The 102,087-nt window shown below is 42.2% G+C and overlaps 1 protein-coding gene across 1 annotated transcript; it reads right to left on the bottom strand.

Annotated features, from left to right (window-relative positions):
* Positions 1-2,272: 2,272 nt before the first annotated feature.
* UBE2K (ubiquitin conjugating enzyme E2 K) lies at positions 2,273-87,723 on the bottom strand. The gene is made up of 7 exons (XM_010384547.2): positions 87,379-87,723; positions 50,279-50,372; positions 42,074-42,132; positions 27,713-27,795; positions 10,792-10,891; positions 7,267-7,395; positions 2,273-6,710 (listed from the first exon to the last, which is right to left on the bottom strand). Exons 1-7 carry the CDS (start codon positions 87,439-87,441, stop codon positions 6,636-6,638), a joined length of 603 nt encoding a protein of 200 aa, XP_010382849.1. The 5' UTR covers positions 87,442-87,723; the 3' UTR covers positions 2,273-6,635.
* Between the last annotated feature and the right edge of the window lie 14,364 nt (positions 87,724-102,087).

The following is a 102,087-nucleotide window of genomic DNA, read 5'->3' as shown; positions in this document are numbered from 1 at the left end:
GTGATCCGCCCGCCTCGGCCTCCCAAAGTGCTGGGATTACAGGCTTGAGCCACCGCGCCCGGCCCACTATGAACTCTTACTACTGACTTTTAAAAAGCAATGTTTATTTGGAATAACAGTATTTTTTTGAGATGGAGTTTCGCTCTTGTTGCCTAGCTGTTGCCCAGGCTGGAGTGCAATGGCGCGATCTCAGCTCACTGCAGCCTCTGCCTCCCGGGTAGCTGGGATTACAGGCGTCTTCTACCATACCTGGCTAATTTTTAAATTTTTAGTAGAGACAGGGTTTCATCATGTTGGCCAGGCTGGTGTAAAACTCCCGACCTCAGGTGATTCCCCCAGCCTCCCAAAGTGTTGGGATTACAGGCGTGATCAGGTGTTAGCGATTGCGCCTGGCCTAATACTTTTTTTTTTTTTTTTTGAGACAGTGTCTTGCCCCGTCGCCCAGGCTGAAATGCAACGGTGCAATCTCAGCTCACCGTAACCTCCGCCTCCTGGATTCAAGCGATTCTCCTGTCTCAGCCTCCAGAGTAGCTGGGATTATAGGTGCGTGCCACCATGCCCAGCTAATTTTTGTTTTGTATGTTTAGTAGAGATGGTTTTACCTGGTCTCAAACTCCTGACCTTATGGTCCACCCAGCTCGGCCTCCCAAAGTGCTGGGATTACAGGCATGAGTCGCCATACCTGGCCAGGAATAATTTTTTTTTTTTTTTTTTAATTTTATCTGGAGGCAGGGTCTTGTTCAGTTGCCCATTCTCATGTGCAGTGGTGGATCATGGCTCACTGCAGCCTCCAATTTGGACTTAAGTGATCCTCCCTCCTTAGCCTCCCAAAGTGCTGGGATTACAGTCGTGAGCCACCACACCGGTGAAGAAAATCAACCATCCTCCAGCTAATAATCACCTCAGCAATTATCCTGAATTAGTGTCATTTTGCAAATTTTGCCATGACTTTATCTGATAACCTTAAGTTATCCTTAGTAACTTTCATATTATCCACTAAAAAAACTAATTCACTGATGATCAAAACAAGTACCAAATTTCTGATGCTCTTTAAATTTGACTATTGTCAGGGATGAGAGCTCCTTAAATTCTCACTGTTGCCCAGGCTGGAGTTCAGTGGTGCAATTTTGGCTCACTGCAACCTCCGCTTCCCGGGTTCAAGCACTCTCCTGCCTCAGCTTCCAGAGCAGCTGGGATTACAGGCATGCACCACCATGCCCAGCTAATTTTTATGTTTTTAGTAGGGATGAGATTTAACCATGTTGGCCAGGCTGTCTCAGATGATCCACCTGCCTCTGCCTCCCAAAGTGTTGAGATTACAGGTGTAATCCTGTAATTCAAGGCCACCATACCCAGCCTTGAATTCTCTTTGCTATCCTAGATTTTTAGTACCTAAAGACCCAGTCTTGCTCCACAAAAAGAACACTTTACATTGGTATTCCAGGTCAGGAGGAATTCCATTTCCTGGCAAAGAAACCTATAGGCCTGCTGTTAGTTGGTTACAAATACCATAAAGACAAAATCAGTTTTGCCATGTAAAATAATTTGTTCAAACCCTGACAAAGTGTCTTCTAATTATCAGCATTTATGGAGGAAGGGGCAATCTACAGATAATAACCAATCAATGGACCTTTGAAACAGACATAACAAAAAATAGCTACTTTGCCAAACAAGAACAATTTTCAAACAAGGTATCCTCTTGGTGGTTTCAGATTAGGAACAGAGTAATCGTTTCATAGTTAAGCCAAAATTTAGTGTTAGAATTATATTAACGTCTATACAAATATATTAAGTACTTTTATAGCTACATCAACCATTTAATTTGATCTTCACAAACATGCTACAAAGTACTGGGATATCTTACCTAGATGAGGAAACTGAGGCTCAGAAAAGTCCAGGTTCTCTGCTCTTGAGTAAAAGCTGGGATTAAACCCTGGACTTTCTGAAACAATTCAGTCTTTTTGATAGTACCATGCAACATTTCCAGAAAGCATATACGGAAATAGAATACAAAGTATTACTTAACTAACTCTTAATTACTCTACATTTTGGATTAGAACCTAAGCAAGTATGTTCTACTTTTAGTAAGTTTAATTAGAACTGAATTTCAATGTTTTTAAATTCAAAGATCTGATACAACTTACTGCGTTTATATGTCAATCCCTACGAAATTTGTGAAGGAGAAATATCTGCCTAGTTCTTATTCTTACTTAGAGTAAGACTTAATTGCTTGTCCACAGATGAGTACCCAGAAATAAGATATAAACCATTTTCAGGGGAAAACATGCATGCATTTATTTTTAAGAATTCCCAATAAGGGGGGAAAAATTCAACATCTTTAAAAATGTGTTTATTTTTTAAAAAATCAGTTGTGTACAAAAGTGTTTCGTAGTTTTTAATTCTCAAGACAAATACCCCAACCCTCCACCCACAGCCCACCCTGCTTCAATGGTATTTCTGGTGACCCACCCATTTTCCCCTTACAGGAAGTTAACGGCTCAGAATAGACCCTCCTACAGAATTTATCATCACTAACAGATTGTTTAGAATAGAGATCTAGAGAAGCTAACAAGCAAGGTTCCCTATAATGGCAGTAGACTTCCAGCAGACACCACAACAAAGCACCATCAATTGCTGAAAGCTAAAAAATAGATATTATTTTCAATAATATTTCATTTTCTATTGGAAAAGTTTTTTAAATTACATTAAATAAGTCTCTTTCCCCCCAAAGAAATAGTCTAGCTTTTATTATGATGCCTGTAAAAAGTAGGTAACAGCAAGCAGACAAGGATCGTTAACAGCACAGTGTAATGATTTCTATCCACTCACACCTAGAATCAAACTGACAAACTGTGCCACACCTGATTATATATAGCAGCATGGTTGAAATAACCAAGCAAAAGGTGACACATTCAAGACTCCATTTAGGTGATTGCAAGTTCATGAGGGTAGATCAGTCCAATGAAGCAGTAACAGAACAAATGGGACAAGGGAGATAGTAACAGTCCCCTACCCCTATGCCACAAGATCTTTGATCTATATTGCAGCAGTGCAAATAGAACGTGTGACATAATATGTAGACACTGAAGAAAAGTCACACTTGGGAATAAAGGCTATTTATCAGTAAATACTTCAAGTTGCCTTCTTCCCAGTGACAGCAACTGGCTGATGGTAAGCATTTACTTTAAACTGGTACTAAAAAGAATGGAAACGTAATTTTAAAATCAATGGTTTGTACCCTGGAATTGAAATTCCTTGAACTAGAAAAAGCGATTAATACAACATTATTTTGTAGAAGTCCATGAAATAAAGTTAACTGTAAACAGACGGCTTCCTTTTTCATATCTAAACATTGTTTCCCTCTACATACCAGAAGGTATACCTGGCTCCAGCTGTTGCCTACCCCAATCCATCTTAAATCTTTAAAACAACAACAAAAATTCATAATTTCCTATTTTGCTACATAGGATTGTAAAACATTACCATACACCTACTGCACAGTTTTAAAAGCTCAAATCAGGCATACACTTATGCCCAAGATCTGCTTTTCACATTGGTAAACTTATTAAGCAGCCTCAACAGTAATACAGTATGCTGCATTCTGTAGTGCATAAATAAGCAAAATCCGTTTAAACTGCCAATTCTTTCTTACAGATACTTAAAAAGAATTATTTTGCATAGTTTTATGTGCCACCAACAATCATAAATGTGTATAACTTCTAAAAAATGAAAAACAATCATTCTTTCATTTCATAGATTATTCTCTTCAAAAGCAAAATACAAAATCCAAACATTTATATATCCTTGAACGTGTTATAAGGATATAAGTTAAGTAAATCATAGTTTTAATTCCAAACATTTCGGGGTGCCAACTCAGAGCATCTAATTCAGTACCTAGTCCCTCAAATATTTATATACCACTGAATACTTATTTGGGTCCACTAACTGCCATTCATTCATTCATTCATTCATCAGTACTGAAATACTATACAGCTAATTATTTCTTCTTTTAAAAGAGGCACATACTCAGGAAACAGGCCTGATTACAACAAAAGCCTACTGGAGTATCAATGACTTCTAACAAATCAGCCTGCCCTAAATGGGATTTCACTGGATTTTTTTTTTTAACATAATTTTTGAGACTTTTAAAACTGACAAACGGAGCCAACTCAAAAATATTAAGAATTACAAAAATAATTTCCACCAGGGTACTTTTCCCCTAGGCCTGATTTTTTAGTGTCTTTTTTCCAAACATATTTAAGAACAGAGGAAAAAAGTAATTGCTTTAGTTTCTATGTTTGGGTAACTAAATCTACCCACAGACAAGAGAATAACAAAAGCAAACAGTACAGTGGGAAATATACCAGAAAGGAAAAAAAAGATCATCACATTAAATGTAAATGAGGTAAATTTTTATAATAAAGAATCTTTTATGAAGATGTCTCAAACCAAATGTTGTACTTTCCAATTTCTTGGGCACTGGGGATGTTGAAGTGTAGTCAGATGAGCATATAACCCTATAGGGCTCATGTGCATAAAAATCAAAGCAGGATATAGCTGCCTCCAAGAGCATGTACGTATGTATGTAATGCCTGACCTTTAGAAACCTCTGAGCTCTCTCACCTTTGTCTAACCACAGGACAATTAAATATACCCTGATAATACAGGCAAAAAATAAACTGGGTAGATGTGTCTGATATTTTTAAACCCAAATTCTACGAATACTACCAAGTTGCCCTCCACTTAAAAAAAGTAATTCTAACCAATAATGGAGAAAAACCATCCACATTCTCACACAATCCCACCTTACTTCAAAATATAAAGTACAAGGTTTCAGGTATTTAAAATAAATAAAGAAAAATCTTGTTTCCTTTGGCATCTTTAGAAAATAAACTACAACAATAAAAAGAGGTGGTTGTATAAAGACATGCTTAAGCAAACATATGGGGAAAAAACAGCAACTTGTGTTTAGTATGCAATATCAACTATAAGAGTTTACTGTTAATTAGGAAAGCCTTACAAATTTTTGGAAGAACCTTCACATCTTTAACATTATAATATATTTAATAATGGTTCTTTTATTGCTTCTAGTATCAAGATTATTGAGAAGTCAAATGAAGTTATGCTGACGTTATGATTCAAAAATTATCTTCCAAACACTTAATGATTATAATTTAAGATAAATAACACTTAAAGAAAGCAAACCTTTTATAATATGACTTTCAATATACAGCCTTACTTTAATTCAGTCTGATTCCATTACATTTTTGTTATTTTGTATTGGTCCTAAAAATTTTAAAAGAATTGTATTTCTATATATAGAACTGCCTGCATAAATCCACTTCAACCTTCATAAAATGGTCACATTAGTGTTTGATCTTGCAAAACTAATAATTTTCAAACTTTTGAACTTAGAATGAAATGAAAATTTAATACAAATAGTCTGACTATGTACAAGAGAAGGTAAAGTTTCAATTCTCATATTATCAGAAACATCATAAAGAAAGCTAGATTTATAACACACTTCTATTCCTATGTGCATCTGAAGTATGTACAATAAAACACCAACACAGCTTTCATGTGTCAATAGGGGAAGTGCAAGCAAGAATGACTTGAAGTATCCAATAAAGCAATCGCTATAGACCCCAAAATCAGGCTAAAAACTACTGGAAACAGCTGACTGCATCCTTGCCAGTTCTCAAAGAAAAATTTCATTGTTTAAAAAACAGGTGTCAAATTCACTGAAAAACTAAGTTGGGTTCTTTCATTAAACCTGGGAATAATGTAACACCAAGTATTTACTATTTTTGCAGGAGAAATAAAATTGGCAGTTCCATTTTTACATTACTTAGGAAAAATTTAAGAGTGTTTGAAGAACTGGGACAAAACATTCCAAACCTACTGACCTAAAAATGAAGCAAGGGATACATACTGTCCTTCAGCACATTTCCCCACCAAATACAGAGAAATTTACCATTAGAATATTAGCTGTGTGTGGCAAGGTGGGGGTGGGGAATGGGGTGGGAAGGGGGGAAACAGACACTATGTCCCAGTCTGTTGACAAGGACAAAAAGGCTCTGAATACGTCACCATCTTCAATTCTGAATAAATTTCATATTTAAGAATTCTCAAATGCTTAAAATGGTGGTCTTTTCAGCTACCCATCCTAAGAAGTCAAGTACAAGCATGCAAGTAAATTCACAGGCACAGAGGATCCATGTTAAAAACAGTTAAGGTAGCTGTGATGCAACACCAACAATTTGAATGGCCCTGACACACTCAAAGTATTATCTTAATTATTCAACAAAATCCTGAAGCAAACTCTTGCTAGTCTTGGTACACTGCTAAACACTAAAGTAGCATGTTTCTTCCATGGTTTTATCTTAGCTCAAGGAATTTTTACACTATTAAGAAAAAAAAATTAAAGTATTTCCCCTTTTTAAATTTACACAGACGTTTAATTAGCTTTATTTACAGAGCAGGGATTTTTTTTTTTCAGTCTCCAATGGTGCCTAGATAACATCATTAGGCAAGAATGCCAGTTTAAAAGAAATCTATGCAGAATCCTAAAAATAACAGATGTTGGTGCTCCTCAAGAAGAGGCAAGCTTGACTATATCAGCAGCTCTCTATGCCTCAGTTACTCAGAAGCAATTCTGTTGCAGTCTCTACATCCCATGATTTTGAAGACAAGGCCACTATTACTGCATTCTGTAGAGAAGAAAAGGGGACAAGAAATTAAATCTCAAGGAAACATTTAAACAATACTGAATCATTCCCTCTTTATATTGGGAATTAACACCTTGTTTCTTTTCTGAAGTTGATTTACATTTGCAGTGCATGAAAAGCTTCTAAAATCAATGACAGTAATCAGTAAAAATAAAAAAAATCACTGATTTTGAAAACAGAAAGTATGTTTACCAAAACTAGATTTTCTCTTATTTTCCTTTTTTTTTTTTTTGAGACAGGGTCTTGCTCTATCACCGAGGCTGGAGTGCAGTGGCGTGACTATCGCTCACTGCAGCCTCGACCTCCTGACCTCCTGGGCCCAAGGGATTCTCTCACCTCAGCCTTCAGAGTAGCTGGGATTACAGGCACTCACCACCACGTCCAGCTAATTTTTGGACGGTTTCGCCTATTGGCTTTCGCCCATGTTGCTCAGGCTGCGAATTTCTCTTAATTTTCTAAACCACTTTTGTCAGTCAAGAATTTGCAATAATTTAAAATCAATCAACATATCAAAATCAACATGCCCTTATGTACTTACCCTATCAAAGCCCATAGCACATAGGTTTTCTATTTTTTTGGTGTATTCTGGACTAGAAACTGGTGCTCCAGCATACACATGTGCCCAAAGTCGAGCTGTCTGTTTGAACATTTCGGGATTTTGTTTGTACTATATGGGGGGGAAAAAATTGATTGACATGACATTACAGTTATAATATTTGATATGGTATTTCAGCTCTTAATTGCCTACAACCCTACTTTTTCCAAATAAAACAAATCTACATTTAAAATGTGATTCACTTCGCATTATAGACAACCTATGTCACTCAAGAAAAGACCACTTAACCTGAAGCTATGACTCACAATGTGTTGACATTATAAAGACAAGTAACATTAATCTACTTTAATCTCCAAATTCAACAGATATAACTAGCAAAAGACTAAAATTAGATTAAGTGAGGTATTAAGAGATGTTCCAAATACTGTAGAGCAGCAAACATTATACAACTGAACACAGATTACTAGCTTATAAAAATATGTGGACATTAGAATAATTTTTTTTTTTGAGACGGAGTCTCGCTCTGTCACCCGGGCTGGAGTGCAGTGACCGGATCTCAGCTCACTGCAAGCTCCGTCCCCCGGGTTTACGCCATTCTCCTGCCTCAGCCTCCTGAGTAGCTGGGACTACAGGTGCCCGCCACCTCGCCAGGCTAGTTTTTTGTATTTTTTAGTAGAGATGGGGTTTCACCATGTTAGCCAGGATGGTCTTGATCTCCTGACCTCATGATCCACCCGTCTCGGCCTCCCAAAGTGCTGGGATTACAGGCTTGAGCCACCACGCCCGGCCGACATTAGAATAATTTTTTACAATGTGACCAGCTTTTGTATTACCCACAGCCCAGACTAGAATACAACTAGATTCTTCTGTTTTCTTACAGCTGCATTAGTGTACAGTGATTTATGGAAACCTCACATGCAAAGATCTAACTTATTACATAACTTGAGATGATCATAAACTCACAATAAGAGTAATTTTATTAAAAGACTTCCCATATGCATTGGAAAGAGGTAAATTTATCAAATACTTTGGAACCACCATTACTTAGTAAAGCAAAGTATAAATTACTAACGATTCAATTCACTTTAATATTTCTTTTAAAAGTACTTTATATATTTAAGTCTATTACATATTAAAATGATAAATCTACTTTCTACCACTGATTCATCACAAGAAAATAAGTCAAATTATTGAACTATCTTAGGAGCTAAAAGAAACCCTTGAGTCTAACCTCAGCCTGTAAGGCTTAGAGTTCAACAGGAAAGCAAAGCTAGAATATAAGCCATGCTTTTAACAACCAAATATGAATAAATAGCACATATATAAAACATGGGAAATCCGAATTGGAAGTACTCTGAGGCAAATAACAGAATATACTGAGACAAGGATATATACATAAAGCAAGGAGTAAACAGATCTTCAAGGGAAAAGAAGATAACACATAAATTAAAATCTTATAGGTTAAAGAAGTTTGCCAAGAGGAAGTTTCCTCAGGCAGAGGAAATATGGCAGATTGGATACAATATGTAAAAACGAATGCAATGCTTGAAAAAGCAAGAGTTTGAAGAAAAGAATTTAGGAAATAAAGCTAGGTTTGCAGAGAGTTCAGATCATGGAAAAACTCTACAAACTAAAGAATTTGGACTCAAGTAGGTGACAGTAGAGCTACTAACAAGTTTTTGTTAGTGAAGTAAGATTTGCACTTTATAAAGCTACCTGATAGCAACGTAGAAAACGGAGAAAGGAAGAAAGAGGTTGAGAAAAGATCTATCAGAGCAGTTGAAAAGAATTTTTAAAAAGTGACCTGCGGCAATCAGAGTAATTATGTAAATATAGTGACAGAATGATACAGGGAATGGTTATCAACAGGAGCAAAGGAGACAGAGAAAAACTCCAAAGGCTGCGAATTGGGTGGTTAACCATACGAATGAATGTTCCTTAGATACCTGAGTGTAACACTGCCAAAACTGAACGCAGTATCATAAATCCTGCGAACCTATCATTCTATGATACCATCACCTATCAATTTAAACACCAGGCTCTTGCGAGAGAGGGCAAGCCTAGGAGAGAGGGCAAGCCTACACATTTCATCAATGTATGGGTGGTAACATCAGTATAGATATGATCATCCAAGTGTGAATGTGTACAGAAAGTAAAGGTAACAAGGTCAGAACTGAGGAACTACATTTAAGAAAGACGAGTAGGAAGGGAAATAATTGTGGGAACTAACAAAGAACAGCTATGAAGTGAGGAAGAAAAGTGGGTAATATCTTAGAAATCAAGAGAAGAAAAACTAAGGTTAAAAAAAAAAAAAGAATGTTCATTATATTCCAATTGCTTAGAGTAGGTGTTGGCAAACTTTTTGTTTTTTGAGAAAGGGTTCCGTTCTGTCACCCAGGCTGCAGTGCAATGACGTGATCTCAGCTCATTGCAACCTCTGCCTCCCAGGTTCAAGCGATTCTCCCACTTCAGCCTCTCAGGTAGCTGGGACTACAGGTGCGTCCCACCACGCCGGGCTAGTTTTGTGTTTTGTAGTAGAGATAGGGTTTCACCACGTTGGTCAGGCTGGTCTGGAACTCCTGACCTCAAGTGATCCACCCACCTCGGCCTCCCAGAGTGCTGGGATTACAGGCATGAGCCACTGCACCTGGCCAGCAAACTGTTTCTTAACGGGTCAGATACTAATAACTTAGGTCCAGTCTCTGATGTAATTATTTGTTTTTTTTTTTTTTTTTGAAACGGAGTCTCGCTCTGTCCACCAGGCTGGAGTGCAGTGGCTGGAGTGCAGTGGCGCGTTCTCGGCTCACTGCAAGATCCACCTCCTGGGTTCAAGCCATTCTCCCGCCTCAGCCTCCCGGGTAGCTGGGACTACAGGCGCCTGCCACCGCGCCCGGCTAATCTTTTGTATTTTTAGTAGAGACGGGGTTTTACCGTGGTCTCGATCTCCTGACCTTGTGATCCGCCCGCCTCGGCCTCCCAAAGTGCTGGGATTACAGGCGTGAGCCACCGTGCCCGGCCTCTGATGTAATTATTAAACTCAGCCACTGTAGCTAGAAAGTGAAATGAAAAATATTTATTCCATTCAACAAATTACCAGGTCATTGGAAACTGTGCCATGCCACGTCAGTGCCATGATAGGAGGTGATTAAAATTATTAGCAGGAGGGATCATCCTTCCTGAATGGAAGGATAAAAAGATGGATACATACACCAGCATTAATCCTAGAATCTAGATGATAGGAATATGGGTGTTCACTGTGTAATTCTTTTGACTTTATGTGTTTGAAAATACTTATGTTAGGAAAATAGCATCTATATCCAATTAAACTAGATGTTAAAAGTCTATTAAGTTTTCACTATTACACCTGACAAAATAATCCTACAAGAAAGAAAACCATTTCAAAATTTAGTTTCAATAGAGTATGCTCATGTGTTAATGTGCAAACCATTAAAGCGGTTAAAGACTCATACATAATGTAAGGAAGTCTTTCAAAAGCAGCCATCTTACCTGATTTGCTACTACAGCATCCTGTGGATCATCTGGTTCTGCAGCTGCCAATAGTGCTTGCAATGACAATAATACCGTGCGAAGAGTCATTGCAGCTGCCCTAAAATTCAAAAGATGAAAATATCCCAATTAAGAGGGCTCTGCAGGCAAAAGCAATTAAGTACTTTCTTAACAAAAATTAAAAAACTGTGGAGCTAAAAGTTACTTAGATCTTTATCTTAATTATACAGTTAAGTCACAGACATTTATAATTATGTATCTGCCTATCATTTATTTTCTTCCTTACTTTACAATTTGCCTATTTCTTTTTTCTTTTTTTTCTGAGACAGGGTCTCACTCTGCCGCTCAGGCTGGAGTGGGCAGTGGCACTATCTTGTCTCACTGCGACCTCTGCCTCCTGAGTTCAAGCAATTCTCCTGCCTCAGCCTCCCGAGTAGCTGGAACTCCAGGCACACACCACCACACCCAGCATTTTTTTGTTTGTTTTTTCCTTTTTTCGTAAAGACAGGGTTTTGCCATGTTGCCTAGGCTGGTATCGAACTTCTGAGCTCAGGTGATCAGTCCACCTTGGCCTCCCAAAGGTCACGGATTACAGATGTGAGTTACTACACTCGGCCAGTTTTTCTATTTCTTAAGACAACTCAAATTCTGAACTGTCCTTGTTTTTCTTGTTGCCAAGATCCTTCTTGTTAGTTTTATTCACTCATTTTCTATCCATTTCTCTAAACACAAAGTTAAAGTGATAAATCATTAGTACCAATAGCTTGTGAGACTTTCTTTCAATGGCACTCTAAACACAAGATACTATGAAGCAAATATATTTTTTCTTTCTTTTTTTTTTCTTGAGATGGAGTCTCACTCTGTTGCTGAGGGTGGAGTGCAGTGGTGCGATCTCGGCTCACCGGAACCTCTGCCTCCCTGGTTCAAGCAATTCTCCTGCCTCAGCCTCCAAGTAGCTGGGACTAGAGGCACATGCAACCACGCCCAGCTAATTTTTTGTAGTTTTAGTAGAACAGGGTTTCACCGTGAGAGACAGGATGGTCTTGATCTCCTGACCTCGTGATCCGCCCGCCTCAGCCTCCCAAAGTGCTGGGATTACAGGCTTGAGCCACCGTGCTTGGCCATATTTTCAAGAAAATATGAAATCATTCCATTACATTTTGAAATAGGACAACATTTTTGGCTTAAACTACATCACTTATGATTCTAAATGCATTTATAAGGAAAGTATCTTTATAAAGCTAATATTTGTCTAAAAAATAGTATCTACTTGTCTAGTAGTAATTCTTGGCATTTCTGTTAAAAAGTTGTTTCACTGGCCAGGCTCAGTGGCTCATGCCTGTAATCCCAACACTTTGGGAGGCCGGGGTGGGCAGTCATCTGAGGTCAAGAGTTCGAGATCAGCCTAGCCAACATGGTGAAACCTCATCTCAACAAAAAATGCAAAAATTAGCTAGGCATGGTGGCATGTACCTATAATCCCAGCTACTCAGGTGGCTGAGGCAGGAGAATTGCTTGAGCTCGCGAGGTGGAGGTTGCAGTGAGCCAAAATCACGCCATTGCACTCTAGCCTGGGCGACAGAGCGAGACTTCATCTAAAAAAAAAAGTTGCTTCACCAATTAATAGAGGTATGTATAAATACAATGTGGACATATTAAAAATGTTGCATGTAAAGAGAATGACCATTTTTACCATGCAAATTAGATCATTTTTTTTTTTCTTTTTTGAGATAGGGCCTCACACCGCCTAGGCTAAAGTGCAGTAGAGCACAATCACAGTTCACTGTAGCCTTGACCTCTTTGGCTCAGGTGATTCTCATACCTCAGCCTCCTGAGTAGCTGGGACCACAGGCACATGCCAACACGCCCAGCTAATTAAAAACAATTTTTTTTTTGTAGAGACAGGGTTTCACAATGTTACCCAGGCTGGTCTCGAACTCCTGAGCTCAAGCAATCCTCCCACCTCAGCCTCTGAAAGTGCTGGGATTATACGTGTGAGCCACAACAACTGGCCAGTTACTCTAAACCAGCCTTTTTCAACTGGGTTCCTGATTTGAACCACAGAATAGAAAAGATTAGTGACTGTTCTCTCAATTTTCCCAAGTTTGGTACATAAATAGTATTTCCCTAGATGTCTACAATAAAAGTTAATTTAGGCTGGGTGCAGTGGCTCATGCCTGTAATCCCAGCACTTAGGAAGGCCGAGGCAGGCAGATCACTTGAGGCCAGGAGTTTGAGACTAGCCTGGGCAACATGGCGAAACGCAGACTCTGCTAAAATTACAAAAATTAGCCAGATGTGGTGGCACATGCTTGTAATCCCAGTTACTTGAGGGGCTGAGGCAGGAATCGCTTGAACCTGGTAGGCAAAGGTTATATGAGTCCAGATGGCACCACTGTACTCCAGCATGCGGGACAGAGCCAGATTCTGTCTCCCACACCTCCACCCCTAGCCAAAAAGTTAAGTTATTGCCACCAACCAACAATGGATGTCTTAAGGCAATGATCTCACAGTGTTGTTCATCCAACCAGCAGCATCAGCATCCCTTGGGAAGTTATCTCTATCCCAGAGCTACTGAATCAAAAACTCCAGGGTTGTTTTAACAGGTACTGCAGGTGATTCTGATGCACATTAATACTTGGCAAATACTGTTAATTAGGGTGGGCATGGTGGCTTATGTCTGTAATCCCAATACTTTGGAAGGCTGAGGCGGGCAGATCACCTAAACTAGAGGTCAGGATCTCGAGACCTACCTGGGCAACATGGCGAAATTCCGTCTCTACTAAATATACAAAAATTTTCTGGGCATGGTAGTGCACACCTCTAATCCCAGCTATTCGGGAGGCTGAGGTTGCAGCGAGCTGAGATCATGCCACTGCACTCCAGCCTGGGTAATAGAGTGATACTCTATTAAAAATAAATAAAATAAAACAAACCAAAATGAGATACTACCTAGCACTCGTTAGAATGGTTATTATAAAAACGATGAACAAGTGTTGCTGATGGATGTAAGGGAAAGGAAACCCCTGCACACTGCTGGTGGGAATGCAAATTAGTACAACCATTATGGAACACAGTATGGAGTCTTCTCAAAAAAATTAAAAATAGGGCCAGGCGTGGTGGTTCATGCCTGTAATCCCAGTACTTCGAGAGGCTGAGGCAGGCAGATCGCTTGAACCCAGGGGTTTGAGACCAGCCTGGGCAAGATGGCAAAACCCCATCTCTTTAAAATTGACAGTATTATTTTCTTTTAAGACATGAATCAAGGCCGGGCGCAGTGGCTCAAGCCTGTAATTCCAGCACTTTGGGAGGCCGAGACGGGGGGATCATGAGGTCAGGAGATCGAGACCATCCTGGCTAACACGGTGAAACCCCGTCTCTACTAAAAAATACAAAAAACTAGCCGGGTGAGGTGGCGGGCGCTTGTAGTCCCAGCTACTTGGGAGGCTGAGGCAGGAGAATGGCATAAACCCGGGAGGCGGAGCTTGCAGTGAGCTGAGATCCGGCCACTGCACTCCAGCCTAGACGACACAGCGAGACTCCGTCTCAAAAAAAAAAAAAAAAAAGACATGAATCAAAACGAAAAGCCAAACTCAATCCTCAAACGTTCATTCTTGTCTTTCAACTCGTCTTTTTTTTTTCTTTTGGAGATGGTGTCTCACTCTGTCCCTCAGACTGGAGTGCAGTGGCGCAATCTTGGCTCACTGCAACCTCTGCCTCCCAGGTTCAAGCAATTCTTACAACACTTGAGTGCACTACTTAATTTTCCAATGGACTTTCTAAGCAACTTAATTTTGAAATCCATGGTGTTGCCTGAAACAAAATCTTATGTTATATAATTTTTAATAAAATTATTTAAAGGAAATTTACCTGAATAGCAAAGAAAAGTTTTCACTCAAAGGAAGTATTTAATACTAAGGCAATTATTAAACTCATACTTATTTTAATTTGAAATAAAAACATAAAGGCATGTAAAAGAAAAGCGTCCAAATCTTGCAAGTCCTTCATACTATCACATAGGTAGTCTAACAAATATCTCAACAAGGCAAAACACTTTTCTTGAAAACTGATAATCTCGGGCCGGGTATGGTGGCTCACGCCTGTAATGCCAGCACTTTGGGAGGCCAAGGTGGGCGGATCGCGAGGTCAGGAAATCGAGACCATCCTGGCTAACATGGTGAAACTCCGTCTCTACTAAAATACAAAAAAAATTAGCCGGGCGTGGTGGCAGTTGCCTGTAGTACCAGGTACTCTGGAGACTGAGGAAGGAGAATGGCATGAACCTGGGAGGCAGAGCTTGCAGTGAGCCAAGATCGCACCACTGCACTCCAGCCTGTGCAACAGAGCCAAACTCCATCTCAAAAAAAAAAAAAAAAAAAAAAAAAAACAAAGAAAACTGATAATCTCTCAAATTAACAAAGTTGGACCCTTACCTTATTATACCATATATAAAAATTAACTCAAAATGGATCAAAAACCTAAATGTAAGAGCTAGGAAGCAAAAACATAGGGGAAAACTTCATGACACTGAATTTGGCAATGATTCCTTGGATATGACATCAAAGGTAGAAGAAACCAAAGAAAAAAATAAGGGAATATGCACGACAACTTTATCAAAGTTAAAAACTCCTGGCCGGGGTGCAGTGGCTCACACCTGTAATCCCTGCACTTCGGGAGACTGAGGCAGGTGGATCACCTGAGGTCAGGAGTTCGAGACCAGGCTGGCCAACATGGTGAAACACCATCTCTATTAAAAACACAAAATTAGCCAGGCATGGTGGTGCATGTTTGTAATCCCAGCTACTTGGGAAGCTGAGGCAGGAGAACTGCTTGAACACCCAGGAGGCAGAGGCTGCAGTAAGCCGAGATCATGTCACTACACTCCAGCCTGGGCGACAAAGCAAGACTCTATCTCAAAAAAAAAAAAAGAAAGAAAGAAAATAATAAAAATTAAAAATAAAAATAAACACTCCTGTGAAGCTGGTGTGGTGGCACACACCTGTAGTCCCAGCCACGTGGGAGGCTGAGGTGGGAGGATCACTGGAGCCCAAGAGTTCGGCACCAGCTTGGGCAACATAGTAAGACCCCACTACTTAAAACAAAAAAGCTTCTGTGTTTCAGGAGAAAATATTTCCAAATCATTTATCTGGTGAGGGCTTAATATCCATAATACATAAAGAACTCCTACAACTCAGTAACAACAAAAAACAAACCTGGTTAAAAAATCAACAAGGGATGTGAACAGACGTTTCTCCAAAGAAGATATATAAAGTGTCAACACATGAAAAGATGTTCAACACCATTAATCATTAGGGAAATGCAAATCGAAACCACAATGACCTATCATTTCATATCCATTAGAATGGCTACCATTAAAAAAAAAGTAATTGTTAGCCAGGTTGTGGAGAAATGGAACTCTTGTGCACTACTTGTGGGAATGTAAAATGGCGAAAACTCCATGAGAAACAGTACGGCAGTCCCTCAAAACAAAAAACAAAAAAAAAAAAAACAAAAAAAACCACAGTTACTATATAATCCAGCAATTCCACTTATGGGTATACACCCAAAAGAACTGAAAGCAGGAACTGGAGTAGGTATTAATATATGCATGTTCATAACAATATTATTCACAACAGCCAGAAGGCAGAAGCAACTTAAGGTTTCCATGGATGGATGAATGGATCAACAAAATGTTTGGCTTTTGTATACGTATATGTGTATGTGTGTATATATATATCCTGACCTCAGGTGATCCATCTGCCTCAATCTCCCAAAGTGTTGGGGTTACAGGCGAGAGCTACCACGCCCAGCCTACTTACTTATTTATTTGAGACAGAGTCTCCTTCTGTTGCCCAGGCTGAAGTGCAGTGGCACAATCTCGGCTCACTGCAACCTCTGCCTCCCAGGTTCAAGCAATTCTCCCTAGTATCTGGGACTAATGTCACATGCTACCACGCCTGGCTAACTTTTTTGTATTTTTGGTAAAGACAGGATTTCACCATATTGGTCAGGCTGGTCTGGAACTCCTGACCTCAGGTGATCCATTCACCTCGGCCTCCCAAAGTGCTGGGATTATATGCGTGAGCCACCATGCCCGGCCCTGCTTATTTGAGACAGGGTCTCATGGTCACTTAGGCTGGAATGCAGTGGTGTGATCACAGGTCCCTGTTGCCTCAACCTCAACCTCCTGAGCTTAAGTGATCCTCCAACCTCAGCCTCCCACGTAGCTGGGACTACAGACTCATGCCACCATACCTGGCTAATTTTTGTATTTTTTGTAGAGGTGGAATTTCGCCATGTTGCCCAGGCTAGTCTTGAACTCCTGGGCTCAAGCAATCCACCCGCCTTGGCCTCCCAAAGTGCTGGGATTACAGGCATGAGCCACCATGCCTGGCCTAGTAAATTTTATGCTGTGTACTTTACAAAAATTTTCTGGAAAACTTTTAAGTAGGCCAGACGCAGTGGCTCACACCTGTAATCCTAGCACTTTGGGAGGCTGAAGCAGGCAGATCACGAGGTCAGGAGACTGAGACCATCCTGGCTAACACTGTGAAACCCTGTCTCTACTAAAAATACAAAAAATTAGCCTGGAGTGGTGGCGGGCGCCTGTAGTCCCAGCTAGTAGGGAGACTGAGGCAAGAGAATGGCGTGAGCCCAGGAGGCGGAGCTTGCAGTGTGCCACTGCACTCCAGCCTGGGCGACAGAACGAGACTGTCTCAAACAAAGAAACAAAAATTTAAGTAATAAGTTCTTGCCTTAGAGACTCAAAAATCCTTATTATAAATACTGTCTATTTCCTCTATTTGCACTGTCTTCCTATTGTGAAGATACAGTCTACTACAGACTCTAGATTACCATTGCAAGAATCAGAAACTTGAATGCAGAGGAGGTTAAAGAAAAAGAATCAGCCGAGGGCAGTGGCTCATGCCTGTAATCCCAGCACTTTGGGAAGCTAAGACAGGGGGACTGCTTGAGCACCAGCCAGCATGGGCAACATGGCGAGACCCATCTCTATAAAAAATAATTTTAAAAAATTAGCCAGGCATGGTGGTGTGCACCCGTAATAGGCTGAGGTGGGAAGAATGCTTGGGGCCTGGAAGGTCAAGGCTGCAGTGAGCTGTGATTGTGTCACTGCACTCTAGCCTAGGCAACAGAGCAAAACCGTGTCTGGCAGGGGCACACACACACAAAAAAAAAGGCAGTTTGCTCTCAAAACCCTCAAAATTGAAAAAAATCTAGAGCTATAAATTTAGATATAATTCATAACAATGTCAAAGAGAAAAAGTTGTCACTTTTCTGCATGATTGAATTTTCACAGAATGTGTGAACACAGCTCACTGCAGCTCTGACTTCCAAGGCTCAAGTGATTTTCTCACCTTAGACTACAGGCACGGAACACCACGCCCAGCCAATTTTAAAACTTTTTGTACAGACAGGGTCTTGCCACATTGCCAGTGCTGGTCTCAAACACCTGAGCTCAAGAAATCCTCCTGCCTTGGCCTCCCAAATGCTAGGATTACAGGTTTGAGTCACCACGCACAGCCAGTTTTAATAATTAATTGTAAGAAAATTAGTTCAATAATTGAGGTCAGGTGCAATGGCTCATGCCTAGTCCCAGCACTTTGGGAGGCTGAAGCAGGTAGATTGCTTGAGTCCAGGAGTTTATAAGACTAGCCTGGGCAATGAGTTGAAACTGTCTCTACAAAAAATTAGCCAGGTGTGGTAGCACATGTTTGTAGTTACAGTTACTCGGAAGGCTGAGGTGGGAAGTCTGCTTGAGCCTAGAAGTTTGAGGCTGCAGTGAGCCACAGCACTTTAGTCTGGGTGGCAGAGTGAGATTCCGTATCAAAAAATCAATCAATCAATCAATCAATCAATCAAAACAAAACCTATTGATATAGTTTGGATATTTGTCCTCTCCAAATCTCATGCTGCAATGTAATTCCCAGTGTTGGAGGTGGGGCCTGGGGAGAGGTGTTTGGATCATGGGGACAAATAGCTCATGAATGGCTTAGTGCCACCCCATTGGTCATGAATGAGTTTATGTGAGAGCTGGTTATTTAAGTGTTTTGGCCTGGCATGGTGGCTCATGCCTGTAATCCCAGCATTTTGGGAGGTCAGGTGGGCGGATGACCTTAGGTTGGTAGTTCGAAACCAGCCTGAGAAACCCTGTCTCTACTAAAATTACAAAATTAGCTGGGTGTGGTGGTGCATACCTGTAATCCCAGCTACTTGGGAGGCTGAGGCAGGAGAATCACTTGCACCTGGGAGGTGGAGGTTGCAGTGAGCCAACATCATGACACTGCACTCCAGCCTGGGTAACAAGAGTGAAACTCTGTCTCAAAACAAAAAAAAGTGGCCGGGCGCGGTGGCTCAAGCCTGTAATCCCAGCACTTTGGGAGGCCGAGACGGGCGGATCACGAGGTCAGGAGATCGAGACCATCCTGGCTAACACGGTGAAACCCCGTCTCTACTAAAAAATACAAAAAAAAAAAAACCTAGCCAGGCGAGGTGGCGGGCGCCTGTAGTCCCAGCTACTCGGGAGGCTGAGGCAGGAGAATGGCGTGAACCCGGGAGGCAGAGCTTGCAGTGAGCTGAGATCCGGCCACTGCGCTCCAGCCTGGGCGACAGAGCGAGACTCTGTCTCAACAACAACAACAAAAAAACAAAAAAAACAAAAAAAAGTGTTTTAAGGCTGGAAGCAGTGGCTCATGCCTTTAACCCCAGCACTTTGGGAGGCCAAGATGGGTGGATCACTTGAGCCCAGGAGTTCCAGACTAGCCTGGCCAACATGGCAAAAGCCCATCTGTACTAAAAACACGAATATTAGCTGGACACGATGGCATGCACTTGTAATCCCAGCTACTCAGGAGACTGAGGCATGAGGGCACGAAAAGTGCTTAAACCTGGGAGGTGGAGGTTGCAGTGTGCCAAGATTGCACCACACTACTCCAGCTTGGGCGACAGTCTTCAAAAAAAAAAAAAAAAAAAGTGTTTTTTGGCTGGGCACAGTGGCTCACGCCTGTAATCCTACCATTTTGGGAGGCCGAGGTAGGCAGATCACGAGGTCAGGAGTTTGAGACCTGCCTGGCCAACACAGTGAAACATCGTTTCTACTAAAAAAACAAAAATTAGCCAGGCATGATGGCATGCGCCTATAGTCTGTCGCCCATGCTGGAGTGCAGTGGTGCAATCTCTCACCTCACTGCAACCTCTGCCGCCCAGGTTCAAGTGATTGTCGTGCCTCAGGCTCCCGAGGAGTAGCTGGGATTACAGGTGTGCACCACTACACCCAGCTTTTTTGTATTTTTAGTAGAGAGGGTTTTGCCATGTTGGCCAGGCTGTTCTTGAACTCCTAACCTCAGGTAATCACCCGCCTCAGCCTCCCAAAGTGCTGGGATTATAGGCATGAGCTTTTTTTTTTTCTTTTTCTTTTTTTTTGAGACGGAGTGTCACTCTGTAGCCCAGGCTGGAGTGCAGTGGCACGATCTCAGCTCACTGCAACCTCCGCCCCTCCAGGTTTAAGCAATTCTCTGCCTCGGCCTCCCGAACAGCTGGGATTACAGGCGTGTGCCACCATGCCTGGCTAATTTTTTTTTTTTTTGTATTTTTAGTAGATACAGGGTTTCACCATCTTGGCCAAGCTGGTCTTGAACTCCCGACCTCATGATCCACCCACCTCGGCCTCCCAAATTGCAGGGATTACAGGCGTGAGCCACCGCATCTGGCCAGCACCCGGCCTAAAACTTTAAAAAATAAATGAAAACTACAGAAACTGTATCTTTGATAATACAAAGAAATGTGTGCAATTTTGGAATGCCCTAATCTAAATTCAGTAATGTGAAAAAGTATATAATTGAAAATATTCTTTTGTTCTATTTCTTCTTCTATTTACAAAGTAGTGATCAAATCTATATTGTACTGAGATTTTCAGGATCAGTATATACAATCAACTTACATCTATTATAACAAATCCTAAGAGGCAAACAGGAGTATGAAATTTCAAAAAATGTGTCAATCTTTATAATTTAGTAGATAATGTGAATAAATCAGTACCTCGTAAATCTATCTCCAGTAAATTAATTTTGCTCCAGTCTCAAATCAGTAAGACATAGTTAATGTGGCTATGTAAATATTCATATATTCATTGATAAGGACTCAGAAGGACCTTACTATGCAGAATAATCATGTGAATTGTTCATACCGTTGAGTAACTTTTCTGCTAAGGATCTTCCAACAGATCATCAATAATTAAACCATGTTCATTCAAAACACTAAATGCTACTTAAAGAGAAGGGAAGCTTTTATACTAAAGATTTTATTTTTTAAAGAAATTGGGTTTCACTATGTTGTCAAGGCTGGGATGCAGTGGCTATTCACAGGTGTTATCTCACTACTGATCAGTACAGGAGTTTTGACCTGCTCTGTTTCCAACCTTGTCTGGTTCACATCTCCTTAGGCAATCTGGTGGTCCTCTGTTCCTAAGAGGTCGCCATACTCATGCCCAATTTAATGTGGACACCTGACTGGCATAGCACACTTCAGCCCAGACTTGCTGGGCTTAAGCAATCCTCTTGCCTCAGCCTCCTGAGTAGCTGGGACTACAGGTGCACACCATTGTACCCAGCTGCTATAAATTTTTTTGTTAAAGTTTAAGCAAAGTTAAAATACTATGCAGCTGGATGAATTTTTACATATGTATATACCCATGTAACCACCGCCTGGATAAATATACAGAGTATTTTTAGCACTACAAAGCTTCACTTTTGTTCCTCCTACTCACAACTCCTGCCCACCCTCACTACTACTGTATTTTTTTTTTTTTTTTTTTTTAATTTTTTGAGACAGTTTCGCTCTGTTGCCCAGGCTGGAGTGCAGTGGCGCGATCTTGGCTCACTGCAAGTTCCGCCTCCCGGGTTCATGCCAGTCTCCTGTCTCAGTCTCCCGATTAGCTGGGACTACAGGAGGCGCCCACCACCACGCCCAGCTATTTTTTTGTATTTTTAGTAAAGACGGGGTTTCACCGTGTTAGCCAGATGGTCTCTGACCTTGTGATCCGCCTGCTTCGGCCTCCCAAAGTGCTGGGATTGCAGGCGTGAGCCATCATGCCCAGCTATCGTATTTTTTTATCACCATAAATTCTGGTTCATCTTCAATTTCATAAAAATTGAACCATACAGTATGTATTCTTTTGTGTCTGGCTTTTGTCACTCAACATGTCTGAGTCTCATCCATGTTGTTTGTGTCAATGATATGCTCTTTTTTACTGTTACGTAGTGCTCCAATGTGTGATCACAATGTATCAATTTTCTTGTTGATGAGACATCTGAGTTGTTTCCCGTTGGGGCTATTAATAAATTCGCCATAAAAATTCTTTCATACATGTCTTTCAAAAAGTAGGCATAGACACTAATTTCTTTTAGATATATACCTAGGAATGAAGCTGATAGGGCATACTGAAGGTATGTGTTTAGCTTTGGTAGATATTACTGACTTTAAGTGATTAAACCACATTCTTTGTTTTCTGTTGTTTTTTGAGAAGGAGTCTCACTTTGTCACCCAGGCTGGAGTGCAGTGTCCCGATGTCGGCTCACTGCAACCTCTGCCTCCCAGGTTCAAGAGATTCTCCTGTCTCAGCCTCCTGAGTAGGTGGGATTACAGGGGCCCACCATCACGCCTGGCTAATTTTTATTTTTAGTAGAGATGGGGTTGCACTATGTTGGTCAGACCGGTCTTGAACTCTTGACCTCAAGCAATCCACCCACCTCGGCCTCCCAAAGTGTTGGGATAATAGGCGTGAGCCACCGTGCCCTGCCTGGTTAAGCCACATTCTTACCAGCAATGCATGAGGTATTTATGTTTACAAGCATGTAGTGGTATCTAATTATGATTTTAATTTGCATTTCCCTGATGAGTAATGATGCTGGGCATACCTTATTGACCAGGCATCTGCATTCTGTGCCTGTTTGTGTCTTTTAGAAGTGCAGCATCAGGCTGGGCGCGGTGGCTCAAGCCTGTAATCCCAGCACTTTGGGAGGCCAAGACGGGCGGATCACAAGGTCAGGAAATCGAGACCATCCTGGCTAACACGGTGAAACCCGTCTCTACTAAAAATACAAAAAAAAAAAAAAAACTAGCCAGGCGAGGTGGCGGGCGCCTGTAGTCCCAGCTACTCGGGAGGCTGAGGCAGGAGAATGGTGTAAACCCAGGAGGTGGAGCTTGCAGTGAGCTGAGATCCGGCCACTGCACTCCAGGCGACAGAGCGAGACTCCGCCTCAAAAAAAAAAAAAAAAAAAAGGGCAGCATCACTGAGTGAAATTTTTGTGTTGTCATTTTCTTCCCCAGGTAAGTAGACACCATCAGTCATAGTAAGTGCCAGTGGAAAACATTAGAAAATCGTTTCCACATAGCATAAGTTGTGAAATTAAGAAATAAACCAGGGGCCGGGCACAGTGGCTCACGCCTGTAATCTCAGCACTTTGGGAAGCTGAGACGGGTGGATCACCTGAGGTCAGGAGTTCGAGACCAGCCTGGCCGACATGGTGAAACCCTATCTCTACTAAAAATGCAAAAAAATTAGCTGGGCGTGGTGGCACATGCCTGTAATCCCAGCTACTTGGGAGGCTGAGGCAGGAGAATCGCTTGAGCCTGGGAGGTGGAGGTTGGAGTGAGCAGAGATCGCACCATTGTACTCTAGCCTGAGTGACAGAATGAGACTTTGCCTCAAAAAAAAAAAAAAAAAAAAAGATCATAAAAATAATATACTAAGTTGTTAAATATTAATAAAGGTATATCACTATCCCTAGATGCATTAATATAAGACCAAGATTAACCACGTATTTTCTAGTATGCCTGCTGAAAATTATTTAATGTTTACGTAATTCATTTTTCCTATGATTAAAACCCTGTATTTTTATCTATCAAATTCCAGTTCTGAAACCTAAACATCCACATTCAAATATGGATATGCACTAAATGCCAATTATACCTCCGTAAAGCTCAGGGAATAGAGTAATGAATTCATGAATATCTAGTCTCACCTATTTTATCTAATGTCTTTGGTATATTTTAGTATTTCAATTGTACAGATACAAAACAAGATTATTCACCTGCCTTAGGAAAGGGAACAGTTGATGTAAAAAAATGTTATGTTCTGCCCGGGTGCGGTGGCTCAAGCCTGTAATCCCAGCACTTTGGGAGGCCGAGACGGGCGGATCACAAGGTCAGGAGATCGAGACCATCCTGGCTAACACGGTGAAACCTCATCTCTACTAAAAAAATACAAAAAACTAACCGGGCGAGGTGGCAGGCGCCTGTAGTCCCAGCTACTCAGGAGGTTGAGGCGGGAGAATGGTGTAAACCTGGGGGGCGGAGCTTGCAGTGAGCTGAGATGCGGCCACTGCACTCCAGCCTGGGCGACAGAGTGAGACTCTGTCTCCAAAAAAAAAAAAAAAAAAAAAGTTATGTTTCTGCACATCAGATTAGGAGAAAATGTTTTGATATAAAAATTCAATTTCTCTCTCTATATATACACACCATAATCTTTCAACTAGCTATATAGGGAGATAATTACAAGTAACAGTACTGTTGGCTTAACTCTGGGCAAAAAGAGAAGTCAGTGGGAAGTTTTCATCTCCAAGCTTTTTCTTTCTTTCTTTTTTGAGATGGGGTCTCACTCCGTTGTCCAGGCTGGAGTGCCATGGCATGATGTTGGCTAACTGCAACTTCCGCCTCCCAGGTTCAAGTAATTCTCCTGCCTCAGCCTCCCAAGTAGCTGGGATTACAGGTATGCACCACCATGCCCAGCTAATTTATTTATTTTTGGTAGAGATGGGGTTTCAGCACGTTGGCCAGGCTGGTCTCGAACTTCTGACCTCAGGCGATCTGCCCACCTCCGCCTCCCAAAGTGTTGGAATTACAGGAATGAGCCACTACACCTGGCTGCAAGCTTTGTTTTTAAGGTTGTCATTCTGGGTGCTGAGAATAGCCTGAGTAGGGAAAAGCCAGAAGCAGGAAGGCAGACTAATGCAATCATCCAGGCTAGAGGTAACCCGTTTGGAAAAATGTGGTAGTAAATCTGCTGTTAAGATGTTGGAGGTTTTGCCAATAGATCCGCAGACAGGGCATGGGGTGCCAGAGAAAAACGCTAAGGATCATGATGTGATTTTGGCTTGAGAAAATGCAAGGATGTATTTGCCAATAACTTAGTTGGGGAAGACTATAGAAACAGGTTTCAGGTTAGGAGACTATCAGTTCAGTTTATGTTTGATACGTTCATTATATAGTCAAGTAAAGATGATAAGCAGGCAGCAGGATAAGAGTCTCAAGTTCAGGGAAGATAATTTGTGAGTTTGCAGTATATAAAGGTGAAGTTACGATGAAATCAGATGAGCTTACCAAGGAAGTGAGTGCAGCTAGAAAGAAGCAGAAATCCAAGACTTATCCCTGAGGCATTCTAATACACAAAGATCCGGGGGATATGCAAGGAACTGGTGAAGGAGTCTGGGAGTGAGCGTGGTGGGAAAGTTAGAATAGAAAAACTAATTTCCTAGAAACCAAATGAAAACAGTAAAATGTCTCTAATACTGCAAATACGTACTCATATCACTGAATCTTAGAGCTTTTAGAGGCCTTGGCGATAACCTAATGGATTAAAAACACTGACACTTAAGACGTTCAATAAATTGGCAAGTCACAAATCAAAAGAGTAACAGAGAAGATAAAAAGTAAGTCTATTCCACACGACTTTATGTTTGAAAGTCTTGATCTACATGCAATACAGAATATATTGAAATATAGATCAAGAAACCAGATCCCAAAAGATGATCTACCAAGGGACAGGATTTACTCAGATATACTACTGGAACAGAAAAAAACAAAACGAAACCTGTAACTCTAGTCTGTTCATCCAGTTACTAAGTAAACCAAATTGGCCATACACTAAATGCTGTCATTCCTATTTCATTTTCTTTCAGGTACCTTTTTATCCCCCCTTTCTTAACAAATCAAACGCATAGCTTAGGCCAGGTGTGGTGGCTCACGCCTGTAATCCCAGGACTTTGGGAGGTCCAGGCAAGAGGATCACCTGAGGTCAGGAGTTCGAGACCAGCCTGGCCAACATGGTGAAACCTCATCTCTACTAAGAATATAAAAATTAGCTGGGCGTAATGGCGCACACCTGTAGTCCCAGCTACTCGGGAGGCTGAGGCAGGAGAATCGCTTGAACCTGGGAGGCAGAGGTTGTAGTGAGCCGAGATCACGCCACTGCACTCCAGCCTGGGCAACAAGAGTGAAACTCTGTATCAAAAACAAACACCACCCAAAAAAACATAGCTTAAAAATTCTAATACCAACAATAATATATAATCTTTAGAAGATCAGGTAGCCAGGCTGGGCCCATTAAACACAGTTTTGGCTCCAAGTGTTCTTACTAACTGCTGTTCTGTTTTGTTGTTATACCTTCTCTTGTAAAAGAGTAAAATCAGAAGAAAAGGTCGTAATACACACTCACTCAACTGATTTTTTCTAGTTTTATGGTTTTCTCCCACTCCAATTAATTTTTATACCTTTGGTCTTAGTTTTTCCATTTATAAAATCATGTGCTAGGCCGGGCACAGTGGCTCAAGCCTGTAATCCCAGCACTTTGGGAGGCCGAGACGGGCGGATCACAAGGTCAAGAGATCAAGACCATCCTGGCTAACACGGTGAAACCCCATCTCTACTAAAAAACACAAAAAACTACCCGGGCGAGGTGGCGGGCGCCTGTAGTCCCAGCTACTCGGGAGACTGAGGCGGGAGAATGGCGTAAACCCAGGAGGCAGAGCTTGCAGTGAGCTGAGATCTGGCCACTGCACTCCAGCCTGGGCAACAGAGCGAGACTCCATCTCAAAAAAAAAAAAAAAAAAAAAAAAAAAAAAAAAAAATCACGTGCTAAATAATTAACTATCATCTTTATCATTGTTAGACTACACAAAGCTTCCAGCCTGGGCAACAGGAACCCTGTCTCTACAAAAAAATACAAAAATCAGCCAGCCAGGTATGGTGGTATGCGCCTGTATTCCCAGCTACTTGGGAGGCTGAGGTGGTAGGACTACTTGGGCTTTAGAGGTAAAGGCTACAGTGAGCGGTGATTGCGCCACTGCACTCCTGCCTGGGCAAAAGGGCAAGACCCTGTCTCAAAAAAACAAAAAACAAAAAACAAAAGCAAAGCTCTATTCTAAGGGAATTACATAAAGTAATTTATTTAATCCTCTCAGCTCTATGAAGTGAGTGTCAGCCCATTTTGCAGATGAGGACACGAAGACACACAGAATTTAGGTAACTTGCTCATGACCATGCAGCTTGGTAAATTGGACAGCCAAGATGTGAACCTGGTGGCTCCAGAGCAGAAACTCTTAAAACACTTAATGCTGTGCAGAGCAAATCAGACAAAAAATGTGAAAGCACAATACTGCTATCCAAATGAAGACATCCCCTACAAAGGTGCTCCTTGTTAGAATTCATAAACCAAAGTCATAACTGTGCTCAAACTGTGCTCAATTAACACAACTTGCAACAATTTTGTAACTTACATTCCATCTAAGGGGGATATGACTACTTCAATACTTACTTTCTACTTTTTTAAGTCTTTACAAATATCTTCTTAAGATAGCAAATAATCTAATTTACCAAAATAACAAATGAAATCCAAGACTTTTCAAAGTGTAAAGCTAGCATCTAACATTATCTAACAAGTCTCTATTTAAATATGGATTGTGATCTCAATTATATTGCATTTTCAATTATGTACTTGAGACTTTATAAAGTTACTGTCCAAACAAGATAAAGTATAATATATGTTTTGAGGCAATTACACATTTAGCACTCTTATAGTCTTGGTATTCACATGAGAAGGAGAGAAGGTGAATTCAAAATCTCTTACCATTGATCTTTCAGGATATCCAAACAAATAGCCCCTGTGACGGAACTAATATTAGGATGCCATATTTTAGTGATAAACCGGACCTAGAATATAAAGCACACTTGAGTTTTTCAGTAACAGAAATAAAACAGTTTAAGCAGAACTACAAGAAAATGAAATCTTCAAACTAAAAAAAGAAAGGTCCCTATATCTATTACATCATTTTGCCTAGGTGAAAGAAGGGGTGTAGAAGACAAAGGATCCAGTAAGCTGAATGTTGTCACTAACAGATATTGTTTTTAAACTCTTTAAATGTTCCTCCTTTAAACAAACCCAACAGTTACTAGGAGATTACAATTTACCTAGAATAATGGTAGATCCTATGACAATTCAACAGAGAATAAAATCCATTTTGGTAAATAAAATAGTACATAAAATAAAAACATAAATAGTCAATGGCACTTTCTTCATGTGAGGCAGGGTGCAGAATAGATTTGAGGAAAAAAGTAAGCAAAACCAGTGAACGAAAGCACAAATAGTAAGTGACTGTGCTTTTTTTTCTGTATAATTTTTTCTCAAATTATTTTTATTGAAATACCTATTATGATGTAGCAAACACTGAAGAGATACTAAGGCTTAGAGTTTAAGAAACCTAATCAAACAGCTGAACAGAGCACAATGTAAACTCCCACAATCTGATTCCAGATTCTGAGTCTAATCATCTCATTATTTGTCTCATTATGGAAGAATAAATCAACAAGTGAAAATTAAGAAAATGCTAAAACACCATGACATTAAAAAGTTCATCAGCTCTTACTCATGAACTTTTGGAGGGTCTTGTATTCTTATCTCTGACACATATGACAATGACCAGTTGAGCCCAAATTCTTTGACACTTAATAGATTAATTACTATGTGCCAATTAATGTATATAGTACATTATGTACATTAATATGTAATGGCACATTAATGTTCTAAGAACTTCACAAAAATTAGCACTCATACACTGTAATCTCAGTATTTGGGAGGGGGAGGGAGGAAGGATCCCTTTAGCCCAAGAGTTTTGAGACCAGCTTGGGCAACACAGTGAGACCATGTCTCTACAAATAAGAAAATTAGCTAGGCATGGTGGCACACACCTGTACTCCCAGCTACTAGGGAGCTGAAACGTGAGGATCACTTGAATCTGAAAGGTTGAGGCTGCAGCAAGCCGTGATCATGACACTGTACTACAGCCTGGCTAACAGAGCACAACCAAGTGGAAAAAAACTGACTGTAATATATGCTCCTCAGCGATTTATGGAAAGAAGCTAAGTTTCCACTTTTCTCTTCCCTGTGACTTGATTTGTCTGCACTATTTCTACTTCCTTACCTCCTGCTCACTAACTCATATTCAATCTATAAAGGCACTTTAATTCGCCAATGACTTTAAAATACCGAAAACTAACAAGACACTTTCCATTCCTTCATTCTTGCTATGCTTGATTCTTTTCAGTCTTAATAATCTTACTACTTTCTTTTTTTTTTTTTTTGAGATGGAGTCTCGCTCTGTTGCCCAGGCTGGAGTGCAGTGGCCGGATCTCAGCTCACCGCAAGCTCCGCCTCCTGGGTTTACGCCATTCTCCTGCCTCAGCCTCCAGAGTAGCTGGGACTAAAGGCGTCCGCCACCTCGCCCGGCTAGCTTTTTTAAAAAAATTTTTTAGTGGAGACGGGGTTTCACCGTGTTACCCAGGATGGTCTCGATCTCCTGACCTCGTGATCTGCCCGTCTCGGCCTCCCAAAGTGCTGAGATTACAGGCTTGAGCCACAGCGCCCGGCAATCTTACTACTTTCAATGATACCTACTTCTCTCCATCCACCTTCTCATTAAAGGAGACAATCATTCATCATCTAGGTTACTAGACAGTCTCCTGACTTTACTGCCTTCCCTTCTGTTACCTCCAATTTATTTTCCCAACCGAAACTAAAGAGAGCCCTTTGAAGCAAATCTGATTTGCATCACCATGCTGCTTTAAGGACCATTAATGACCTCTCATTCCCTTCACGTGGACCCACTCTCTCTTTTTTTGAGAAGGAGTCTCGCGCTGTCGCTCAGGGAGTGCAGTCGTATGATCTCGGCGCGCCAACAGGGCGAGATGGGGTTTCGCCATGTTGGCCAGGCTGGTCTTGAACTCCTGACCTCAGGTGATCCACCCACCTCGGCCTCCCAAAGTGCTGGGATTACAGGCATGAGCCATCACGCCCAGCCAAGCCCACACTCTTAACCTAGCCCTAGACTACCCCTGAAATCTCAGGGTTTTTTTTTGTTGTCGTTTTTTTTTTGTTTGTTTTGAGATGGAGTCTTGCTCTGTCGCCCAGGTTGGAGTGCAGTGGCACAATCTCGGCTCACTGCAAGCTCTGCCTCCCAGGTTCACGCCGTTCTCCTGCCTCAGCCTCCCAAGTAGCTGGGACTACAGGCGCCCGCCACTACACCCAGTTAATTTTTCTGTATTTTAAGTAGAGATGGGCTTTCACGCGTTAGCCAGAATGGTCTCGATCACCTGACCTTGTCATCTGCCCACCTTTGGCCTCCCAAAGTGCTGGGATTACAGGCGTGAGCCACCACACCCGGCAGAAATCTCAGTTTTTACCTCTGTCCCCCATTCCACTCTCCTGCTCAAAAAGTCATAATAAACTTTTCCCCTGCTCTGGGCCTTCATACATACTTGTTTTCTCAATAACATACCTCTGTGCCCTCTTCTCCCAACTAACTCCCACTCTTCAAGTTTCACTTTCCATATCACTTCTTCCTGATTTGTTCCACACACCTGTAGTTTCCTTTGTCATAGTATTAATTACATTTCTGTGATTTCTGCCTTGTCTGGTCTTCCATAAAAGACATTGTATCCATCCTACTTAATAAAGCATCCCCAGATATAAGCGACTCACACTAAATGAATGTGCACTTAACCTTACAGCAAAAATGTTATTATAAGGCTAAATATCAAATACAGTGCAAGTTAAGTAAGACAGTAATATAGGGCTTATGTACAACAAACATTTCTCCCCTTTTCCTTTTTTTTCCCCAGAGAAGGTCTCACTCCTATAAGCCTAGGCTTGAGTGCAATGGTGTAATCTTGGCTCACTGTAACCTCAACTTCCCAGACTCAGGTGACCCATCTTAAAAGTAACTGTGACTATAGGCACACACCATCACACCCAGCTAATTTTTTTATTTCTAATAGTGTTGGGGTTTCACCATATTACCCAGGTTGGTCTTGAACTCCTGGGCTCAAGAGATCTGCCCGTCTTAGGCTCCCAAAGTACTAGGATTACAGGCATAAGCCACTGAGATGACATCAAACATTGCTTTATAAGAGATATAACCGCACATTTCACATCTTAATACAGGTTGAGTGTTTCTTTTTCTTTCTTTCTGTTTTTTGGAGGCAGGGTCTCACTCCCATCGCCCAGGCTGGAGTGGAGTGGTGCGATCACGGCTCACTACAGTCCTAACCTTCTGGGCTCAGGCAATCCTCCCCTCTCGGCCTCCCAAACTGCTGGGATTACAGGCATGAATGAGCCACCAGTGCTTGGCCTATGCTGAGTATTTCTTATCTGAAAATCTGAAATCCAAATGCTTCAATGAGCATTTTCTTTGAAAGACATGTAGACACTCAAAAAGTTTCAGATTTTGGAGCATTTCGAATCTCAGATTTTTCAATTTTTAATAATCAATCTCCATTTACTATTCAATGAGTTCAATTCATAAACAATCATATGCCATAATGTCAGTAACTCAAGGAATTCACAGCATTTTATAACTTTAAAACAATGTGGTGGCCGGGCGCAGTGACTCATGCCTGCAATCCCAGCACTTTGGGAGGCCGAGGCAGACGGATCACAAGGTCAGGAGATCCGCCTAACTGGTGAAACCTAACTAACATGGTGAAATCTAAAAATACAAAAAATGGCCAGACTCGGTGGCTCAAGCCTGTAATCCCAGCACTTTGGGAGGCTGAGACGGGCGGATCACGAGGTCAGGAGATCCAGACCATCCTGGCTAACACGGTGAAACTCCGTCTCTACTAAAAATTACAAAAAACTAGCCGGGCGAGGTGGCGGGCGCCTGTAGTCCCAGCTACTTGGGAGGCTGAGGCAGGAGAATGGCGTGAACCCGGGAGGCGGAGCTTGCAGTGAGCTGAGATCCGGCCAATGCACTTCAGCCAGGGCGACAGAGCAAGACTCCATCTCAAAATAAAAAATAAAAAGGCCGGGCGCGGTGGCTCAAGCCTGTAATCCCAGCACTTTGGGAGGCCGAGACGGGCGGGTCACAAGGTCAGGAGATCGAGACCATCCTGGCTAATACGGTGAAACCCTGTCTCTACTAAAGAATACAAAAAACTAGCCGGGCGACGAGGCAGGCGCCTGTAGTCCCAGCTACTTGGGAGGCGGAGGCAGGACAATGGCGTAAACCTGGGAGGCGGAGCTTGCAGTGAGCTGAGATCCGGCCACCGCACTCCAGCCTGGGAGACAGAGCCAGACTCCGTCTCAAAAAAAAAAAAAAAAAAAAAAAAACCTAAATAAAATAAAAATAAAAAAATAAAAAATAAAAATACAAAAAATTAGTCGGGCGTGGTGGCGGGCGCCTGTAGTCCCAGCTACCATAGTCCCAGCTACTCGGATGGCTGAGGCAGGAGAATGGCGGGTACCCAGGAGGTGGAGCTTGCAGTGAGCTGAGATCGCACCACTGCACTCCAGCCTGGGGGACAGAGCGAGGCTCCATCTCAAAAAAAAAACCACACACAAAAAACCCAATGTGGTTTAGTATTTTGCCTGTAATCCGACCACTTTGGGAGGCCAAGGCGGGCGGATCATGAGGTCAGGAGATTGAGACCATCCTGGCTAACACGGTGAAACCCCGTCTCTACTAAATATACAAAACATTAGCGCCTTTAGTCCCAGCTACTCGGGAGGCTGAAGCAGAATGGCCCGTGAACCTGGGAGGTGGAGCTTGCAGTGACATCGCGCCACTGCACTCCAGCTTGGGCAATAGAGCGAGACTCCGTCTCAAAAAAAAAAAAATATATATATATATATATAATTTAAAAACACTACTGGAGATGTCAGAAGGATTAGTTTAGTGAAGTGAGTTGAAGATATATGAAGTATATCTTGCCTTTTGTTTTTACTTTTTTATTTTTTTTTTTTGAGACAGAGTCTCGCTCTGTCGCCCAGACTGGAGTGCAGTGGCCAGATCTCAGCTCACTGCAAGCTCCGCCTCCTGGGTTTACGCCATTCTCCTGCCTCAGCCTCCCAAGTAGCTGGGACTACAGGCGCCCGCCACCTCGCCCGGCTAGTTTTTTGTATTTTTTAGTAGAGACGGGGTTTCACCGTGTTAGCCAGGATGGTCTCGATCTCCTGACCTCGTGATCCGCCGTCTCGGCCTCCCAAAGTGCTGGGATTACAGGCTTGAGCCACCGCGCCCGGCCAATTTTACTTTTTTACTCCTCCTGGGCTGAGGTGAATCTCCCGCCTCAGCCTCCCTAGTAGCTGGGACTACATGTGTGCGCCACCATGCCTGACTAACTTTTGTATTTTTTAGTAGTGACGGGGTTTCACCATGTTGGCCAGGCTGGTGTGGAACTCCCAAGTGATCCGCCTGCCTCAGCCTCCCAAAATGCGAGGATTACAGGCATGAGCCACTGTGCCTGGCCTTTTTTATTTATTTTTGAGACAGGGTCTTACTCTGTCACCTTGGCTGAAGTGCAGTGGCGCCATCTCGGCTCACTGCATCCTCCAGCTCCTGAGCTGAAACAATTCTCCTGCCTCAGCCTTCTGAGTAGTTGGGACTACAGGCGTGTGCCATCACTCCCGGCTAATTTTCGTATTTTTTGTGGATACAGGAACAGGGTTTCACCATGTTGCCTAGACTTTTCTCAAACTCTTGGGCTCAAGTGATTCACCTGTCTCAGCCTCCCACAGTGCTAGGATTACAGGTGTGAGCAAAAAGCAGGATATGGCATTCAGCATTGCTTTTTAAAGAAGGGTCTTCTATACAGAATTCTCTGTAGATACATAGGAAAAATGCCAAGACACAATTAAATTACTGAACTAATTCTTACTTTGTACTATAACCTATAGTTAGAAATAAATAATTTTGAATTTGGGCTGAGAATGGTGGCTCATGTCTATAATCCTAGGAGTTTGGGAAGCCAAGGCAGGTGGGTTGCTTAAGCTCAGGAGTTTGAGACCAGCCTGGGCAATATGGTGAGACCCCGTCCCTACTTAAAAAAAAAAAAGAGGAAAATAAAAAAGAAAAATAATAATTTTGAATTTGCAGATGACCCACTAAAGAATTTAATCTTCAAGGGCCAGGCGTGGTGGCTCAGAAGGCTGAGGTGAGAGATCGCTTGAGCCTGGGAGGCAGAGGTTGCAGTGAGCCATGATCACGCCACTGTATTCCAGCCCGGGCAACAGAGCAAGAACCTGTCTCAAAGAATAAAATAAAAATAAAAATTTGTAAAAAAAAAAAAAAAAATTTAATCTTCAAGATTATCTCCATGGCCCAGCACAGTGAATCAAGCCTGTAACGTCAACAATTTGGGAGGCCAAGGTGGGAAGACTGTTTGAGGCTATGAGTTTGAGACCAGCCTGGGCAATGTAGCAAGACTCTATCTCTATTAAGAAAATAATAATAACGTCTCTTTATTTTTATATACAAAACTAGTACTAGCATTGTCTGGGAACTTCAGAACACTCAATAGCTTTGGAAAGTACTCAATAAATAAAAACAGAAATCTGAACACTATGTAACAACAGATACTAAAAGTTCCCAGACAGAAACGAAGGAAACTATTCTTAAATTATCAACATTGGAATAGCATCAATGATAACCTTATCTCCTCCTACGGGATGCACTGTACATTTCATTCACTCTTTAGTTTAACAAACATTTCAGCTTCCACTTCATGGTAGATTTAAGTTCATATTTCCATTTGTAACTTCCAGTTTTAAGATCTGAAGATATGTGAAGTGTGTTTCTCGCCTTTTTTTTTTTTTTCAGATGGAGTTTCACTCTGTCGTCCAGGTTGGAGTGCAGTGGTGTGATCTCAGCTTACTGCAACCTCCGCCTCCTCGTTTCAAGCGATTCTCCTGCCTCAGCCTTCTGAGTAGCTGGGATTACAGGCGCGCACCACGACACCTGGCTAATTATTTTCAGTAGAGATGGGGTTTCATCATGTTGGCCAGGCTAGTGTTGAACTCCTGACCTCTGGTGATCTACCGTGCTTGGCCGTATCTTGTTTTTTATTTTATTTATTTTTGAGACAGGGTCTCAAAACATATATTATTAAACCAGCTTTAACTCTCTTATCATACAAAAGAAAATGCTATTTTATTTTGAATATGCATGTACAGATGAGCATATGCTCATTAAAGATTATTAGTATTGGTATGTATATACAACTTAACATGTAAAAAATATGTTGATAACACCAAGAAAAAAGAGCAAAATTCACAACATTATTTTTTTTTTTGAGACACAGTCTCACTCTGTAGTCCAGGCTGCAGTGCAGTGGCACGATCTCGGCTCACTGCAACCTCCGCCTCCCAGGTTCAAGCAATTCTTGTGCCTTTGCCTCCTGAGTAGCTGGAACTACAGGCTCATGCCACCATACCTGACTAGTTTTTGTTTTGTTCTGTTTTTTGCATTTTTAGTAGAGACAGGTTTTTGCCATTTTGGTCATGAACTACTGAGCTCAAGCCATCTACCTGCCCCCTGCCTCCCTAAATGCTGGGATTACAGGCATGCAAACCATCGCATCCGGCCTACAACTTAATCTCTATTCGAGCAGGACACACCATTGGGCTAGAATTTTACTAATGATTTTTTCACTAGCACAATACACATTACAATTTAACACTAGAAATCATATTGGTTGTATGCATTTAATCAAATTCCTTCTACAGTATTATCACCTGATTTAAAGATATATTTTCTCTGTTTAGAAGTAAGCCTACTCTTCTGGTCAATGATATATTGCATAATAATAAACAAAATATTCTGTGACCATGGTAAGACAAATGTGATTTTTTTTTTTTTTTTTTTTTTTTTTTTTTTGAGATGGAGTCTCGCTCTGCCACCCGGGCTGGAGTGCAGTGGCCGGATCTCAGCTCACTTCAGCTCACTGCAAGCTCCGCCTCCCGGGTTCACGCCATTCTCCTGCCTCAGCCTCCCGAGTAGCTGGGACTACAGGCGCCCGCCACCACGCCCGGCTAGTTTTTTGTATTTTTTAGTAGAGACGGGGTTTCACCGTGTTAGCCAGGATAGTCTCGATCTCCTGACCTCGTGATCCACCCGTCTCGGCCTCCCAAAGTGCTGGGATTACAGGCTTGAGCCACCGCACCCGGCCACAAATGTGAATTTTTAATCTTTTCTCAAATTTTAGCTGCATAGTAGTAATGAAAATATAACCAGCTACTTTGATACTTTTACCTCATAAGACTTAAAATTAAGCCTGAGTCCAAACATATGTGAACACACAATTCAGCAAGAAATTTACATAAATATTCCCCATTCTTCTCATTTTACTTACCAATCAGTAAAAATTCAAATCAATGTAGTATACATCTAGAACATATTTATCATGTTCATTAACATTTACTGCAAGAGCATAATGCCACAAGTGGGGTATGTACCGTATTTATTTTCTTGTTTGTTCTTTATTTAAAAAACTTTTATTTTATATATACCATATTTAAAGAACACTAAACTGCAACTATGACTAACTGGTTGAAGTCACAGTAATACAAATTGGATTTGAACCTAAGATGTTTCTAAACGTCAAAGCTACCTCCAAATGGAACAGCCGGAATTAGAGATGTAGAGAGGCCTTTCTTTTTCTTTTTTTTTTTTGTGCGTGTGTGTGACTAGAGACAGGGCCTTGCTATGTTGTCCAGACTGAACTCAAACTCCCAAGCCCAAATGCTTCTTCTGCCTTGACTTCCTAAAGTGCTGACATTACAGGCGTGAGCCACCATGCCAAGGCAGGTAACAGTGGCCTTAACAGCAAGATGTAGTAGCAGCAAAGACGTCAGACATACTTCAGTTCTTATGTTTTGAGTCTATTTTTCTCATTTTAATAAAACAGGGGTGTGGGTGTGGTGGCTCATGCCTCTAATCCCAGCACTCTGGGAGGCCAAGGTGGAGGGATCACTTGAGCCCAGGAGTTAAAGGCTGCACTAAGCTATGATTGTGCATGCCACAACACTCCAGACTGAGCAACAGAGTAAGACCCTGTCTCTAAAAAAAGTGGGGATGAGGTGGGAGAGATTTAATACAATATTTATTTCAAGAATTAAATGAAGTTACAGATCGAAGTGCCTAAAACAGAGCCACAATTATGCAATTACTTTGAAGCTATTATACCCTATAAAGGCTACACCTTTACTGAGACATAATTCACCCACTTAATGTATACAACTTCCTTTTCTTTTCTTTTTTTGAGATGGAGTCTTGCTCTGTTGCCCAGGCTGGAGTGCAATGGTGTGGTCTTGGTTCACTGCAACCTCTGTCTCCCGGGTTCAAGCAATTCTCCTGCCTCAGCTTCCTGAGTAGCTGGGATTACAGGCACGTGCCACCACACCCAGCTGATTTTTGTATTTTTAGTAGAGATGGCGTTTCACCACATTGACCAGGCTGGTCTCGAACTACTGACCTCAGGTGATCCACCCACCTCAGCCTCCCAAAGTTCTGGGGTTACAGGCATGAACCACCGTGCCCAGCAACTGTACAACTTGCTAACTTTTAGTATATTCACAGACTTGTGCAACTATCACCACAATCTATTTTTTGACTATTTTATCACCTCAAAAAGAAACCTGGCTGGGCACGGTGGCTCTCGCCTGTAATTCCAGCACTTTGGGAGGCCGAGGCAGGAGGATCATGAGGTCAGGAGATTGAGACCATCCTGGCTAACACGGTGAAACCCCGTCTCTACTAAAAATACAAAAAATTAGCCGAGCATGGTGGCGGGCGCCTGTAGTCCCAACTACTCAGGAGGCTGAGGCAGGAGAATGGCCTGAACTCAGGAGGCAGAGCTTGCAGTGAGCCGAGATCACGCCACTGCACTCCAGCCTGGGCGACAGAGCGAGACTCTGCCTCAAAAAAGCCAAACAAAACAAAAGAAACCCTGTAACCATTGGTAGTTACTTCCCCATTCTTCTATCTCTAAGCCACCACCAAATTCCTTTCTGTCTCTAGTCTCTAGGATTTGCTTTTTCCAATATTTCATAAAAATAATACAACGTGAAGGTTTTGTGTCTGGTTTCTTTCACTTAGCATAATGTTTTCAAGGTTCACTGATACGTTGTAGCATTTATCAGTACTTCATTCTTCTTTATAACCAAATAGTATTCCATGGTATGGATATACTGCATTTTATTTATCCATTCACCTAGATGACGAACATTTTTGGTTGCTTCCATTTTTTGGCTGTAATGAATAGTGCTGGTATGAACATCTGTGTACAAGTTACTGTGTGGATAAATGTTATACCTAGAAGTAGAACTGCTGAGTCACAAGGGAACTCTAAGTTTGCCATTTTGATCAAACTGTTTCCCAAAGAGGCTGCAACATTTTACATTTCCCCCAGCAATGTATGAGAATATGAATTTATAGAGAAAATTTAAGTCTCAATACTACTGTATTTTCAAATGCTGTTACAAAGGAAAGCCAATAGACTACTTTGGAAAGGGCCTCCCTCACTTGGGGTGGCAGTCATTGGTTAATGCTGTCTAACATTTACCAAGTGCTTACTACTATTCCAGGCACTTGTAACTTACATTTCATCAAATATCAGGCACCATCAACTATTTAACATAACATTGTTTTATGTACCCTTACGATACAGTTTGGATTTGGGTCCCTGCCCAAATTGCATGTCAAATGGTAATCCCCAGTGTTGGAGGTAGGGCCTAGTGGAAACTGGATCATGGTTTCTTATGGCTTAACACCATCCCCCTTGGTGCTGTCATCATGTTAGTGAGTTCTCATGAGATCTAATTGTTTTCAAGTGTGTAAGCATTTTCCCCAACTCCCTCTTGCTCCTTTTCCTGCTATGTAAGATGTGTCTGCTTCCCCTTGGCCTTCTGCCATGATTATAAGTTTCCTGAGGCCTCCCCAGAAGCAGAAGCCACTGTGCTTACACAACCACAAGCCAATTAAACCTCGCCCAGGCTGGAGTGCAATGGGCGCATCTCAGCTCACCGCAACTTCCGTCTCCCGGGTTCAAGCCATTCTCCTGCCTCAGCCTCCCAAGCAGCTGGGATTACAGGCATGAGCCACCATGCCCAGATAATTTTGTATTTTTAGTAGAGTCAGGGTTTCTTCATGTTGGTCAGGCTGGTGTCAAACTCCCGACCTCGGGTGATCCGCCCGCCTCAGTCTCCCGAAGTGCTGGGATTACAGGCCTGAGGTACTGCGCCCGACCTTAAACCTCTATGTTTATAAATTACCCAGTCTCAGGTATTTCTTTATAGCAGGGTGAGAACATACTAATACACTTTGGGAAACAAAAACCTCTGCCAAATAAATTATGACATGCCATCCACGAAAAGATGTATCCTGATTTCACAGATGTTAAAAATGTGGGGAAAAAATAGATCATAGAATTTATGAAATACAGTTCTCTACACCGATTAACTTCTTTAGTCTTTATAACCTTATGAAAAGATTTTGCAGGTGAAGAATCTGAGACACAGAGATTACATAAGAAAGATTTGAACTCTGGTTGATTGTTCTTATATACTCACAGGTTGAGAGATTTTGTCCTTACTTTTTCCTTATCAGAATAAAGGAAGCAGAGCCCAGTGACTTAACATATGGGCTTATAATAGCCATATGGAATCTGGTTCCATTTAACTTCTAAGCCTCAGCTCACTCATTTATTAGGGTAGTTATAAAGACTTTTGGGAAAAGCATATAAAATTCCTAGCACAAAACAAGTGACAGCTGCTACCATCATTATTTAATAGTAAAAATAAACTTTTTTTTATTAATAGTAAACATATTATTTTACTACATATAGTAAATAGTAAAATAGAGAATGGTTCCTCTAAGAGTTCTTTTCTTCCTTTCTCCTTATTTCCACGAAAAAAACAAAAAACAAAATAAAACAAAATCCAAGGCCAGGCACAGTGGCTCACGCCTGTAATCCCACAGCACTTTGGGAGACCAAGGCGGGCAGATCACAAGGTCAGGAGATCGAGACCATCCTGGCTAACATGGCCTGAACCCGGGAGGCGGAGAATGGCCTGAACCCGGGAGGCGGAGCTTGCAGTGAGCTCAGATCGCGCCACTGCACTCCAACCTGGGCGATAGAGCAAGGCTCTGTCCCCAAAACAAAAAACAAAAACCAAAACCAAAAAAAATTAGCTGGGCATGGTGGCAGGCGCCTGTAGTCCCAGCTACTCAGGAGACTGAGGCAGGAGAATGGCATGAACCTAGGAGGCGGAGCTTGGAGTGAGCTGAGATTGCGCCACTGCACTCCAACCTGGGCGACAGAGCAAGACTCCGTCCCAAAAAAAACAAAAACAAAAACAAACAAACAAAAAAAATCCAAATGTCCATCAACAGCTGAATGAGAAAACAAAATACGGTCTATACTTAGAATGGAATATTATTCAGCCTTAAAAACAAATTCTGACACATTTTAACACGAATGAACCTTGATGACATTATGCTAGGTGATATAAGCCAGACACAAAATGACATTTTATGATCCCACTTACATGAGGTTTATGAATTAATCAAATTTAGAGAAACAAAAACAGTGGTTACCAGAAGCTGGGAGCAGGGAATAATGGGGAGTTATTGCTTAATGGGCATGAAGTTTCAGTTTGGGAAGGTGAGAAAGTTCTATAGACAGATAATGGTAGAGGTTAAACAATAAGGTAAATATACTACCACTGAACTGTACACATAAAAATGATTACAATGGTAATTTTATGTCATGTATATTTTATTATAATAAAAAAATCAACCAGGCTTATCAGAAAATAGATGTACATAAACAATAGACTAATAGGCACCCCATAATGCTAGGTGAGCCAAAATCACCCTGGAACTTTCATTATCATATCTGTTCTTAAACTGGAACAACCAATAGGTTGAATGAACAAATTCTAGAACATTCTGAGTGACTGCTCAAGGGACACTATACTATTGGAAACTACTGATAATATATAGGTGTATAAGACATGGTCCTTGACTCAGGAGCATAAAAGCTAGAAAAAGATACATATCCAAAATAATACATGAGTTGGAACTATATTTGTGTTGCCACTATATAAATTGTATAAAATGCTATTGAGAGAGGAGAGGGAGAAACATATGATGAACTCAGCTTAAAGAAGAAAATGATACTCGGGCCTCATAGAAAACTAGAATTTTAAATAATGGTGACAAAGATTTAAGAGAAACTGATAGAAAGCTGTGGAAGAATAAGCATCATCTACAAATAAACAATCTAAGATGGAAAATGAGACCCACATTGTGGGTGGAAGTGGTAGAAGATTAGAGTGGGAAACAAGATTGGGGTCAGGTTCCGGGAGGTTTAAAGTGCCAAGCCATGGAGTTTAAACTTTATTCAGGGAAAGAAAAGCAGCATGATCAAAACTGCACTCTAGGAATATTTCTAGACCAACAGTGCAGAGAATGAGTAGAAATGGCAAAGATGGAAGGGTGATTAAATAACAGACAAAATAGGGAATAAAGTTGAATGCCTAAAGTGCTGATGACAGTAAAAGCAGAGACATAAAGGAAGTGGTTCAATCAAAAAATAAGTTTAGGTTGGGTCCCCATGTTGTACATGATCTTAGGGTATTCTATTCTCCCTTTCAACATTTATCACAGTTGCAATTCCATGCTCAGTTTTTTTCCCCACTATAATGTGAGTTCTATGAAAGGAGGAACAGTGTAAGTCTTAGTTACTGCTATATTCCTTGGCACAAAGTACTCAAATAATGACTGAATGTACAAGCTAGTCTCCTAAAACACATACTTCTTTGAGTCAAGTAAGAACCTCTGTCTATGTGTAAAAGGGCTCTCTAAATTTGGGAACACTGACAAGTATTTCTAGATCTAGCATATGAGCCATTGTCAGATGTACATCCTATTCCAGTTTTGAGCCATTAATGGCTGCCTTTGGGTAAGTTTGCTTTTCATTCTAATTTCAGAAGCAAGCCATCTGCCATTACCTAAAATACTGCCCATATCAAATTTACACAGTAAATGACTCATAAAGCTGTGACTTTAATAAGCCCTAAAATATATATTAATAAAAAGAGGTCAGAAATATAAAATATTTTATAAGTTCATGCACAAAAATAGGCTTACAATACCTTAGGGGGATTAAATGGGTATGTTTCTGGTATTTTTATCTCTAGTTGATATCTTCCTCCTAAAAAAATGGGGAAAACAAAGTTAAGAATGCTGCTCAATTCAAATATGTAAAACAAATATACTGATGAACTTTTCAGAGCAGCTATTTCATATTCAATTATAAAAATTCATTTTAAAGTTGAAACCCAGAAAGAAAGTAATCAAAAGCACTAGTTTTTAATTTAAAGGTTGTTTAAAGCATACAGAATATCCACTTCATACAACTGTATTAGTTTATAAGTAAGTAACAAGGCTAGAGATAAATACATTAAATCTAGACAATGCAATGTCAACATTTCATCAGGACAATTAACTATTAGAGTTCTAATCTTCCACTGTGTCCTCTAATTCACCCTGTTTAGAATTGCTAAATAGCAAACAAACAAAAAAAAGGTCAGAAAAAAAAAAGAAGAAAGAAAGAAGGCAAGGAGGGATGAAAGTATAGATGATACAAAGGACAGAGATTATGCCATAAACAAAATTCTACTTCTGGTTGGTTCTTGCAAATGAAATAAGGTCCCAATCTTTTCATTTGTGCCCTAAATTAAATGTCAATACTTACTTGTTAACATTTTATTTGTGCAATTAAATTGTAATTACTTTTGTACCAGCCTAATAAAAACAAGCTGGGTCCATGGCTAATGCCTGCAGTCCCAACACTTTGGGAGGCCGAGGTGGGAGGACTGCTTAAAGCTAGGCCAGGAGTTTGAGTACAGCCTGGTCAATACAGCAAGACCTTGTCTCTATTTTCATATAAAAAACTTTAAATATATTTTTTATTTTTTAAACAAAATTCAACGAGAGATAGACATAAAGACAAACTATTCCTTTATTTATTTATTTATTTATTTAGACGGAGTCTTACTCTGTTGCCCAGGCTGGAGTGCAGTGGAGCGCAGTCTCTGCTCACTTCAAGCTCCACCTCCTAGGTTCACGCCATTCTCCTGACTCAGCCTCCCAAGTAGCTGGGACTACAGGCACCCACCACCACGCCCGACTAATTTTTTGTGTTTTCAGTAGAGACAGGGTTTCACCGTGTTACCCAGGCTGGTCTCGATCTCCTGACCTCGTGATCCACCCACCTCGGCCTCCCAAAGTGCTGGGATTACAGGCGTGAGCCACCGCGCCTGGCCCAAACTATTCCTTTAAATGGGTTTATAAAACGCAAAATTTTACTAAGGAGCTTTCCTAACCAGTAATATACAAATAGAAAGCAACTTTTTGTTTTGTTTTGAAGTTATCTGGAGCAACTAGCAGCTATACAGCATTTTTAAAAAGCTTATCTAGGTCGGGCATGGTGGCTCACGCCTGTAATCCCAGCACTTTGGAAGGCCAAGGGGGCGGATCACAAGGTCAGGAGAGTGACACTATCCTGGCTAACATGGTGAAACCCCATCTCTACTAAAAAATAGAAAAAAGTAGCCAGGCATGGTGGCAGGCACCTGTAGTCCCAGCTACTTGGGAGGCTGAGGCAGAAGAATGGCGTAAACCCGGGAGGTGGAGCTTGCAGTGAACCGAGATCGCGCCACTACACTCCAGCCTGGGCAACAGAGCGAGACTCTGTCTCAAAAAAAAAAAAAAAAATCTTATCCAGCATCTAGCTTCTCACAACTGGGGTACTCAAGACTCAAGGAGAGGATAACCGCCTCTTAAGAAACTCTGGGCCGTGCACAATGGCTCGTGCCTGTAATCCCAGTACTTTGGGAGGCTGATGTGGGCAGATCACTTGAGGCCAGGAGTTCAAGACCAGCCTGACAAACATGACGAAACCCCATCTCTACTAAAAGTACAAAAATTAGCCAAGTATTGTGGCATGTGTCTATGACCCCAGTTACTCGGGAGGTTGAGGCACAAGAATCGCTTGAACCCAGGAGATGGATATTGCAGTGAGCCAAGATCGCACCACTGCACTCCAGCCTACGTGACAGAGCGAGAATCTGTCTCAAATAATAAACGGAACAGAACAGAAAAAAGAAAAGAAAACTCTGAAGGGGTAAGTCTTACACTGGATGAGAGGCTGGATTCAATTCTTAACTCTTAAGATTAAGAGTTTAAGCATCTTCTAAGATTTTATGACCAATTACTAATAACAAAATACTATTACAAAATATAGTAAATAAAACTGTTCTATTGAAATATTTATATCTAAGACTACGAGATTTTATTTCAAGATAATCAAAGAATACATTAGATCAAAGATGGCCATAAGCTGATAGTTATTAAAGCTGGCTGAAGAGGTTGTATTATATTCTCTTTTTTTTTTTTTTTGAGACGGAGTCTCACTCTGTCGCCCAGGCTGGAGTGCAGTGGTCCCATCTCGGCTCACTGGAAGCTCCACCTCCCAGGTTCACGCCATTCTCCTGCCTCAGCCTCCGGAGTAGCTGGGACTACAGGCGCCCGCCACCACGCCAGGCTACTTTTTTGTATTTTTAGTAGAGACAGGGTTTCACTGTGTTAGCCAGGATGGTCTCAATCTCCTGAACTCGTGATCCACCTGCCTCAACCTCCCAAAGTGCTGGGATTACAGACATGAGCCACCTCGCCCGGTCTATTCTTTTTTATATATCTGAAACTCCCTGTAATAAAAAGTAAAATAAAAAACTGTGTCCTAGCAGCATTATTATCTTCAAAATTCTATACGCTCAGTTCTTTAAAAAGTCAAACAGGAGACCTTCTTCAGTATATTCTAGATTCTCTCAAATATATCTCCTCACTACTCCATTGTTATCAATGGATGGATGACTATGAATCTGAGGAAAAAATAAAAGTGGTACTATTTTCTTCAAGCCCTTTTTGGTTTGAATCCTTCTTTTCTTCTTCTTCCTCTTTTTCTTTTTTTTCTGAGACAGGGTCTCGTTCTGATGCCCAGGCTGGAGTGCAGTGGTAAAATCTTGGCTCACTGCAACCTCCACCTTTCACGTTCCAGCGATTCTCATGCCTCAGTCTCCTGAGTAGCTGGAATTACAGGTGCCCAACACAACGCTCAGCTAATTTTTGTATTTTTAGCAGAGATGGGGTTTCACCGTGTTGGTCAGGCTGGTCTTGAACTTCTGGCCTCAGGTGATCTGCCTGACTCAGCCTCCCAAAGTGCTGGGATTACAGGCAAGAGCCATTGTACCTGGCCTCTCTTCTTGCTATTTTTGAGATGGATTCTCACTCTGTTGCCCAGACTGGAGTGCAATGGTGTGATCTTGGCTCACTGCAACCTCCACCTCCCAGTTACAGAAATTCTCCTACCTCAGCCTCCTGGGTAGCTGAGACTATAGGTGTGTGTCATGCCCAGCTAATTTTTTAATTTTTTTAAAGTGGAGATGGGGTATCATCACCCTGGCTAAGCTGGTCTCGAACTCCTGACCTCAAATGATCTACTCACCTCAGCCTCCCAAAGTAATGGGATTACAGACATAAGCCATTATGCCTGACCACTAGTTCTTTTTAATAGAATCTCATTAATGCATGAGTTGAACTAAATGCCTGAATCGCAGAACATATAGTAACAATAATGAAATTTAAAGAAAAGTAGTGGAAAGAAAAAAAAAACTGACAGGTAAGAGAAGGGTACCTGAAGAAATTTTGTGGCTATAACTGTCTATACCCAGAATTAGAAATGCTAGCTTCAAATACAGTTATAATAAATTTGGCTTCAGCACTACATAGGCTTTTCTTTTTCCTTCCTAAGAACTGTTTTTTTCTGATTAAACTCCAGATTACCATCGCTATAACCCATCATACAAAGTTCCTCGTTAATGGCCAAAATAATCTCTTAGGAGCAGTGTGAGGGCCCAGAGATATTATATAAATAATGCTGGACTCACGAGTCTCTAAAATCTTATTTCTATCCCTTATGTTACATGCTCTGACAACTTTCAATATACGACCACTTAGCATTAATCATAGCATCATCTGATCAGGGTAACACAACTAATGATAACTATATTATTCACATTATAATAGTTTTTACTATAAAACATTAACTTCTTGAAGAATAGCTTTTAATATTAAAAATTAACAATCTTTAAATTTAACTTAACCCAAAGAGGAGATGGGGAAGGAATGAGAATTTTTAAGCTGTCAACAATGATTCCATAAACCTAAAAGAAATTTTAGGAAGAAAAGCTCAAGAACTAAACTGTTCCTTTGTCACTGAATTATTAAGGCAAAAGAAGTGAAGAAAATTGAGTTAAGTAGTATCTACAATATGGCATTTTCCCGTGAGTATTCTACTTCACAATCTGATTCTTTAAATACTATAAAACAGCTGCCTCATTACTTAATAATGGTTATAAATAGTTGAACATTCCACATGTAAACTTTTGCCTTAGCATTTAAGTTTAGATTTTTAAAAACTCAAAAAACTGCAACATCCTTGCAATAAATATTTAACCTATCGTTTTATTTAAAAGAAAAAGCATTAAAGTTTATGCCCTTGATGGTGCTTTTCCTTAACAAAATGAACTTCTCTCAACAGTTTTACATAAAATAATAGAATTAAAGTTACTCTACCTCAAACATATACCAAAAAGCATATTAAATCTCATCTTATCAAAATACTCATTCAGCAGCAGCAGAAATAGGCACTTTTTTTTGAGATGCGGTCACCTTCTGTCGCCCAGGCTGGAGTGCAGCGGTGCGATCTCAGCTCACTGCAACCTCCATCTCGTGGGTTAAAGGGATTCTCCTGCCTCAGCCTCCTGAGTAGCTGGGATTACAGGCGCACACCACAGCGCCCAGCTAATTTTTGTATTTTTAGTAGAGATGGAGTTTCACTACGTTGGTCAGGCTGGTCTTGAACTCCTGACCTCGTGATCCACCTGCTTCAGGCTTCCAAAGTGCTGGGATTACAGGCATGAGCCAACCCACCCAGGCAGAAATAAGCACTTTTAAATGACCAAACGTTTGGCCCCATTCTCGGTATCGGGAAAAAGAAAAGAAGAAAAATGACCAAACTTGCTTCTAACCAATAAAGAATATATCTTTTTTATTTTTTATTTTTTTGAGACAGAGTCTTGCTGTGTCGCCCAGGCTGGAGTGCAGTGGCGTGATCTCCGCTCACTGCAACCTCTGCCTCCTGGGTTCACACCATTTTCCTGCCTCAGCTTCCCGAGTAGCTGGGACTACAGGTGCCCGCCACCATACCCGGCTAATTTTTTTGTATTTTTAATAGAGATGGGTTTCACCGTGTTAGCCAGGATGGTCTCGATCTCCTGACCTCGTGATCCGCCTGCCTCAGCCTCCCAAAGTGCTGGGATTACAGGTGTGAGCCACCGCACCCAACCATAAGAATATATCTTAATGTATCTTAATATATCTTAATGTATATAAGTATACATTATCCATTTAAAAAAATTAATCTACCTATTAAATATTGCTTCTATCTAATTTAGCTCAGGAAGTGCCTTGTTTATAAAAATCAGTTTAAAAATTTAAAACTTTGCTGGCAGACCTCTAGAATAATGTCATTGCCCTACTATCTTCCAAAAATACTTCAAAACAACCTAAAAAAAAAAATTCAAAAATAACTATAAGGCTTGTCTTCAAGAAGAAGCTAATATATTATTACATAAAAACATCTGCTATTAGGACAACCACCTGATTTTCGTTAAGATAACTAAAGATCTCCTCTACATTTAATGATTGTAAAAAGGACTAAATGAAATAGCATCCATGAAAATGGCCAGACCAAGCAAGGCAGATAGGAAGCACTCAATAAACAGCATAAAAAATTAAATATCTAGAAATGGCTCATATTAACTATAAAACAACAAATAAAATTTTATCACTTAAGAACTGGTACAAGGTTGGGCACAATGGCTCATGCCTAGAATCCCAAGACTTTGGGACACTAAGGCAAGAGGATTGTTTGAGGCCAGGGGTTTCAGACCAGCCTGGGTAACTTGGCAAGATGCCATCTATCCAATAAAGAAAGAAAAAATAGGCGGGGCGCGGTGGCTCATGCCTGTAATCCCAGCACTCTGGGAGGCCGAGGTGGGCAGATCACAAGGTCAGGAGTTCAAGAAAAGCCTGGCCAATAATGTGAAACCCCGTCTCTACTAAAAATACAAAAATTAGCCAGGCATGGTGGCGGGCACCTGTAGTACCAGCTACTCGGGAGGCTGTCAGGAGAATCGCTTGAACCCGGGAGGCGGAGGTTGCAGTGAGCTAAGATCGCACCACTGCACTCCAGCCTGAGTGACAGAGCGAGACTCTGTCTCAAACCAAAAAAAAAAAAAATGAATAAACAGAATTGGTATAATATGCTAAAGACATTCTAGGGTCTTAAACAGTCTGGATTAAAAACAAAAAAAAATTCAAAAATATTAGATTTTTAAAAAGTGTTTTGGGTAGCCAGGCACAGTGGCTCATGCCTATAATCCCAGTACTTTGGGAGGCTGAGGCAGGTGGATCATGAGGTCAGGAGATCGAGCCCATCCTGGCTAACAAGGTGAAACACCGTCTCCACTAAAAAAACACACAAATAAATTAGTCAGGTGTGGTGGTGGGCACCTGTAGTCCTAGCTACTCGGGAGGCTGAGGCAGGAGAAAGGCATGAACCCAGGAGGTGGAGCTTGCAGTGAGCCAAGATTGCGCCACTGCACTCCAGCCTGGGCAACAGAGTGAGACTCCATCTCAAAAAAAAAAAAAAAAAGTGTTTTGGGTAAACTGTTTATTACAGAATTATAGAAGCACTCAAAAGTATTTAGTTGGTGGCCGGGAGTGGTGGCTCATGCCTGTAATCCTAACACTTTGGGAGGCCTAGGCAGGCATATCATCTGAGGTAAGAAGTTCAAGACCAGCCTGGCCATTATTGTGAAACCCCGTCTCTACTAAAAGTACAAAAATTATAGCCGGCATGGTGGTGCACGCCTGTAATCCCAGCTACTTGGGAGGCTAAGGCAGGAGAATCGCTTGATTCTGGGAGGTGGAGGTTGCAGTAAGCCAAGATTTTACCACCGCACTCCAGCCTGAGCAACAGAGAGACTCAGTCTCAAAAAACAAACAAAAAAAAATTAACAACAAACACACACAAAGTATTTAACTGGATGTGGTGGCATGCACCTGTAGTACTAGCTATTGAGGAAGCTGGAGGATTACTTGAGCCTAGGAATTCAAATTTATAATGAGCTATGACCATGCCACTGCTCTCCAGCCTGGGTAACAATAAAACTTTGCATCTAAGAAAATAGATAACAAAACAAAATAGACATCACCACCACTTCCAATATTAAGTGAATTCTGATTTACATAAAGTGATTAAAAGCACAGGCTTTGAAGGCAAAGCCTATCAGTTGTGCTAAGATGGTTGACCTTAGACAAGTCACTTCTCTGAACTTGTTTCTTCATCTATGAAACAGCAATCATTGTATTTACCTAATAAGATTTGCTGAAAGGATTAAATGAGAAAATACATGTAAAGATTGTATAATTAGGGTTACCATATATTCTGTTATGTTTTCCAATAAACAAATATTTGAATAGCTATTAATGCAAGAGCCTTGGTTATATGCTGTATAACCTAAATTTACAACAATATTAATTAACGAAGACTCACCCAATAAGAAAGTAAAATGCTATAAGGCTTATTTCTGTATCTTACCACCCAACTCCATGGTCTAAAGTAGCTACAGACTTAATTTGTGAATACCAAGTTCAGCAAAGCCACCTCCTTTCTATGTGTCTTGAAATGATCACTAAAAGCTTTCCTGAAAAAAGAAAACATTTGGACTACAGCCTGTATGAAGACATATGAGTGAATGAAATGCTAAATGAGAGAAAGAAGAACTTTAAAAACAAAAGCAACATTTCACCAGTGAGATATTTAAGGCAAGGTCTGTTTTAGATACCATATGAAGGGTAACTAAGTGTCTATAGTCCATATAATTCAGAGGTTTACCATGCCAGATCTTTTATTCTATTAAATTCTAACCTATAAATACCTGTAACAAAGCTCTGCTAAACTTTTTGTGGAAAGAAAAAAATAGCTAAAATTCAGTAAGAAATACCAGTCTATATTAAGTATATAAATTTAGTATTTTTAAAATTGCTGTTTATCTAAACCAAATGAAGTTACCCTCCATATAATTTATAGATGTTTAAGATTATTCTGATTTAATGTTTTAGACAAGTTCTAATACGCACAATATTTTGATACAGAAAAAAGTACTTGCCTTCATATGGTGTGTCTGGAGGTCCTGCTATTTCTCCTCTTAATTCTGTAAAATTCTCATCTACAAGATCTACTTTAATTTGATTTTTGCTCGTCTTAAAAATAAACAGAAAATAAATGTTAGTTATGTCAGCAAGAAAAACGCCTAAAGTATTACCTATAAAAATTTTTGAAACCCCCTCTTTCATAAACTTGATTATCTGCTCTAGTAAAATAAGTCTGGGCTTTTCTAGGACTTAATTAGCCAGTTTTAAGAATATTTAAAACAAACTAATAAATTTTAACTTCAATGTTTTAAATGAAATAACACCACTTTGAACAATACAATGGCTTCTTGAATTTCTAGGAATGTTATCAGAGAAAAATAGTATAAAACCTATTTTACGTTTGCCAATTCCATGTATATTAGGTCTAAAGTGATTAATCATCCACAGACGAACGCTAAGATACTATATTCTGAACTATACCCCCAGGATACATGAGTTCTGCTTATATAAACAGAAAATTCAGGGTAATTAAAAGCCATTTAGGCCATAAACTCTCACTTGAACTAACCATAACAACTCTAAATGTTTAGTTTAACTGACTGAAATAGTACACTATCCACCAGAATGGTGAAAGCTCTAGCTATCTAACAGATTCTCCTTTCCATGAAAATTCCAAAGGACGGCCGGGTGCGGTGGCTCAAGCCTGTAATCCCAGCACTTTGGGAGGCCGAGACGGGTGGATCACGAGATCAGGAGATCGAGACCATCCTGGCTAACATGGTGAAACCCCATCTCTACTAAAAAAAATACAAAAAACTAGCCGGGTGAGGTGGTGCGCACCTGTAGTCCCAGCTACTCGGGAGGCTGAGGCAGGAGAATGGCGTAAACCCGGGAGGCGGAGCTTGCAGTGAGCTGAGATCCGGCCACTGCACTCCAGCCCGGGCGACAGAGCGAGACTCCGTCTCAGAAAAAAAAAAAAAAGAAAAAAGAAAATTCCAAAGGACTAAATGCCTCAAAAGAATCGAAGGCTTTCTTCAATTTGTTTTTCTGCTTAGTTTATTAAAATGGCATCTACCTACTTCCAAAAATCAGATTTCTACTTTAAATTTATCTACATTGACTTATTTTGCACTTTATACTACTCCAAGTACTTTCCTATCCATAGCATTACTGAGTCTCTTAATCTTATGACAGTCCATTCTCAGAGCCATGATAACCTTAAATGATTCAGAAAACCATTCCAGTGGGATTCGCATTAACATTCATAAGTGCCTGCCGGCAAATGGACTCTCCACTTATATTCTCAAACTTATGTTAAAAATACAGTAAATCCTCTCCTCTCAATTTTTTAAACCAAAATCCCTAGAGTACAAGTTATATCTTCTTTTTTTTTTTTTTTTTTGAGACGGAGTCTTGCTCTTGTCACCCAGGCTGGAGTGCAATGGCACTATCTTGGCTCACTGCAACCTCTACCTCCTGGGTTCAAGCAACTCTCCTGCCTCAGCCTCCTGAGTAGCTGGGATTACAGGCACCCACCACCACGCTCAGCTAATTTTTGTATTTTTAGTAGAGACGGGGTTTTGCCATGTTGGCCAAGCTTGTCTCGAACTCCTGACCTCATGATCCTCCCGCTTCAGCCTCCCAAAGTGCTGGGATTATAGACCTGAGGCACTGCACCCGGCCTGTATCTTCATTTTTTTGGTTAGGATTCCATATTGTTACCTGATTGACACAACATATCTACTCTTATGAAACAAAGCCTCATTCAAGATTTCAAAAGTGAAGTTTTTTGCTTTTAGACTGACTTTCTTAAACTTGATTACTGGATGAAACGGTGTAAGAATTACTGTTTTAAAGGTCTTTGGCTTCCTCCTCCAACCCAAAAAAATACACAATTTTTCCTCTTTTACTATGTTAAATATTTTTTAGTACACAATGTTTAGTTCAAAAACAATACATGACTTAAAATCCTAATTTTTCAAAGTTCACATCATTCCTAATTAATCCTGTCTTTTAATAAAAACACAGGATTAAAAAATTACTTTCTAATTAGTATTTTTTTACATTTTTCTGAAAATATTTTTATCCAAAAACTAAATTTAACTATAAATATGTACAATAAGAAACTACTTCTTATGCCCCAAAAAATCATTAACAACCTTGATATTTGTGGTAGAGGAGAAAATGTACATTTTAGCAACAGTAAAAATACTTTGATGGCCAGGCACGGTGGCTCACAAGGTCAGGAGATCGAGACCATCCTGGCTAACATGGTGAAACTCCGTCTCTACTAAAAATACAAAAAAATTAGCCAGGCGTGGTGGCGGGTGCCTGTAGTCCCAGCTACTCGGGAGGCTGAGGCAGAACGGCATGAACCCGGGAGGCGGAGCTTGCAGTCAGCCAAGATCGCGCCACTGCATTCCAGCCTGGGTGACAGAATGAGACTACATCTCAAAAAAACAAAAACTTAATTGGGTGTGGTGGTGCACACCTGTAGTCCCAGCTACTCGGCAAGCTGAGGTAGGAGAATCGCTTGAACCCAGGAGGCGGAGGTTGCAGTGAGCCGAGATCGTGCCACTGCACTATGGCATGGCCTGAGTGAAAGAGCAAGAGACTCCATCTCAAAAAAAAAAAAAAAAAAGAAAGAAAGAAAAGAAAATTGTCTAAATTATGCATAAATAATGTTAAAAAGAAAATTGGAGGCATTTAACTTTCAATGACCAATTTAAGAAGTCAGTGTTAACTTAGAATACACTTACATTTCTCCTCTTAAGGCTTCTTACAAGAATAATCATCTTGCTAATCATCAATGCTTTCAAACATCTCGACAGCTTTCCATAATCTTCCCTCCAAAAAGTAGTATGTAAATAACCCAAAGATGTTAGGATACTAAAGGATCTGATTAAAGTTTTTTGGGAAAGGAGGAGAGGGAGATTAGAAAAGCTGCTTTTTGGGACTGCCCAAATCTCTGGCTAATAAAATGCTAAATAATTATTCATTGGCCGGGCGCGGTGGCTCAAGCCTGTAATCCCAGCACTTTGGGAGGCCGAGACGGGGGGATCACGAGGTCAGGAGATCAAGACCATACTGGCTAACACAGTGAAACCCCATCTCTACTAAAAAAATAAAAAATAAAAACTAGCCGGGCGAGGTGGCAGGCGGCTGTAGTCCCAGCTACTCGGGAGGCTGAGGCAGGAGAATGGCATAAACCCAGGAGGCGGAGATTGCAGTGAGCTGAGATCCGGCCACTGCACTCCAGCCTGGGTGACAGAGCTCCATCTCAAAAAAAAAAAATTATTCATTTTCATACTTCTGTCCTTATTTCTGTCTACATCATCCCCAAATTATTATTATTTGTTTAAGACAGGGTCTCACTCCCATCACCCCGGCTAGAATGCAGCAGCGTGATCTCAGCTCACTGCACCTCAACTTCCCAGGCTCAAGTGATTCTCCCACCTCGGCCTAACCAGTCACTGGGACTATAGGTGTGCACCACCATGCCTGGCTAAATTTTTAAATTTTTAGTAGAGACGGGGTTTTGCCATGTTGCTCAGGCTGGTCTTGAACTCCTGGGCTCAAGTGATCCACCAGCTTTGGTCTCCTGCCTTGGCCTCCAAAGTGCTGGGATTATAGGTGTGAGCCACCACGTCCAGCCCCCAAAATGGTAAGTCAGAAAAAAATTGCTCTTTTTTTCACTCTAGAGAAAGAACATTACTACTGTATGAAAAATGTACTAAATAAGCTCAAGAAAAAAACCCATCATCATGATGAATTACATTACGAAAAAGCATTCTGGTCAGGTGCGGTGGCTCATGCCTGTAATCCTAACAGTTTGGGAGGCCGAGGCAGATCACTGAGTCAGGAGTTTGAGGCCAACATGGTGAAACCCCATCTCTACTAAAAACAGGAAATATTAGCTGGGCATGGTGGTGCGTGCCTGTAGTCCCAGTTACTTGGGAGGTTGAGGCACGAGAATCGTTTGAACCCAGGGGGTGGAGGTTGGAGTGAGCTGAGATTTCACCACTGTGCTGCACTCCAGCCTGGGTAACAAGAGAGAGACTCTGTCTCAAAAAGCCAAGAAAAAAAAAAAAAAAGGAAAAAAAGCATTCTATAGAGTTTAGACTAGGGTCTTTATTTGCAGATAACTAAAGATAAAAAGAAAACAGAAAGTTAAGTCAAAAATTCTTCAAAGCTCAATTTTCCATCAAGCAACAATTATTCTTTATACCACCGCAGTTTAATTCAAACGTCCAGTTATTTCAAAATCCAAAATTCCAATCCCACTGCTCCCACAAGCGAACTTAAAGTCTCACTTTAAGAGTCAGGAACTATAAGCAAGACATGGAGAACGGTGAAAGATGACAGTATTACAGAAGGGATGGCCTTTGGAGTAAGACATATGTCTTATGTGCTGAATCCTAGCTCTGTCGCTTACTTGTGGTATTCATTCAGGTATACCACTTAACACCTAACTCTCAATTTTATTACTGTAAAATGAGAATACTTTCAGAATTAAGTTTCTTGGATAGAATTAAGCAGTATAGTTCCCTTTTCCCTAACAACATTAATTATAAAAACCTTTAATTTGGCTGGGTACAGTGGCTCATGACTGTAATCCCAGCACTTTGGGAGGCCAAGGCAGGTGGATCATTTGAGGTCAGGAGTTTGAGACTAGCTTGGCCAACATGGTGAAACCCCATCTCTACCAAAAATACAAAAATTAGCCAGGTGTGCTGACAGGCACCTGTAGTCCCAGCTACTCGGGAGACTGAGGCAGAAGAATGGCTTGAACTTGGGAGGTGGAGGTTGCAGTGAGCCGAGATCGCACCACTGCATGCAGCCTGGGTGACAGACCTAGATTCTGTCTCCAAAAAAAAAAAAAAAAAAAAAAAAAAATTAAAGCCCGATTTTACAAAATTAATTTCACAGTTCTGTTTCCACAGTCTAAGAAAAAATGTAGTATCTAAAAATAAATAACAAAACAATGTGCTATTCACTTCAATGACTGCAACAACCAAGGCAGCTGAAGCTTTTGGGTGAAATTCTGAAGAACTGTGTTATCACTGTAAATCTTTCATGAGGATAGGTGAGATTATTTTTCTAAACTTTCTTCTCCCACCTCAGCTAAACACACAGTGGGACCTCTGGTAGTCTTTTCTTTTTTTTCTGATATTCCCTGGGGGTTTCAAGGCATTTCTAATGCACAAAAGGAATAGAGATATACAGAAGCTATAGCAGCTAGGCCAGGCAGGGTGTCTCACTCCTATAATTCCAGCACTTTGGGAGGCTGAGGCAGGTGAATCACTTGAGGCAAGAAACTTGAGACCAGCCTGGCCCATATGGCAAAACCCTGTCTCTACTAAAAATACAAAAATTAACTGGGCATGGTAGCACATGTCTGTAATCCCAGCTACTCAGGAGGCTGAGGCATGAGTATTGCTTGAACCCGGGAGGCAGAGGTTGCAGTGAGCCAAGATTACACCACACTGCACTCCAGCCTGGGCTACAAAGCAAGACAGGAGAGGAGGGGGGGGGGGAGGGGGGAGTGGAGGAAAGGAGAGGAGAGAAAAGAGAAAAGAAAAGGAAAAGAAAAGAAAAAAGAAAAGAAAGGAAGAAAGAAAAGAAAGGAAAGAAAGAAAAGAAACAAAAGAAAGGAAAGAAAGAAAGGAAGGAAGGAAAGGAAGAAAGGAAGAAAAGAAGGAAGGAAAGGAAGAAAGGAAAGGAAGGAAGGGAAAAAAGGAAGGAAGGAAGGAAGGAAGGAAGAAAGAAAGGAAGGAAGGAAGGAAGGAAGGAAGGAAGGAAGGAAGGAAGAAAGAAGTTAGCAATTTTTAAATCAACTATTTTATTAAGATATACATGAAGCATACAAAATAGCACATAATGTTGAAGCTAATTTGAATGAGATTAAAAAAAATTATTGTCAACAACCAATAGTGAAGAACTCAAAGCGGTTCTAATATATTTCCAAGGTCACCTCTCAGTGAAATGATATTGTCATTGTTACCACCATCACTGTAAAAATTCTTTCAAATAATGACTAGGGTCTAATATATGCTATCTCAAATGTTACTAAACAAAACCTAAGTCCCTGCCCACTTGGGGCTTACACTCTAGTGGGAAAAACACTGGAAGATTTTATCATGTAAGGACTAAATACAAAGTATATTGTTGTGTAACCTTTTTAAAACTTACTAGCTATGAACAAGTTAATTAATCACTTTGTACTCCAGTTTCATCCTCTGTCAACTAAGGGTAAGATAGTTCCTCATAGGGTTTGCTGGTGAAGTTAACGAATAAAGTATATAGAACAATGCCTGCCACACAGTAAATGCTGAATTTATCACTGTAATATGCTGACTCTTGATAATGATGTTGGGGCAGAAAACTTTAACCCAAAGCAAATATTGTATTTTTTTAAAAAGAATAATTAACAATATTAGCCTCACTTCTATTTATTTAAAAAAAAATGCTCTAAAATGAAATTTAAATCCAAATCTTAAATAAGACAAATAGAATTCTAAATGCCCCTAAATGCCCCCTAAAGTTATAAGTAATTCTCACTGATACAAAGAAATTACTATTTGTTTCCTAATCAAGCCACAACTATTTTAGGAGCCCTGCTCATCATTATCACGCATATAAAAGTGAAATTTACTTCTTCCTAATTTGTTGGAAATAATACTTTAAAAGCTTAACAGTTGCCATTATTTTCTCATAATTTAATATAATATCTTTCCCCTATTATTCAAAGGCCTAAGAAACAAACATAATTTCTACCTTCTGGGTAGTTAAATTTATTTTTTTATTTTTTATTTTTTTGAGATTGAGTCTTGCTGTGTCGCCCAGCTCACTGCAACCTCTGTCTCCTGGGTTCAAGGAATTCTCCTGCCTCAGCTTCCCAAGTAGCTGGGATTGTAGGCGCCCGCCACCACGCCCACTTAATCTTTCTGTATTTGTAATAGAGACAAGGTTTCACCATGTTGGCCAGGATGGTCTCGAACTCCTGACCTCCAGTGATCCGCCTGCCTCAGTCTTCCAAAGTGCTGGGATTACAGGTGTGAGCCACCATGTTTTCTGAGGCTTATGGCACATAACAGTCCCAAAGCAAAAATGACATGACAACAAAGGGATCGGGAGAATGAAAAACTGAGGTCATGCAGACACATGTATGATCCTTACTAAAAACAAGTTCTAGACTAGCAGTATCCAATACAATATAACGTAAGCCACATATGTAAATTTAAAATTTTCTGGTATTCACATAGAAAAGACTACAAGATGGCCGGGTGCGGTGGCTCATGCCTGTAATCCCAGCACTTTGGCAGGCTGAGGCAGGTGGATCACCTGAGGTCAGGAGTTTGAGACCAGCTGAGGCAGGAGAATCGCTTGAACCCACCAGTCAGAGGTTGCAGTGAGTTGAGATCGCACCACTGCACTCTAGCCTGGGCGACAAAGCAAGACTCCGTCTCAAAAATTAAAAAAATAAATAAAAATAGTACAAGAGACTGGACATGGTGGCACACTCCTATAAATCCCAGCTACTTGAAATTCTAAGGCAGGAGAACTGCTTGAACCCGGGAGGCAGAGGTTGCAGTGAGCAGAGATCGCACCACTGCACTCCACCTGGACAACAAAGTGAGACTCTTCTATAGCAGCTAGCTATTTGTTTTTTTTTTGAGATGGAGTCTCACTCTGTTGCCCAGCCTGGAGTGCAGTGGCATGATCTCAGCTCACTGCAACCTCCACCTCTCGGGGATTCAAGTGATTCTTCCGCCTCAGCCTCCTGAGTAGCTGCGATTACAGGTGCCCACCACCATGCCTGGCTAATTTTTGAATTTTTAGTAGAGATGGGGTTTCACCATGTTGGCCAGGCTAGTCTCGAACTCCTGACCTCAAGTGATCTACCCGCCTCAGCCTCCCAAAGTGCTGGGATTACAGGCATGAGCCACCACGCCAGGCTGCAGCTAGTATTTTTAAAATCACACCTGTAATCCCAACACTTTGGCAAAGGAGGGAGGATCACTTGAGCCCAGGAGTTTGAGACCAGCCTGGGCCACATAGTGAAACTCCCATCTCTACAGGGGAAAAAACAAACAAAACAAAACACGTGCGCCTGTAATCCCAGCTATTCAGGAGGCTGAGGTGGGAGAATCACTTGAGCCCAAGAGGTCAAGGTTGCAGTAAGCTATGATTGTGCCACTCCACACCAGCCTGCATGACAGAGTGAGACTCCATCTCTTAAAAAAAAAGTTAAGTTCTGGACTTCTGTCAAATTTTACACAACCTACAATGAAGAGTAATTCAAGTTTGAATTTATCAATTCCATGAATATTTACTGAGTACTTGCTATTTGTAAGGCATTGTAACAGATACTGGTAGTATAATGATCAACTAGAAATTTTCTCTACCCTGTATCAATAGTTATTTCATTCTAAAGGTATTGAACAATTAATTATATAATTTTTAAACAAAATACAGGATACTATGAAGAACATTTAGCAGAGAGAAAATTTAGAAAGAGAAAGCTTCCTTGAGGAAACTAATTTTAAAATACTTTTTACTTTAGGTAAAGCCAGCACTTAAGGCAGAGTGTACACGCTGTGCAAAATAGAGGCAGAGGAGGACTTGACAGGTTTAAAAATTGAAAAGCCGCCAAAGTGACTACAATACAAAGAATGAAAATGTAGAGATGAGGCAGGAGAAGTAGTCAAGAGCCAGATTATTCAGGGTCATGAAGAATAATAAAAATTTGAAGTATTATAACAATCAGATCTGGGTCTTTTAGAGATTACCCGGCTGGAGTAGGGGGAAATGGCTGGAGGGGCATTAGAGAAAATACTTAGGAATCCAGTGAGAGATGCCAATAAGGTCCTGTGCAATGAAAAGAAGTAGATGAATTAAGGCAGACAGGAAGTCAAATCTAAAGGACTTAGTTACTAACTAAAAGCGTATGATCTTAGAGGAGAGGATTTTTTGCTGGATGGATGACAGTATAATAAACTAAGATAAGGAAACAAAGAATTGAGGAGTCAGGGTTTGAGGAGGAGGGGAAAAATCAGTTTGAGATATGTTGGATACAAGGTATCTGTGAAAATACAAAGAACCAAGTAGGCAAATGAAAATGGAGGTCTTGAGTTCAGGAGTGATCTGGTCTGCAGATATAGTTAGAAAGATAGGAAAGACCAGGCGCCATGGCTCACACCTGTAATCCCAGCGCTTTGAGAGGCCAAGGTGGGCGGATCATCTAAGGTCAAGAGTTCGAGACTAGCCTGGCCAACATGGTGAAACCCCCGTCTCTACCAAAAATTCAAAAATTAGCTGGGGGCATGGTGGTGCATGCCTGCAATCCCAGCTACTCTGGAGGCTGAGGCAGGAGAACTGCTTGAATGCGAAAGGCGGAGGGAGCAGTGAGCCGAGACGGAAAGCACCATACTCCAGCTTGGGTGACAAAGACTCCTTCTTTAAAAAAAAAAAAAAAAAAAAGTGGGGGGGGGGGGCGTGCGCGCGGTGGCTCACGCCTGTAATCCCAGCACTCTGGGAGGCTGAGGCAGGAGGATTGTTTGAGCCCAGGAGTTCAAGATCAGCCTGGGCAGCAAAGTGAGATCTCCGTCTCTACAAAAAAGAAAAAGAAAAAAGAAAAACTGGGTGATGATGTCTATTATGCTATTTTCTCAACTTCAGTACAAGTTTAAGAGTTTTAACAGAGTTAAAAAATAAAAACAGGCCAGGCACGATGGCTCACACCAGTAATCCCAGCACTTTGGGAGGCCGAGGCGGGTAGATCACCTGAGGTCAGGAGTTAGAGACCAGCCTGGTCAACATGTTAAGACAGACACACAGGGAGGATACCACATGAAGACAGATAATTGGGGTGATGCATCTACAAGCCAAGGAACACCAAAAACGTTGGCAAACCAACAGAAACTAGGAAGAGGCAAGGAAGGACTCCCCAGAGGTTTCAGGGGGAATTTGACCCTGATGACACCTTCATTTCCAACTTCTAGCCTCCAGAACTCTGAGAATAAATTTGTTTTATTTTAAAAACCCAAGTATTTACAATACTATCAAAAAAAAAAAAAAAAAAAGGCCAAGTGTGATGGTACACACCTGCAATCCCAATACTTTGGGAGGCCAAGGTGAATAGACTAAGCTTGAGCCCAGGGGTTCGAGACCAACCTGGGCAACATGGCAAAACCTGGTCTCTACTAAAAATATAAAAATTAGACAGGTATGGTGGTGCGCGCCTGTAGTCCCAGATACTCAGGAGGCTGAAGCAGGAGGGTCACTTGAACGCAGGAGGCTCTCACAGTGAGGACGGAAGAAAATTCCCTGCATGCTTCTGGCAGGGGGAAGGGGGAAAGTAGCCATTCTGAAGTAATTCCAAAGTATTCCGTTCTTCTTAGAAAGGCCTGCCTTCCAGAGAAAAGATTTCGCCAGAGGTTAACCAACTGGAGTTTTATCAGAGCTAACTGACCTGAGGGAAGTGAAAAACCCAATCCCAGCCTTCCAATCTCATCTAAGGAGGAAGTGTGAACTGAGAAGCAACTGTGAGTATCACAGCCCAGGTACACAGATTCACTAAAAGACTAAAATCCAATTATGCGACAACAGAATACTGAAACCTTACCATCAAGAGGAGTTTTTTGTTGTTGTTGTTGTTGTTGTTGTTGTTGTTTGGTTTTTTTGGGACAGGGTCTTGCTCTGTCACCCAGGCTGAAGTGCACTGGCACGATAGGCTCACTGCAAACTGCCTCCCGGGTTCAGGTGATTCTCCTACTTCAGCCTCCTGAGTAGCACCTGTGAGTACAGGTGCACGACACCATGCCCGGTTAATATCTGTATTTTCTGTAAAGACGGTTTTGCCATGTCTCTATTTGTCTACAAATCTCGAATTCTTGGGCTAAAGCAATCTGCCGGCCTCGGACTCCCAAAGTGCTGGGATTATTGCTGTCAGCCTCCATGCCTGGCCAAGGAGACTTTTGTATAACAACAGGACGTTACTCAAAGAACTGCATTAGTGCAACACTTGCAGGGAATTAAAAAACTAACAAAGAAAAAAATGTAACTGCATGTCTCAGACCTTATTTAAGAAGTCTCTATGGAACCCCAAGACAACAAAGGAAACAAAAATAAGAACACTGGAGGAAATACTAGTTCTCACACCTACAGCTACAACAAATAGTAATACAAAACACAGCCCAATTCTAAGTCAGATAAACGTAATGCCTCACACTAAAGGCTTATTTACCTCAGTTACTTTTACCTAGTAAAACATGCACAGCATTTTTTTTTTTTTTTGAAACAGGGTCTCACTCTGTCCCCTAGGCTGAAGGGCAGTGGTGCCATCTCAGCTCAATGCAACTTTTGCCTCCGGAGCTAAAGTGATCATCCTGCCTCAGACCCCTAAGAAGCTGGGCCTACAGGCATGTACCACCATGCCTAGCTAATATTTTTTTGCAGAGACGGGGTTTTATCATGTTGCCCACGCTGGTTTTGAACTCCTGAACTCAAGCAATCCGCCTGCCTCAGCCTCTCAAAGTGCTAGGATTACAGGCCTGAGCCACCATGCCCAGTCCATGCCCAGCTTTCAACAAAAAATTACAAGGTGTACTAGAGGACAAAAAAATACAGTTTGGGCCGGGTGCGGTGGCTTATATCTGTAATCCCAGCACTTTGGGAAGCCGAGGCAGGAGGATTCAGCCCAGGAGTTTGAGACCAGCCTAGTCAACACAGCAAAACCCCACCTCTACAAAAAAACCACAAAAATTAGCCAGGTGTGGTGGTGTGTGCCTATAGTCTCAGCTACTTGGGAGGCTGAGGTTGGAGGATCGCTTAAGCCCAGGGGTCTGAGGTTGTAGCAAGCCATGATTGTGCCACCGTACTCCAGCCTGGGTGACAACAATTTAAAAAAAAATTTTTTTTAAAGGGCCGGGCATGATGGCTCATGCCTGTAATCCCAGCACTTTGGGAAGCCGAGGTAGGTGGATCACCTGAGGTCAGGAGACCAGCCTGACCAACATGGTGAAATCCCATCTCTACTAAGTTCTTTGAGTAACGTCCTGTTCAACAAAAAGAACAGCTGAGTGTGGTGGTGCGTGCCTGTAGTCCCAGCCACTTGGGAGGCTGAGGCAGGAAAATCGCTTGAACCTGGGAGGCAGAGGTGGCAATAAGCCAAGATTGTGCCATTGCACTCCACCTTGGGCAACAAGAGAGAAACTCTTGTCTCAAAAAATAAATAAATAAATTTTTTTAAAAAGGAAAGTAATTGGCCAGGCGCGGTGGCTCAAGCCTGTAATCCCAGCACTTTGGGAGGCCGAGACGGGCGGATCACGAGGTCAGGAGATCGAGACCATCCTGGCTAACACGGTGAAACCCCGTCTCTACTAAAAAATACAAAAAACTAGCCGGGCGAGGTGGCGGGAGCCTGTAGTCCCAGCTACTCGGGAGGCTGAGGCAGGAGAATAGCGTAAACCTGGGAGGCGGAGCTTGCAGTGAGCTGAGATCCGGTCACTGCACTCCAGCCCGGGTGACAGAGCGAGACTCCGTCTCAAAAAAAAAAAAAAAAAAAAAGAAAGTAATTGTATAGTACCCATCATTAACACAGATAAACAATGATTTTAAATGCTATTATTTTCCCTTAACAAAAACTTAAATTCAAGAACATTCTGAGTTTTCCCTCAAACTTATTAATCTCTTTAAGAGAAGACAGGCCGGGTGCGGTGGCTCACACCTGTAATCCTAGCACTTTGGGAGGCCGAGGCAGGCAGATCATGAGGTCAGGAGATTGAGACCATTCTAGCTAACACAGTATAACCCTGTCTCTACTAAAAATAGAAAAAATTAGCTGGGCGTGGTGGTGGGCGCCTGTAGTCCCAGCTACTCGGGAGGCTGAGGCAGGAAAATGGCATGAACCTGGGAGGCAGAGCTTGCAGTGAGCAGAGATTGTGCCACTACACTCCAGCCTGGGCAACAGGGCGAGACTCTGTCTCAAAAAAAAAAAAAAAAGAAGACAGCAGGGCTGGGTGCAATGGCTCATGAGTGTAATCTCAGCACTTTGGGAGGTTGAGGCAGGTGGACTGCTTGAGCTTAGTTCGAGACCAGCCTGGGCAACATGGTGAAATCCTGTCTCTACTTAAAAAGAAAAAGAAACAAAAATTATCTAGGCGTGGTGTTGTATACCTGTAGTCCCAGCTACTGAGGAGGTTTGAGGTGGGAGGATTCCTGGAGCCTGGAAGGCAGGGGGTGCAATGAGCTGAAGTTGTACCACTACACTCCAGTCTGGGTGACAGTGAGACACTATCTCAAAAAAAATAAATAAATAAACAAAAATAAATAAATAAAGAGAGGCGAGTGGATCACCTGAGGTCAGAAGTTCGAGATCAGCCTGGCCAACATGGTGAAATTCCATCTCTACTAAATTAGACGGGTGTGGTGGCACACGCCTGTAATCCCAGCTACTTGCAGGGCTGAGGCAGGAGAATCACTTAAACCTGGGAGGTGGAGGTTGTAGTGAGCCGAGATCATGCTACTGCACTCCAGCTTGGGTGAGAGGGAGACTCCATCTCGAGAGAAAAAAAAAAAAAAGAAAAAAACAGAGAGAAAGAGAATACAGCAGGTCCCTGGATAACATCATTTCCTTATATCATTTATGAGGAAAAAAAAAAAATTCCCACATGGGCTGCTGTCTTATGTGGAGCTTGCCATGTTCTCCCCATGTCTTTGTGGGTTTTCTCTGGGTACTCAGGTTTCTTCCCAAATTCCAAAGATAAACATGTCAGATTAACTGGCATGGTTAAACTGTACCAGCATGAGTGAGAGTGTGTGTGTATGTGAGTGCGCCCAGTAAAAGGATGTTGGGAATAAGATTATTTCCAGGATGTCAAAGAATTAATCCATCATTTGCTTGCTAACTGCAAAGAGAGTAAAACGTACCTTTACAAAGAAATCTTGTTCCTACCTTAATCAAATGATTGCACAAGTGACCAAGCAGCACTAACAATGAGACAATCTGATATTACACATGTACTAATATGATTCAATATGAAGTACACAACATCACTTGGGGTCTTCTTACCAAAATGTTTAACCTGAAGCTAATCAAACCTTTACACCTAAACTTGGAATCACAGACATGAGGATTTTCAGTATTAATGAGATGAGAAAAAAAGAAACGTATGTGGAGGGGTTAACAATCATAAATTTTAAAAGACCCAAGAATATATAATTATATACAATCTGTGAAAGTTACATAGATAAGACTTTTTTTTTAAGTTAACTGAAAAATAAGTTTGGTGTTTTTTTTGGAGACAGGGTCTTACTCTGTCACCCAGGCTGGACTGCAGAGGCTGCAGTGAGCCATGATCATGGCACTGTACCTACTGGGCTCAAGCAATCCTCCCACCTCGGCTGCCCAAGTAGCTGGGACACAGCCACATGCCACCACATCCAATTATTTTTTTCTATTTTTTGTCGAGATGGGCTTTTGTCATGTTGCCCGGACTGGTCTCAAACTCCTGGGCTCAACTTATCCTCCTGCCTCAGCCTCCTAAAGTGCAAGGATTACCAGAGTGAGCCACCATGCCCAACCAAAATAATATTATTTTTAAGAGGTGCATGCTCAAGTTTTTGGTAGTAAATTATATTCATGAGAGCAACATGATCTTAGCTAGTGGGGATACAAGTGTACTGTCCTTTCGACTTTTCTCTTCAAAATTTTCTAGATAAAAAGTTAAAAGGTGGCTGGGTGTGGTGGTTCATGCCTATAATCCCAGCATTGTGGGAGGCCGAGGCAGGTAGATGGTTTGAGCCCAGGAATTCAAGATCAGCCTGGGCAACATGGTGAAATCCCACTTCTACAAAAAAATATGAAAATTAGCAGAGTGTGGTGGGACGTGCTTATAGTCCCAGCTACTCAAGAGGCTGAGGTAGACCAGGAGTTTGAGGCTGCAGTGAGCTGTGACTGAGCCACTGCACTCCAGCCTGGGTGACAGAGGGTCTCCCAAATACTTATAACTTCTCTTCAGCTCCCTATTCAACTCTAGCCCCACACTACAATAATCTCTTGCCTAAGCTACCTGAAAAGGTTTCCTAAATGATCCTGAGTTCATTCTTGCCCCTCTACCCTCTATATGGCTAGTTGTTTAGTCAATTTTATTTTTTCCTTCTTCCCTACTAAAGAAACTCTCATTTTAATTGAGGAGTACTGTACTCAGCTAAAGAAGATTTCCTAGCCTCCCTTAAACCAAGAAGAGGTTATGATATGCCATTTTGGTTAAAAAAATAAAAACAGTTATAGGACAGTTCAACAGGAAAAGAAAAAATAAAAATAAAAGTTGGCCAGGCAGTGGCTCATGCCTGTAATCTCAGCACTTTAGGAAGCCAAGGCAAGAAAATCACTTGAGGCCAGGAGTTCAAGACCAGCCTGGGTAACATGGCAAAACTCAGTCTCTACAAATAATTTAACAATAATTAACCGGGCACAGTGGTGTCTACCTGTAGTACTAGCTACTCGGAAGGCTGAAGTAGGAGAACCACTTGAGCCCTGGAGTTCAGGGTTACAGTGAGCTATGATCATACCACTGCACTCCAGCCTGGGCAACAAAGTGAGATCTAGTCTCTAACAAATACAAACATTATACATAGGAAAAAACAGTAAAATGGTTTTCCATTATTCATTGTATAATGATTATTAGCTATCTATACGTGTACAGAGTTGATCACAGTCACTCTAATTTATCCTGTAAGCATCAGTTAACGGTTATTCCCAAGAAACTCTTTCCCTGAGGCTAGAATACCCAACTTCCACAGGTCCCCTTACTTAAAGTCAACAAACACACTTATTAGCTGTTCAATTTCTCACTGCCTTACTGAGCCATAATTTATTCCATAATAGCAAGGATCATGTCCATTTTATTAACATAGGTGGCATTCAGTAAGTATGTGAATAAATAAAAAATGTAAAGTTACACTAAAGAATTGAACCACAGATGATGTCATATATACTAAACAGATGCCCAATGAGATCTTCAAAGGGGAAAACTACAAAAAAAAAAAAAAAAAACAGATTCCCTTCCCACTATCTTGTTCCCCAGTTTTGGGCTTGGATATTCCATCACCCTAATTCAAGACCTGACTACATTATTAACATAACTTACATGGAACAGAAATCCAGCTTTACCTGGAGGCCACGTTTATCAACATATTCAACTCTTCCTAGTCCTAGAAGCAGGATGAAACTTTCACAATGGTTGGGGATGAGCTCCCTAGAGTTTAGGAATATCCTTAAACTCATTCAGGAAAACAAGTGCCTCCTGCTTAGCAGGCAATGTGCTAAGCAATGGGGAAAGGAAGATCGGTGAGAAAGAACTCTGCTCTCAATGACTCACATTCACAGTTCCTTATAGGCAGATGGAAAGAAAGCACCTAACAATATAAACGCCTAAAATTTCATCCAACACTCAATGACCACTCAGTATGTATCACTTTCAGAGATATACACTCAAAATTCTCACACATGTACACCATCAAGAAACTGGAAATAACTGAATGTCTAATAGACAAGAGGCAAAAACTGTGCTATATTCTATACAACAAAAACTAAGTCACTACAGTGATTTAAGAAAAAGCATAAAATGTTTCATTATCAGCTCACTGAAAAGCAATAGCATCGGACAACCCACAGTTGGGTATGACAAAACCAAGTAAGGTGGTTCACTTGAAACAAAGAAGCCTAAAAGCAAGACACCCAGTTTTGAGAGAAAAGAGTACATAGACTAGCCAGTCCCACATTTCTAATCACTAGAAAAATCCATAATCACACATTTGCTAAAAGTAACAAAAGCCTGCCCCAAACCTATGCTAAGAGCACTTTCAGCAGCAGCTCCTCAAAATGAGATACCTATCAAAGACTTTTTTGGTGTGCTAATTTAAATTACTAAGGCTTCTACATTCTAGGTACCCTACAAGGTGCTAAAGAGAAAAAAATGAATATGAGTCCTTAAGGAGCTTAATCTATCAGGAGTAGAAGGACATATGCACAATTATCAATAATAAGATAACTGCTCTCATGAAGTCTGACTGACAATGAAAAACAGAAGGAAACTTTGGCTTCAAGAAAGGCTTATCAGGGGTGGCATTTTAGGATACGTAGGTTTTGAAAGGCAAAAAAAAAAGATAAGGGCTTATTCCACACAGATGAAACAACTAAATAGCAAGCAATTTTGTATTGCTGAAGGTTTGAGGGAGAGTGAAAGTCTGAGGTATGTGCAGGAATGCAAGTGTGCATCTGTGACTTGACAGGAAATAGGTCAGGAAAGGCAGGTCAGAACAATAGTATAAAGGTTTTGACTTTATCCCCATAGGCAGTAGAGAACCTAACAGAGAATGACATAAGATCGTATTTTTAAAATTAAATCCAGTGGCATGGCACCATTAGGGTTGACTAGAAAAGCTGGGAGAGGCTGGGTGCGGTGGCTCACACCTGTAATCCCAGCACTTTGGGAGGCCAAAGTGGGCGGATCACAAGGTCAGGAGTTCAAGATAGCCTGACCAACGTGGTGAAACCCTGTCTGTACTAAAAACACAAAAATTAGCCGGGCGTGGTGACATGCGTCTGTAATCCCAGCTACTGCGGAGGCTGAGGCAGAATTGCTTGAACGCGGGAGATGGAGGTTGCAATGAGCCGCGAGCGCTCCACTGCTCTCCAGCCTGGGCAATAAAGTGAGAGTCCGTCTTAAAAAAAAAAAATGAAAGAAAGAAAAGCTGAGAGAGACTGAAGGCAGAAAAATAAGTATACATAAGCAAACTTTTATTCTATTTTATTCTTTAAAGACAGGGTCTTTGGCTCTGTAAAGTGCAGTGGCAAAGTCAAAGTTCACTGCAGCCTCGATCTCCCAGGCTTAAGGGATCCTCCCACCTCAGCATCCAGAGTAGTTAGGACTACTGATGTGCAGCACCCACTCCAGGCTTTTTTTTTTCTTGAGATGGAGTCTCACTCTGCCTCCCAGGCTGGAGTGCAGTGGCACGATCTTGGCTCACTGCAACCTCTGCCTCCTGGGTTCAAGTGATTCTCCTGTCTCAGCTTCACAAGTAGCTGAGATTACAGGTGCACGCTGCTGTGCCCTACTAATTTTTTGTATTTTAGTAGAGACAGGGTTTCACCATGTTGCCCAGGATGGTATCGAATTCCTGAACTCAGGCAATCCACCTGCCTTGGCCTCCCAAAGTGCTAGGATTACAGGCGTGAGCCACCGTGTCTGGCCTCATTTTTTAAATATTCTGTAGAAACAGGGTCTCACTATGTTGCCCAGATCGGTCTTAAACTCCTGGGCTCAAGCAATCTTCTTGCCTCAGCTGTCCAAAATGTTGAGATTAGAGGCTTAAGCCACTGTAAGTAGCCAGGAAACGTTTAATACAAATAGTCTATCTGGGCTGGGCACAGTGGCTCATGCCTATAATCCCAGCACTCTGGGCGGCTAAGGCTCATGAATCACTTGAGCCTAGGAGTTCGAGACCAGCCTGGGCAATATGGCAAAACCCCGTCTCCACAAAAAGTAAAAAAAAACGCCAGCTACTTGGGAGGCTGTGGTGGGAGGATCACTTAAGCCCAGCAGGTTAAGACTGCGGCGTGAGCTGTGATCACACCACGGCACCCCAGCCTGGGTGACAGATTGGTTGACTGATAGATAGATAGATAGATAGATAGATAGATAGATAGATAGATAGGCAGACAGATAGATTAATACCATATTTCAAATAAATAAATAGTCCATCCTGAGATATAAAAACCTGACCTACGGTATTAACAAAAGGAATAAAAAAGAGAAAACAAACATTCCAAAGACAAGTGGAGGATGAAAGGTAAATCAGTGACAATATTTTATGAGGACAGTAACAGAGGTTGAAGGAAAATCAGAAAAGAGCAATATCAGAGCAACCAAAGGAGAAGAGTTCTAAGATGGAAACGGAAATGCTGAAGGAACATGTACAAAATAGACGATGACGAGAACTTACTCTGTATTTGATAATTGGGAAGGTACTGCCTGAAGGAACAGTTTCAATATGACATGGTAGAGAGAGAAACCTGAGTACAGAAGTTAAGAAAATGAATTAACTTTTAAGAACCAAATACAGAAGAATATCTTTAAAAATATATAATAAAATAAAATAACGGGTCCTCCGGCACAGCGTCTCCAGAGCAGGAGGTCAGGTCAACCAGCGACTTGGATCTGAGAATGCCTTTATTAATATCAAAGTAGGAAAAGACTTCTTAAAATGCAAAAAAAGCACCATGTAGGAAAAGATAAAAATCTGACTACCTTAAAACTAAACATCTGTAAGACAAAAAGGAGAACAATAAGTAAAATACGCCAGAAAAAATTTGACTACTTTAAAATTAAACTGGGCCAGGCACAGTGGGTGACACCTGTAATCCCAGCACTTTGGAAAGCTGAGGCGGGTGGATCACTTGAGATCAGAAGTCAGAGACCAGCCTGGCCAACATGGTGAAAAACCCCATCTCTACTAAAAATACAAAAAAGTAGATAGGCATGGTGGCCCACACCTATAATCTTAGCACTTTGGGAGGCTGAGTTGGGAGGATCCCTTGAGTCCAAGAGTTCAAGATCAGCCTGGGTAACATAAGGAGGTTCCCATCTCTACAAAAATTTTTTTAAAAATTAGCCAAGAGTGCTGGCTCACGCCTGTAGTCCCAGCTACTCAGAAGGCTGGGCTACCACTTAAGCCCAGGAGTTCCGGGCTGCAGAGAGCCATCATCGCACCATTGCTCTCCATCCTGGGTAAGAGTGTGAGACCTCTCTCTTAAAAATTAAACTTCTGGGCCAAGCGTGGTGCCTCACACCTGTAATCCCAGCACTTAGGGAGGCTGAGGTGGGCACATCCCGAGGTCAGAAGATTGAGACCATCCTGGCCAACACGGTGAAACCCCATCTCTACTAAAAATACAAAAAAAAAAAATTAGCTGGGGGTAGTGGCATGTGCCTGTAATCACAGCTACTCAGGAGGTTGAGGCAGGAGAATCACTTGAACCAGGGAGTCGGAGGTTGCAGTGAGCCGAGATCGTGCCACTGCATTCCAGCCTGGCAACAGGGCAAGACTCTGTCTCAAAAAAATAAATAAATAAAAATAAAAAATAAACTTATAAAAGACAAGGAAGATAGTTAAATGAAATAAACCAGTCACAAAAGGACAAATAATGTGCTCAGGGGGTAATTCTGCATAAGCCAACTCGAAAAGCTGTACACAAAAAAAGCAGAAGTGTCCCAGGAGCCCTATTCTGACAGCCGTGCATGACATAACCCTTGAGGGCTTGGTCTACCCAAGTGAAATTGTGGGCGAGAGAAACTGGATGGCAGGCAGCTCATAAAGATTCACTTGGACAAAGCACAGCAGAACAATGTTGAAAACACGGCTAAAACTTTTTCTGGTGTCTGTAAGAAACACAGGGGTTTGATGGCTGCAGTGGCTCATGCATATAATCCCACAACTTTGGGAAGCAGAAGTGGGAGCATCACTTGAGTTTGACATCAGCCTGGGCTGAGACCTCATCTCTACAAAAAATACAAAGATTAGTCAGCCATGGTGGCGTACCTGTAGTCCCAGCTACTTGGAAGGATGAGGTGGGAAGATCACTTGAGCCCAGGAGGTTGAGGTTGCAGCAGTGAGCCATGATTGCACCACTGCACTCTAGTCTGAGTGATAATAGAGCAAGACTCTCTCTCAAAAAAAAAAAGAGAAGCTGCTCATGGGCAAGAATGTTATTTTTAACTTCCAGAGTTTCCGTTTTAAACAAAAATGAAGAAAGCACACTCTGAGTTTTTTTTTCATTTTTTAAAGGGACAAATAATGAATGATTGAGCAGTCACACAGATTGAGATACAAAGTAGAATGGTGACTGCCAGAAGTTGGGTGGTAGGGGAATAGGGAGTTAGTAATATTGGGTACAGAGTTTCAGTTTTGCAAGATGAGAAGTTCTGGAGATGGATGGTGGTGATAGGTACACAATGTCCTTAATGCCACTGAACATTTAAAATGGTTAAGATGATAAATTTTAAGTTATGTGTATTTTACTACAATTTTTTAAAAAAGCATAAAAAAGATAAGCCAAAATTAAAAATCAAGCCACATAATGTAAGATAGACAATATCATATAAATAACATAAAGAATTCCTACAAATATGGCCGGGCGCAGTGGCTCACACCTGTAATCCCAACACTTTGGGAAGCCGAGATGGGCGGATTGCCTGAGGTCAGAAAGAGACCAGCAAGACTCTAGCCTTACTCCAGAGCAAGAACTGTCTCAAAAAAAAAAAAAAAAAAAAAAAAAAAAAAAAAAAATCCTACAGATCAAGGAGAAAACTACAAACCACCTTTTTTTTTTTTTTTTTTTTTTTTTTTGAGATGAAATTTCACTCTTGTTACCCAGGCCAAACCACCCAATTTTTAAAACAGCAGTTAAAGAATATAAACACGGCCAGGCATGGTGGCTCACGCCTGTAATCCCAGCACTTTGGGAAGCCGAGGCAGGCGGATCACCTGAGGTCAGGAGTTCGAGACCAGTGTGACCAATATGGCAAAACCCATCTCTACTAGAAAGACAAAATTACCCAGGCTTAGTGGGGCATGCCTGTAATCCCAGCCACTTGGCAGGCTGAGGCAGGGCAATTGCTTGAACCCAGGAGGCAGAGGTTGCAGTGAGCCAAGATTGCGTGCCACTGCCACTCCAGTCTGGGCGACAAAGCGAGACTCCGTCTCAATTAAAAAAAAAAAAAAGACTAAACACTAAATTTACAAAAGTCTAATGGCCAATAAACACAAAATATGCTTAATATCTCTACTGACTAGGGAAGTAAAAATTAGAATAAACTACCATTTCACATTCATCATAGTGACAAAAATCTAAGTCTTAAAAATGTAGGCCTGGCGCGGTGGCTCACGCCTGTAATCCCAGCACTTTGGGGAGGCTGAGGCGGGCAGATCTCAAGGTCAGGAAAGTGAGGCCATCCTGGCTAACACGGTGAAACCCCGTCTCTACTAAAAAATACAAAAAACTAGCTGGTCGAGGTGGCGGGCGCCTGTAGTCCCAGCTACTCGGGAGGCTGAGGCGGGAGAATGACGTAAACCCGGGAGGCGGTGCTTGCAGTGAGCTGAGATCCGCTCACTGCACTCCAGCCCGGGTGACAGAGCGAGACTCCGAACTCAAAAAAAAAACAAAAACAAAACACACACACACACACACACACACACAATTGGCCGGGCGTGGTGGCGGGCGCCTGTGGTCCCAGCTACTTGGTAGGCTGAGGCAGAAGAATGGCGTGAACCCGGGAGGCGGAGCTTGCCGTGAACTGAGATCGCAACACTGCACTCCAGCCTGGGCGATGGAGTCAGACTCAGTATGAAAAAAGAAAAAAGAAAAAAAAGTCAGCGCTATTGCACTCCAGCCTGGGCAAGAGTGAGACTCCATCTCCAAAAAAAAAGGGGGGGGTTCTAGTAACTACTTTTTTTTTTCCTTTTTTCCTGAGACAGTCTTACAAAAAATAGTGACTATTTTTTTTTTCTGAGACAGAGTCTCCCTCTGTTGCCCAGGATGGGGTGTAATGGCACCATCTCAGCTCACTGCAACCTCTGCCTCCCCAGTTCAAGCAATTCTCCCACCGCAGCCTCCCAAGTAGCTGGGATTACAGGCATGCACCACCACGCCTGGCTAATTTTTTGTATTTTTAGTAGAGACGGGGTTTCTCCGTGGTGGTCAGGCTGGTCTGGAACTCCTGACCTCAGGTGATCCGCCTGCTTCTGCCTCCCAAAGTGCTGGGATTACAGGAGTAAGCCACCGCACCAGGCCAGAACTCTTTTAGTGGGAATGTAAATTGATTCAATCATCTGGAGAACAATGAAGCAAAATCCAGACACGCAGAAGCTGAAAATATGCTCAGATCTTGCAAATCTACTTCCGAGAAAAACTCTCATATGTCCCCCCAAAAATTGTAAAAATGTATAGTACATCCTTTTATCTAAAAGTTGGAATTAAATGCCATCAATAGAAAAATAAACTTTAAAAACTAACATGGAATACAATATAGAGAACTAGCACAACATGCACCATCACAGATCTTTAAAATATAATGCTAAGAGAAAAAGTTTCCAAGAGATGTACATTACAATCATCTATAAAAACTGTTTTTTTTAAAAAAAAACTTTAAAAAAAAGCAAAAAGTATTTCATTTTTAAATTCAGGAGATACTATCTTTAACAGTAAAAACAAAAATATGAAGGGGAAGAATATACACTGGCTTCACATTAGCAGATACTCCTAGAAAGAAAAAGTGGAATAAGAAAAAAGTTATCCAGTGAGCTCTACCTCTATATTTTACTGTATTTGGGTAGAGGCAGTTTAGCCCACAGTATGAGAAGATTACAATCTGTTAAATATGGACCACAGATATAAAGATGTTCATGTATTACTTTTAAAATTTCTAAGTATAAAGTATTTCATAGTTTTAAAAAAAATCTTCAAAAATGTAGGGAGGAAGCAGCAGATACGAGTGTAACTCTTTCCACCAAAACCACCAATATTTTGGAGGCAGAGACCTGGTTTCAAACCTCTGTCCCACCACCAAGTTATTGATACTGAGAAAGCTACTTAATTTCTTCCCAGCTGCAACTGTTGGATCTGTGAAACAAGAATACTATCAATCTCATAAAGCTGCCATATATAAAAAATGTCAGACAGGCAGGGTGCAGTAGCTCATGCCTGTAATCCCAGGATTTTGAGAGGCTAAGGCAGGAGGACTGCTTGAGTCCAGGAGTCTGACACCGGCCTGGGCAATATAGTGAGACCCTCGACTCCACAAAATATTTAAAAAAAGAAAATTTAGCCAGGTGTGGTGGCTACTAGGAAGGCTGAGACTGGAGGATCCCTTGAGTCCAGGAGTTCAAGGTTACAGTGAGCTGTAAGGTCTTGCTTTGCTGCCACTGCACTCCAACTTGGGCAACAGAGCAAGACCTTGTGTCTTAAAATCAATCAATCAATCAGACAGTAGGCATTTAACTGTAGGCAGTTATTCTGAATTTGGAGTAAAAGCAAAGAACTAAAGGGAAGAGAAAGGAAAAAAGGGTTTTGTAGTGGTGTTTACAATTAATTGATCATAACCAGTTACAGACTTTTTTCCTTTTCCATTTCCACTGCTTCGTTGGACTAGCCTTAAAAAAATAAAAAATGTAAAAAACAGCATTTTCTTTTTTTTTTTTTTGAGACGGAGTCTCGCTCTGTCACCCGGGCTGGAGTGCTGTGGCCGGATCTCAGCTCACTGCAAGCTCCGCCTCCCGGGTTCACGCCATTCTCCTGCCTCAGCCTCCCGGGTAGCTGGGACTACAGGCGCCGCTACCTCGCCCGGCTAGTTTTTTGTAGTTTTTAGTAGAGACGGGGTTTCACCGTGTTAGCCAGGATGGTCTCGATCTCCTGACCTCGTGATCCGCCCGTCTCGGCCTCCCAAAGTGCTGGGATTACAGGCTTGAGCCACCGCGCCCGGCAAAAACAGCATTTTCAATGAAATAAAGTTCTCCCACCTTTTCAGATTTACATAAGAGAATAACATGGATGTCAGATGAATGAGACCACTTATTTTCTGGCTCCCAAAGCCCACTGAAGAAGAGATTTGCAAAGGAATCTAAGATTATATACCATAGGATTAGAATCTAGATTCTTTGGTCTAGTTTCAGGAAACCAGAGCCACATCAAGAAATCCAAAATAATCCCATTATCTCTATATCATTTGACAGTTTCCCAAATAAACTTTTTCATTCAGGAAGGTAACATTTTAACACAAACTTTTCTCCAATTTATAACCGTCTCCTAAAGAAAGATTAAATAAATCACATCTGGAGAACAGAGCCCACATATATTCCTCTGTATTAATATATCCCCTCTTATCCACAGGGGACACACTCCAAGATCCCTATTGGATGCTTGAAACCACAGATAGTACCAACCCTATACATTTTTTCCTATATGTACATACCTATGATAAGGTTCAATTTATAAATTAAACACAGTAAGAGATTAACAATAAAAGAGTAATTATAACATACTATAATAAAAATTATGTGAATATGCTCTCTCAAATACCTTATTGTACTATATTCACTTATTTTTGGACGATGGTTGACAGCGGGTAACTGAAACTGCAGAAAATGAAACTGCAGATAACGGTGGACTACTTGGCTACCAGCCCCATGGATTATTTGCACACAGGTGACAAAGATACACTATTAGAAGTACTATAGCCCTCATATTGAGCTTTTCTTGAGGCATATTTACATCCAGTAATCACTAAACCATTGAACAATACCTTTATAATTCATGAACAATAAGCACAACAGAATATGAAAACATAGCTAATTCTGACATCTAACAGCTATCCGTTTAATTATGGCCCAAGATTGTTCTAAGCACTGTAAAGACTCCCCTAATCTTCCCACATTTTTACAGATAAAGATAATCGAAATACAGAGCCAGTACTTCAGGTTTTAAGAAGAAAAGCCAGGACTCAAAGCAAATCTAATTCTAAAGCCCATGCTCTTAATTACTAAGCTAACTTCACTAAATTATGCTTCAGGAGTTAAAAATCTCTACCTCCTTGGCAAGTTTAAGTTCTCATACTAAGAGGGGGGAAAAAAAAGACACATTAAAATAATACTGCATTGTTATCCCCTTCTGTAAAGTTGTATTAGCAGTCAGCTTTTATACTAACGTTTATGAAAAGGATATTCCCACAAACCAACTACTTATTATGACTCAACTGGTATGCAAAAAGCCTGGGTTCAACCATTAACCAGCTGTTTCTCTGAGCAACAATCAACCTCCTTGGGCCTCAGTTTCCTGATTTTATAGATGAGGAGTTTGGCCTAGATCTATTTCAGCTCTGAAATTCAAAACATTTTAGTACATTTTCTAAGACACTATATTTTTAACAGATTTTGAACAGCATCTTTTGAAAACTTTCCAACTTAAAATACGTAACATATACTCACATCTGTTCTTTTACTCAAACATACTCAAAACTAATCTGTGTTATTAGAAGTCAGGAAAGTAACTAGAAAGGAAGGAGGATTCCTATGGTACTGGGAAGGGTCTGTTTCTTGATTTGGGTGCCAGTCACACTTTATTATGTACACGTTTTACTTTGATATGAAAAAGGGTGGTTTTCCTCCCCAAAAGGTAACTATGAAGAAAGTTAAGAACATGATCTAACTCTACAACTATGTTTGAGTATATAAGAGCTGTGCAACCTTTCTGTTCTAAATATGTAAATGTGTTTCTTGAATAATTGTATCAATAATCTCTTTGTTCCATAGTTCCAATTCATGTGCCTAGAGAAAAGTTTATTTACTTAAGAATTTCAGCCAGGCGTGGTGGCTCACACCTGCAATCCCAGCACTTTGGGAGGCCAAAGCTGGCAGATCATCTGAGTTCGGGAGTTCAAGAACAGCCTGATTGACCACCATGAGAAACTCGGTTTCTACTAAAAATACAAAATTAGCTGAGCTTGGTGGTGCATGCCTGTAATCCCAGCTACTCAGGAGGCTGAGGCAGGAGAATCGCTTGAACCCAGGAGGCAGAGGTTGCAATAAGCCGAGATTGCGCCATTGCACTCCAGCCTGGGCAACAAGAGCAAAACTCTGTCTCAGAGGAGAAAAAAAAACAAAAGAACGGCAATATTACCAGAATTCCTTTGGGACTGTCTCCTGAAATTTGAGGTCAGTCTTAACTTTCCTCTAGAACTCAGCTCAAGAAGGCTGGGTGAGGTGGCTCATGCCTATAATCCCAGCACTTTGGGAAGCTGAGGCAGAAGGACTGTGTGAAGCCAGGAGTTCAAGACAGCCTGGGCAACAAAGTGAGACCCCATCTCTACAAAAAGTAAAAATTAGCTGGGTGTGGCGGCACGTACCTGTAGTCCCAGCTACTCAGGAGGCCGAGGTGGAAGGCTTGCTAGAACCCAGGAGGTCAAGGCTGCAGTGAGCTATGACTGTGCCCCTGGGCAACTGAGGGAGACCCCGTCTCAACAACAACAACAACAACAACAACAACAACAACAACAACAAAGCACCTAGCTCAAGAACCCCCCTCATACAGTCATACAGGCCGGGCATGATGGCTCACGCCTGTAATTCCAGCACTTTGAGAAGCCAAGGCAGGCGGATCACCTGAGATCAGGAGTTCGAGACCAGCCTGGCTAGAAACCCGTCTCTACTAAAAATAGGAAAATTAGCTGGGTGTGGTGGCACGTGCCTATAATCCCAGCTACTGGGTCAAGCAGTGGAACTACCTGACCTGGGAAGCAGAAGCTGCAGTGAGGCGAGATCACGCCACCGCACTCCAGCCTGGGTGAGAGAGTGAGATTCCATCTCAAACAAAACCAAACAAAAAAACTCCAGGTCGGGTGGCTCATGCGTGTAAGCCCAGCACTCTGGGAGGCCAAGACAGCCAGATCACCTGAGGTCAGGATTGTGAGATCAGCCTGGCCAACATAGTGAAATCCAGTCTCCACTAAAATTACAAAAAATTAGCCGGGTGTGGTGGTGCATGCCTGTGATTCCAACCATTTTGGAGGCTGAGGCCTGAGAATCACTTGAAGCCAGGAGGTAGAGGTTGCACTGAGCCGAGATTAAGCCACTGTACTCCAGGCTGAGCGACAGAGATTCTGACTCAAAACAAAACAAAAACAAAAAAGAACCTCCCTCATTCAAATACTCTCAGAATCCCAAAGAATTTACTCTTTGCCCCTCCCATTTTTAATCTATCCTTTGTCTGTCCTGTATCTCCAACCAGTAAGCCTTTTGGGGCTGTGGTCAACATGTTCAATAACTGTCAATAATGTATTCACTGGGAAATAAGAGTACATAGTCTTGGCTGGGCATAGTGGCTCACACTTGTAATCTCATCACTTTGGGAGAGCGAGGCAGGTGGATCACTCGAGGTCAGGAGTTTGAGATCAGCCTGGCTGACATCATAAAACCCTGTCTCTAATAACAATATAAAAAACTAGTTGGGCATGGTGGGGTGCGCCTGTAGTCCCAGCTACTTGGGAGGCTGAGGCAGGAGAACCGCTTGACCTGGGAGGCGGAGGCTGCAGTGAGCTTGGATCATGCCACTGGACTCCAGCCAGGGTGACAGAGCGAGATTCCATCTGAAAAAAAAAAAAAAAAGAGTCCAGGCATGCCAGGCATGGTGGCTCACCAAGTAAGCCCAGCACTTTGGGAGGCCGAGGCAGGCAGATCATCTGAGGTCAGGAGTTTGAGACCAGCCTGGCCAATATAGCGAAACCCTGCCTCTATTAAAACTACAAAAATTAGCTGGGTGTAGTGGCTGGGCACGGTGGGTCACACCTGTAATCCCAGCACTTTGGGAGGCCAAGGCAGGCTGATCATGAGGTCAGGAGATCGAGACCATCCTAGCTAACACAGTGAAATCCCATCTCTACTAAAAAAATACAACAAATTAGCTGTGCGTGGTCATGGGCGCCTGTAGTCCCAGCTACTCGGGAGGCTGAGGCAGGAGAATGGCGTGAACCCGGCAGGCAGAGCCTGCAGTGAGCTGAGATTGCGCCACTGCACTCCAGCCTGAGCGACAGAGCGAGACTCTGTCTCAAAAAAAAAAAAAAAATTAGCTGGGCAGGGTGGCGCATGCCTGTAATCCCAGGACTCCAGCCATTCCGGAGGCTGAGGCATTGGTTGAACCTGGGAGGCGAAGGTTGCAGTGAGTAAGATCGAGACACTGCACCCCAGGCTGGGTGACAGAGCCGAGACTCCGTCTCAAAAACAAAACAAAACAACAACAAAAAGGAATCTCTCTCATACAGATACCCTTAGAATCCCATAGTATTTACTCTTTGCCCCTACCATTTTTATCTATCCTTTGTCTGCCCTGTATCTCCAACCAGTTAAGCCTTTTGGGGCTATAGTCAATATTTTCAAAAACTGTCAATAATGTATTCACTGGGAAATAAGAGTATATAGTCTTGGCTGGGCAGTGGTGGCTCATGCCTGTAATCCCAGCACTTTGGGAGGCCGAGGCAGTTGGATCACTTGAGGTCAGGTGTTCAAGATCAGCCTGGCCAACATGGTAAAACCCTGTCTCGACTAACAATACAAAACATTAGCTGGGCGTGGTAGGGTGCAACTGTAATACCAGCTACTCAGGAGGCTGAGGCATGAAGGTCGCTTGAATCCGGGAGGCAGAGACTGTGGTGAGCTGAGATTGTGCCACCATACTCCAGCCTGGACGACAGAGCGAGACTCTGTCTCAAAAAAAAAAAAAAAAAAAAAAAAACAAAAAGCCCAGGTGGGGTGGCTCACGCCTGTAATCCCAGCACTTTGGGAGGCCAAGGCGGCAGATCACAAGGTCAGGAGTTCGAGACCAGCCTGGCCAATATGGTGAAACCCGTCTCTACTAAAAATACAAGAAGTACAAAAAAAAAAAAAAAAAAAAAATAGCCAGGCATGGTGGCACACGCCTGTAATCCCACCTACTCAGGAGGCTGAGACAGGAGAATTGCTTGAACCCAGGAGGCAGAGGTTGCAGCGAGCCGAGATGGCGCCATTGTACTCCAGCATGGGCGACAGAGGGATACTCCGTCTCAAAAAAAAAAAAAAAAAAAAAAAAAAGTGTATAGTTTTTAAGAAGGGATGACAGGCCAAGCATGGTGGCTCACGTCTGCAATCCCAGCACTTTAGGTGGCCAAGGCGGGAGGATCACTTGAGCCCAGGAGTTCGAGACCAGCCTGGGCAACATGGTGAAACCTCGACTCTACAAAAAATTACAAAAATTAGCTGGGCAAGGCCGGGCGCGGTGGCTCAAGCCTGTAATCCCAGCACTTTGGGAGGCCTAGACGGGTAGATCACGAGGTCAGGAGATCGAGACCATCCTGGCTAACACGGTGAAACCCCGTCTCTACTAAAAACTACAAAAAACTAGCCGGGCGAGGTGGCAGGCGCCTGTAGTCTCAGCTACTCCGGAGGCTGAGGCAGGAGAATGGCGTGAACCCGGGAGGCGGAGCTTGCAGTGAGTTGAGATCCAGCCACTGCACTCCAGCCTGGGCAACAGAGCGAGACTCCGTCTCAAAAAATAAATAAATAAAATAAAAAAATAAAAATAAAAATTAGCTGGGCATGGTGGCAGATGCCTTTAGTCCCTGCTACTTGGAAGGCTGAGGTAGGAGGATCACCTAAGCCTGGGGAGTTAGAGGCTGCAGTGAGCTGTGATCACGCCACTGCATTCTAGCTTTGGTGACAGTGAGACTCTGTCTCAAAACAAACAAACAAACAAAAAACAAATAAAAAGGGAAGAAGCTAGGGGAGCCCAGATGTGTCTAAAGCTACGCCCAATGGACAGAGCTCAAAGTCTTTGTAACAGTGTAAACAAGGAATTCACCCCAAACATATTACCTGCACAGACTTTTATTTTTTTTAATCCAATCTATAGGCTTTCCTTGCTCAACCCATTTCAGAACCCATAAAAAATACTATTTAAATATTACATAAAACTGTAACTTGCATAACTTTCAAAAACACTTTTGAAAAACAAAATGAAAATAAAAACTTTAAAAACCACTTTTCTACTCTTTACTTGGAGACAGTGTGTTGCTCCGTCACCCAGGCTGGAGTACAGTGTACAGTGGCACAATCACCGCTCACTGCAGCCTTGACGTCCCAGACTCAAACAATTCTCCTGCCTCAGCCTCCCAAAGTGCTGTGATTACAGATGTGAGCCACCACGCCTGCCTCTAGTCTTAAACAACTATTCAAATTCTCATTACATTCATTTTTGGTAGAGAATTTTATCTTTTTATTAAAATCAAAAGGGAGAAATTTTAACAGAAAAACATTAAAAAGGGGGAACAAACTTAAAAGTTTTAAAAGTAAAACATTCAAAGCCAGTATATATTTTTTGTGTCTTTACTGTCTGGGTCCATTTATTCTTTTTTTGAGACGGAGTCTGGCTCTGTCACCCAGGCTGGAGTGCTGTGGCCGGATCTCAGCTCACTGCAAGCTCCGCCTCCCAGGTTCACGCCATTCTCCTGCCTCCGCCTCCCAAGTAGCTGGGACTACAGGCGCCCGCCTCGTCACCCGGCGAGTTTTTTGTATTCTTTAGTAGAGACGGGGTTTCACCGTATTAGCCAGGATGGTCTCGATCTCCTGACCTTGTGATCCGCCCGTCTCGGCCTCCCAAAGTGCTGGGATTACAGGCTTGAGCCACCGCGCCCGGCCCCATTTATTCTTTAGATAAATTATCTTACACATCTGATACAGTTAGTTGTCTCAAAGTATTCTTTTTTTTTTTTTTGGAGACAGAGCCTTGCTATGTTGCCAGGTTGGAGTACAGTGGTGCCATCTCGGCTCACTGCAACCTCCATCTCCCCGGTTCAAATAATTCTCCTGCCTCAGCCTCCCGAGTAGCTGGGACTACAGGCCCATGCCACCATGCCCAGCTAATTTTTGTATTTTCAGTAGAGACGGGGTTTCATCATGTCGGCCAGGATGGTCTTGCTCTCCTGACCTCGTGATCCACCTGCCTCGCCTCCCAAAGTGCTGGGATCACAGGCGTGAGCCACTGCGCCTGGCTATGTTCTTCTTATATAATTAATAAATAGCCAGGAATTATTTTCTTTTTTCATTTTTGAGACAGGGTCTTGCTGCTGCCCAGGCTAGAGTGTGGTCACATGATCACAATTCACTGCAGCTTTGACCTCATGGGCTCAAGCATCCTCCAGCCTCGGCCTCCCAAGTAGCTGCCACTATGGGCACATACCACCGGGCCTGGCTGATTTTTTAAAAATGTTAGTAGTAACAAAGTCTCACTATGTTGCCCAGGCTGGTCTTGAACTCCTGGCCTCAATCGAGCCTCAGCCTCCTAAAATGCTGGATTACAGGCATAAGCCACCCCACCTGGCCCATAAATACTCTTTTAAAGAGTTTTGTCAGACCAGCCTGGCCAACATGGTGAAACCCCGTCTCTACTAAAAATTAAAAAATTAACAGGGCATGGTGGTGGGCGCCTGTAATCCAAGCTACTCGGGAGCCTGAGGCAGGAGAATGGCTTGCGCCCAGGAGATAGAGGTTGCAGTGAGCTGAGATCGTGCCACTGCACTCCAGCCTGGGTGACTGAGCAAGACTCTGTATCAAAAAAGTTTTGTCTACATAGTTCTCAACATATGGCAGTCTGGGGACATTTTTAGTTAATGCATCCAGCAAGAAGAGATAGTGGGGACACAGACTGGGGGTTTGCGGTGCTACCTGGATATACTGGTAGAGGTCAGGGATATTGCTAAACATCCCACAATGCACGGGAGAGCCACTCAACAAATAACTATCTGCCCAAAATATCAATGGTGCCAAGGTTAAAAAACCCATGATCTACAGAAATCAAAAGGCTTACTTTTAGAGATTTACAACTACTTTTATTATAGAATAATCTAGATCAAGCTAGATCAAATACATTAAAATTTTAAAGGAAAACAGATACAAAAATCTATTTAAATGATGAACGAAAACTTAATGTACTATAGTAATTTTCATGAAACCAATTTGTTTATGCCATAGATTTAAACACGCCCTATGAGACCAGAAAATGTTGGCCAGGCGCAGTGGCTCACTCCTGTAATCCCAGCACTTTGAGAGGTCGAGGCAGGCAGATCACCTGAGGTTAGGAGTTCAAGACCAGCCTGACCAACATGGAGAAACCTCGCTTCTACTAAAAATACAAAATTAGCCAGGCATGGGGGCACATGCCTGTAATCCCAGCTACTCATAAGGCTGAGGCAGGAGAATTGCTTGAACCCGGGAGGCGGAGGTTGCAGTGAGCTGAGATCACGCCATTGCACTACAGCCTAGGCAACAAAAGCAAAACTATCTCAACAAAAAAAAAAAAAAGAAAGAAAGAAAGAAAGAAAATGTTACCAAAGTGCAATTACAACATGAAAAACCAACAGGTGCCATACAGCATAAGACCAACAAGAGTAAGTGAACTGATTTAAGGGTGTTTTATTTCATCAAGTTTCAAATTTTAAAATATTCTGTATGTTGAAATTCAAGTAAATCTGGCTGGGTGTGGTGGCTCACGCCTGTAATCCCAGCACTTTGGGAGGCTAAGACAGGCGGATCACTTGAAGTTAGGAGTTCGAGACCAGCCTGGCTAACATGGTGAAATGTCGTCTCTACTAAAAACACAAAAATTAGCTGGGCGTGGTGGTGGACACCTGTAACCCCAGCTACTCGGGAGGCTAAGGCAGGAGAATCTGTAGAACCTGGGAGGCAGAGGTTGTAGTGAGCTGAGATGGCACCACTGCACTCCAGCCTGGGCAAGATAGCGAGATTCCTTCTCAAAAGAAAAAAAAAGAAAAGAAAGAAATTCAAGTAAATCTTAAAGCTAATTATAGGTAACACTTATTTCAATGAGTTTAAACTAGCAAATTAAACTGTGTTTAAATCCTTTAACCAGTAATACAAACCAGGCTCGATTTTTTAAGTTAATTAAAAGCATGCCTATCCTTGGCGAGTCATGACAGCGTGGTACAATAAGAACACAAGCAGACCTAGATCCAAATCCCAAGCTCTGTGTTTGCAAACAAATAATTTAACTTCTCTAAATCTCTATTTTCTCATCTAGGAAACAGAAAATCTAAAGAACTGTTCTTAAGAATTAGCAGGCCGGGCGCGGTGGCTCAAGCCTGTAATCCCAGCACTTTGGGAGGCCGAGACAGGCGGATCACGAGGTCAGGAGATCGAGACCATCCTGGCTAACACGGTGAAACCCCGTCTCTACTAAAAATACAAAAAACTAGCCGGGCGAGGTGGCGGGGCCTGTAGTCCCAGCTACTCGGGAGGCTGAGGCAGGAGAATGGTGTGAACCCGGGAGGCGGAGCTTGCAGTGAGCTGAGATCTGGCCACTGCACTCCAGCCTGGGTGACAGAGCAAGACTCTGTCTCAAAAAAAAAAAAAAAGAATTAGCAATAACGTATAAACAAACGACACTAAGAACAACTAGCCATTCTACAAATGACAACTAGTTATTAACAGCAGCAATAACTAATAGTAAATAATACAACCTATGAATAAAACATTGATTATGGGTTTATATCCTCACAATCAACAATTTACTTATGTAATCCTACTCATAAATTATAAAACGTAATCCTACTCATAAATTATAAAATGTACTTTACATCAATATTCCATGCCTAACAACTTTGGAATATTATTTAAAACTGCTTAAAATTCACACTCGTATTTAAAAACAAACATCTAAAACAAATAAAATAAATATTAATAAATAAAAAGAAACATCTGACAAATTTCCAAACACTGTCTTAAGGGAAAGAGGCCAACTGGTGCCTTTGAGTAAATCACATTCGTATGACACAAAATTCAAAAAATATCTATACTCCATGCCCCAGAGACCCAATCCTTCTACACAGAAAGCAATCAATTTTACCAATTTCTTGTGAAACCTTTTGCCTATACAGACAAATACACATATTCCCCTCTTTTTAACACAAATGGTGGCCTCTTCCACACTATTCTGCATCTTGTTTTTCACATTTATCTTGTTGGCTGTATTTTAATTAACACCCTCTAAGAATGGTCACTTATAATCTCTCATAACCAGAATCCAGTAAGCATCAGCTATCTTTACAAAGGCACTTACAAGGCCACCCCAAAAAGTCCTTAAATCAACCAGTGTTCTTAGTAAACGCAAGCATACAAGCACATGAAATAAACTTTGGTAAAGTGCAGATTTACGAAAAAAGTGACATGATGAAATACTTATTTGATCAGCCATTCAAAAGACTGGATTTACACCCTTAAAAAGGAAATACATGGACTATACTACAAGTCTTCACTGAGTTGAAAATAACAATCCACTTATAGAACTGGGGCTACTAAAATATCAAAAAATACTGGCGAAAATAAGCTATTTATTGGTTATATTTATTGCAAGATTAAATGATGTGACTCTTTCCTAAAAGTTCTTTGCAACTGATTTTCCCAAAAGAAGTTTCCTTCCATATTTATACAGGTACTGTTCTAAACAAAACAAAACAAAACAAACAAACAAAAAACCTGTCTGCATTTCCTGTTTTCTTCTTCTGAAACACTTTTGATGCTTATCTGAAGTAAGGCTTCATCATCCCTTACGTATAAAGAGCAGTGTTTTTTTTTTTTTTGTTTTGTTTTTTTAACAATATGCATTACTAGAGAGCAATACAAGTATTTCTGGTCATCTTCAACTTAAGTACTAAGTATCTCACAGTGAAAAGTCAACTCATAAAAAGCAAAGAGACCATATTAATTACCAAGGCAGTAACTTACCACTTGTAACAGAAAATAAAGCACTAAAAGTCTATTAAGTTTCAAGCTTGTACAACCTTATTAAACAAGAAATGTTTTAGATTGTTGGCAACAATATTAGCTGCTATCTTTCATTAGGAGTATGTATGTCAACTAACCTGGAATACATTTTCATATTAAATAAGTTAAAATTGCTGTTTCACTGTATCAGTACAGACACTTATTGACTCTTTCTGCATTGTACCACAAAATACAAAGTCATCCTTCCATTCAGAGTTTTGGCATATGAACAGAGAGGTCAGAGTTCATACACATGCTCTGTAAAACCGATCATGACTTACATACTACTACTTTCAATAAGTCTGTTGTCATTTTTGAATTTTAAGTAATTTTTCTCCATGTATACTCATCACATATTTAGAATGCTGAATTTCACAAATCATTATTGACACTATCAAAGTACTAACCGTAAAAGAAAAACACAAATAGCAATGATATATTCAATAATGGTATGTGAATCTTGAAAATAATCATTTTCTGTACTACTTTTTGTTTAATTCATGTGGGGAAGACAATCTGGCATTCTTGTTCATCTTGGTACGACAAACTGTACTAACACTTGCATAATTTTGAGTCAAATTACTAGAGCATTGTGAATATCTTACATAAATAAACGTAGTACTAATGTATATAAATTCTGCAGGACTTAAGAGCAACGACAGGCAATTTTTTTGAAAATCTGTTAAGTCGTGATAAATCTACTCACTTAATAAGGAGATGAAATAATGTATTAATCTGGTGAAATCTCACATTTTTAATAGGTCTACTTTTCAAAAGTAAGAATCAAGTTACCTATGAAGGACATCATAATGAAGTTTCGTGGCACAACACGAGTCACAGAGGCATTTAGGACAGTCTCTCTGATCGGTAACTTGTAAACAATATTTTGAAATAAGCTACTCATACATTCCATTTTTTTTTCGTAACTAAAAGTATTTACATGTCTTTAATACACCAAACACCTCGCCTTTGCTCACTCAAAAAAGATTGTGATGTCAATAAAAATGAGGCCTAGGAATTTGGGGGTTAAGTGGAAAAGAGATAATTATCTCATTTGGAATTAACCTGCTAACTCAGGTGAAAATTCCCTTACCCCCGCCACCAAATAAGACAGTATTCTGTCTCCCTTTAACTCCTAACACCCAACTAAGAAGGACTAACTCTGAATGTCCTTCCTTTCTAATCAATACCTTTGGACTCACCGCTCCTCCCCTACGAAAAGAACAGTGAAGGCCTGACAGGCAATAACCCCGAATACCCTCAAAAGTGTAGGCCTTTGAGCAGTACTGCTCTTCGGATCCAGTTACCACCTTTCCCCTTCCCCCAACCCACTTCCCGGGTTTTCTCAGGCTCGGCCTGCTCCCTCCCCACCCCACAGCCAGATTTCCAGCTGTGGCCACCGCCTCGGGTTCTCTCGTAAGCTTCCATCCCTCCGAGGATCTCCCCCTTGTCCATCAGCTTTCCAAACCGTGTTCCACCCCATACCACCCGCCCGCGAGACGGTTCATCCTAGCGCTCTGGGAGGGGAGGGGAAGGCGGCGGAAGGAGGAGGGGAACACTGCTGCTTCCTCACAGGCAGAAGGGCGGCCGCAAGGAGGGCCACCCAAGGACTACCGGGGATTTCGGGGTCGCAGCTGGGAGGACCCTCCCGCTCCAGGCAGAGATGGGGGATATCCGGGAGTTCATTTCTGACCTCCTCGCTCTTCAGCACCTCCTTGAACTCCCGCTTGATTCGCTGCACCGCGATGTTGGCCATGTCTCCGCCCGCAGCTGATTCGTACCCGCCTCCTCCGCCACCGCTACGACCACCGCCACCGCCGCCACCTCTTCCTCCACCGCCTCCTCCCCCGGCGATTCAGACCCGAGCACACGAACACTGCCACTACCACCCCGGCCGCCGCGCTCGCCTCAGTGTGGAATCACCTCCGCGCCCGGCCACCAAAATGGCGCCGGGTCGGCGCATGCGCACGACGCTGACCCGGCCGGGCGGCGCAGCCGCTCCCGTTGTAGCCCCCATACGCCCGAGCCACGAGCTCGCGTCTCGGCTGGGGCTGCGGCCGCGTGGCTCCGCCCTGCCGGCGTCTGGGGCCGCGAGGGCGCGGCTTCCAAGTTGGCCGGCCCTAGCCGGCCCGCCCGGTCCTACCCGGCGCCTCCGCTCCTGTTTAAACCCGGGTGCTGTGGTCGGGGCTTCCAGCGCTGGCCTCTGACCGAAGGTTCGGGCGCAGCCGAACGAGTTCCCGAAGCCGCACTCGGCTGGAACGCCGCCCTGACTCAGCTAGACCCCGGAACCCGGAGGCTGAACGCCGTGTCTAGCGCAGGAAAACGCTCTCGCGGATCTCGGTCCGGCCCATTTTCAGTTGGTGTAGCTCCAGAAAATCCACTGCAGTCGTTTTTGTTCTGCAACATTTATAGTACCACGATTATTCCCATCATCTCAGGTAGCACAGATTATTGAATTAAGGCTGGTTATTGTTGGATCAGATTGGGTTTGAGACAGGTACTCCGTGGAGAGGCCTGAGGGTGGGTTTAGAAGTCAGATGTTGATCTTTGACCTATTTAATACCGAGCTTGACACACACACACACACAGACACACACCACACACACACACTCACTCCTGTGCCCATCCCTAGAGCGTGGGGTAGGCCTAAGACTGCGTTTCTAACAAGTCTCCCAGTTGCTGCTGCTGTTGGTGCTGGTTCGGGGACCACACTATGAGAACCACTGAACTGAAGCATGTGAAAATTCATATGTATTAAATTGAAAACTGGAGAAATAGAAACAATTATAGTGCCCTTCAGGGGACTGGGATGGGGGAGGGGGAGCCTTATTTCTGTAAACCTAGGCCTACAAAGGTGCTTGGTGATAGTAGGCACTCTATAAATATTGAATGAGTAAATGAGTACAGATAAAAGTAAAACGCTTTTGCTGGCGCGGCGGATCGCTTGCGGTCAGGAGTCCGAGACCAGCCTGGCCAACATAGTGAAACCCCGTCTCTACTAAAAATACAAAAATCAGCCAGGTGTGGTGGCAGGCGCCTGTAATCCCAGCTATTCTGGAGGCTAAGGCAGGAAAATCGCTTGAACCTGGGGGGCGCAGGTTGCAGTGAGCGAGATCGCGCCACTGCACTACATACAGCCTGGGCCACAGAGCAAGTTTATGTCTCAAACAAAACAAAACAAAACAAAAAGTGTAAAATATTTTAAGTAGAAAGTAAGTTTGAAAGTGGTTTCTGGTCGGGCGCGGTGGTTTATGCCTGTAATCCCAGCACTTTGGGAGACCTAGTGGGGGCAGATCACTTGAGCCCAGGAGTTGGAGACCAGCCTGAGCCCCATGGTGAAATCCTCTCTCTAAAGATAGTAATTTTTTAAAAAGAAAGTGGTTTCTAAGGTGCATAGTAATAATGGTTTGGTACTGAGAAACATTTTGAATAGAACATTTTGGAACGAGTAATAAGGGTGTCATTTTAGAAGTTTATACTTCATGCACTTCCTTCACCTAGCCAATCAGTAAAATATCTATTATAAAAATATCACAAAGGCCGGGCGCGGTGGCTCAAGCCTGTAATCCCAGCACTTTGGGAGGCCTAGACGGGCAGATCACGAGGTCAGGAGATGGAGACCATCCTGGCTAACACGGTGAAACCCCGTCTCTACTAAAAAAATACAAAAAACTAGCCGGGCGAGGTGGCGGGTGCCTGTAGTCCCAGCTACTCCGGAGACTGAGGCAGGAGAATGGCGTGAACCTGGGAGGCGGAGCTTGCAGTGAGCTGAGATCCGGCCACTGCACTCCAGCCTGGGCGACAGAGCGAGACTCTGTCTCAAAAAAAAAAAAAAAAAAAATCACAAATACATGGTCTTACCAAAAGTAATTAAAATTGTGGTGGCAAACACGGAAATAGCCAATGGAGGTGAATCAGTGGAGGCACACGGCAAAAGAATTTCTTAAACTCCTGCCCCAGGAACCAAGAGGAGATTTTAAAATTCCAGTCTCTCCCATGGCAGCTGTCTTGCCGGCTTTTATTTCCTCGTCTACGAAATGAGAAAACTGGATTAGATTATCTCTTTAAAGTTTTAAGAGTTCAGAATTCTAAAACATCATCCCAAAACATTTCGCCTAAGTGGGCTGACATAAATTATATAAACCCTTCTAGCAGAGCCCCCTAGTGGTCCTAAGAGGACTCAACCATATACATAGGTCACGGTACAAGGAATTATTGGCATAATGTAAATCACGCAGTGCTATATGTATTTATTTGTGTATTTGTGCCAGTAGACTTTAAAAAAATTATTTTGAAGAGTGCAAAAACTTTTTGAGCCCTTTACATTATCACTGTCCAATCCTAATCTTGGAATGTGAAGAAACTTGGAATACTCAAAGGGGGACCAGTTAGAAGGATCCAGGGCAAGCACCGTGACTTATGCCTGTAATCCCAGCACTTTGGGAGGCCGAGGCGGGCGGATCGCTTGAGCTCAGGAATTCGAGACCAGCCTGGGCAACATGGTGAGACCCCCGTCTCTACTAAAATACAAAAACTTAGCTGGGTGTGGTGGCGTGCACCTGTAGTCCCCGCTTCTTGGGAGTTTGAGGCAGGAGAATCACTTGAACCCAGGAGGCGGAGGCTGCAGTGAGCGGAGATCACGCCACTGCACTCCAGCCTGGGTGACAGAGGGTGACTCTGTCTCAAGAGAAAAACCAAAAAAAAAAAAAAAAAAGAAAAAGAAAAAATACCCCCCCCCCAAAAAAGGGTCTGGTAATTTCTTTTTTGTGTCTTTTTTTTCCCCTTTCTGTGGAGAACGGGGTCTCGCTATATTGCCCAGGCAGATCTCAAACTCCTGGGCTCAAGCTATCCTCCCGCCTCTGCCTCCCTGAGAGCTGGGATTACAGGTGTGACCCACTGCATCTGGCAAGGGTCTGGTAATTTCTTCAAGGGAGAGGGTTTGGTAATCTTTAAATGCACATAATCACTGATTCTGCAGTTTCACTTTTAGGAATTCATTCTATAGTCCTTCTAATGAGACAACGGCATATTAACTGATGTGAAACAATCTCCAAGATATATGTTAAGTCAATAAGAAGCACCATGCGAGGCCAGGCACGGTGGCTCACACCTGTAATCCCAGCACTTTCGGAGGCCGAGATGGACGGATCACTTGAAGTCAGGAGTTGGAGACAAGCCTGGCCAACATGGTAAAACCCTGTCTCTAGTAAAAATACAAAAAAATTAACTGGGCATAGTGGCGGGCGCCTGTAATCCCAGCTACTCAGGAGGCTGAAGCAGGAAAATTGCTCAAACCCAGGAGGCAAAGTTTGCAATGACCCCAGATTGCACCACTGCACTCCAGCCTGGGCAACAGAGCCAGACTCTGTCTCAAAAAAAAAAAAAAAAAAGGAGCACCGTGCTAAATGCAGTGTGGTAATGTGGTATCCTGAATTGGATCCTAGAACCAAAAGGACATACCTAGTGAAATATAAATAAATTCTGTAATTTAGTTAATGGTATTGTAACAATGCTAATTTCTCAGTTTTGACATAGCCATATGGTTATGTATGATGTTAACATTAGTGGAAGTTGAGTAAAGAGTATACAAGAATCTCTGTACAGGGCCGGGTGCGATGGCTCACACCCGTAATCCTAGCAGTTTGGGCAGCCAAGGCAGGCAGATCACCTGAAGTCAGGAGTTCGAGACCAGCCTGACCAACATGGAGAACCCCAACTCTACTAAAAATACAAAATTAGCCAGGCATGGTGGTGGTGCACGTCTGTAATCCCAGCTACTCGGGAGGCTGAGGCAGAAGAATAGCTTGAACCCAGGAGGCAAAGGTTGCAGTGAGCCGAGATTACGCCATTGCATTCCAGCCTGGGCAACAAGAGTGAAACTCCATCTCAAAAAAAAAAAAGACTCTCTGTATTATCTTTTCAACTTTCTTGTAATCTAAAATTATTCCAAGGCCAATCGTGATGGCTCATGCTTGCGCTCTCAGCAGCTTGGGTGGCAGAGGTGGGACGACCACCTGAGGCCAGGAATTCTAGACCAGCCTGGGCATCATAGAAGGACCCCATCTCTAGCCAGGTGCGGTGGCTCATGCCTGTAATCCTAGCACTTTGGGAGGCCAAGGGGGGGCAGATCACGAGGTCAGGAGTTCAAGACCAGCCTGGCCAGCATGGTGAAACCCTGTCTCTACTAAAACTACAAAAAATTAGCTGGGTGTGGTGGTGCATGCCTGTAATCCCAGCTACTCGGGAGGCTGAGGCAGGAGAATCACTTGAACCCAGGAGGTGGAGTTTTGCAGTGAACCGATATCGTGCCACTGCACTTCAGCCTGGGCGATATAGCGAGACTCGGTCTCAAAAAAAAAAAAAAAAAGAGGCCGGGCGCGGTGGCTCAAGCCTGTAATCCCAGCACTTTGGGAGGCCGAGACGGGCGGATCACGAGGTCAGGAGATCGAGACCATCCTGGCTAACACTGTGAAACCTCGTCTCTACTAAAAAATACAAAAAACTAGCCGGGCGAGGTGGCGGGCGCCTGTAGTCCCAGCTACGGGAGGCTGAGGCAGGAGAATGGCGTAAACCCGGGAGGCGGAGCTTGCAGTGAGCTGAGATCCGGCCACTGCACTCCAGCCCCGGCGACGGAGCGAGACTCCGTCTCAAAAAAAAAAAAAAAAAAAAAAAAAGACCCCCATCTCTACAAAAAATGTAAAAAACTAGCCAGGGGTGGTGGCACATGCCTGTAGTCTTAGCTGCTTGGGAGGCTGAAGTGGGAGGCAGGCTTGAGCCCAGGAGTTTCAGGCTGCAGTGAGCTATGATTGCACCACTGCATTCTAACCTGGCGTCAAAGTGAGACCCTGCCTCTAAAAAAGATAAATAAAATTATAAAATAAAATTATTCCAGGCCGGGTGCGTTGGCTCAAGCCTGTAATCCTAGGACTTTGGGAGGCTGAGACGGGTGGAGATCGAGACCATCCTGGCTAACACGGTGAAACCCCGTCTCTACTAAAAAATACAAAAAACTAGCCAGGCGAGGTGGCAGGCGCCTGTAATCCTAGCTACTCCGGAGGCTGAGGCAGGAGAATGGCGTAAAGCTGGGAGGCAGAGCTTGCAGTGAGCTGAGATCTGGCCACTGCACTCCAGCCTGGACAACAGAGCGAGACTCCATCTCAAAAAAAAAAAAAAAGTAAATAAAATTATTACAAAAGAAAAAGTTTACTTATTAAAGGGTATGACACAGCCCATATGTATCTAGTATGCCACCATATTTGTGAGGAGAGAAAGGAATATGCTTGTGTATATGATGTTTGTGAATCATAAAATATCACTGGAAAAATGTTGAAGAAACTGATAACAGTGGTTACCTCTCAGAAAGGAACTTAAGTACTTTGGGGGAAGCAAAGTGCGAGAATTTTCACCATGTCTCCTGCTGTATATTTTATCCATCCAAAAACAAATTTTAAAAAATGTGTTTCCAATCATGGAGAACATAGCTCTTCAGTAATATGCTCTAATTATGATTAACTTCATAACTAAATAATTAAATACTTATTTATTGAATGCCTACTATGTGCTAGGCCCTGGAGGCATATCAGTGAACAAGGGATTAAAATCCCTGCAAGTGTGGAATTTACATTTTAGCAGGGATGAAGAGAATTAACCTCAAACTATAGTCTGCAGACGCCTGGGGAATCCCTGAGATGTTTTCAGGCAGTCAGTCTACCCAACCTCTGCCTCCGGGGTTCAAGAGATTCTCCTGCCTCAGCCTCCTGAGCAGCTGGGATTACAGGCGCATGCCACTATGCCCGGCTAATTTTTTGTATTTTTAGTAGAGACAGGGTTTCACCGTGTTAGCCAGGACGGTCTCGATCTCTTGACCTCATGATCCACCCACCTCGGCCTCCTAAAGTGTAGGGATTACAGGCGTGAGCCACCACTCCCAGCCCTTGCTTAAACTATTATAATGATACTAAGACATTATCTGTCTTTTTTCCACTTTGACATTTGCACCAATACTGTAAAGCAATAGTACTATACAATTACTGTACTAGTAACAATTAATGTAACACATTCACTGTTTAAAAAACTGCCAATTTCACTTTGGAATGTCTTTTTTTTTTTTTTTTTTTTTTTTGAGATGGAGTCTCGCTCTGTCACCCAGGCTGGAGTGCAGTGGCCGGATCTCAGCTCACTGCAAGCTCCGCCCCCGGGGTTTACGCCATTCTCCTGCCTCAGCCTCCCGAGTAGCTGGGACTACAGGCGCCCGCCACCTTGCCCGGCTCGTTTTTTGTATATTTTTAGTAGAGATGGGGTTTCACCGTGTTAGCCAGGATGGTCTCGATCTCCTGACCTCGTGATCCGCCCGTCTCGGCCTCCCAAAGTGCTGGGATTACAGGCTTGAGCCACCGCGCTTGGCCACTGGAATATCTTAATGGAACCGTAGGAATTATTAATTTTATTAAACTTAGTGGAGACTAAAGCAGCTCCATCTTGGATGCTAATCTGCCACATTAACTTCCAATTGACCCCAGTTCCAGAAATGCCTCTAAGATTTATATTTTGTCCTTTTTAAAATTTGTTTAAATTTTGAAACAAACTCTCACTCTGTCACCCAGGCAGGAGTACAGTGGCACAATCATAGCTCATTGCGGACTCAAACTCTTGGGCTCAAGCAATCCCCCCACCTTGGCCTCCCAAAGCACTGGGATTACAGGTAAAAGACATCACACTGGGCCTCTAATCCATTTGGAGTTAATTTTTTTTTTTTTTTTTTTCCTTTTTAGAGATAGGGTCTTACCCTGTCAACCCAGGCTGGAACACAGTGGCATGATCATAGCTCACTGTAGCCTCAACCTCCTGGGCTCAAGTGATCTTCCTTCCTCAGCCTCCCATGTTGCTGGGGCCACAGGTGCACACCAATATGTCTGGCTATTTTTTAAAATTTCTTGTAGAGTCAGTGTCTCATTATGTTGCCCAGGCTGGTCGTGAATTCCCAGGCTCAAGAGATTCTCCTGCCTCAGCCTCCCGAAGTGCTGAGATTACAGGCGCCCTGCCATTTTAATTTTTTTTTTTTTTTTTTTTTTGAGACGGAGTCTCGCTCTGTCACCCAGGCTAGAGTGTAGTGGCAGGATCTCGGTTCACTGCAACCTCCACCTCCTGGGTTCAAGCGATTCTCCTGCCTCAGCCTCCCAAGTAGCTGGGACTACAGGTGCATGCCACCACGCCTGGCTAATTTTTCTATTTTTAGTAGAGACAGGGTTTCGCCATGTTGGCCAGGCTGGTCTCAAACTCCTGACCTCAGGTGATCCACCCACCTCGGCCTCCCAAAGTGCTGGGATTACAGGCGTGAGCCACTGCGCCCAGCCCCATCCCAAGCTTTTAATACAGAAAGTTATTGTAATCTTTTCTTCCCAGACAAAGCTTTATATTGAAGAAAAGCAGCTTTAATTATCAACATTTATGGAAGTTCAAGTCACTATGTTAGATGCTAGGAATGCACAGAGAAATAAAATACATACTCTGCTTATGAAATTAATAACTTATTGGGGGCTGGGCAGAGTGGCTCACACCTGTAATCCCAGCATTTTGAGAGGCCAAGGTGGGAGAATCACTTGAGGCTAGGAGTTTGAGACCAGCCAGGGCAATATACTGAGACATCATCTCTACAGAAAACTTAAAGATTAGCCGGGTGTGGTGGTGTACACCTGTAGTCCTAGCTACTCTGGAGGCTGAAGTGGGAGAATCGCTTGAGCCCAGGAGTTCAAAGCTGCAGTGAGCCATGATCACACTACTGCACTGCAGCCTGGGCAAGAGTGAGACTTTGTCAAAAAAAAAAAAAATGAATTTATTGCAGGAGGCTGGGCCCAGTGGCTCGTGCCTGTAATCTCAGCACTTTGGGAGGCCAAGGCACAAGGACTGCTTGAGTCCAGGAGTTCAAGAGCAGCCTGGGCAACATAAGTGAGTCCCCATGCCAGGCATGATGATGTGTGCCTATAGTCCCTGCTACTCAGGAGGCTGAGGCAGGAGAATGGCTTGAACCCAAGGAGTTTGAAGCTGCTGTGAGCTATGATCGCACCACTGCACTCCGGCCCGGGTAACAGAGTGAGATCCTGTCCCCCACCCCCCCAAAAAAAAATAAAAAAGAAAAATCTAGTTTATTGGAGGAGATAGAACATTTCATTGTAAGACAGATACAGGATAGCATATGCCAATTTTTAAATAAGTGGCAAAGAAAATGTGTGTCTTGGGAGTTCAGAGGTTGTGATTTTAATAATGGATTTTGTACATATATATGTATATATATATTATATATATATATATATTTCTATTTTTTTTTTGAGACAGAGTCTTGCTCTGTCACGCAGGCTGGAGTACAATGGCACAGTCTTGGCTCACCGCAGCCTCTGCCTCAGCTTCCTGGGTAGCTGGGATTACACGTGCACACAACCACGCCCGGCTAATTTTTGTGTTTTTAGTAGAGACGGGGGTTTCACCATGTTGGCCAGGCTGGTCTCGAACTCCTGGCCTCAGGTGATCCACCCACCTCGACCTCCCAACGTGCTGGGATTATAGGCATGAACCAGCACACCTGGACGATTTTGTATATTAAGATACCAATCAGCTGAGCACAGTGGCTCATGCCTGTAATCCCAGCACTTTGGGAGGCTGAGCAGGAGGACTGCTTGAGGCCAGGAGTTCAAGACCAGGCTAGGCAATATACAGCAAGACCCTGTCTCTATCAAGAGAAAAAAAAAAAGAGAGAAAGAGTTAGCCAGGTGTGGTGGTGTGTGCCTGTATTCTCAGTTACTTGGGAGTGAGGTGGGAGGATCACTTGAGCCCAGGAGGTCAAGACCACAATGAGCTAGGATCATGCCTATCTCAAAAAAAAAAAAAAAAGAAAGAAAAAAAAGAAAAGGAAAGATACCAATCAGTATGTACGCAAATGTTCATAGCAACATTATTTATAATAGCCAAAAAGTGGAAACAGCCCAAATGTCTAGCAATGATGAAAACATGGTATATCCATATGATGGAACATTATTCAACAATTAAAAGAAATGAAGTACTAATACATGCTATAACACGAATGAACCTTGAAAACATTATCCTAAGTAAAAGAAGCCATCACAAAGGGCCACGTATTGTATTGTATTATTCCATTTATATAAAATATCCAGAATAGGGAAATTCATACAAACAGAAAGTAGGTTAGTGGTTGCCTAGGCTATGGGTAGGAATAGAAAGTGATGTGACTGCTAATGGGTACAGGGTTTCTTTTTGGGGTATTAAAAATGTTTTAAAATTGATTATGGGGCGGTTGCACAACTCTGTAAATATACTACAAACCATGGAATTGTTCACTTTTTTTTTTTTTTGAACAGAGTCTTCCTCTATTGCCCAGGCTGTAGTGCAGTGCCTTGGCTCACTGCAACCTTTGCCTCCTGGGTTCAAGCGATTCTCCTGCCTCAGCCTGCCGAGTAGCTGGGATTACAGGTGTGTGCCACCATACCCAGCTAATTATTGTATTTTTAGTAGAGATGGGGTTTTCCCGCTTTGACCAGGTTGGTCTCAAACCCCTGACCTCAGGTGATCCTCCCACCTTGGCCTCCCAAAGTGTTGGGATTACAGGCGTGAGCCACTGCACCCGGGTGGAATTGTACACTTTAAATAGATGGCTTGTATGGTATGTAAATTGTATCTCAATGAAGGTGTTATTAAAAATAAAAATAAGGCCGGGCGTGGTGGCTCAAGCCTGTAATCCCAGCACTTTGGGAGGCCGAGACGGGCGGATCACGAGGTCAGGAGATCGAGACCATCCTGGCTAACACAGTGAAACCCCATCTCTACTAAAAATACAAAAAAACTAGCCGGGTGAGGTGGCGGGCGCCTGTAGTCCCAGCTACTCTGGAGGCTGAGGCAGGAGAATGGCGTAAACCCGGGAAGCAGAGCTTGCAGTGAGCTGAGATCCGGCCACTGTACTCCAGCCTGGGTGACAGAGTGAGACTCCGTCTCAAAAAATAAATAAAATAAATAAATAAATAAATAAATAAATATAAAAATAAAATCTCACCCAGCCCCATCACTTCTTTAAAAAAATGTGAATTTTATTGTATGCAAACTACATCTCAATAAAGTAGTTAAGAGAGAGAGAGAAAGGAAAAAAAATACCAACCAGTAATCCATAAACAACTATTGTCTGGACCAAATGAGCTGTTTCCCTTAGCTTTATAGAATCCCCAAAGTTTTTGATTATGTACTGAAACTCTGCTAAGAAGGATTAATACTGGCAGCTCTCAGTAGGCTAGACTGAAATGGAGAAGAATTGGAGGAAGAAAGCCTGCCTGGTATCTGTTAAAATATTCTAGAACAGCACTAGCATCAACTAGGAAATTATTAAAAATGTAAATTATTGGTTCCCACTCCTGAACTACTGAATTAGTTCTGGGATCCAGTAATCTGCATTTTTTTTCTCCAGGTGATTCTGATGCACAGAAACATTTAGGAAGCACTGCTCTAGGAGACAAGTTATGAGTACCTGAAAGAGGGTGGCAATAAAGTGAATAGAGAAAAGCTTATGATGTGTAGGCAGATTATTTCCAGTATGTCTTGCCAACTATTTGGATCTAAAGGGCAAGGGTAAGGAAGCAAGCAAAGAAAATGCACAGGTTTCTTTGTATACATTTGAGCTGATACATGAAGCAAATCCTGTTAATTGCCTACCCAAATCCATTTCCACCACCTGCCCATCCCCCTTCTTTGCCGAGGCCCAGTTTGTTCATATGTTCATTCTCCATGTGACCCCCCTCCCAAGATCCAAAGGTGAATGTTGATTGGCCAAAGAATCATAGGTGTCTTAAGTATTTTTGTGGGTAATTAAATTAGGTATGAGCATATGCCATAATTCTGGCCAGGGAGCCATGAAAAGAAATCTGATGGGAGACCCATATAAGAGAAGAAGGCTTCCAGAACACAAAACAGAGTTATTTCTTTTCCCTGCCTCTGGATATCAAGCTGAAACTGCAACAGCCATCTCATGACCACAAGAATACTATTTAACAATGTTGAAGTTCTATACAGTTCAAAATTCCAAGAAAAAAAGTAACATTTGTTGAGTGTTCATTTAATGTCAAACACGCTTCCAAGTGCTATGCATATGTATTAAGTTATAAAATGTAAATTAACTCATTTAAACTCACAATAACCTTATTTGCCATGAGGAAACTGAAACAAAGCAAGTTAAGTAACTTACCCAACCCCCAGTTAAGCACTAGGGACTGAAAGAGAATTCTCACAGATCTTTTGACTACAGAGCCTACACCCTTAACTTCAGTGCTCCAAATTATAATGATCAGGAAACGGGACAAAATTATCTTGTTTTCTTTCTTTGTTTCTTTCTTTCTTTTCTTTTTTTTTTTTTTTTTTGACAGGGTCTTGTTCTTTCATCCAGGCTGGAGTGCAGTGGTGCCCTCACAGCTCACTCCATTCTCGACCTCCCAGGCTCAAGTGATCCTCCTGCCTCAGCCTCCTAAGTACCTGTGACTACAGGTGTGAGTCACCACACTTGGCTAATTTGGAGTTTTTTTCTTATTGCTCAGTTTTAAAAGTTGGTTGTGTATTTTAGATACAAGATACCAGATATATACAATATATCAATGTATCTGTTATATCAGATATATGTTTTGCAAATTTTTCTTCCAGTTTATGACTATTCATTCCCTTAACAGTATCTTATACAGGGCAAAATATTTTAATTTTAATGAAGTACAATTCATCTATTGTTTCTTTTATATACCGTGCTTTTTATGTCATATCTAAAATTTTGCCAGGCATGGTGACCCAAACCTGTAATTCCAGCAATTTAGGAGGTCAAGGCGGGAAGATCCCTTGAGCCTGGGAGGTTTAGGCTGCAGTGAGCCATGATCACACCACTGCACTCCAGTCTGTGTGACAGAGCAAAACCCTGTCCCCTAAATAAATAAATAAATAAATAAATGCCAGGTGCAGTGGCTCACACCTGTAATCCCAGCACTTTGGGAGGCTGAGGCAGGACGATCATTTGAGCCCAGGAGTTCAAGACCAGCTTGGGCTAGATGGTGAGACTCTGTCTTTGCAAAAAAATTTAAAATTAGCCAGGTGTGGTGGAGACAGCAGCTATCATCATGCCAGTGCACTGCAGCCTGGGCCACAAAGCAAGATCCTGTCTCTAAAAATAAAAAATAAAAATGAAAATTCAATGCCAGATAAAGAAAACATGGAATACTATATAGCCATAAAAAAGAATGAGATCATGTCCTTTGCAAGAACATGGATGGAGCTAGAGGCCATTATCCTTAGCAAACTGAGGCAGGAACAGAAAACCAAATACCACATGTTCTCACTTATAAGTGTGAGCTAAATGATGGGAACATACGGACACATGGACAGGGACAACACACACTGGAGCCTTTCAGAGGGTGGAGGGTGGGAGGAGGGAGAGGATCAGGAAAAATAACTGATGAGTACTAGGCTTAATACCTAGGGTGATGAAGTAATCTGTACAACAAACCCCATGCCATAAGTTTATCTATATAACAAACCTGTATGTATAGCCCTGAACTTAAAAGTTTTTTAAAAAAGGCCGGGCACGGTGGCTCACGCCTGTAATCCCAGCACTCTGGGAGGCCGAGGCGGGCGGATCACAAGGTCAGGAGATCGAGACCATCCTGGCTAACACGGTGAAACTCCATCTCTACTAAAAAATACAAAACATTAGCTGGGCATGGTGGCGGGTGCCTGCAGTCCCAGCTACTCCAGAGGCTGAGGCTGGAGAATGGCGTGAACCCGGGAGGCGGAGCTTGCAGTGAGCCGAGATCGCACCACTGCATTCTAGCCTGGGCAACAGAGAGAGACTCTGTCTCAAAAAAAAAAAAAAAAAAAAAAAATTAAAAAAAAAATTTAAAGCCAACCCAAGGTCGCCTAGACTTTCTCCTATGTTATCTTCTAGAAGTTTTATAGTACTGAAAGATGTAAGGTTAGTGTCTAAGTGCATGTTTTTGCAACAAGATGTCCAGTTGTTTCAGCATTATTTGTCAAAAGACTATCTTTTTTCCACTGAGTTGCCTTTGCTCCTTAAAAAGATCAGTTTACTGTATTTGCATGGATCTATTTCTGGACTCTCTATTCTGTTCCATTGATATATGTATTTGCCTTTTCTTTCTCCAAAACCACACTGTCAATCCTTGTAGATTTATGGTAAGTCTTCAAGTGTCTTTAAAGTCTTTTTTTTTTTTTTTTTTTTTTTTTTTTTTGAGACGGAGTCTGGCTCTATCGCCCAGGCTGGAGTGCAGTGGCGCAATCTTGGCTCACTGCAAGCTCCGCCTCCCGGGTTCACGCCATTCTCCTGCCTCAGCCTCCGGAGTAGCTGGGACTACAGGCGCCTGCCACAGCTCCCGGTTAATTTTTTGTATTTTTAATAGAGACGAGGTTTCACCGTGGTCTCGATTTCCTGACCTTGTGATCCACCCGCCTTGGCCTCCCAAAGTGCTGGGATTACAGGCGTGAGCCACCATGCCCAGCCAAGTGTCTTTAAAGTCTTTAAGTGTTTCTCCAATTATGTTCTCCAACTTTGTTCTTCTTCAGTATTGTGTTGGCTATTCTGTGCTAGAGCATTTTTTAGAGCATTTTAAAATAAGGCTGCCCAAGGATCATCTGACTCAGAAAATCTAACTCTGACTAATAATTGATTAGGGACCAGATGCCTTCCAATCCTCTAACAGTAGAGCTTAATTTATAGAAATGAACAGGGATGCAATAATTTTTTTTTCTTTCTGTTGGTAGTGAGGATGACCGTTTACAAAGGTTGTGTTTTATTGCCCTTTAGAACACTGATCAGTTTTAGGGCCGGGCGCGGTGGCTCACGCCTGTGATCCCAGCACTTTGGGAGGCCCAGGCGGGTGGATCACGAGGTCAGGAGATCCAAACCGTCCTGGCTAAAACGGTGAAACCCCGTCTCTACAAAAAATATAAAAAATTAGCCAGGTGTGGTGGCAGGCACCTGTAGTCCCGCTACTCGGGAAGCTGAGGCAGGGGAATGGAGGGAACCTGGGAGACAGAGCTTGCAGTGAACCGAGATTGTGCCACTGCACTCCAGACTGGGCAACTGAGCCAGACTCCATCTCAGAAAAAAAAAAAAAAAAAAGAAGAAGAAAGAAAAAAGGGCTAGGCACAGTGGCTCACTCCTGTAATCCTAGCACTTTGAGTGGTTGAGGCAGGAAGATTGCTTGAGGCCAGGAGTTGAAGATCAACCTGGCCAACAAAGTGAGAATCCAGCTCTAAAAAAAAGAAGAAAAAAGAAACACACTATTAGATATCAAAGTATACTCTTTTTTTTTTTTTTTTTTTCTGAGACGGAGTCTCGCTCTGTCGCCCAGACTGG

Source organism: Rhinopithecus roxellana, chromosome 2 (assembly GCF_007565055.1).
Source record: "Rhinopithecus roxellana isolate Shanxi Qingling chromosome 2, ASM756505v1, whole genome shotgun sequence".
In the NCBI taxonomy this organism is placed as follows: domain Eukaryota; kingdom Metazoa; phylum Chordata; class Mammalia; order Primates; family Cercopithecidae; genus Rhinopithecus; species Rhinopithecus roxellana.
The sequence above is the reverse complement of the archived record's forward strand: the minus strand, read 5'-3'. Positions and strand labels throughout refer to the sequence as shown.

Excerpts from the sequence above, each read along its gene's own strand:
- UBE2K (XM_010384547.2), bottom strand. The coding sequence starts at position 87,441 with ATGGCCAACATCGCGGTGCAGCGAATCAAGCGGGAGTTCAAGGAGGTG. Across the intron at positions 42,133-50,278 it reads TCCAGACACACCATATGAAG|GAGGAAGATATCAACTAGAG; the intron begins GCAAGTACTTTT and ends CCATTTTTTTAG. Across the intron at positions 7,396-10,791 it reads ATGCTGTAGTAGCAAATCAG|TACAAACAAAATCCCGAAAT; the intron begins GTAAGATGGCTG and ends CCCCCCATATAG.